Source organism: Salvelinus namaycush, chromosome 18, assembly GCF_016432855.1.
Source record: "Salvelinus namaycush isolate Seneca chromosome 18, SaNama_1.0, whole genome shotgun sequence".
Taxonomy (NCBI): Eukaryota; Metazoa; Chordata; class Actinopteri; order Salmoniformes; family Salmonidae; genus Salvelinus; species Salvelinus namaycush.
The window spans coordinates 39,024,896-39,150,404 of record NC_052324.1 but is presented as its reverse complement, the minus strand read 5'-3'; the positions used below and the strand labels follow the sequence as shown (position 1 = coordinate 39,150,404).

The 125,509-nt window shown below is 41.9% G+C and overlaps 2 protein-coding genes across 2 annotated transcripts; one reads left to right on the top strand and one right to left on the bottom strand.

The window, feature by feature from the left end:
* Positions 1-24,765: 24,765 nt before the first annotated feature.
* On the top strand, positions 24,766-32,522 carry si:dkey-3h3.3 (uncharacterized protein LOC100144568 homolog). The gene is made up of 4 exons (XM_039013796.1): positions 24,766-25,011; positions 26,680-27,657; positions 28,334-28,551; positions 30,789-32,522. Exons 1-4 carry the CDS (start codon positions 24,988-24,990, stop codon positions 30,856-30,858), a joined length of 1,290 nt encoding a protein of 429 aa, XP_038869724.1. The 5' UTR covers positions 24,766-24,987; the 3' UTR covers positions 30,859-32,522.
* A 2,450-nt stretch (positions 32,523-34,972) lies between these two features.
* Positions 34,973-123,509, bottom strand: LOC120063425 (protein mono-ADP-ribosyltransferase PARP8-like). The gene is made up of 27 exons (XM_039013795.1): positions 123,065-123,509; positions 121,044-121,098; positions 97,440-97,477; positions 81,895-81,984; positions 81,147-81,217; positions 76,367-76,435; positions 70,578-70,672; positions 68,432-68,492; positions 66,725-66,882; positions 64,954-65,082; positions 64,325-64,692; positions 63,901-64,009; positions 61,311-61,449; positions 61,115-61,168; positions 60,859-60,954; positions 58,187-58,279; positions 57,973-58,098; positions 57,598-57,663; positions 55,223-55,290; positions 53,201-53,249; positions 43,440-43,552; positions 42,881-42,953; positions 42,300-42,369; positions 41,665-41,732; positions 40,585-40,654; positions 36,918-37,002; positions 34,973-35,715 (listed from the first exon to the last, which is right to left on the bottom strand). The coding sequence occupies exons 1-27, from the start codon at positions 123,153-123,155 to the stop codon at positions 35,613-35,615; spliced, it is 2,607 nt and encodes an 868-aa protein (XP_038869723.1). The 5' UTR covers positions 123,156-123,509; the 3' UTR covers positions 34,973-35,612.
* Positions 123,510-125,509: the final 2,000 nt, after the last annotated feature.

The window sequence follows — 125,509 nt, the reverse complement described above, 5'->3', positions numbered from 1 at the left end:
CCCCTGCACATCGACACAGTACTGGTACTCCCTGTATATAGCCAAGTTATTGTTTCGCATTGTGTATTTTTTAGAACTTAAAATATTTCTCTATTTTATTTCCAGAGTTGTTGGATAGGACCGTTAGTAAGAATTTCGCTGTTAGTTTACCAAGCATGTGACAAATAACATTTGATTTTATTTTCATTTGATCTCTCTCTGCCCCCTGGTCGGCTGGCCCACTCACTAACCCCCAGACCTCTTCGCACACACACACACACACACACACACACACACACACACACACACACACACACACACACACACACACACACACACACACACACACACACACACACACACACTGGACTGAGAGAGATGCCAGCTTTGCAGTGGTGGCACAATACAAGTATTACTAATCGGAAGTTTATGAACTAAACAAATTAAATCCATTTGGATGACGATGCAGTAATGGCTGATCATCGACAAACTAAAGAATAACGAATAAGATTATATTATTGACTGCAAGTTTATTTATATTTAGTAATCATGGTTTGGTTAAATATATATCCTCTATTGTGTTATTTCACCACTTTGAAAAGATATTTCATTAAAGATATGTATTTCTGTTGTGGTCGTCTATTGTTGAAATACATACCGTGTCATTTCATACACCTACGTCATTTTTAAAAGAAATGCAATTGAAATAAATCACTGATATAAAAATATATATATATATTCATGTTTTTATGTGTATTTGTTTTGGCAGGAATCTGCTTCTATAAATCCCACCCTGTTCAGATGGAATCCAGAGGATTCCGTACAGCCTTCGTCTTCACCGTGGTCCCACAACAGCAGTCCACCACTGCCACGGGTCTTGCAGATAGCTTGACGTCCAGGCAGAAATTCACACACCTCATCAATAAGAATCAGACTCAAGGTTGGGAGAGGAGAGGTAGCTGCGACAGGGTTCAAACCAGGAAACAGATCGTGTATTTTATACCTTTATTTAACTAGGCAAGTCAGTTAAGAACAAATTCTTAATTTCAATGACAGTGAGTTAACTGCCTGTTCAGGGGCAGAATGAGAGATTTGTACTTGTCAGCTCAGGGATTTGAACTTGCAACCTTTCGGTTACTAGTCCAATGCTCTAACCACTAGGCTACCCCGCCTCCCCTTGTATAGAATGGAACAGTCTGGATGTGTCTATCTCACAGAAAATGTTTTACATTTACATGTTTTGTTATTTAGCAGATGCTAAATGGTTTTAAGATGGCGTCTCACCTCGAGCTCCGATAAAACATTACAGCGTTATACTTTCATTTAGTTTAGTCCTGTATGTCAGAGCGAGGATCCTAAGACTTTCACTGTACCCTGCAATCACACCTGCAACCCTGACTATCAAACACTCTGAATATTTCAGTGGCTTACAGTTAGTGACACACACACACACACAACGCACACACACACACACACCTAGATGTAGAATCTGATGACACATGACTTTAAGCTGTTCTTTCCATGTGGGTGAACTATGGTTTCCTTTATTCAAATAATTTCTCATCAGACTGAATGTGAGTGATGAAATCACCGCTGTCCTTTCATTTACATGCCGTTCGTAACATGACATAAATAGTAGGAGCAATCTAAGGATGTTTTAAATTATTTAATACGTGAACATGAAAAGTTGTAAATATGGACACAAAATATTAAAAACGATAAAAATATATTATATAAAATATTGGCATAAAATACAACAAAAAAAACGGTGTAAATGTACACCTGAAAAGAATCACCCGACTCAACATGTGTCTCGGGAGTCACTCTAAGATACTAGAGAATGAATAATGGAGAATGATGACGTATGTTCTAATGTAAACCGTTCTCTCGCAGGAAAAATAACATTTGCCCCTTTAGACAGAGGCCATGGGATTGGATAAGGCGGACTTATTTACACTGTCCTTAAAGCTTCCTATTTGTTCTTGTCTGGAGCTCAAGAGCTGTTCTACACACTGTGTCTGTCGCTGAGACAGCGGCGACCCCCCCATTAGGGTGTCAGGGGCAGCGCCACACTTCTGATTGGTAAATATATATATATATATGTATTTTTAAATATAAATATATACAGTATATAATTCATTGATTATGTTTTAAATGCTTTCAAAAAAATAAATGTAATTAACTTGTAAATAAATCGTCATAACTGTCATGGGAGGCTGGGACCTGATAAACCAGACCATCATATCCGACAAGAGGGATGTCCTAGCTAGAACCTTCTCATCGCGGAACAGGTAGGACAAGAAAGCACGACAGTAGCTGGCCAATTCTGTCCCCCCCCCCCCCCCCCCCCCCACTCATGTTGTTCATCTGGTTCTATGGTAGCTAGGCAACAGGGCGACATGTTGTGTGGACTAAAACAGCATAAAACCGGGTGTATCACAAAGCATGATCAAATTAATTAACAAGATACAGTAATTTTGAGATACATTGAGAAATTGTGTGGGTGATTTTTTTTTTGAGGGGGGGGGGGGTTAAATGAATCAGTTAGCTACCTTTGATAAGCAGCTATAGCTAGCTGGTAGCTTGATAGCTAGTTAGCTCCCATGCCAATTTCAAGTCTTCCTAAAATAATATCTGACTAATTTTGGTCAAAATGTTATGTTATGGTTAGGCATAAGGTTAGCAGTAGGGTTCGATTTAAAATCACATTTTTAAGAAGAAATATTGTAGAAATAGGCGGGCTTCATAGCTGTGGTAACTAGTGACGACCCAGGTGCACTCTGGCTGCTCATTCTAAATAGTCTTTATAGAACTATTATTTAACGAGGCAAGTCAGTTAAGGACAAATTCTTATTTACAATGACAACCTACCAGGGACCAGTGGTAACTGCCTTGTTCAGAAAAACAGATTTTTACCTAGTCAGCTTGGGGATTTGATCCAGCAACCTTTCAGTTACTGGCCCAACACTCTAACCACTAGGCTACCTGCTGGTTACTAGTCCAACGCTCTAACCACTAGGCTACCTGCTGTTACTGGCCCAACACTCTAACCGCTAGGCTACCTGCTGGTTACTGGCACAACGCTCTAACCACTAGGCTACCTGCTGTTTACTGGCCCAACGCTCTAACCACTAGGCTACCTGCTGGTTACTAGTCCAACGCTCTAACCACTAGGCTACCTGCTGGTTACTAGTCCAACGCTCTAACCACTAGGCTACCTGCTGTTACTGGCCCAACACTCTAACCGCTAGGCTACCTGCTGGTTACTAGTCCAACGCTCTAACCACTAGGCTACCTGCTGGTTACTGGCTCAACGCTCTAACCACTAGGCTACCTGCTGGTTACTAGCCCAACACTCTAACCACTAGGCTTACCTGCTGGTTACTAGCCCAACACTCTAACCACTAGGCTTACCTGCTGGTTACTAGTCCAACGCTCTAACCACTAGGCTACCTGCTGGTTACTAGTCCAACGCTCTAACCACTAGGCTACCTGCTGGTTACTAGTCCAACGCTCTAACCACTAGGCTACCTACTGGTTACTGGCCCAACGCTCTAACCACTAGGCTACCTCCTGGTTACTAGTCCAACGCTCTAACCACTAGGCTACCTGCTGGTTACTGGCTCAACGCTCTAACCACTAGGCTACCTGCTGGTTACTGGCTCAACGCTCTAACCACTAGGCTACCTGCTGGTTACTAGTCCAACGCTCTAACCACTAGGCTACCTACTGGTTACTGGCCCAACGCTCTAACCACTAGGCTACCTCCTGGTTACTAGTCCAACGCTCTAACCACTAGGCTACCTCCTGGTTACTAGTCCAACGCTCTAACCACTAGGCTACCTGCTGGTTACTGGCTCAATGCTCTAACCACTAGGCTACCTGCTGGTTACTGGCTCAACACTCTAACCACTAGGCTACCTGCTGGTTACTGGCCCAACACTCTAACCACTAGGCTACCTGCTGGTTACTAGTCCAACACTCTAACAACTAGGCTACCCTGCCGCCCCACTCTAACCACTAGGCTACCCTGCCGCCCCACTTTAACCACTAGGCTACCCTGCCGCCCCATAATAAAGTTAATCTAATCTGTTCTAAACAGAGGCAGTATGTGCAGCAGTGGTCATTCGGTTTTTAAAACGCAAAAGTGATACAGGTGTATTTTATTGCTGTTTGTTCCAATGCACAGATCGCTTCATATTTCTTCTCAAAGAAAACTTTGCCCTCATATTTCTGTCATGCTACTTTGTTGACAACTCCAACCACCTCGTGCCTTCTGGGTAATCAGCCAATAAGACGTCTAGGCCCCCAGTTATTAAGCCTGAAAGACCTTGAGGTCTCCAGAGAATATGTTTTCTCCATTCGTCTCTCTTGGCATCTTTATACACTGTTGAAGGATTTAATGTCAAATCTTGCCGGACCATCATTCATTGATACCTTCTAGAGGGAAACAAGCAGAGCGACGATGTTCAGTTGTTTGTTTTTGCCCCCCCCCCACCCTACCCACCCACAACCTCTCTCTAATTTATAACGGTTACCACGGCAACTATCTCCTTCGTCCGTTGTTCGTTTTTTTTTTTATCTCCCCTGAAGTTCTCATCTGACACGAGGGCTCATTTATAACTCTATATATTCTGCTGTTTAAGGTAATTCATGTGTGTGTGTGTGTGTGTGTGTGTGTGTGTGTGTGTGTGTGTGTGTGTGTGTGTGTGTGTGTGTGGTTTTAGGTCTTAACTAGCTAGTCTAAACACTGCATCCATCAGCATGTCATATCAGCACCTTTAAGTGATGGCTTCAAGTTTCCTTTTACATAAATGCACCTCTGCAGGATGAAGAATGGGCTTGCTTCTATTAGCCCGGGAGAAATGGTAACCATCAGTGAAGGGACTCTGGTTTGTATCAAACACTAAATTAGCCTGATAGCTTTAGCTAAAGAGGTAGCTGGCTAGTGTCTGGGAAACAGAGTAGCTGGGTCCTTTCCTGCTCAATAAAACAATGGATTAAGAAAATATTGATAGTCACATTTTGAAAAAGCTGTACAGGTATAACAGGAGCTGTAGTAATTATAGGGTGAATCCACAGGTATAACAGGGGCTGTAGTAATTATAGGGTTAATCCACAGGTATAAGAGACCTGTAGTAATTATAGGGTTAATCCACAGGTATAACAGGAAGTGTAGTAATTATAGGGTGAATCCACAGGTATAAGAGAACTGTAGTAATTATAGGGTTAATCCACAGGTATAAGAGAACTGTAGTAATTACAGGGTTAATCCACAGGTATAAGAGAACTGTAGTAATTATAGGGTTAATCCACAGGTATAACAGGAGCTGTAGTAATTATAGGGTTAATCCACAGGTATAACAGGAACTGTAGTAATTATAGGGTGAATCCACAGGTATAACAGGAAGTGTAGTAATTATAGGGTGAATCCACAGGTATAACAGGAAGTGTAGTAATTATAGGGTTAATCCACAGGTATAAGAGACCTGTAGTAATTATAGGGTGAATCCACAGGTATAACAGGAGCTGTAGTAATTATAGGGTGAATCCACAGGTATAAGAGAACTGTAGTAATTATAGGGTGAATCCACAGGTATAACAGGAGCTGTAGTAATTATAGGGTTAATCCACAGGTATAACAGGAACTTAATATAAAGTGTCACCGCAATTTAGGGCTCTATTCAGTCTGTAAAGCTGAAGCATTTACAGATTCCGTGATAGCATTCACGGTAAACACTGCATATTACTGTCTCTGCTAAAGCAGGGAACATTGCCTTTAAATTTCAATTACACTGTAAAGCTAAACTTCCACAATACAGATTGAATAGATCCTTTAATATAAAGTTTTACCACAACTTAATATAAATTGTAACCACAACTTAATATAAAGTGTAACCACAACTTAATATAAAGTGTTTACCACAACTTAATATAAAGTGTTACCACAACTTAATATAAAGTGTTACCACAACTTAATATAAAGTGTTACCACATCTTAATGTTACTGCAACTTAATGTTACTGTACCTAGACTTGGCACTCCGGTACCGCTGGCCGTGCGGTAGCAGAGAGAACAGTCTATGACTAGGGTGGCTGGAATCTTTGACAATGTTTAGGGCCTTCCTCTGACACCGCCTAGTGTAGAGGTCCTGGATGGAAGGAAGCTTGACCCCAGTGATGTACTAGGCCGTACGCACTACCTTCTGTAGTGCCTTGTGGTCAGAGGCCGAGCAATTGCCGTACCAGGCAGTGATGCAAACAGTCAGGATGCTCTTGTTGGTGCAGCTGTAGAACTTTTTGAGGATCTGAGGACCCATGCCAAATCTTTTCAGTCTCCTGAGGGGGAATAGGTTTTGTCGTGCCCTCTTCACAACTGTCTTGGTGTGCTTGGACCATGGTAGTTTGTTGGTGATGTGGACACCAAGGAACTTGAAGCTCTCAACCTGCTCCATTACAGCCCCGTCGATGAGAATGGGGGCATGATCGGTCCTCATTGTCCTGTAGTCCACAATCATCTCCTTTGTCTTGATCACGTTGAGGGAGAGGTTATTGTCCTTGCACCACACGGTCAGGTCTCTGACCTCCTCCCTATAGGCTGTCTCATCGTTGTCGATAATCAGGCCTACCACCGTTGTGTCGTCGGCAAACTTAATGATGGTGTTGGAGTCGTGCCTGGCCGTGCAGTCATGTGTGAACAGGGAGTACAGGAGGGGACTGAGCACGCACCCTTGAGGGGCCCCCGTGTTGAGGATCAGCGTGGCGGATGTGTTGTTCCCTACCCTTACCACCTGGGGGCGGCCCGTCAGGAAGTCCAGGATCCAGTTACAGACGGAGGTGTTTAGTCCTAGCAGGTTTTCCATAAACTCAAGTTGATCAGATGTGATTGGGTACCTTCTTCTGCAATCCTCATCAAGTTGCTACATTATACTTTAAACTTCAAAGTTTGTATTTTTATTAATTTTACAAGGTTTGACCAACTTTAAAGTAGAGTAACTGTCCAAGTGGTTAATCAAAGTGGTTTATATCTAATACTAGACCACATTCTTGTTTCATTTCAATTTGGAAGGAGAGACATATGCATACCATACAGACCTCCTAGAGGACACACCCATGTGCAGTTCAATCCAATAACACACGTGTGTCACTTAAAGGCCCAGAATAAAGCATACGTCACCCTTTAGTTAAAACTGTTTGTTCACCCGCACCCGCCTACAATTGCTAATAACCCGTCCGCAACCGCCCGACTATATGTGATGAAGTGAAAATCTTAGGTCCTAAAATGTCCTGCACTGTCAGAGATGGCAGAACCATTTTTTAGACATGCCTTTTTTAGACAGGCCTTTTTTAGACAGGCCTTTTTTAGACAGGCCTTTTTTAGAAAGGCCTTTTTTAGAAAGGCCTTTTTTAGACAGGCCTTTTTTAGACAGGCCTTTTTTAGACAGGCCTTTTTTAGACAGGCCTTTTTTAGACAGGCCTTTTTAAGACAGGCCTTTTTAAGACAGGCCTTTTTTAGAAAGGCCTTTTTTAGACAGGCCTTTTTTAGACAGGCCTTTTTTAGACAGGCCTTTTTAGACAGGCCTATGTTTCTGCTTTTGATTTCGCCATTTTTTTTTTTGCCTATTTGTTAGTCGACATGTCTATAATTAGATAGATATTTATTTAAAAATATATATTTACCTTTTATTTAACAAGGCAAGTCAGATGACAGCCTACCCCGGCCAAATCCTAACCCGGACAACGCTTAGCCAATTGTGCGCCGCCCTATGGGACTCCCAATCACGGCCGAGTGTGATACAGCCTGGAATCAAACCAGGGTCTGTAGTGACGCCTCTAGCACTGAGATGAGCCCCCCAAGTAGATGCAGCTTTTCTTCTGTCACTACTTGTTGCCCTAGTAGACTAAATAAACCCTTACCCACCAGAATAATAACATAGATAGAATGAATGCTTCATCGCAAAGTGTTCCAGAGTATTGTTGATCTAGGATCAGGTCCCTCTGTCCCTTCAAAGGGTATCAGGGTATTGTTGATCTAGGATCAGGTCCCTCTGTTCCTTCAAAGGGTATCAGAGTATTGTTGATCTAGGATCAGGTCCCTCTGTCCCTTCAAAGGGTATCAGGGTATTGTTGATTATGCTTATTTTTCTGCTCAGTTGAAACCAAGAAGCCTCAGAATTATACATACAGTACTACAGGACTATCACTCACTAACCCCCCCCCCCCCCCCCCCCCCCCCCCCCCCCCCCCCCCGTAGATAGGAGCCTCTAAATTGACATGACTGTATATGTCCTCGTTAACCATAATGTCTTTCGTCTCAACATTTATTCTTAGGCACTAATCATAGATCTATCCAAATTGTGACGGGAAAAGATCTATAGAATGAATGTTTCAGTCTAGTTGACATCAGTAACGTTTGTTTACTCTTTCCTCGTTCTTCTCTGCTTCTCTCATGCAACAAAGACATTTAGGGACCAACATTTAAAAAAAAAAATAATAATAATTTTAAAGGAATGATTTTCTGTGCTAAATTTCCAAATGACATCAGTTTGACGGAAATTAAATGCTGTTAAAATGACCCATGTTTTTGATAAGATTTCAGTTCGGCTTGGATGCATATTTTATGTGGTTGAATTTCAATCAGCTTTCATGATGCTGATAAAAGACAGCACCTTTACAGACGGTCCCTAACTGTTGTTGAAATACTATCAGCTTTTATAATGCTGATAAAAGACACCACCTTTACAGACTGTGCATTCATTCTTTCAAGGTGCTGAAAGAATAAAATCATGTTTTTCCACAAGGCAAAACGTACATTTCATGCCAAATTTCACTGCAAAATATATGCTTAATTCCACAGGAGTTAATATTATATTAGCCTATGTGAGAGGTTATAGACCTACAGTCAGTGTCCAGATTTCAGTTACTATTCCATTTAACACATCTATCTGAACAGTACAGGCGAATTTGCATTGTGGAATTTCTATTGCGCATCACAATCATCACCACATAATATAGCCAGCACTGCTATCATCCTCTTACCATTTCATAACATAGCCAGCACTGCTATCATCCTCTTACCATTTCATAACATAACCAGCCCTGCTATCATCCTCGTACCATTTCATAACATAGCCAGCACTGCTATCATCCTCTTACCATTTCATAACATAGCCAGCCCTGCTATCATCCTCGTACCACTTCATAACATAGCCAGCCCTGCTATCATCCTCGTACCACTTCATAACATAGCCAGCACTGCTATCATTCTCTTTAACTACTTCACCTAATCTTTCCCAAACATTACTGTTCTGGCACTCCCTTCTCTTTATTGTCAACTTACGTCACACCCTGATCTGTTTCACCTGTCCTTGTGATTGTCTCCACCCCCTCCAGGTGTCGCTTATTTTCCCCAGTGTATTTATCCTTGTGTTTCCTTGTCTCTCTGTGCCAGTTCGTCTTGTATGTTTCCAAGTCAACCAGCGGTTTTCCCGTTCTACTGCTTTTTGCGTTCTCCTTTTTCTAGTCCTCTCGGTTTTGACCCTTGCTTGTTTCTGGACTTTGTACCCGCCTGCCTGACCATTCTGCCTGCCTTTACCACGAGCCTGTCTGCCACTCTGTACCTCCTGGACTCTGATCTGGTTTTGACCTTTTTGCCTGTCCACGACCATTCTCTTGCCTACCCCTTTGGATTAATAAACATTGTAAGACTCCAACCATCTGCCTCCTGTGTCTTCATCTGGGTCTCGCCTTGTGCCTTGATACTCTCCTTATGCAGCTTTTCTCTTATTGAATTCAATTCCGATGTTGTCCTTGTTGCCTCAGTGGATTGACGGTAACTTTTTCTGCCCTAAAATCATTTTGCCGTTGAAGCGCTACAGTTATGCCCTAAGCTGACGCTACGCACTAACGGCAGATACAAATTATGAACAAAAAAAACTCAATGTAGCCTATAGATGTGATAGAGTATATTTACAGTACATCAGGACACTAAACCCGCCCTTCCCCGGGGATATAGCCACGGGGAAGGCCGGGTTATGAGTCAACCCAAGCATCACTATCATCCATTCCCACGAATCACAGGCAAGTAAGGAGAGTGGTTGTTGTCTATCCTCCAGCTGCTTGGCCTTGTCTGTGACTCTGGTGACACCCACGCTTGTCTGGTGGTGACACACACACACACACACACACACACACACACACACACACACACACACACACACACACACACACACACACACACACACACACACACACACACACACACACACACACACACACACACACACACACACAGCAGTGAAAACAGTCGGAGCTGCAGTTGAAGAGCCTTGTACATCACGGTATTGTTTCAGATTTTACTCGTTCATCTCAAATTCTACTAAAAGAGTTATGTTCTAAATGAAAGTTAGTTTGGTGCTAATTTTAGAAACAGATTTTGTGTCATCCCAATAGCAGATGGGGAAATCTTGAGATCACATGAATAGTAAATGTCTAAGATTTTCTCTGAGACTGTCAAAATTCCCCCCCCCCCAAAAAAATGCCAATATATTTTTCAGTCGTTGTCAAAGATACATTAGGTGTACCCTAGCTAACAGACCTCATCCTACTTATACTATATAACCCCTTGAATATCTCTATACTTCTGTTTTCCAATTAGAATCTCTACATTTCACATGGTTCCCGGTTAAACTAGCTGAGAATAGAACTGAGATTCTCTCAGGATTTTGATATCACCCCACACATGAGTCATCTGAGCGCTCCTGACAGGCTCACTAAAACATTCTGATGAATGTGTTGTTTTTCCGTCAAGCACAGGATGCTCGCAAGAGTTCCCTTCAATTTTTATTTTACTGTAACATAATTACTGTAAAATAATTACTGTGATATAATTATTGTACAATATTTACTGTAACATAATTACTGTAACATAATTACTGTAACATAATTATTGTAAAATATTTACTGTAACATAATTACTGTAACATATTTACTGTAACATATTTATTGTAAAATAATTACTGTAACATAATTACTGCAACATTATTATTTTTAACATAATAACTGTAACATAATTACTGGTGCATAATTACTGTAATATAAATACTGTAATATAATTACTGTAACATGATTGTAACATAATTACTGAAACATGATTACTGTAATATAATTACTGTAACATAATTACTGTAACATGATGTAACGAACGTCGTCGGGAGAAGGAGAAGACCAAGGTGCAGCGTGGTAAGTATTCATAATACTTTTAATAAATACGAATACTTGAACAAAAAACAACAAAACGACAAACGAACAGTTCTGCAAGGTGCAATACACAAAACAGAAAACAACTACCCACAAACACAGGTGGGAACAGGCTACCTAAATATGGTTCTCAATCAGAGACAACAATTGAGGGCTGCCTCTGATTGGGAACCATACCAGGCCAAACACATAGAAATACAACACACAGAACAAAACATAGAATGCCCACCCCAACTCACGCCCTGACCAACCAAAATAGAGACATAAAAAGGATCTCTAAGGTCAGGGCGTGACACATGATTATTGTAACATAATTACTGTAATATATTTATTGTAACACAATTACTGTAACATGATTACTGTAATATAATTACTGTAACATAATTACTGTAATGTAATTACTGGAGCATAATTATTGTAACATAATTACTGTAACATAATTACTGTAATATAATTACTGTAACATGATTATTGTAACATAATTACTGCAACATGATTATGTTTAACATAATTATTGTAACATAATTACTGTAATATAATTATTGTAACATAATTACTGTAACATAATTACTGTAATATAATTACTGTAACATAATTACTGTAATGTAATTACTGTAACATGATTATTGTAACATAATTACTGTAACATAATTACTGTAATATAATTACTGTAACATAATTACTGGTTATTTTGAAGGGAACAACAGCAAATGAGTTTCTTATTGCTTTTATATTTGTATTTTCTATTTATTATGGATCCCCTCTAGTTCTTGCCAAGGCAGCAGCTACTCTTCCTGGGGTTTATTATGGATCCCCATTAGTTCTTACCAAGGCAGCAGCTACTCTTCCTGGGGTTTATTATGGATCCCCATTAGTTCCTGCCAAGGCAGCAGCTACTCTTCCTGGTGTTTATTATGGATCCCCATTAGTTCCTGCCAAGGCAGCAGCTACTCTTCCTGGGGTTTATTATGGATCCCCATTAGTTCCTGCCAAGGCAGCAGCTACTCTTCCTGGGGTCCAAACACATTAAAGCACTTACGTCACATATAAAACAAAATATAAAACAGTACATTATATAACATTATTACACCACTACATATCTACAATACCAAATGTTTGATACCACTACAAAACAATATCACAATGCATACGTATGTACCTTTGTTTGTGTCTCTTCACAGTATATATAGTTGGTAGACTTACTGTAGAAAAAAGTATTTTGTCCTGTTTTGTAATGTTAGATCATGTAGATTAATCAGCTGATTGCTTTGTTACAGTATCTTAACCACCTGCTAAATCAGTCGTGTGATTGATCGTGTCCATGCAATAATGACTGATCATTAGCCAATTAAAATTCAGATAAAGCTAGCCCACAACACAACGGACACCTCTCGGGAATATAAAAAAATGATGAACCGCCTGAAGAGTCAGTCCTCGTCTCCGCGTTCACATTATGAAGATTGAATCTATTTATTTATGCCGTTACTGGCATCATTTAGCTATCATTAATTATCATAATGTTGACTCATTAAGCAGGCGGGTGCATCTCCTTGGATGTGTCCCAAATGGCATACTATATTCTATGTAGTGAACTTCCCAATGGGGCTCTGGTCAAAATGTGTGCACTATATAGGGAATAGGGTGCACTAGCCTGGTCTAAAGTAGTGCACTATATAGGGAATAGGGTGCTATTTAGGACGTATGTTAGCTACCTCCATGCTGCTGTCTCTCTGGCTCCATAGTTCCAGTGTCAGCTATAATCAATAAAATGGCTTTTCCCCGCCCCATGTTCCCACATCACTTATCACCTCATTGATCCACTAATGTCTCATTACATCATCACAATGTCTCATCACCTCATCACAATGTCTCATCACCTCATCATACTGTCTCATCACCTCATCGTAATGTCTCATCACCTCATCATAATGTCTCATCACCTCATCATAATGTCTCATCACCTCATCATACTGTCTCATCACCTCATCGTAATGTCTCATCACCTCATCACAATGTCTCATCACCTCATCACAATGTCTCATCACCTCATCACAATGTCTCATCACCTCATCACAATGTCTCATCACCTCATCATAATGTCTCATCACCTCATCATAATGTCTCATCACCTCATCATAATGTCTCATCACCTCATCATAATGTCTCATCACCTCACCTCATCGTAATGTCTCATCACCTCATCACAATGTCTCATCACCTCATCACAATGTCTCATCACCTCATCATAATGTCTCATCACCTCATCATAATGCCTCATCATCTCATCATAATGTCTCATCACAATGTCTCATCACCTCATCGTAATGTCTCATCACCTCATCACAATGTCTCATCACCTCATCATAATGTCTCATCACCTCATCATAATGTCTCATCACCTCATCATACTGTCTCAGCATCTCATCATAATGTCTTATCACCTCATTATAATGTCTTGTCCTGCTCCTACATTCATCCCAGTCATCAGCAACAGAGTACTGGGGGTGGGTGCATGTCTGACATCAATGTGGGCGCAATTACAATAATAATTACAATAACAATTACAATAATAATTACAATAACAATTACAATAATAATTACAATAATAATTTAATTTGGTCAATAATAAAATATGTAAAAATATATATGACATAAACATACAGTTGACATGTAGGCTATGGTGTAATGGAATGTTTTGCCTTGTGTGGTTTAGTGGGTTTTGACACCCTTATGTAGGTGTTATAACCAGCCATACAATAATTACCGTGGTAGGTTTTGTGGGTTTTGACACTCTTATGTAGGTGTTATAACCAGCCATAAAATAACGCAACATATGTCATAACATGTCTAAATATATTTGTCATGACAGCGTTATGACCATATTATAACAGGTTATGACAAGTTAAGTTCAACGTTATGTCATGGCTATGGTCGTGTCATAACCTGTTATGACGCTGGGTGTCAAGTACAGTGTTATCGAAATTAATTCTAGAAAATACATTTTGATTCCAAATTAACAACGTAGTTAAAAATATGATATTTCACCTGATTTTAAAAGCCTTTCAATTTAATTGAGTGAAATATAATCTCTATTGTGCTCTGTAAAATGTTCAATGTTTATTGTATAAATCTGAAATTTATAGAAATTGCAATCGAGGGCTTCCACCATTTCAAATTAGTCAACTGGGTGGGAATTTCTATGTTGTGATCAGCCAATCATCAGAGAGCATTGTCCTCTTCAAATGGGAGTGCCTAGAGTTTGTAAACTGAAGGCAGGTAATATCCAGACCCAGTTGTTGAGACCATGACAATTTAAAGACTGAATTTACGTGTTCTTGAGTGGACTACTAGATCAAACGTCCATGTGCAATTTTTTCAATACAGTAGAGTACAGTCAAGTAGAGCAGAGTACAGGACAGTAGAGTACAGTCAAGTAGAGCAGAGTATAGCACAGTACAGTAGAGTACAGCAGAGTAGAGTACAGCAGAGTACAGTAGAGTACAGTAGAGTACAGCAGAGTAGAGTACAGTAGAGTACAGTCGAGTACTATACAGCAGAGTACAGCAGAGTAGAGTACAGTAGAGTACAGTAGAGTACAGTAGAGTACAGCAGAGTACAGTAGAGTACAGTAGAGTACAGCAGAGTACAGTAGAGTACAGTAGAGTACAGCAGAGTACAGTACAGTAGAGTACAGCAGAGTAGAGTACAGTAGAGTACAGTACAGTAGAGTACAGTAGAGTACAGTACAGTACAGTACAGCAGAGTAGAGTACAGCACAGTAGAGTAGAGTAGAGTACAGTATAGTACAGCAGAGTAGAGTAGAGTAGAGTACAGTACAGTACAGCAGAGTAGAGTACAGTACAGTACAGTAGAGTAGAGTACAGTAGAGTACAGCAGAGTAGAGTACAGTAGAGTACAGTAGAGTAGAGTACAGTAGAGTACAGTACAGTACAGCAGAGTAGAGTAGAGTACAGTACAGGAGAGTAGAGTACAGCACAGTAGAGTAGAGTACAGTACAGCAGAGTACAGTAGAGTACAGTAGAGTACAGCAGAGTAGAGTAGAGTACAGTAGAGTACAGCAGAGTAGAGTACAGCAGAGTACAGCAGAGTACAGTAGAGTACAGCAGAGTACAGTACAGTAGAGTACAGCAGAGTAGAGTACAGTAGAGTACAGTCGAGTACTATACAGCAGAGTACAGCAGAGTAGAGTACAGTAGAGTACAGTAGAGTACAGCAGAGTACAGTAGAGTACAGCAGAGTACAGTAGAGTACAGCAGAGTACAGTAGAGTACAGGACAGTAGAGTACAGTCAAGTAGAGCAGAGTATAGCACAGTACAGTAGAGTACAGCAGAGTAGAGTACAGCAGAGTACAGTAGAGTGGAGTACAGTACAGTAGAGTATAGTAGAGTACAGTAGAGTACAGTAGAGTAGAGTACAGCAGAGTACAGTAGAGTGGAGTACAGTCGAGTACAGCAGAGTACAACAGAGTAGAGTAGAGTAGAGTACAGCAGAGTACTGTAGAGTACAGTATAGTAGAGTAGAGTACAGCAGAGTACTGTAGAGTACAGTGAAATACAGCAGAGTACAGCAGAGTAGAGTACAGTACAGTACAGTAGAGTACAGTCGAGTAGAGTACTATACAGCAGAGTACAGCAGAGTACAGTAGAGTACAGCAGAGTACAGTAGAGTAGAGTACAGCAGAGTACTGTAGAGTACAGTATAGTAGAGTAGAGTACAGCAGAGTACTGTAGAGTACAGTGAAATACAGCAGAGTACAGCAGAGTAGAGTACAGTACAGTACAGTAGAGTACAGCAGAGTAGAGTAGAGTAGAGTACAGTAGAGTACAGCAGAGTAGAGTACAGCAGAGTACAGTACAGTGGAGTACAGCAGAGTAGAGTAGAGTACAGTACAGTACAGCAGAGTAGAGTAGAGTAGAGTACAGTAGAGTACAGTAGAGTAGAGTACAGTACAGTACAGTAGAGTACAGTAGAGTAGAGTACAGTACAGTAGAGTATAGCACAGTACAGTAGAGTACAGCAGAGTAGAGTACAGCAGAGTACAGTAGAGTGGAGTACAGTACAGTAGAGTATAGTATAGTACAGTAGAGTAGAATAGGGTTCAGTAGAGTACAGTAGAGTATAGCAGAGTATAGTAGAGTACAGTACAGTGGAGTAGAGTAGAGTAGAGTACAGTAGAGTATAACAGAGTACAGTACAGTAGAGTGCAGTACAGTACAGTAGAGTATAACAGAGTACAGTACAGTAGAGTGGAGTACAGGACAGTAGAGTATAGTATAGTACAGTGGAGTATAGTACAGTGGAGTAGAGTATAGTAGAGTACAGTAGAGTAGAATAGGGTTCAGTAGAGTACAGCAAAGTATGGTATAGTATAGTAGTGTACAGTGCAGTGGAGTAGAGTAGAGTAGAGTACAGTAGAGTAGAGTACAGTACAGTAGAGTAGAGTAGAATACAGTACAGTAGAGTAGAGTACAGTAGAGTAGAGTATAGTACAGTACAGTGGAGTATAGTACAGTGGAGTAGAGTATAGTAGAGTACAGTAGAGTAGAATAGGGTTCAGTAGAGTACAGTAGAGTATAGCAGAGTATAGTAGAGTACAGTACAGTGGAGTAGAGTAGAGTAGAGTACAGTAGAGTATAACAGAGTACAGTACAGTAGAGTGCAGTACAGTACAGTAGAGTGGAGTACAGTACAGTAGAGTATAGTAGAGTACAGTAGAGTAGAATAGGGTTCAGTAGAGTACAGTAGAGTATAGCAGAGTATAGTACAGTAGAGTACAGCAGAGTACAGTAGAGTGGAGTACAGTACAGTAGAGTACAGTAGAGTATAGCAGAGTACAGTACAGTAGAGTAGAGTACAGTACAGTAGAGTACAGTAGACTACAGTACAATATAGTACAATAGAGTACAGTACAGCACAGCAGAGTACAGTACAGTACAGTACAGTAGACTACAGTACAATTGAGTGCAGTAGAGTACAGTATAGTACAGTATAGTACAGTGGAGTATAGTAGAGTATAGTAGAGTACAGTATAGTACAGTAGAGTACAGTAGAGTACAGTACAGTACAGTGGAGTAGAGTAGAGTACAGTAGAGTATAACAGAGTACAGTACAGTAGAGTACAGTACAGTAGAGTGGAGTACAGTACAGTATAGTACAGTACAATTGAGTGCAATAGAGTACAGTATAGTACAGCAGAGTATAGTAGAGTACAGTAGAGTACAGTACAGTAGAGTACAGTACAGCAGAGTACAGTAGAGTACAGTACAGTAGACTACAGTACAATAGAGTACAATAGAGTACAGTACAGTACAGCAGAGTACAGTAGAATACAGTAGAGTACAGTACAGTAGAGTACAGTACAATTGAGTGCAATAGAGTACAGTATAGTACAGCAGAGTACAGTAGAGTAAAGTACAGTAGAGTACAGTACAGTAGAGTACAGTAGAGTAGAGTACAGTAGTTTCAAGTTTTATTGTCATGTGCACAAATACAGTGAAATGCCTTTCTTGCTTGCTCTTTCCCAACAATGCAGTAATCAATATCAGTAGTAATCGATATCAGCAGTAATCAATATCAGTAGTAATCGATATCAGCAGTAATCGATATCAGTAGTAATCAATATCAGCAGTAATCAATATCAGCAGTAATCGATATCAGCAGTAATCGATATCAGTAATAATCGATATCAGCAGTAATCAATATCAGCAGTAATCAATATCTACGTACTGGGCTGTCCGCACCCCCCTCTGTAGCACCATGCGATCGAGGGCGGGGCTGTTGCCGTACCAAGCAGTGATGCATTAAGTCAAGACGCCCTCAATGGTGCAGCTGTATAACTTTTAGTGGATGTGTAGAGTAGGGTACAGTACTTTACAGTACTTTACAGTACTTTACAGTACTTTACATTACAGTACAGTATCGTACAGCACATTGTGTTTTGTAAAAATTGATGTTTAGGCTCATGGAGGTTGGAGCCACTCCACTATGCATCTCAAAACGCTGTACTTGACCACTAGCCACATGTCCTCTGTAGCTCAGTTGCTAGAGCACAACGCTATGGCGCTGTCACCGAAGCAATAACGGAACAGACACAAGGATGACACCTCTATATATTCTATGGTGTCAATTGTTTTGGGATGTAACCATTTCTGATTGGACAATTTTTACATACTTTGGAATTCAAAGAATCTCGATAGCTACTTATGGCTGGCTATCTTTCAATTGGACAGATTTACATTCCAGCAAACATATACTGTATATTGAATGCTCAAAAGAATGGGGAAATTATAATATTAAATACCAATACAAATTCCTCAGAAAAAATAGATTTAGCTTAATTTTAACAAGTCAGGTTTTTTTTCTTCTCATTGTGATTGTAACATCTTAACATTACAGTATGGGTCGGTTAAGGTTAGTGCATTTCAAAACAATAAATACCTCTTATGTCTGTGCGCTGTCAACAAATAAGCATGCAACAGTAATTAGTGCATTGTGAACATTTGTTAATTAGCAACTGTAATTGAAAGAACAGAGCCACTCGTTCGTTTATTGAGTGCTGTTGTTTTATCTGCTCTGAGGTCTTAGAGTACAGTAACATAGATCTGCACTTCATGTAAAATAGATATAGTAACATAGATCTGCACTCCATGTAAAATAGATACAGTAACATAGATCTGCACTTCATGTAAAATAGATATAGTAACATAGATTTGCACTTCATGTAAAATAGATACAGTAACATAGATCTGCACTTCATGTAAAATAGATACAGTAACATAGATCTGCACTTCATGTAAAATAGATACAGTAACATAGATCTGCACTTCATGTAAAATAGATATAGTAACATAGATCTGCACTTCATGTAAAATAGATATAGTAACATAGATCTGCACTTCATGTAAAATAGATATAGTAACATAGATCTGCACTTCATGTAAAATAGATATAGTAACATAGATCTGCACTTCATGTAAAATAGATATAGTAACATAGATCTGCACTTCATATCTAATAGATATAGTAACAGATCTGCACTTCATATCTAATAGATATAATACAGTAACATAGATCTGCACTTCATGTAAAATAGATATAGTAACATAGATATGCACTTCATATCTAATAGTATAGTAACATAGATCTGCACTTCATATCTAATAGATATAGTAACATAGATCTGCACTTCATATCTAATATAGTAACATAGATCTGCACTTCATATCTAATAGATATAGTAACAGAGATCTGCACTTCATATCTAATAGATGTAGTAACATAGATCTGCACTTCATATCTAATATAGTAACATAGATCTGCACTTCATATCTAATAGATATAGTAACATAGATCTGCACTTCATATCTAATAGTACAGTAACATAGATCTGCACTTCATATCTAATAGATATAGTATCATAGATCTACACTTCATATGTAATAGATATAGTAACATAGATCTACACTTCATATCTAATAGATATAGTAACATAGATCTACACTTCATATCTAATAGATATAGTACAGTAACATAGATCTGCACTTCATATCTAATAGATATAGTAACATAGATCTACACTTCATATCTAATAGATATAGTATAGTAACATAGATCTACACTTCATATCTAATAGATATAGTAACATAGATCTACACTTCATATCTAATAGATATAGATATAGTAACATAGATCTACACTTCATATCTAATAGATATAGTATAGTAACATAGATCTACACTTCATATCTAATAGATATAGTACAGTAACATAGATCTACACTTCATATCTAATAGATTTAGTATAGTAACATAGATCTACACTTCATATCTAATAGATATAGTACAGTAACATAGATCTACACTTCATATCTAATAGATATAGATATAGTAACATAGATCTACACTTCATATCTAATAGATATAGTATAGTAACATAGATCTACACTTTATATCTAATAGATATAGTACAGTAACATAGATCTACACTTCATATCTAATAGATATAGTACAGTAACATAGATCTACACTTCATATCTAATAGATATAGATATAGTAGCATAGATCTACACTTCATATCTAATAGATATAGTATAGTAACATAGATCTACACTTCATATCTAATAGATTTAGTATAGTAACATAGATCTTCACTTCATATTAACATGATGAAGTTTATTAGGCCTACTCCTGTAGCAACTGTGTCATTTTGATATAGACAATTAGAAACGTCTAATTACAAATGATATGTTGTGCATTTCCATATGTCGTAAATAATATAAGCAATTAGACAACTAAGTGTGAAGCCTACAAAATAGCAATATATTGTGGGATGTTGATGTCTGTATAGCCTAGGTTACTATATGATATAAACAAACACACAAAGGACGCATAACAGAGGATGAACCGTAGCTAATAGACACAAACACGGAATTATAGCTGCCTTTTCACAACAGCAAAATAACATAATTTTGCTAATGACAATGACAGTTTTATGAACCATGAATCAAAGTGTCAATTGAAAATATTTTCCACCCGTTACAAAACACAACAACAGAGTCCTAACAACAAGGTAATTAGTACGTGTGCCCCATGACATCTCTAGATGGGATTAGTGATGGGTTCGTGGAGGCTGGCTGGCTGTTCTGGGTGACTGTTGTCTCTCTATCCAGTTTATAAAGAGAGAGAGAGAGAGAGAGAGAGAGACCCATTGTTTGACACGTGTCGAAGCGAGCCTGGCTTTGGCGCAACAGACAAACAGAGAGACCTGGCTCCAACCAGCGGCTGGAATCCAAATGATTCGCCTGGCAATCCTTTTTGATGCACCTGCACATGGCATCTAGACCTGTATGGCGCCTAGACCTTTATACCGGCATCAATACCTTTTCAACCACTCTTAGAAATGGACCGATAACTAAACATTAATTTAGGAACAATAAAGCGTTATTTTTTTTTGGGGGGGGGGGGTACATTGTACTCTCCTTTCGTTCCTTTTAGTTGGTCAACACACTCGGCAACAGAGGTCTGTGCACTAGAAATGGTGACGCCATATAGTATTTCAGATATTTGATAAACTAAATTAAAGCACTTTTCGAAAGATAAACAGAATATCTAAATAAAGCGTATATTATTCTTTATAGTTTCCCCATAAGAACACAGAGTGAATAAGACAGCTAGGCGTTTCACATGACAACTATATGTTTTCCGTTTTCTCTATTTTTTTATGTAACCATCAGCCAGTTTGAAATCAACAGTAGGGCTGTTCAGGATATGGAATTAACTATGCTGCTTCCGTGTCATCCCTGCCATGAGGCTGTTGGGGATGTGAACTATTCTCCTCCCGTGTCCTCCTTGCCATGAGGCTGTTGGGGATGTGAACTATTCTCCTCCCGTGTCCTCCTTGCCATGAGGCTGTTGGGGATGTGAACTATTCTCCTCCCGTGTCCTCCTTGCCATGAGGCTGTTGGGGATGTGAACTATTCTCCTCCCGTGTCATCCTTGCCATGAGGCTGTTGGGGATGTGAACTATTCTCCTCCCGTGTCATCCTTGCCATGAGGCTGTTGGGGATGTGAACTATTCTGCTCCCGTGTCCTCCTTGCCATGAGGCTGTTGGGGATGTGAACTATTCTCCTCCCGTGTCCTCCTTGCCATGAGGCTGTTGGGGATGTGAACTATTCTCCTCCCGTGTCCTCCTTGCCATGAGGCTGTTGGGGATGTGAACTATTCTCCTCCCGTGTCCTCCTTGCCATGAGGCTGTTGGGGATGTGAACTATTCTGCTCCCGTGTCATCCTTGCCATGAGGCTGTTGGGGATGTGAACTATTCTCCTCCCGTGTCCTCCTTGCCATGAGGCTGTTGGGGATGTGAACTATTCTGCTCCCGTGTCATCCTTGCCATGAGGCTGTTGGGGATGTGAACTATTCTCCTCCCGTGTCCTCCTTGCCATGAGGCTGTTGGGGATGTGAACTATTCTCCTCCCGTGTCATCCTTGCCATGCCGTGCCGCCTGGATGCTCTCCAGCAGCATTGCAGTTTTCCCTTGTCAGATTATGAATTGTACTTAATCCTTGCTGGATCCGCCACCAGGCGTCCCTCCCTTGGTTCAATATTACTAATGTACATTCTATTGGCTGCATTAGACAGATGTCTAAATCTCCCTCAATCCGATTCGACATAATACTTTCACTGCTATTAAATCCACAGTGGTGTATTGTATGGTGGGCGCTGGGCTGTCTGGCTGGCTGCATAAAAAGCGTGGGCTGATATTTCGTTCACAAGAGGCAGCAAAGTGTCAAATGGGTGTCTTTTTAGTCCTCAATTCAAGTTGTTGTGTTCTGAATGTGAACGGGTCTGTAGAGTCAGCGACTGGAAAGATGCTGTATCCTGCGAGTTGCGCAAATCAATATAGAAAGAGAGATACATAAATCTGCCATCATGTCAGGACAGGACGGATCAAAAATAATGCTGGTCTTTTTTTTTTTCAATCCATGAATCATTTTCATCCACAGCGTCAGATGGTTGGGTGTCTTGTCTATATGAGATACCCTACCTCGCCTTAAAGTATCTGAATAGGCCTAGGCTACTTATTCACAGATGGTTAGGCTAGTGATGTACAAACCCGAATGTCCATATCGCGTATGCTTTTGATATCTTGGATTTTCAATTGTTATTATCTTGGATTTTCAATTGCTATTGCGCTATTCAAAAAAATATAAAAACGTCTGAATAATAATTATAAATTAATAATAATAATAATAACAATACATTTTCTAATAATGAATAATATTCCAGGCTAATAATTTATCTACAAATCAAAATAAAAAGTTAAAGTAATAGGATTTTAATGTTGATAGGCATACATATTATTTGGAGATAATTAAATAACAAGATTGTTTAATTATATTGTAGCTTATTTATTTAGAAAAATGTGACTGTCAAGAAATATATCCGTTGTTATTTCCATATGCATTGTCCGGTATGCTATATAGAGTTACAGTGCAATGACGCCATACAAATGAATGGCTTAAATATTTTTTATTTTGCCGACCAAAATATTTGTTACCGATAACTAGCACATTTTCGGTAACAAGGTACTATACCTTGACGTTTGTGCTAAGGTTTTCTCAAGTTCCGTTTGCATTTGAGGTATGACATTGACATAAACAGAAGATAGATAGATATATTTTGGGGGTATTTTAATGCATGTATTCTTTAAGCACAAAATATTAATTATAAAATCAACTATTGACCAAACATTTGGATTTATTAAAGAATTCACATCCTTTAAATTGAAAAATAGTATTTTTTCCCCTTACAAACAAGTGGTATGAAGCATGTTACATCATTTTATAAATGATTATAATTGAATAGCTAGTATTAAAAAAAGTATTAAAAAAAGTCTACAACGCTCTCTAAAATTATTATCACATTATCAGGATTAAAATGACAAAATACTACCGAATAGAATCACAACATAACACATTGTTAAAAAAATACTTCATGTTATTACTACAATACAGAAATTGCAGACATTTGAGGACAACACAAAAACAATTGACGTTATTAAAAGACAATTAGGCTTCAACGAATCTGAATAGGCTAAATAAACCTTGAGGATAAAATTGTCCCTTTCAAAACTCAACTCATAATCTTTCCGACTCCATCCATTGCAATAGCCCATGTTCCACAGTCTAAACCGCCCGCGGCATGTATACAATAGGCTACAAACATACATACTGTGATCTCTGTTCCGGTCAGGCAGTCTCCAATTTTTTTTTTTTTTTTTAGAAATGCTGCCTAAAATCTCTGTGCTGTCGTCTTCTTATATGGAGACTTAATTTGAGTCTTTCATTCAGTGGCAGTCCTGGTGCAGGTGGCGGGTCTGTGAATACTGCGCCGATTCAATTGCAGAGCCTCACTCTTAGTCGAGTACCGTATCATTAATTTTAAGTTACTGAGAGCACCATATCATTACCGGCCAGAAAAGAAAAAGTGTGTCACCCAAACAGCTGATTTGCATACAGATATTCTGTCCCTCAAGTGTTGCCAATATTGCGGGTTTATCAGATTTGATTACTAAATATTTTTTGAGGAAAAACATACATAAGAGAAACTCTCATACAGATCATGAAATATAGTTTCGGGATGATGTTTTGTTTGTGGGATGCTGTTTTATCCACATTTACATTCAATTCTAGCCAATCTAATATGCCAACTATCTTTACCCGAATTTAAAACATGTGTACGGCTATGTGATTTAGCATTGTAGCGCATCGACGAAATAATCAATGAAAGCAATTTTATAACAAATAGGATCACAGTGTAAATAGAAATTAAGATACCTGCTGTCACTTTTGTGGAGTACAGCACCATCTCGCTTAGAGTAGTAGTGGCGTCTCTGTGAATGGGTGTATATACAGTGTTCTACTGTCCTCTAGCGGGCGAAGAGAAGCGGCTGATCTGGGATAAACACAAGAGATCACTCCCCTTTATGAAAACGAAACTAAAAAAAAGGTTGGACAGTTTAGGATCGGTTTGAAATTCGAAAAATGCTGAATGCGACTCAAGAATAAACGGACGAACATCGACCAAATAGATTACTTCGGTAAAGACAATATAGCCTTGATCATTTGTTCCTATATACTGCAGAACTAGACTTAGCGACCCGCGGGAAAAGGAAAGTTAGTTGGCTCTACCGCATAGCAACGAAGGACGCACAATAACATACTTGCACCATGGCAAATGCGTCATCGAAAGAGGTATGTAATGTGTACCAAAAAAACAACATTCTAATGTAGCCTATATGAAATAGTATTTATAGTTAAAACGCATTTAAACTTGCTCATTACATTTCAAATTACTCATTTATGTAATCGGATGATTCCCAAATTATACACAGTGTACCTACAGTCGACGTGGTTGAGTCAGCATACTTGGCCATGTGGATTTGAGTCCGTTTTGGCTATATCGAGCTCTATGGTAGACCGAAATGGTTTCGCAAAAGCATCGGAGCACTAATATCATCTTAATTCCATTGAAACTAAATGGACGAAATAGGATTTTTGTGCTACCATGCTTTTGGGAAACCCAGCCCAGGCATATTGCCTCATGATAGGCTGTAGTTAATCAAAATGCAGGTGGCAACCAGTTTTAGTCACACTAAACATTTTTTTTATCTACTCAACGTTTTGGGCCAAGTGTTACCTGAACTAAAAATATTTAGTTTGGCCAAATGTAGCTATAATTGGAGAAAACTTGGCGAAAATTCAGTCACTTTAAAATGATGTGTTGGTTCATAAAACGATACATTATTTTTGGGGGCATTTTAACTATAAAAAAAAGGTAACGTTACACACAGTGCTTGACGTGGGCAGGAGCTCACCGGAGCTGAGTACCGGCACATAACATTTCTACTGCTTGAGCTCCTGTTTCTCTTATAGAATATGAGCTCAAAAGTATTGTGGAGCTCCTTGCACCTAAATATAAACAGTACCGGCACCCAAAATGGATACCGGCACCTATTTCAGTCCAAGTCAAGCACGGGTTACACAGTCAAGCACTGGTTAAACACACACAGTGCTTTTAACATATACACTACCGTTCAAAAGTTTGGCGTCACTTAGAAATGTCCTTGTTTTTGAAAGAAAAGCAAATTTTTTGTTCATTAAAATAACATCAAATTGATCAGAAATACAGTGTAGACATTGTTAATGTTGTAAATGACTATTGTAGCTGGAAACGACTGATCTACATAGACGTACAGAGGCCCATTATCAGCAACCATCACTCCTGTGTTCCAATGGCACGTTGTGTTAGCTAATGCACAACTGAGCAAGAAGACAAGTACATTATTATGTCTAGTTTGAGAAACAGACGCCTCACAAGTCCTCAACTGGCAGCTTCATTAAATAGTACCCGCAAAACACCAGTCTCAACGTCAACAGTGAAGAGGCGACTCCGGGATGCTGGGCTTCTAGGCAGAGTTCCTCTGTCTAGTGTCTGTGTTCTTTTGCCCATCTTAATCTTTTATTTTTATTGGCCAGTCTGAGATATGGCTTTTTCTTTGCGACTCTGCCTCTTATGTCCATAGCCTCTTTTTTATTTTTGGTAAGATGCCCAAATGATAATTTCTAATCGAATGAACACGAGACAATTTGAGTGAACACATGTTTTTAAGTCGACTGAATTTTTGCCTAAAAATGTGAAGTTCAGGTAACACTTTGACCGAAAGTTGAGTAAACAAAACAAAAAAAGAGTCTCTGGATTCAGTTCTTTATTAGTATTTCGTTGAAACAACTAGATGTATTTTACAGTGCGGGTTTGGTCAGAAACCGGCATTTAGGCCTAATAATGATCCATCTGTCATTGTGCTATTTATGCCACACTCATTTACATATTGAACTTGCTGAACCCTTCATGTTTTTCAGGTATTTTCAGATGTTACTCTCACTGTAGATCCAAACACTTTCATAGAGCCTAACCAGGTGAAGTACATTCTCACTGAATGTGGTAACCGCGTTACAGGAACCTTGCATTACGAAGTGCAGGGATCATTTGATGAAATAGAGGACCTATTTGTGAAGATGTCAAGTCTAGACAGATATGTTGCTGCCCCCAATCTCAGAGACAGTCCTCTTCGTCACCAACAGCGTCCTCGGTCACCTACTTCAGTGAAAGCAGTGCCGATAGTTGGAGTCGTTTGGGACTTTATCCAACAGAGATGCTCGAAGGAGCTGAAGAGAATCCAAGGGGAAGACGTCTTAATTCATAAACCTGGTGACAAAATGGTGGTGACCTTTCAAAGCCACAGAAAAGACCCGGTTCGGGTCCATTTCGCCAGAGAGCGCTTTGTCACGTTCTATCAGAGACTCGCTACAGATCTGAAAGTGAAGACTTACAGGTTGGATCCACAACACTACAAAAGCTTGCAGGGACAGTTTCCTGAACTTTTGATTGAAGGAAGCCCCAGTAAAGACAACATTACAGTGACAGGGCGCTACATACATATTGTGCTATTGGAGGATTTTCTACGGCACTGTTCCAGTTCCGCCGTGACATCACAACGACCCCTGACACCCCAGAGAGTTAGCGCCCGAGCCTCTGGTACTACGCGCAACAAGCAGTCGGACGAGGAAGAAGAGTCATGTCCGATTTGTCTGGACCCCATTAAAGAGAACACAAAGAAGACGTTGAAATGTAAACACTCGTTCTGTAGAGGCTGTCTGGAGCAGGCGTTCAAGACCAAACCTGTCTGTCCAACCTGTGGGGCAGTCTATGGGGAATTGAAGGGGACGCAGCCAAATGGCGGTACTATGACTGTTACTAAGGAAAGATCTTGTTTGTCTGGATATGAGACGTATGGAACAATCGTGATTCAGTACCACATTCCAAGTGGAATACAGAAGGTGAGCGAGTTAAACATTCAAACTACATACGAAGCCACTATTCTATCATGGGCACATAACATGCACAGCACTCCTAGTTTACATCCTTCCTAGTTTACATCCTTCCTAGTTTACATCCTCCCTAGTTTACATCCTCCCTAGTTTTCATCCTCCCTAGTTTACATCCTCCCTAGTTTACATCCTCCCTAGTTTACATCCTTCCTAGTTTTCATCCTTCCTAGTTTACATCCTTCCTAGTTTTCATCCTTCCTAGTTTTCATCCTTCCTAGTTTACATCCTTCCTAGTTTACATCCTTCCTAGTTTACATCCTTCCTAGTTTTCATCCTTCCTAGTTTTCATCCTTCCTAGTTTACATCCTTCCTAGTTTACATCCTTCCTAGTTTACATCCTTCCTAGTTTACATCCTTCCTAGTTTTCATCCTTCCTAGTTTACATCCTTCCTAGTTTACATCCTTCCTAGTTTACATCCTTCCTAGTTTACATCCTTCCTAGTTTACATCCTTCCTAGCGAATGTCCTTCCTTCAACGAAGCGATGCCCAGAATCACATATTCTACTAATCACCTTGCATCCCCAAGCACCCACCCTTTTACGTGATCAAGATGCTAAAAATCTACACAAAGCCTTGCTCATGTCGATCCTCTTACGTTATACTCTTACTGACTTGGTCACGTAGGAGGAGCATCCCAACCCGGGTCAGACTTACCATGGTGCATCACGTACAGCGTATCTCCCAGATTCCTCAGAGGGTAGGAATGTTCTGGCTCTCCTGACCAGGGCCTTCGACCAGCGACTCACGTTCACTATTGGACGATCTTCCACCACAGGCATGGAAAATATGGTCACGTGGAACGATATCCACCATAAAACCTCCAGAAGCGGAGGCACCAGTTGGTAAGTACAGTATGGATGGGATGCACTCCATTCTGTAGAATGGTTACATATTGTAATGCGTAACTTATACGCATAATGAGCTAATTACAAGACATTTATAAACTGGGCGGTCCGATCCTTGAATTCTAATTGGTTGACAGCCGTGGTATATCAGACCATATACCAAGGCTATGACAAAACATGTACACTGCTCAAAAAAATAAAGGGAACACTTAAACAACACAATGTAACTCCAAGTCAATCACACTTCTGTGAAATCAAACTGTCCACTTAGGAAGCAACACTGATTGACAGTAAATTTCACATGCTGTTGTGCAAATGGAATAGACAAAAGGTGGAAATTATAGGCAATTAGCAAGACACCCCCAATAAAGGAGTGGTTCTGCAGGTGGCGACCACAGACCACTTCTCAGTTCCTATGCTTCCTGGCTGATGTTTTGGTCACTTTTGAATGCTGGCGGTGCTTTCACTCTAGTGGTAGCATGAGACGGAGTCTACAACCCACACAAGTGGCTCAGGTAGTGCAGCTCATCCAGGATGGCACATCAATGCGAGCTGTGGCAAGAAGGTTTGCTGTGTCTGTCAGCGTAGTGTCCAGAGCATGGAGGCGCTACCAGGAGACAGGCCAGTACATCAGGAGACGTGGAGGAGACCGTAGGAGGGCAACAACCCAGCAGCAGGACCGCTACCTCCGCCTTTGAGCAGGAGGAGCACTGCCAGAGCCCTGCAAAATGACCTCCAGCAGGCCACAAATGTGCATGTGTCAGCATATGGTCTCACAAGGGATCTGAGGATCTCATCTCGGTACCTAATGGCAGTCAGGCTACCTCTGGCGAGCACATGAAGGGCTGTGCTGCCCCACACCATGACTGACCCACCGCCAAACCGGTCATGCTGGAGGATGTTGCAGGCAGCAGAACGTTCTCCACGGCGTCTCCAGACTCTGTCACGTCTGTCACATGTGCTCAGTGTGAACCTGCTTTCATCTGTGAAGAGCACAGGGCGCCAGTGGCGAATTTGCCAATCTTGGTGTTCTCTGGCAAATGCCAAACGTCCTGCACGGTGTTGGGCTGTAAGCACAACCCCCACCTGTGGACGTCGGGCCCTCATACCACCCTCATGGAGTCTGTTTCTGACCGTTTGAGCAGACACATGCACATTTGTGGCCTGCTGGAGGTCATTTTGCAGGGCTCTGGCAGTGCTCCTCCTTGCACAAAGGCGGAGGTAGCGGTCCTGCTGCTGGGTTGTTGCCCTCCTACGGCCTCCTCCACGTCTCCTGATGTACTGGCCTGTCTCCTGGTAGCGCCTCCATGCTCTGGACACTACGCTGACAGACACAGCAAACCTTCTTGCCACAGCTCGCATTGATGTGCCATCCTGGATGAGCTGCACTACCTGAGCCACTTGTGTGGGTTGTAGACTCCGTCTCATGTTACCACTAGAGTGAAAGCACCGCCAGCATTCAAAAGTGACCAAAACATCAGCCAGGAAGCATAGGAACTGAGAAGTGGTCTGTGGTCACCACCTGCAGAACCACTCCTTTATTGGGGGTGTCTTGCTAATTGCCTATAATTTCCACCCTTTGTCTATTCCATTTGCACAACAGCATGTGAAATTTATTGTCAATCAGTGTTGCTTCCTAAGTGGACAGTTTGATTTCACAGAAGTGTGATTGACTTGGAGTTACATTGTATTGTTTAAGTGTTCCCTTTATTTTTTTGAGCAGTGTATTTTTACTGTTCTAATTACGTTGGTAACCAGTTTATAATAGCAATAAGGCACCTCGGGGGTTTGTGCTGTATGGCCAATATACCACGGCTAAGGGCTGTGTCCAGGCACCCCGCGTTGCGGTAAATCGGCCAGGGGAGGACGGCTCATAATAATCTCTGGAACGGAGCAGATGGAATGGAATCAAACGCACGGAAACCGTATGTTTGATGTATTTGATACCATTCCATGTATTTCGCTCCAGCCATTACCACAAGTCCGTTTTCCACAGTTAAGGTGCCACCAACCTTCTATATTGTCCATATACCACAACCCCCCCCGGGCCTTATTGCTTAATTATACATTTTCATAACATGTCTTTCAATGCATTATAACGGCATCACACTGCATTAGAGCTGCAAGATTGAAGCGTTCCCTTAAATTCCATTATAGGAAGTACAAACTCAAAAAAAGGGGAGACAGTAGTTATGAATAAGTTTTGTTTTGTTTTTATATCCATGGTTTCCCAGCTATGGTTACCCTGACCCTGACTACCTGAGACGTCTACAGGATGAACTGAAGGTCAAAGGAATCTATTGACATCTCGTCTGCATGTCTCGCAACTACCAATATGCAAGAATGAAGAAAAAGAGGTCACGAATACATGTGGTACACACAGCTGCTTTCGGGTAACTCTTGTGTTACTGATATTACATTTGTTAAATTAGGATTGTTACGTTCCCCAACAAGAAAACCAAATAATATCACTGAAACAGAAGAGGAACTTAACAGTCACTGATAATCGGAACAAAACAGGTTTTTAGGAGGGGTTCTGGAAGACACTCATGGGCGTGTACACAGAGTTGACTAGCATCAACAACTGGAAAACTAACGAACCCACCGTACTAACGACACCCACCATGAGCGCCCACTAGATCTGCCCGAGAAGAGGCAAACAAAAGGCCACACCAAACTTAAAGACAGGGAAACAAAACAAAAAGGTGAGCAAAACAAAAAAAAACAGGGAAAATCAGACAAAGGAATGTTTGTGTAGAAATCACACAGGGAGCGCCAACTAAAAGGTGTTAACCCTCCACATCTCTCAAGACAACCAGAGCACTGGGCTAGCCACTCTTAAATATCACCTGGGCCAGCACAGGTAAAACATCTTACCACTAACGAGACGGCAACCAGCATAAGTGTAACACATACTAACGAGGTGACACCACTCGGTGTGCCCTACGTGCTGACGTGCTGAAAAAACAAACCTTGACCAAAGTTTTATTTGTAGGCTGCCACTCAAAATAAAACAACACTAAGAAATACACTGAGTTTAAGATGTAATAAAATAACAAAATAATAATCCCATTCCCCCCCATCTCCATCCAACTCCCACTTACAGAAACCATTCTGAGTAAAGAAATTAACAAATTGTGGTTTCTCAGCAAGTTTTAATTTATTGAACATAAACAAGTACATAAGCTACTATTTTCATAACTTGTAAAAAGCCCCAAAAAGCTGAATTCATTTGCAGAATAAAGAAAAAGCCATAAAAACTCAATACAGAAAATATTTGGCCTTGTTGTGACAATATATTCAGTATGTATTGTTATATTACCATTAATTCATGTCTATAAGGCACCAAATGCTAAGTAGCATAATAACATAATACTTAAAAATACAAAGACATCCAGATAAAAGAAACTCACAAAACAGATGAGATCAAAATATACCGCTGACCATCATATTGCTCATCTCCAACTGATTAACATTTCCTGTGAAATATTTGACTTAAATTTGTACTTTTGAGTTCCTTTTTATTTTATTTTTATGGATATTCATGATGTCATCCCTTGGTACACTTGATTATGTGCTTCCAGGTGCAACAATATACCCTTTCATTAGATACATGATACTGTGTGGTACTGCTAAAAATGTCAAGATATCCTATAATGTCAGTAATACAGATTATGAAAAAATATTAGTCACAACATGTCTTTGGAATCTTAAACCAAGTCACGAAACCAACGTCCAGCTGTGCTTCACTGTATGTATTGGTCAGGTTGGTATTACCACGACCGATATTAAAACAATATTATTATTAAATCATATTCATGTGATTTGGCCACGGAATTATGGAATACAAATGAACAATGTGTTGCTAATTAACTCCCCGTCTGTGTTTTATATTTGTTACAATAAACCTGACATATATTTAAAATGGTAAAATCATTAGTCTTTCATTTTTGTTTTATTTAAAAAAAATATGACCTGTTTACAGTACTGTTTTCTTAGGAAACTTAAGACTTGTATCATGTACAGAGTGGTTGGTGTCCTCTATGACCAATGTCTACTTTAAACTAACATCCATTCTTAGAAATATATCACTTACAGTGAAGACAAGGGTTAGTATACATCAATCTGAGCTCTGATTGGTCATTAAAATCACAGCAATATATATAAACAACAAGCAGTAAACACCAATGCTTAATATGTATAGAAGCCCCATAACAAAATAAAACCTATTTAAAATGTTATTTTAGATTGGTGTGTCGATTATACATCCACCCATAGTTTTAAATCAAAAGTACAAATATCAATTTGAAATGTTTTATTTTTGAAAATAGGTGTTGAACTGGTTGTGAGTGGTAAGTGTGGAAGTTTTGAATTGGCAGATGGATCACATCCATACAGTAATATGTATAAATTCTTGACTGGAATCAAAGTCTCTGCCATTGTAAACCAGTAGACCCCCTATAAAAAGGAGAAGAAACCAATATATACATTTCTCGGTATGATATGTGAAGGAAATGGATCTACTTCCTAAATTAACACAGCATACATTTTCACTCATTTTTTTGACGTGTCAGTCAAAGCTCTTACACCAGGGTCGGATTCAATCCGATCGGCCATTTTGGGCTATGCACCAGTTAAAGGCAATGTTACCACGATCGAGGAGATGGCCTAAGTAAACGCTGCAGATGTCGGCTCGAATGGGAAATTACCTTTAAAATGTCAACTGAGCTAAAATGCAGATCATCCGAGGGTCGTGATTGAATACTGACCTTAATGTCGATTCTACTCATTATATCGCTGTGTGCCTCAGTCTACATGGAATGGTTACCAATATAAAGTGTGTGTGTGTGTGTATACATACACACACACACACACACACACACACACACAGTACCAGTCAAAAGTTTGGACACGTCTACTCATTCAAGGGTTTTTCTTTATTCTACATTGTAGAATAATAGTGAAGACATCAAAACTATGGAATCATGTAGTAACCAAAAAAGTGTTAAATAAATCCTTTGCCATGACAGCTTTGCACACTCTTGGCATTCTCTCAACCAGCTTCATGAGGTTGTCACCTGGAATGAATTTCAATTAACAGGTATGCCTTGTTAAAAGTGAATGTGGAATTTCTTTCCTTAATGCGTTTGAACCAATCATTTCTGTTGTGACAAGGTAGGGGTGGTAAACAGAAGATAGCCCTATTTGGTAAAATACCTATTTGGCAAGAACAGCTCAAAAAGGCAAAGAGAAACGGCAGTCCATCATTACTTTAAGACATGAAGGTCAGTGAATAGGGAAAATGTCAAGAACTTTGAAAGTTTCTTCAAATGCAGTCGCTAAAACCATCAAGCGCTATGATGAAACTGGCTCTCATGAGGACCGCCACAGGAAAGGAAGACCCAGAGTTACCTCTGTTGCAGAGGATAAGTTCATCAGAGTTACCAGCCTCAGAAATTGCAGCCCAAATAAATGCTTCACAGAGTTCAAGTAACAGACACATCTCAACATCAACTGTTCAGAGGAGACTGTGTAAATCAGGCCTTCATGGTCGAATTGCTGCAAAGAAACCACTACTAAAGGACACCAATAAGAAGAAGAGATTTGCTTGGGCCATGAAATATGAGCAATGTACATTAAACCGGTGGAAATCTGTCCTTTGGTAGGAGTCCAAATTAGAGATTTTTGGTTCCAACCGCTGTGTCTTTGTGAGACGCAGAGTAGATGAACGGTTGATCTCTGCATGTGTGGTTCCCATCGTGATGCATGGAGGAAGAGGTGTGATGGTGCTTTGCTGATGACACTGTCTGTGATTTATTTAGAATTCAAGGCACACTTAACCAGCATGGCTACCACAGCATTCTGCAGTGATATGCCATTCCATCTGGTTTGGGCTTAGTGGCACTATTACTTGTTTTTTAAGAGGACAATGACCCAACACACCTCCAGACTGTGTAAGGGCTATTTGACCAAGAAGGAGAGTGATGGAGTGCTGCATCAGATGACCTGGCCTCCACAATCACCCGACATCAACCCAATTGAGATGGTTAGGGATGTGTTGGACAGCAGAGTGAAGGAAAAGCAGCCAAGTGTTCAGCATATGTGGGAACTCCTTCAAGACTGTTGGAAAAGCATTCCAGGTGAAGCTGGTTGAGAGAATGCCAAGAGTGTGCAAAGATGTCATGAAGGCAAAGGGTGGCTACTTTGAAGAATCTGAAATATTAAAATACATTTTTATTTGTTGAACACTTTTTTTGGTTACTACATGATTCCATATGTGTTATTTCATAGTTTTGATGTCTTCACTATTATTCTACAAAGTAGAAAATAGTCAAAATAAAGAAAAACCCTGGAATGAGTTGGTGTGTCCAAACTTTTGACTGGTACTGTGTGTGTGTGTGTGTGTGTGTGTGTGTGTGTATATGTACATACATACATACACACCCACACCAAAAATAATCAAGTGTAAAATAAGTTGTAGTTTTTCAGGTTATGAACCAGTTGTTGGAACAAGAATATAGCATTAAGAAACAGTGCATATCAACACCTTCAGTATACATTGTACTTTAAAAAGGTACAACTCTATAGTAAACCAGGTCAGATGGATGGGACCTTTTTCCTAGAAAGGAAGGAACTTTTTCCTAGACAGGAAGGAACTTTTTCCTAGTTATTTTTCCCGAAAAGGCCCACATCTACTAGCAAAAAGTCTCAAAATATTCACCAAAGAGTTTTACCGTTTTAAATGTTCTCTACAAGAATGAAATCGTCCCAATGAGTCAAATAGAGACGTACTGTGTCTTCAGGAAAAACAGGATTCTTCATAGTATTTAGAAACTTAGCAAAATGTGTTCTTCCCTCGAGTTTTGTTGTGTTTCAGTTGTAGATATGTGTGGTGGGTTTCACTGTAGCTATTTCTTTGAGGATTTCAAACTTTGAAGTTGTTTGTGTGTTCTCTGCGTTGATCGGAAGGAAACCCCTTTGTACGACGGGCCTCCGCAGCTCTAAAATCCAGCTTTGAGCTGAGAGGTGGAGGAGAGGCAGCAGTATTTCTGTGTTGTTCATCCTGTGGCGGTCTGGTTGCCGATGACTCGTAGGATCTCTCGATGAATGCCAGCGTCTTGTGTGTTGATGCTCGTATCTCCCACCTGGCCATCTTCATAACTGGACCAGAAGAATCACACAAGAACACCACTTCTCAGTATCCAGAACAAATTTCCTGTGGGAACTCGAGCTATTAATTAAACTCTTGGAAAATGTCAAACGTAAATGTTTATTCACTAGTATTATCAAATACTGGTATGTGTTATTTCTTTAATAACAAACCTCTTTGATAAACATCTATTTTCTTTAAAGGACCTTTAACCCTAGTCTGCTACCGCAACCTCTAGTCTTCTACCTTAACCCCTAGTCTGCTACCCTAACCCCTAGTCTGCTACCCTAACCCCTAGTCTTCTACCTTAACCCCTAGTCTGCTACCCTAACCCCTAGTCTGCTACCCTAACCCCTAGTCTGCTACCCTAACCCCTAGTCTGCTACCCTAACCCCTAGTCTTCTACCCTAACCCCTAGTCTTCTACCCTAACCCCTAGTCTGCTACCCTAACCCCTAGTCTGCTACCCTAACCCCTAGTCTGCTACCCTAACCCCTAGTCTGCTACCCTAACCCCTAGTCTGCTACCCTAACCCCTAGTCTGCTACCCTAACCCCTAGTCTTCTACCTTAACCCCTAGTCTTCTACCCTAACCCCTAGTCTGCTACCCTAACCCCTAGTCTTCTACCCTAACCCCTAGTCTTCTACCTTAACCCCTAGTCTTCTACCCTAACCCCTAGTCTGCTACCGTAACCCCTAGTCTTCTACCGTAACCCCTAGTCTTCTACCGTAACCCCTAGTCTTCTACCGTAACCCCTAGTCTTCTACCTTAACCCCTAGTCTGCTACCCTAACCCCTAGTCTGCTACCCTAACCCCTAGTCTGCTACCCTAACCCCTAGTCTGCTACCCTAACCCCTAGTCTGCTACCTTAACCCCTAGTCTTCTACCTTAACCCCTAGTCTTCTACCTTAACCCCTAGTCTTCTACCTTAACCCCTAGTCTTCTACCTTAACCCCTAGTCTTCTACCTTAACCCCTAGTCTTCTACCTTAACCCCTAGTCTTCTACCCTAACCCCTAGTCTGCTACCCTAACCCCTAGTCTGCTACCCTAACCCCTAGTCTGCTACCCTAACCCCTAGTCTTCTACCCTAACCCCTAGTCTGCTACCCTAACCCCTAGTCTGCTTTGATGAATTGGAGACCACTGTAAGGGATGTCAATAAAGGGCATACCGTCCAATAACTACTGCAAGGGATACTGTTTGAGCCTACTTACACAAAGAAGAAGCGTGTACAGACATGATCAGTGTTGGGAACGACCCAGATGTCTCCGTGTTTGTGCAGGTCAGGGGATGTGATTACTGGAAGAGGACATAAAGAGTTTAGTGCAACAACAAAAAAATGCTATATATTACATTTTCTGAAATGTTAGTAAATTAGCATTTATTGTTTAAAGAAATTCAGAAATTAAATCTTGTGGGTTTTTTTTCTCCCCACACTATCTAATCATGACATGGTGTTGTTCAATGACAGTTGTGTTTGTTTAAAATCGTATCACTTGGTTTCATTTCAGAGAGACAAATGATAATTTTGTTTGGCAAAGTTCTATACGGTATATCCGCCTCACTCTCAGAAATAAGTACTGCTAGGTTTTACACAGTCAAATGTAACAAATAACTACATTTTTAATAAAGAACTGTTCAAATAATACATTTGTAAAAAAATATATATATATATTCAATACAGTAATGAGATCTGTATGCAAAACATTTACATTTAGCCGATGCGCTTATCCTGAGTGACTTACATTCATCTTAAGATAACCACATATCTCAGTCAATTATACAGGAAATGAACATTCTATTCCAGCTAAACAATGGATCTATACAGATGTAGGATTTTAATTTGATCACCTGTGTTGCTGAGAATTTAACTGCACAGTAGGAAATGCAACCTTGTAGTGTATTCGATGTTTAAAAAAGGTTTATGAATTTAAAAAAAAAAATCTGTGAATAGTAATATTTTCTTATGAAAAAGGTAGAAATGTGAAAAATTGGTGGATATAGCATTTTGGAAAAAAACTAAATACACATATTGAAATAGAGTTCACATGCAGTGGTTTCAGAAAGTGTAGCCATTTATTCCACATTTTGTTGCGTTACAACCTGAACTCAAAATGGATGACATCAAATTTGTTTTAGGTTATTGTTCTGCTGAAAGGTGAATTCATCTCCCAGTGTCTGGTGGAAATCAGCCTGAACCAGGTTTTCCTCTAGAATTTGGCCTGTGCTTAAGCTCCATTCTGTTACTTTTTTATCCTGGAAAAACTCCAGTTCTTAACGATTACAAGCATTTCATAACATGATGCAGCCACCACTATGCTTGAAAATATGGAGAGTGGTACTCAGTAATTTGTTGTATTGGATTTTCCCCAAGCATAACACTTTATATTCAGGACAAAAAGTGAATGGCTTTGCCACATTTCTTTTGGCAGTATTACTTTGTTGCAAACAGAATGCATATTTTGGAATATTGTTATTCTGTAAATGCTACTTTGTTTTCTCTCTTGTCCATTAGGTTAGTATTGTGGAGTAACTACAATGCTGTTGATCCATCCTCAGTTTTCTCCTATCACAGCCATTAAACTCTGTAACTGTTTTAAAGTCACCATTGGCCTCATGGTGAAATCCCTGAGCGGTTTCCTTCCTCTCCGGCAACTGAGTTAGGAAGGACCCCTGTATCTGTGTAGTGACTGGGTGTATTGATACACCATCCAAAGTGTAATTAATAACTTCACCAAGCTCAAAGGGATGTTCACCCATCTACCAATAGGTGCCCTTCTTTGTGAGGCATAGAAAAACCTCCCTGGTCTTTGTAGTTGAATCAGTGTTTGGGATTCACTGCTCGACTGAGGTACCTTACAGATAATTGAATGTGGGTAGTACAGAGATGAGGTATCATGTTAAACACTATTATTGCACACATAGTGAGTCCATGCAACTTATTATGTGACTTGTTATGCACATTTTTACTCCTAAACCTATTCAGGCTCCTCGCCATAACAAAGGGGTCGAATACTTATTGACTCAAGACATTTCAGCTTTTCATTTTTTATTAATTTGTAACACATATCGAAAAACATAATTCCACTTTGACATTATGGGTATTGTTTTAATCCATTTTAAATTCAGACTAACAACAAAATGTGGAAAAAGTCCAGGGGTGTGAATACATTCTGAAGGCACTGTATGTGTTATCAGTTAATGTCTCCGTGGTTGTTCTGTGGTTACTCCAGCCCAGAGCACACATACCGTGGTTCTGTGGTTACCCCAGCCCAGAGCACACATACCGTGGTTGTTCTGTGGTTACCCCAGCCCAGAGCACACATACCGTGGTTGTTCTGTGGTTACTCCAGCCCAGAGCACACATACCGTGGTTCTGTGGTTACTCCAGCCCAGAGCACACATACCGTGGTTCTGTGGTTACTCCAGCCCAGAGCACACATACCGTGGTTGTTCTGTGGTTACCCCAGCCCAGAGCACACATACCGTGGTTGTTCTGTGGTTACTCCAGCCCAGAGCACACATACCGTGGTTCTGTGGTTACCCCAGCCCAGAGCACATACCATGGTTGTTCTGTGGTTACCCCAGCCCAGTGCACACATACCGTGGTTCTGTGGTTACCCCAGCCCAGAGCACACATACCGTGGTTCTGTGGTTACTCCAGCCCAGAGCACACATACCGTGGTTGTTCTGTGGTTACCCCAGCCCAGAGCACACATACCGTGGTTGTTCTGTGGTTACCCCAGCCCAGAGCACACATACCGTGGTTCTGTGGTTACTCCAGCCCAGAGCACACATACCGTGGTTCTGTGGTTACTCCAGCCCAGAGCACACATACCGTGGTTGTTCTGTGGTTACTCCAGCCCAGAGCACACATACCGTGGTTCTGTGGTTACCCCAGCCCAGAGCACACATACCGTGGTTCTGTGGTTACCCCAGCCCAGAGCACACATACCGTGGTTCTGTGGTTACCCCAGCCCAGAGCACACATACCGTGGTTCTGTGGTTACTCCAGCCCAGAGCACACATACCGTGGTTGTTCTGTGGTTACCCCAGCCCAGAGCACACATACCGTGGTTCTGTGGTTACTCCAGCCCAGAGCACACATACCGTGGTTCTGTGGTTACTCCAGCCCAGAGCACACATACCGTGGTTCTGTGGTTACCCCAGCCCAGAGCACACATACCGTGGTTGTTCTGTGGTTACTCCAGCCCAGAGCACACATACCGTGGTTCTGTGGTTACCCCAGCCCAGAGCACATACCATGGTTGTTCTGTGGTTACCCCAGCCCAGTGCACACATACCGTGGTTCTGTGGTTACCCCAGCCCAGAGCACACATACCGTGGTTCTGTGGTTACTCCAGCCCAGAGCACACATACCGTGGTTCTGTGGTTACTCCAGCCCAGAGCACACATACCGTGGTTGTTCTGTGGTTACCCCAGCCCAGAGCACACATACCATGGTTATTCTGTGGTTACCCCAGCCCAGAGCACATACCGTGGTTCTGTGGTTACTCCAGCCCAGAGCACACATACCATGGTTGTTCTGTGGTTACTCCAGCCCAGAGCACACATACCGTGGTTGTTCTGTGGTTACCCCAGCCCAGAGCACACATACCGTGGTTCTGTGGTTACCCCAGCCCAGAGCACACATACCGTGGTTGTTCTGTGGTTACCCCAGCCCAGAGCACACATACCGTGGTTCTGTGGTTACCCCAGCCCAGAGCACACATACCGTGGTTCTGTGGTTACTCCAGCCCAGAGCACACATACCGTGGTTCTGTGGTTACTCCAGCCCAGAGCACATACCGTGGTTACTCCAGCCCAGAGCACACATACCGTGGTTCTGTGGTTACCCCAGCCCAGAGCACACATACGTACCTTCACATAAGGCTATGCACTTAAGGTTCCGACTTTGCAAAAACTGGGGCTGCTGTCCTTTCTTTGTTGACTGCAAAAGGACAAAACTCTAGTGAATACAACGTTCATTTCCCCAGTTTACACCGGTTTTAACACCGTACAGAAGTGAATACAACATTCATTTCCCCAGTTTACACCAGTTTTAACACCGTACAGAAGTGAATACAACGTTCATTTCCCCAAGTTTACACCAGTTTTAACACCGTACAGAAGTGAATACAACGTTCATTTCCCCAGTTTACACCAGTTTTAACACCGTACAGAAGTGAATACAACGTTCATTTCCCCAAGTTTACACCAGTTTTAACACCGTACAGAAGTGAATACAACGTTCATTTCCCCAAGTTTACACCAGTTTTAACACCGTACAGAAGTGAATACAACGTTCATTTCCCCAGTTTACACCAGTTTTAACACCGTACAGAAGTGAATACAACGTTCATTTCCCCAGTTTACACCAGTTTTAACACCGTACAGAAGTGAATACAACGTTCATTTCCCCAGTTTACACCAGTTTTAACACCGTACAGAAGTGAATACAACGTTCATTTCCCCAGTTTACACCAGTTTTAACACCGTACAGAAGTGAATACAACGTTCATTTCCCCAAGTTTACACCAGTTTTAACACCGTACAGAAGTGAATACAACGTTCATTTCCCCAGTTTACACCAGTTTTAACACCGTACAGAAGTAAATACAATGTTCATTTCCCCAGTTTACACCAGTTTTAACACCGTACAGAAGTGAATACAACGTTCATTTCCCCAGTTTACACCAGTTTTAACACCGTACAGAAGTGAATACAACATTCATTTCCCAAGTTTACACCAGTTTTAACACCGTTCAGAAGTGAATACAACGTTCATTTCCCCAGTTTACACCAGTTTTAACACCGTACAGAAGTGAATACAATGTTCATTTCCCCAGTTTACACCAGTTTTAACACCGTACCGTACAGAAGTGAATACAACGTTAATTTCCCCAAGTTTACACCAGTTTTAACACCGTACAGAAGTTTGGGGAATGTTATTATGATTACCTGTACGTTGGTCTTGTTTGTAGCATTTTCGTCTTTCGAAGTAACTTTCTGCTGTTTTTTGTTCATCCCTAAAATGGAGAGACGTTGTAATAACAATCAGGGCAACATTTGTCTGCAAATCAGACACTGCTCTACTCTGAAACCGGCACGTTTTCTAAAAAAACAGGAGAATAAATGAATCTTGACTTTATTGTCCAGAAAGAACATGTCGGCCACAGTGTCTTGGTTCACATACGGCAGAGTTGAACTGTTACATTGTAACTTTAATGACTCTGGTAGGACAACAGAGTCAGTCACACAATGTGTAATTCACGTATTAAAGGCTCAGCGATATGACAGACGCACAAAGTAAATAGCATAATGGGGATCAATTTCCGCAACTACTAAGAGTGTTGAAGGGCGAGGCTCAACTTGTCCCTCTGTTTTGGTGCCCTGGCTGTAACGCTGTAACCTCTTAAAGCCAACCCGTGCACATGCGCAGATACTGTGTGAGAGCAAAGTCTTGCATCTCGCTCATCTCAATATCTGCGGCGCTGCTCGTGGTAACGTCATTTCGCTGAGTCTACTTTTAAAATGAATTACAAAGATTACAATTACAAAGATTACAAATTCCTGTAGGTTGGTTTTCTGGGTACCTGAGTAACCAAATGATATGCTTGACATTGGGCTGATATAGATTCCACTCCCGTAGATGGCGCCATGGAGCTGCCGACAGACAACCAAAACTATTAGATGTGTTTGGTCTGCAGAGATAACATGCAAAATATATGCAACATATTTAAAATATGTATGGTAACGGTTAGGGCCGGGACGGTATCGTGATACAAAACAAAAAGCAGATTTAACTTGTTTCGGAAAAACGGCCTTAATGTTGCAAACAAACACATTGTCATCCAGAATTACATGTGTTTATTATCCAGGCAATACACACAATATATTACATACAGCAGCTTTTTACAAGGACCAACGATTTGGTCTGCTTCATGTTTTCATTTTTGGCACGGACAAAATATTGTGATACTGGTGTCATCACAGCTCTAGTAACGGTGTGGTTTGGAGTGAATACTGTTTGTGTTCAGGTCTTGAAGGGTTATTACATTTACTCAGACCTACAGTTTACAATACACAGTAGTCTCAGGCAGTTGACATCACAGATTGTGCTTTATAAAAAGGCTGATAAACAATTATTGGATTAAAAAAATATTTTTATTTTTACCTGAAGTCTTGTGTTGGATGCAACCACCAAACCGTTCCTCAAAATGGAGTGCCAATTTTCTATGTGAGAACCACTGAAGAGAGAAACGGTCATTGTTAATTATCCAATACGTTATCTACTGTGTTAATGAAATAAAAAGTGATTCTCCAACTGAAAACAGCAGTGATTTTAAAAACATGTTTCAGAAACATAGTGTACGATTGAAGTACTTTTAAAACAAGTGTAAGATAAAAAATACTTCAAAACATGAAGTGCACTGTTGTGCCTTCATGAGCATATGAATGATGATGTGTACTGAGGGGGAACAAAACAAAGAAAGACCAGCTAATGTTACCAACATATCCTGAAATAACATATATATATTTTTCTTTTTTGATAGTTAAACTTTAAATTGGCATGGTCTAAATCGACTCAACAAACAAAAACACATCTCTATATTTAGCTTTCTTAAAATGACCCAACAAATCTAGTTATTTCTGGTTGTTTATCAAAGTTAACTGGTTTTGTACTATACCCCCCTCTGCTATATATATATATATAATTAAAAAAGGGAACATACTGGAAAGCGAAGGTGCTCCCAAAGAGGTTTTTGGCAGCTCGGAAGTTGGACTCTTTGGCAGGAGGACTGCTGAGTAGAAGGAACTGATGCAGGGTGTGCATGAACTTCAGCTGCTGCAGTGGTGACAGAGAGACAACAACACTTATAGGGGTCCCAAATGGCACCCTATTCCCTATTATAGAGCAGGTCAAAAGTAGTGCACTATATGGGGATGTATAGGGCTGTAGGAAAAAGTAGTGCACTATATAGGGAATAAGGCTGTAGTGTAAAGTAGTGCACTATATAGGGAATAGGGCTGTGGTATAAAGTAGTGCACTATATAGGGAATAAGGCTGTAGTGTAAAGTAGTGCACTATATAGGGAATAAGGCTGTAGTGTAAAGTAGTGCACTATATAGGGAATAGGGCTGTGGTATAAAGTAGTGCACTATATAGGGAATAGGGCTGTAGTATAAAGTAGTGCACTATATAGGGAATAGGGCTGTAGTATAAAGTAGTGTACTATTAGGGAATAGGGCTGTAGTATAAAGTAGTGCACTATATAGGGAATAGGGCTGTGGTATAAAGTAGTGTACTATATAGGGAATAGGGCTGTAGTATAAAGTAGTGCACTATATAGGGAATAGGGCTGTAGTATAAAGTAGTGCACTATATAGGGAATAGGGCTGTAGTGTAAAGTAGTGCACTATATAGGGAATAGGGCTGTGGTATAAAGTAGTGCACTATATAGGGAATAGGGCTGTAGTATAAAGTAGTGCACTATATAGGGAATAGGGCTGTAGTATAAAGTAGTGTACTATTAGGGAATAGGGCTGTAGTATAAAGTAGTGTACTATATAGGGAATAGGGCTGTAGTATAAAGTAGTGCACTATATAGGGAATAGGGCAGTAGTATAAAGTAGTGCACTATATAGGGAATAGGGCTGTAGTATAAAGTAGTGCACTATATAGGGAATAGGGCAGTAGTATAAAGTAGTGCACTATATAGGGAATAGGGCTGTAGTATAAAGTAGTGCACTATATAGGGAATAGGGCTGTGGTATAAAGTAGTGTACTATATAGGGAATAGGGCTGTAGTATAAAGTAGTGCACTATATAGGGAATAGGGCTGTAGTATAAAGTAGTGCACTATATAGGGAATAGGGCTGTAGTGTAAAGTAGTGCACTATATAGGGAATAGGGCTGTAGTATAAAGTAGTGCACTATATAGGGCTGTAGTATAAAGTAGTGCACTATATAGGGAATAGGGCTGTAGTATAAAGTAGTGCACTATATAGGGAATAGGGCTGTAGTATAAAGTAGTGCACTATATAGGGAATAGGACTGTAGTATAAAGTAGTGTACTATATAGGGAATAGGGCTGTAGTATAAAGTAGTGTACTATATAGGGAATAGGGCTGTAGTATAAAGTAGTGCACTATATAGGGAATAGGGCTGTAGTATAAAGTAGTGTACTATATAGGGAATAGGGCTGTAGTATAAAGTAGTGCACTATATAGGGAATAGGGCTGTAGTATAAAGTAGTGCACTATATTGGGAATAGGGCTGTAGTATAAAGTAGTGCACTATATAGGGAATAGGGCTGTGGTATAAAGTAGTGTACTATATAGGGAATAAGGCTATAGTATAAAGTAGTGCACTATATAGGGAATAGGGCTATAGTATAAAGTAGTGCACTATATAGGGAATAGGGCTGTAGTATAAAGTAGTTCACTATATAGGGAATAGGGCTGTAGTATAAAGTAGTTCACTATATAGGGAATAGGGTACGATTTGGGACACCACATTCACTCTATAATCAGCCTGTCTTCTGACCTCACTCTATAATCAGCCTGTCTTCTGACCTCACTCTATAATCAGCCTGTCTTCTGACCTCACTCTATAATCAGCCTGTCTTCTGACCTCACTCTATAATCAGCCTGTCTTCTGACCTCACTCTATAACCAGCCTGTCTTCTGACCTCACTCTATAACCAGCCTGTCTTCTGACCTCACTCTATAACCAGCCTGTCTTCTGACCTCACTATAATCAGCCTGTCTTCTGACCTCACTCTATAATCAGCCTGTCTTCTGACCTCACTCTATAACCAGCCTGTCTTCTGACCTCACTCTTTAACCAGCCTGTCTTCTGACCTCACTCTATAACCAACCTGTCTTCTGACCTCACTCTATAACCAGCCTGTCTTCTGACCTCACTCTATAATCAGCCTGTCTTCTGACCTCACTCTATAATCAGCCTGTCTTCTGACTTCACTCTATAATCAGCCTGTCTTCTGACTTCACTCTATAATCAGCCTGTCTTCTGACCTCACTCTATAACCAGCCTGTCTTCTGACCTCACTCTATAACCAGCCTGTCTTCTGACCTCACTATGATCAGCCTGTCTTCTGACCTCACTCTATAATCAGCCTGTCTTCTGACCTCACTCTATAACCAGCCTGTCTTCTGACCTCACTCTATAACCAGCCTGTCTTCTGACCTCACTCTATAACCAGCCTGTCTTCTGACCTCACTCTATAATCAGCCTGTCTTCTGACCTCACTCTATAATCAGCCTGTCTTCTGACCTCACTCTATAATCAGCCTGTCTTCTGACCTCACTCTATAATCAGCCTGTCTTCTGACCTCACTCTATAACCAGCCTGTCTTCTGACCTCACTCTATAATCAGCCTGTCTTCTGACCTCACTCTTTAACCAGCCTGTCTTCTGACCTCACTCTTTAACCAGCCTGTCTTCTGACCTCACTCTTTAACCAGCCTGTCTTCTGACCTCACTCTATAACCAGCCTGTCTTCTGACCTCACTCTATAATCAGCCTGTCTTCTGACCTCACTCTATAATCAGCCTGTCTTCTGACCTCACTCTATAATCAGCCTGTCTTCTGACTTCACTCTATAATCAGCCTGTCTTCTGACTTCACTCTATAATCAGCCTGTCTTCTGACCTCACTCTATAATCAGCCTGTCTTCTGACCTCACTCTATAATCAGCCTGTCTTCTGACCTCACTCTATAACCAGCCTGTCTTCTGACCTCACTCTATAACCAGCCTGTCTTCTGACCTCACTATGATCAGCCTGTCTTCTGACCTCACTCTATAATCAGCCTGTCTTCTGACCTCACTCTATAACCAGCCTGTCTTCTGACCTCACTCTATAATCAGCCTGTCTTCTGACCTCACTCTATAATCAGCCTGTCTTCTGACCTCACTCTATAATCAGCCTGTCTTCTGACCTCACTCTATAATCAGCCTGTCTTCTGACCTCACTCTATAACCAGCCTGTCTTCTGACCTCACTCTATAACCAGCCTGTCTTCTGACCTCACTCTATAATCAGCCTGTCTTCTGACCTCACTCTATAATCAGCCTGTCTTCTGACCTCACTCTATAACCAGCCTGTCTTCTGACCTCACTCTATAACCAGCCTGTCTTCTGACCTCACTCTATAATCAGCCTGTCTTCTGACCTCACTCTATAATCAGCCTGTCTTCTGACCTCACTCTATAATCAGCCTGTCTTCTGACCTCACTCTATAATCAGCCTGTCTTCTGACCTCACTCTATAATCAGCCTGTCTTCTGACCTCACTCTATAATCAGCCTGTCTTCTGACCTCACTCTATAATCAGCCTGTCTTCTGACCTCACTCTATAATCAGCCTGTCTTCTGACCTCACTCTATAATCAGCCTGTCTTCTGACCTCACTCTATAATCAGCCTGTCTTCTGACCTCACTCTATAATCAGCCTGTCTTCTGACCTCACTCTATAATCAGCCTGTCTTCTGACCTCACTCTATAATCAGCCTGTCTTCTGACCTCACTCTATAATCAGCCTGTCTTCTGACCTCACTCTATAATCAGCCTGTCTTCTGACCTCACTCTATAATCAGCCTGTCTTCTGACCTCACTCTATAATCAGCCTGTCTTCTGACCTCACTCTATAATCAGCCTGTCTTCTGACCTCACTCTATAATCAGCCTGTCTTCTGACCTCACTCTATAATCAGCCTGTCTTCTGACTTCACTCTATAATCAGCCTGTCTTCTGACTTCACTCTATAATCAGCCTGTCTTCTGACTTCACTCTATAACCAGCCTGTCTTCTGACCTCACTCTATAACCAGCCTGTCTTCTGACCTCACTATGATCAGCCTGTCTTCTGACCTCACTATGATCAGCCTGTCTTCTGACCTCACTCTATAATCAGCCTGTCTTCTGACCTCACTCTATAACCAGCCTGTCTTCTGACCTCACTCTATAACCAGCCTGTCTTCTGACCTCACTCTATAATCAGCCTGTCTTCTGACCTCACTCTATAATCAGCCTGTCTTCTGACCTCACTCTATAATCAGCCTGTCTTCTGACCTCACTCTATAATCAGCCTGTCTTCTGACCTCACTCTATAACCAGCCTGTCTTCTGACCTCACTCTATAACCAGCCTGTCTTCTGACCTCACTATAATCAGCCTGTCTTCTGACCTCACTCTATAATCAGCCTGTCTTCTGACCTCACTCTATAACCAGCCTGTCTTCTGACCTCACTCTTTAACCAGCCTGTCTTCTGACCTCACTCTATAACCAGCCTGTCTTCTGACCTCACTCTATAACCAGCCTGTCTTCTGACCTCACTCTATAATCAGCCTGTCTTCTGACCTCACTCTATAATCAGCCTGTCTTCTGACTTCACTCTATAATCAGCCTGTCTTCTGACTTCACTCTATAATCAGCCTGTCTTCTGACCTCACTCTATAACCAGCCTGTCTTCTGACCTCACTCTATAACCAGCCTGTCTTCTGACCTCACTATGATCAGCCTGTCTTCTGACCTCACTATGATCAGCCTGTCTTCTGACCTCACTCTATAATCAGCCTGTCTTCTGACCTCACTCTATAACCAGCCTGTCTTCTGACCTCACTCTATAACCAGCCTGTCTTCTGACCTCACTCTATAACCAGCCTGTCTTCTGACCTCACTCTATAATCAGCCTGTCTTCTGACCTCACTCTATAATCAGCCTGTCTTCTGACCTCACTCTATAACCAGCCTGTCTTCTGACCTCACTCTATAATCAGCCTGTCTTCTGACCTCACTCTATAACCAGCCTGTCTTCTGACCTCACTCTATAATCAGCCTGTCTTCTGACCTCACTCTATAACCAGCCTGTCTTCTGACCTCACTCTTTAACCAGCCTGTCTTCTGACCTCACTCTTTAACCAGCCTGTCTTCTGACCTCACTCTATAACCAGCCTGTCTTCTGACCTCACTCTATAATCAGCCTGTCTTCTGACCTCACTCTATAATCAGCCTGTCTTCTGACCTCACTCTATAATCAGCCTGTCTTCTGACTTCACTCTATAATCAGCCTGTCTTCTGACTTCACTCTATAATCAGCCTGTCTTCTGACCTCACTCTATAATCAGCCTGTCTTCTGACCTCACTCTATAATCAGCCTGTCTTCTGACCTCACTCTATAACCAGCCTGTCTTCTGACCTCACTCTATAACCAGCCTGTCTTCTGACCTCACTATGATCAGCCTGTCTTCTGACCTCACTCTATAATCAGCCTGTCTTCTGACCTCACTCTATAATCAGCCTGTCTTCTGACCTCACTCTATAATCAGCCTGTCTTCTGACCTCACTCTATAACCAGCCTGTCTTCTGACCTCACTCTATAACCAGCCTGTCTTCTGACCTCACTCTATAACCAGCCTGTCTTCTGACCTCACTCTATAATCAGCCTGTCTTCTGACCTCACTCTATAACCAGCCTGTCTTCTGACCTCACTCTATAACCAGCCTGTCTTCTGACCTCACTCTATAACCAGCCTGTCTTCTGACCTCACTCTATAATCAGCCTGTCTTCTGACCTCACTCTATAATCAGCCTGTCTTCTGACCTCACTCTATAATCAGCCTGTCTTCTGACCTCACTCTATAATCAGCCTGTCTTCTGACCTCACTCTATAATCAGCCTGTCTTCTGACCTCACTCTATAATCAGCCTGTCTTCTGACCTCACTCTATAACCAGCCTGTCTTCTGACCTCACTCTATAACCAGCCTGTCTTCTGACCTCACTCTATAACCAGCCTGTCTTCTGACCTCACTCTATAACCAGCCTGTCTTCTGACCTCACTCTATAACCAGCCTGTCTTCTGACCTCACTCTATAATCAGCCTGTCTTCTGACCTCACTCTATAATCAGCCTGTCTTCTGACCTCACTCTATAATCAGCCTGTCTTCTGACCTCACTCTATAATCAGCCTGTCTTCTGACCTCACTCTATAATCAGCCTGTCTTCTGACCTCACTCTATAATCAGCCTGTCTTCTGACCTCACTCTATAATCAGCCTGTCTTCTAACCTCACTCTATAATCAGCCTGTCTTCTGACCTCACTCTATAATCAGCCTGTCTTCTGACTTCACTCTATAATCAGCCTGTCTTCTGACCTCACTCTATAATCAGCCTGTCTTCTGACCTCACTCTATAATCAGCCTGTCTTCTGACCTCACTCTATAATCAGCCTGTCTTCTGACCTCACTCTATAATCAGCCTGTCTTCTGACCTCACTCTATAATCAGCCTGTCTTCTGACCTCACTCTATAATCAGCCTGTCTTCTGACTTCACTCTATAATCAGCCTGTCTTCTGACCTCACTCTATAATCAGCCTGTCTTCTGACCTCACTCTATAATCAGCCTGTCTTCTGACCTCACTCTATAATCAGCCTGTCTTCTGACTTCACTCTATAATCAGCCTGTCTTCTGACTTCACTCTATAATCAGCCTGTCTTCTGACCTCACTCTATAACCAGCCTGTCTTCTGACCTCACTCTATAACCAGCCTGTCTTCTGACCTCACTATGATCAGCCTGTCTTCTGACCTCACTATGATCAGCCTGTCTTCTGACCTCACTCTATAATCAGCCTGTCTTCTGACCTCACTCTATAACCAGCCTGTCTTCTGACCTCACTCTATAACCAGCCTGTCTTCTGACCTCACTCTATAATCAGCCTGTCTTCTGACCTCACTCTATAATCAGCCTGTCTTCTGACCTCACTCTATAATCAGCCTGTCTTCTGACCTCACTCTATAATCAGCCTGTCTTCTGACCTCACTCTATAATCAGCCTGTCTTCTGACCTCACTCTATAATCAGCCTGTCTTCTGACCTCACTCTATAACCAGCCTGTCTTCTGACCTCACTCTTTAACCAGCCTGTCTTCTGACCTCACTCTATAACCAGCCTGTCTTCTGACCTCACTCTATAATCAGCCTGTCTTCTGACCTCACTCTATAATCAGCCTGTCTTCTGACCTCACTCTATAATCAGCCTGTCTTCTGACTTCACTCTATAATCAGCCTGTCTTCTGACCTCACTCTATAATCAGCCTGTCTTCTGACCTCACTCTATAATCAGCCTGTCTTCTGACCTCACTCTATAATCAGCCTGTCTTCTGACCTCACTCTATAACCAGCCTGTCTTCTGACCTCACTCTATAACCAGCCTGTCTTCTGACCTCACTCTATAATCAGCCTGTCTTCTGACCTCACTCTATAACCAGCCTGTCTTCTGACCTCACTCTTTAACCAGCCTGTCTTCTGACCTCACTCTATAACCAGCCTGTCTTCTGACCTCACTCTATAACCAGCCTGTCTTCTGACCTCACTCTATAATCAGCCTGTCTTCTGACCTCACTCTATAATCAGCCTGTCTTCTGACCTCACTCTATAATCAGCCTGTCTTCTGACTTCACTCTATAATCAGCCTGTCTTCTGACTTCACTCTATAATCAGCCTGTCTTCTGACCTCACTCTATAATCAGCCTGTCTTCTGACCTCACTCTATAATCAGCCTGTCTTCTGACCTCACTCTATAACCAGCCTGTCTTCTGACCTCACTCTATAACCAGCCTGTCTTCTGACCTCACTATGATCAGCCTGTCTTCTGACCTCACTCTATAACCAGCCTGTCTTCTGACCTCACTCTATAATCAGCCTGTCTTCTGACCTCACTCTATAATCAGCCTGTCTTCTGACCTCACTCTATAATCAGCCTGTCTTCTGACCTCACTCTATAACCAGCCTGTCTTCTGACCTCACTCTATAACCAGCCTGTCTTCTGACCTCACTCTATAACCAGCCTGTCTTCTGACCTCACTCTATAATCAGCCTGTCTTCTGACCTCACTCTATAACCAGCCTGTCTTCTGACCTCACTCTATAACCAGCCTGTCTTCTGACCTCACTCTATAACCAGCCTGTCTTCTGACCTCACTCTATAACCAGCCTGTCTTCTGACCTCACTCTATAATCAGCCTGTCTTCTGACCTCACTCTATAATCAGCCTGTCTTCTGACCTCACTCTATAATCAGCCTGTCTTCTGACCTCACTCTATAATCAGCCTGTCTTCTGACCTCACTCTATAATCAGCCTGTCTTCTGACCTCACTCTATAACCAGCCTGTCTTCTGACCTCACTCTATAACCAGCCTGTCTTCTGACCTCACTCTATAATCAGCCTGTCTTCTGACCTCACTCTATAACCAGCCTGTCTTCTGACCTCACTCTATAATCAGCCTGTCTTCTGACCTCACTCTATAATCAGCCTGTCTTCTGACCTCACTCTATAATCAGCCTGTCTTCTGACCTCACTCTATAATCAGCCTGTCTTCTGACCTCACTCTATAATCAGCCTGTCTTCTGACCTCACTCTATAATCAGCCTGTCTTCTGACCTCACTCTATAATCAGCCTGTCTTCTGACCTCACTCTATAATCAGCCTGTCTTCTGACCTCACTCTATAATCAGCCTGTCTTCTGACCTCACTCTATAATCAGCCTGTCTTCTGACCTCACTCTATAATCAGCCTGTCTTCTGACCTCACTCTATAATCAGCCTGTCTTCTGACTTCACTCTATAATCAGCCTGTCTTCTGACCTCACTCTATAATCAGCCTGTCTTCTGACCTCACTCTATAATCAGCCTGTCTTCTGACCTCACTCTATAATCAGCCTGTCTTCTGACCTCACTCTATAATCAGCCTGTCTTCTGACCTCACTCTATAATCAGCCTGTCTTCTGACCTCACTCTATAATCAGCCTGTCTTCTGACTTCACTCTATAATCAGCCTGTCTTCTGACCTCACTCTATAATCAGCCTGTCTTCTGACCTCACTCTATAATCAGCCTGTCTTCTGACCTCACTCTATAATCAGCCTGTCTTCTGACCTCACTCTATAATCAGCCTGTCTTCTGACCTCACTCTATAATCAGCCTGTCTTCTGACCTCACTCTATAACCAGCCTGTCTTCTGACCTCACTCTATAACCAGCCTGTCTTCTGACCTCACTCTATAATCAGCCTGTCTTCTGACCTCACTCTATAATCAGCCTGTCTTCTGACCTCACTCTATAATCAGCCTGTCTTCTGACCTCACTCTATAACCAGCCTGTCTTCTGACCTCACTCTATAATCAGCCTGTCTTCTGACCTCACTCTATAATCAGCCTGTCTTCTGACCTCACTCTATAATCAGCCTGTCTTCTGACCTCACTCTATAATCAGCCTGTCTTCTGACCTCACTCTATAATCAGCCTGTCTTTATTAACATTTTATTTAACCTTTATTTAACTAGGCAAGTCAATTAAGAACAAATTCTTATTTTACAATGACTGCCAACCCTGGTCAAACCCTCCCCTGACTTGCCTAGTTAAATAAAGGTATATTTTATTTTATGTAATCTCCTCTAATCTCCCTTAATGATGTATAAAACGCACTCTGGTAACTGGTAGTTTGACGATGTGTGATCTGTTACTGGATATCACCCTAGACAGAAAAACAAAACGGGTTACATTAGACATTAACAGTTTGCAATACAATACCTCCAGCTGTTACACTGACCTGTTGTGACATAGTTAAACTGTCATTCACACGTTCTCTTCTGTTGAATGTATCAATACACTGTCTCATGTCCTGGTCTAACTGTACATTCAATATGACAGTCAATGTCTCTGACTACTGATTGAATTGCAGGCTGACAATGGCCTAACAGCCGGAAACATTGCTTTTGCTCCTTTTGCCTCTGAAATGAATAAATAACATGAAACAACTTTGAAACCTTTTTTTGATTGCGGACTCGTGACACAACATCATATGTTCCAGGAAAAAAATTGATTTATTGGGGAAATCAAGTAAAGGGTTTCTTACCATGGCAGTAAGGGGTTTCTTACTATGGCAGTAAGGGGTTTATTACCATGTCAGTAAATGGGTTTCTTACCATGGCAGTAAGGGGTTTATTACCATGTCAGTAAGGGGTTTCTTACTATGGCAGTAAGGGGTTTATTACCATGTCAGTAAATGGGTTTCTTACTGTGGCAGTAAGGGGTTTATTACCATGGCAGTAAGGGGTTTCTTACCATGGCAGTAAGGGGTTTCTTACCATGGCAGTAAGGGGTTTCTTACCATGGCAGTAAGGGGTTTCTTACCATGTCAGTAAGGGGGTTTATTACCATGGCAGTAAGGGGTTTCTTACCATGTCAGTAAGGGGGTTTATTACCATGGCAGTAAGGGGTTTCTTACCATGGCAGTAAGGGGTTTCTTACCATGGCAGTAAGGGGTTTCTTACCATGGCAGTAAGGGGTTTCTTACCATGGCAGTAAGGGGGTTTCTTACCATGGCAGTAAGGGGGTTTCTTACCATGGCAGTAAGGGGGTTTCTTACCATGGCAGTAAGGGGGTTTCTTACCATGGCAGTAAGGGGGTTTCTTACCATGGCAGTAAGGGGTTTCTTACCATGGCAGTAAAGGGGTTTATTACCATGGCAGTAAGGGGGTTTATTACCATGGCAGTAAGGGGGTTTATTACCATGACAGTAAGGGGGTTTCTTACCATGGCAGTAAGGGGGTTTCTTACCATGGCAGTAAGGGGGTTTCTTACCATGGCAGTAAGGGGGTTTATTACCATGGCAGTAAGGGGGTTTCTTACCATGGCAGTAAGGGGTTTATTACCATGTCAGTAAGGGGGTTTCTTACCATGGCAGTAAGGGGGTTTCTTACCATGACAGTAAGGGGTTTATTACCATGGCAGTAAGGGGTTTATTACCATGGCAGTAAGGGGTTTATTACCATGGCAGTAAGGGGGTTTCTTACCATGTCAGTAAGGGGTTTCTTACCATGTCAGTAAGGGGTTTCTTACCATGTCAGTAAGGGGGTTTCTTACCATGTCAGTAAGGGGTTTCTCACCATGGCAGTAAGGAGTTTCTTACCATGGCAGTAAGGAGTTTCTTACCATGGCAGTAAGGGGATTTCTTACCATGGCAGTAGGGGATTTCTTACCATGGCAGTAAGGGGGTTTCTTACCATGGCAGTAGGGGATTTCTTACCATGGCAGTAAGGGGGTTTCTTACCATGGCAGTAGGGGATTTCTTACCATGGCAGTAAGGGGGTTTCTTACCATGGCAGTAGGGGATTTCTTACCATGGCAGTAAGGGGGTTTCTTACCATGGCAGTAGGGGATTTCTTACCATGGCAGTAAGGGGGTTTCTTACCATGGCAGTAGGGGATTTCTTACCATGGCAGTAGGGGATTTCTTACCATGGCAGTAAGGGGATTTCTTACCATGGCAGTAAGGGGGTTTCTTACCATGGCAGTAAGGGGGTTTCTTACCATGGCAGTAAGGAGTTTCTTACCATGGCAGTAGGGGATTTCTTACCATGGCAGTAGGGGATTTCTTACCATGGCAGTAGGGGATTTCTTACCATGGCAGCAAGGGGTTCTTACCATTGCAGTAAGGGGGTCTTACCATGTCAGTAAGGGGTGAGCTAAAGGATCATGCTTGTCCATCTGCCTCTTAATCTCCAGGTAAGGTGCCTGTAGAGAAACAACCTTCATTTAACTCCACTGGCTCAATGGGTACAACGGGACAGCACACACACACAGGGGAGACATAGGAGAGGATGAGAGACATGATGAATTAGGTCCTAAACACATAGGAGAGGATGAGAGACATGATGAATTAGGTCCTAAACACGATGAAGAGGATGAGAGACATGATGAATTAGGTCCTAAACACGATGAAGATGATGAGAGACATGATGAATTAGGTCCTAAACACAATGAAGAGGATGAGAGACATGATGAATTAGGTCCTAAACACGATGAAGATGATGAGAGACATGATGAATTAGGTCCTAAACACGATGAAGAGGATGAGAGACATGATGAATTAGGTCCTAAACACGATGAAGAGGATGAGAGACATGATGAATTAGGTCCTAAACACGATGAAGAGGATGAGAGACATGATGAATTAGGTCCTAAACACGATGAAGAGGATGAGAGACATGAGGAATTAGGTCCTAAACACAATGAAGAGGATGAGAGACATGATGAATTAGATCCTAAACACGATGAAGATGAGACATGATGAATTACGTCCTAAACACGATGAAGATGAGAGACATGAGGAATTAGGTCCTAAACACATAGGAGAGGAAGAGAGACATGATGAATTAGATCCTAAACACGATGAAGAGGATGAGAGACATGATGAATTAGATCCTAAACACGATGAAGAGGATGAGAGACATGAGGAATTAGGTCCTAAACACGATGAAGATGATGAGAGACATGATGAACTAGATCCTAAACACGATGAAGAGGATGAGAGACATGATGAATTAGATCCTAAACACAATGAAGAGGATGAGAGACATGATGAATTAGGTCCTAAACACAATGAAGAGGATGAGAGACATGATGAATTAGATCCTAAACACAATGAAGAGGATGAGAGACATGAGGAATTAGGTCCTAAACACATAGGAGAGGAAGAGAGACATGATGAATTAGATCCTAAACACAATGAAGAGGATGAGAGACATGATGAATTAGGTCCTAAACACGATGAAGATGAGAGACATGATGAATTAGGTCCTAAACACGATGAAGAGGATGAGAGACATGAGGAATTAGGTCCTAAACACGATGAAGATGAGACATGATGAATTAGGTCCTAAACACGATGAAGATGATGAGAGACATGAGGAATTAGATCCTAAACACGATGAAGAGGATGAGAGACATGATGAACTAGATCCTAAACACATAGGAGAGGATGAGAGACATGATGAATTAGGTCCTAAACACGATGAAGATGATGAGAGACATGATGAATTAGGTCCTAAACACGATGAAGATGATGAGAGACATGATTAATTAGGTCCTAAACACGATGAAGAGGATGAGAGACATGAGGAATTAGGTCCTAAACACGATGAAGATGAGACATGATGAATTAGGTCCTAAACACGATGAAGATGATGAGAGACATGAGGAATTAGATCCTAAACACGATGAAGAGGATGAGAGACATGATGAACTAGATCCTAAACACATAGGAGAGGATGAGAGACATGATGAATTAGGTCCTAAACACGATGAAGATGATGAGAGACATGATTAATTAGGTCCTAAACACGATGAAGAGGATGAGAGACATGATGAATTAGGTCCTAAACACGATGAAGAGGATGAGAGACATGAGGAATTAGATCCTAAACACGATGAAGAGGATGAGAGACATGATGAACTAGATCCTAAACACATAGGAGAGGATGAGAGACATGATGAATTAGGTCCTAAACACGATGAAGATGATGAGAGACATGATTAATTAGGTCCTAAACACGATGAAGAGGATGAGAGACATGATGAATTAGGTCCTAAACACGATGAAGAGGATGAGAGACATGATGAATTAGGTCCTAAACACGATGAAGAGGATGAGAGACATGAGGAATTAGGTCCTAAACACGATGAAGATGATGAGAGACATGATGAATTAGATCCTAAACACATAGGAGAGGATGAGAGACATGATGAATTAGATCCTAAACACGATGAAGAGGATGAGAGACATGATGAATTAGATCCTAAACACATAGGAGAGGAAGAGAGACATGATGAATTAGGTCCTAAACACGAAGATGATGAGAGACATGATGAATTAGATCCTAAACACGATGAAGATGAGACATGATGAATTAGGTCCTAAACACGATGAAGATGAGAGACATGATGAATTAGGTCCTAAACACGATGAAGATGAGAGACATGATGAATTAGGTCCTAAACACATAGGAGAGGTAAGGCTGTCAAGGGTTAAGGGTTCTTTACCTGGGACATTTCTCTGATAGAGGTGAGACTGTCAAGGGCTCTCATCACTCGCTCATAGTCCTTTTTCTGAAATGAACCACAAGCATCATGGATCACAGGCACTGTGAACCACTTCAGAAAAAACACAGTGAAATTCAGCACGGATCTACCAACAACAACTAAAGTCCTCTGCATATTCAACTAAATGCTCTCTATCTGGATTAGCCTTATAAATCTTATATTTTTTTGGGGGGGGTGGATTTATTGCGGGAATTCATCAAATTGCTGCTGATAAAAGCTATACCCTGGGGTTGAAGGCTGTTAATAGGTTCAGGGTTAGTATACCATACCCTGGGGTTGAAGGCTGTTTGTATGTTCAGGGTTAGTATACCATACCCTGGGGTTGAAGGCCAGTGCCTGGGAGTCACACGGATCCACCACGGAGGGATATGGCTCAAAGATGACCACTTTCCTGGGAGACTCTAGAGCAGACCTACACATGGACACCAACAGATCCACCACCTAGAAACAGAGACGGACACTCAGCCAGCTGTGTGTGTGTGTGTGTGTGTGTGTGTGTGTGTGTGTGTGCACGCGCGCGCATGCATACCTGAGCCCCTGTGGCGATCTCGTCGGCTGCCTCGTTCATCACCCCCAGTGTTTGAAAGGCAAACACACACAGTTCCCGCTCACACACTGTGGGCTGTGGGGTGGACACACCACATAGGATCATTCAGATAGATCTCTTGTTTAGCCTTATAGCATATTTTCTCCCTCTAACTCATATATATAGATAGTAATGGGTGTGCTGCTCGTTAGCAACAAGGTTGTTTTGGGTTAAATTAGAAACAGCCACTGTCAGGCTACCGTCTGCGACAGGTACTACTGGTATACAAAGCCCTGACCTATAGTTGTATCATTAGGACTCAGGACAGTGACGTATCGTTGTATCATTAGGACTCAGGACAGTGACCTATCGTCGTATCATTAGGACTCAGGACAGTGATCTATCGTCGTGTCATTAGGACTCAGGACAGTGATCTATCGTCGTATCATTAGGACTCATGACAGTGCTCTATCGTCGTATCATTAGGACTCAGGACAGTGACCTATAGTCGTATCATTAGGACTCAGGACAGTGACCTATCGTCGTATCATTAGGACTCAGGACAGTGACCTATCGTCGTATCATTAGGGACTCAGGACAGTGACCTATAGTCGTGTCATTAGGACTCAGAACAGTGACCTATCGTTGTATCATTAGGACTCAGGACAGTGATCTATCGTCGTATCATTAGGGACTCAGGACAGTGACCTATAGTTGTATCATTAGGACTCAGGACAGTGACCTATAGTCGTATCATTAGGACTCGGGACAGTGACCTATCGTCGTATCATTAGAACTCGGGACAGTGACCTATCGTCGTGTCATTAGGACTCGGGACAGTGATCTATCGTCGTATCATTAGGGACTCAGGACAGTGACCTATAGTCGTATCATTAGGACTCAGGACAGTGACCTATAGTCGTATCATTAGGACTCAGGACAGTGACCTATAGTCATATCATTAGGACTCAGGACAGTGACCTATAGTCGTATCATTAGGACTCAGGACAGTGACCTATAGTCGTATCATTAGGACTCAGGACAGTGACCTATAGTCGTATCATTAGGACTCAGGACAGTGACCAATCGTCGTATCATTAGGGACTCAGGACAGTGATCTATCGTCGTGTCATTAGGACTCAGGACAGTGACCTATCGTCGTGTCATTAGGACTCAGGACAGTGACCTATCGTCGTGTCATTAGGACTCAGGACAGTGATCTATCGTCGTATCATTAGGACTCAGGACAGTGACCTATCGTCGTATCATTAGGACTCAGGACAGTGACCTATCGTCGTGTCATTAGGACTCAGGACAGTGATCTATTGTCGTATCATTAGGACTCAGAACAGTGATCTATCGTCGTATCATTAGGACTCAGGACAGTGATCTATCGTCGTATCATTAGGACTCAGGACAGTGACCTATCGTCGTATCATTAGGACTCAGGACAGTGACCTATAGTCGTATCATTAGGACTCAGGACAGTGACCTATAGTCGTATCATTAGGACTCAGGACAGTGACCTATCGTCGTATCATTAGGACTCAGGACAGTGACCTATCGTCGTATCATTAGGACTCAGGACAGTGACCTATAGTCGTATCATTAGGACTCAGGACAGTGACCTATCGTCGTGTCATTAGGACTCAGGACAGTGACCTATCGTCGTATCATTAGGACTCAGGACAGTGATCTATCGTCGTATCATTAGGACTCAGGACAGTGATCTATCGTCGTATCATTAGGGACTCAGGACAGTGACCTATAGTCGTGTCATTAGGACTCAGGACAGTGACCTATCGTCGTATCATTAGGACTCAGGACAGTGATCTATCGTCGTATCATTAGGGACTCAGGACAGTGATCTATCGTCGTATCATTAGGACTCAGGACAGTGACCTATCGTCGTATCATTAGAGACTCAGGACAGTGACCTATCGTCGTATCATTAGGACTCAGGACAGTGATCTATCGTCGTATCATTAGGACTCAGGACAGTGATCTATCGTCGTATCATTAGGGACTCAGGACAGTGATCTATCGTCGTATCATTAGGGACTCAGGACAGTGACCTATAGTCGTATCATTAGGACTCAGGACAGTGACCTATCGTCGTATCATTAGGGACTCAGGACAGTGATCTATCGTCGTATCATTAGGGACTCAGGACAGTGATCTATCGTCGTATCATTAGGACTCAGGACAGTGATCTATCGTCGTATCATTAGGGACTCAGGACAGTGACCTATAGTCGTATCATTAGGACTCAGGACAGTGACCTGTACTGCATATAGCTCTGTTTTTACTATTCGTGTACTGTGTGTTAGTATGTGTGTACGCTAATGTTAGGAATTTTGTGAAGAATAACTAAAACAATTTCTAGATTTAGATAAAACTATAACTAATTGAACTCTGCACGCCTGGTGAAAGAGATTTGTGCTGTGGGTTATAAAGTAAGCAAAAAGGGGTCGTTAAACTATGGTTGAACTGACCCAACATAGCCCTGAGATGTTTAGATAAGGCAGTGAGTAACTTTTTTTTTTTATAAATAAGACTGTATCCTGTCTATTTTATGTTAATAAGTATCTTACAAATTCTTATATAAATAGACAGATTGATTTTAATTAATGAGTCCATAGAGGAATAATTTAATTCCCTCAACAGGTACTCACTCTGAGCATCGGTCCGTTCTGGAATACGTGAGCTTCATCACACACTACACAGAACTCGTTGAGGACCGGAATCCTCTGCTCAGCATATTCCACGGTCTGAAGACAGAAGACATTATTAGAAGACATGATAAAAGCTCATATTAGGTTTATAAACACGTATCAACTCCTTCTACATGTACACATTTACTTGAAGTAAACGTTTACAAACATATTATTGCTAGAAGAAGAGCTCAGGTGAAATTCAGGGAGCATTTACCTGGACAAGGAAACCCCTGTCTTTTATTGGTACGGACTTGGCTCCATTGTTTGGCTGTAAAGGAAGAGAGGGACGTTTGTTACCTGCCTGTGATCCAAAAAAGGTCAACAATCCCTGTTTCTAATGACAAATCAAAATCAACCAATCATGAGAGGATGGCCTTTCGGATCAACCAATCACCAGCAGCCTTACTGACCGGCGGTGGGGTGGCGAGCGAGGGGGCGAGGATCCCGATGAGCCCTGAGGTAAGAGAGAGCCGCCTCCCCTCGAACGGAGCCACAGAGTCCTTGAAGATGTCCGCTGCCTTGCCCATCTTGGTACTGCTGGAGTAGGACCTGCAGTAACATGAGTTGCTGCTTTTAGTGTTTGTTGTTGCGTATTTATGTATCATCTGGTGCAAACAAATGTTCCTTCCTTTGGGGATTAATAAAGTACTATGTTACATTAATATGTTATCTTTGGGGATTAATAAAGTACTATGTTATGTTAATATGTTATCTTTGGGGATTAATAAAGTACTATGTTATGTTAATATGTTATCTTTGGGGATGTTATGTTAATATGTTATCTTTGGGGATGTTAATATGTTATCTTTGGGGATTAATAAAGTACTATGTTATGTTAATATGTTATCTTTGGGGATTAATAAAGTACTATGTTATGTTAATATGTTATCTTTGGGGATGTTATGTTAATATGTTATCTTTGGGGATGTTAATATGTTATCTTTGGGGATGTTAATATGGTATCTTTGGGGATGTTAATATGGTATCTTTGGGGATGTTACGTTAATATTTTATCTTTGGGGATGTTACGTTAATATGTTATCTTTGGGGATGTTACGTTAATATGTTATCTTTGGGGATGTTAATATGTTATCTTTGGGGATGTTAATATGTTATCTTTGGGGATGTTAATATGTTATCTTTGGGGATGTTAATATGGTATCTTTGGGGATGTTAATATGTTATCTTTGGGGATGTCAATATGTTATCTTTGGGGATGTTACGTTAATATGTTATCTTTGGGGATGTTACGTTAATATGTTATCTTTGGGGATGTTAATATGTTATCTTTGGGGATTAACAAAGTACTATGTTATCTTTGGGGATGTTAATATGTTATCTTTGGGGATGTTAATATGTTATCTTTGGGGATGTTAATATGTTATCTTTGGGGATGTTATGTTAATATGTTATCTTTGGGGATGTTAATATGTTATCTTTGGGGATGTTAATATGTTATCTTTGGGGATGTTAATATGTTATCTTTGGGGATGTTAATATGGTATCTTTGGGGATGTTAATATGTTATCTTTGGGGATGTCAATATGTTATCTTTGGGGATGTTACGTTAATATGTTATCTTTGGGGATGTTACGTTAATATGTTATCTTTGGGGATGTTAATATGTTATCTTTGGGGATTAACAAAGTACTATGTTATCTTTGGGGATGTTAATATGTTATCTTTGGGGATGTTAATATGTTATCTTTGGGGATGTTATGTTAATATGTTATCTTTGGGGATGTCAATATGTTATCTTTGGGGATGTTACATTAATATGTTATCTTTGGGGATGTTACGTTAATATGTTATCTTTGGGGATGTTATGTTAATATGTTATCTTTGGGGATGTTATGTTAATATGTTATCTTTGGGGATGTTATGTTAATATGTTATCTTTGGGGATGTTATGTTAATATGTTATCTTTGGGGATGTCAATATGTTATCTTTGGGGATGTTACATTAATATGTTATCTTTGGGGATGTTACGTTAATATGTTATCTTTGGGGATGTTACGTTAATATGTTATCTTTGGGGATGTTAATATGTTATCTTTGGGGATGTTAATATGTTATCTTTGGGGATGTCAATATGTTATCTTTGGGGATGTTACATTAATATGTTATCTTTGGGGATGTTACGTTAATATGTTATCTTTGGGGATGTTACGTTAATATGTTATCTTTGGGGATGTTACGTTAATATGTTATCTTTGGGGATGTTAATATGGTATCTTTGGGGATGTTAATATGGTATCTTTGGGGATGTTAATATGGTATCTTTGGGGATGTTAATATGGTATCTTTGGGGATGTTACGTTAATATGTTATCTTTGGGGACGTTAATATGTTATCTTTGGGGATGTTAATATGTTATCTTTGGGGATGTTATGTTAATATGTTATCTTTGGGGATGTTAATATGTTATCTTTGGGGATGTTACGTTAATATGTTATCTTTGGGGGTGTTACGTTAATATGTTATCTTTGGGGATGTTAATATGTTATCTTTGGGGATGTTAATATGTTATCTTTGGGGATGTTAATATGTTATCTTTGGGGATGTTAATATGTTGTCTTTGGGGATGTCAATATGTTGTCTTTGGGGATGTCAATATGTTATCTTTGGGGATGTTAATGTTATCTTTGGGGATGTTAATATGTTATCTTTGGGGATGTTAATATGTTATCTTTGGGGATGTTAATATGTTATCTTTGGGGATGTTAATATGTTATCTTTGGGGATGTTAATATGTTATCTTTGGGGATGTTACGTTAATATGTTATCTTTGGGGATGTTACGTTAATATGTTATATTTGGGGATGTTAATATGTTATCTTTGGGGATGTTAATATGTTATCTTTGGGGATGTTATGTTAATATGTTATCTTTGGGGATGTTAACGTTAATATGTTATCTTTGGGGATGTTACGTTAATATGTTATCTTTGGGGATGTTAATATGGTATCTTTGGGGATGTTAATATGTTGTCATCTTACCTGCTGAGGAGGTGGTGGTGTTTCAGTCCATCCAGCTCCTCCGTCCTGATAGAACCAGAGCACGACCTACTGAGCAGCCTGTGGTGCTTCAAACCTCCCCCAAGACTACCTCCCCCAAGACTACCCCCTCCACCACCACTCTGGCCCAGCCCACCAACACCTCCCCCAAGAGTACCTCCCCCAAGACTACCTCCCCCAAAACTACCTCCCCCAAGACTACATCCACCAAGACTACCCCCTCCACCACCACTCTGGCCCAGCCCACCAACACCTCCCCCAAGAGTACCTCCCCCAAGACTACCTCCCCCAAGAGTACCTCCCCCAAGACTACCTCCCCCAAGACTACCTCCCCCAAGACTACCTCCCCCAAGACTACCTCCCCCAAGACTACCTCCCCCAAGACTACCTCCTCCACCACCAACACCTCCCACTCCCGCGTGCTCACAGCGGGGGTCGACGGAGCACGAGCGAGGCAGGAGCTTATGGGGAGCGGGTCGGAGGTCCTCTGGTTTGACCACAGCCATGCAGGGCCTGCCCAGGCGGTGGGGTTTGAAGGGCAGTGGGCCAAGCCCTCCTCCTTGGTCCATACGGGGGTCTCCGCTAGACAGGGAAAGGCCCAGGAGACGGTGGTTAGTCTTGGTCCCGGGGCCGCAGCCGTCCACCTCAACCTGCTGTTTGGCGGTGCTGGTGCAAGTCCGGCGGAGAAGGCGGTGGGATTTAGAGACGCCATCTTGTTCTGGCTTCAGCTTCTTTTTGCTCTTGACACAGCCGGGAGGCGGGTAGCTGGGAGATCTGAAGACGAAGATAACTTTATTGTCCAATATACACAAATGACGGGAACGGAGAGAGTAAACCCAGGCTCAAATCTGCCTAACCAATCAGAGAGCAAAGTGGAGATACTACCATATCATACCTATCTGATCCTTTCAGATACAGTAAGTGCCTATGTGGTAAGGAACAAGAAATGTCTGTAGTTTAATTATAGTGACAGACAGGTTCAAAATCGATAATTACGTTAGACATAAAATGTCAGTATTATGATGTTTCTCTGACCTGCGGAGGGTCGAGAAGATGTGGAGGGGAGATTTGACCTTCTTGTCTCCCTTGTTTTTGTTGTGAGAGCAGTTGAGTTTCTCTTTACATTGGTGTTTCCACTGCTGGGTGACAAACGTCTGCATTATCCTGAAGAGAGGAGGGGGGGGGATGTAACATCTACATTATCTTTGTAAGAGAGAAGAAACAAACGCGTTATTCAATGAAGGGATCCACAATTCAACAGATGCGGGCTACTGTCCTTCAAAGACTGACATTTCCTTGTCTGCACTAATTTCAACTACTAACTGTGAATTTTATCTAGTTGTAGCAAAATTTAAAATTAAAACCTTTCATAGTTTTGATGTCTTCACTATTATTCTACAATGTAGAAAATAGTAAAAATAAAGAAAAACCCTTGAATGAGTAGGTGTATCCAAACTTTTGACTGATACTGTATATATATATATATATATTTTGATATACCTAGTGTTCCTAAAATTCAAAATCAAATAGCTAAGTGATAAATAGTATGCCCATTTTAAAACAATTCCATATGTCAGATTATCACCCCCCCCCCTCTCTCAACTCTAAAGAATTAAGTAATTGTATCTATTAATTGAGAGATTGAAATGCATGCAAACAATTCCACTAAACTCTCTAGTGTTGAAAGGGCATGTGATATTAGAACTAAACTCTCTAGTGTTGAAAGGGCATGTGATATTAGAACTAAACTCTCTAGTGATGAAAGGGCATGTGATATTAGAACTAAACTCTCTAGTCATGAAAGGGCATGTGATATTAGAACTAAACTCTCTAGTCATGAAAGGGCATGTGATATTAGAACTAAACTCTCTAGTGTTGAAAGGGCATGTGATATTAGAACTAAACTCTCTAGTGTTGAAAGGGCATGTGATATTAGAACTAAACTCTCTAGTGTTGAAAGGGCATGTGATATTAGAACTAAACTCTCTAGTGTTGAAAGGGCATGTGATATTAGAACTAAACTCTCTAGTGTTGAAAGGGCATGTGATATTAGAACTAAACTCTCTAGTCATGAAAGGGCATGTGATATTAGAACTAAACTCTCTAGTCATGAAAGGGCATGTGATATTAGAACTAAACTCTCTAGTCATGAAAGGGCATGTGATATTAGAACTAAACTCTCTAGTCATGAAAGGGCATGTGATATTAGAACTAAACTCTCTAGTGTTGAAAGGGCATGTGATATTAGAACTAAACTCTCTAGTGTTGAAAGGGCATGTGATATTAGAACTAAACTCTCTAGTGATGAAAGGGCATGTGATATTAGAACTAAACTCTCTAGTCATGAAAGGGCATGTGATATTAGAACTAAACTCTCTAGTGTTGAAAGGGCAAGTAATATTAGAACTAAACTCTCTAGTGATGAAAGGGCATGTGATATTAGAACTAAACTCTCTAGTGTTGAAAGGGCATGTGATATTAGAACTAAACTCTCTAGTGATGAAAGGCCATGTGATATTAGAACTAAACTCTCTAGTGTTGAAAGGGCATGTGATATTAGAACTAAACTCTCTAGTGTTGAAAGGGCATGTGATATTAGAACTAAACTCTCTAGTCATGAAAGGGCATGTGATATTAGAACTAAACTCTCTAGTGTTGAAAGGGCATGTGATATTAGAACTAAACTCTCTAGTGTTGAAAGGGCATGTGATATTAGAACTAAACTCTCTAGTCATGAAAGGGCATGTGATATTAGAACTAAACTCTCTAGTGTTGAAAGGGCATGTGATATTAGAACCATCTTTACTTCTTCATCTGATGTCCCAGTCCAAACCGGTCTTTAGTCGACACCTGGAACACGTCCACCGTGGGGACTGGTCCATTCAGGTACTGTGTCAGAGAGCAGTGTAGACGCACGATCACCGGCTCCCTCCGTATCACGTCCCACGCAAGGGCTATTTCCTCCTGATGACCAAAAAAATCATAAACATGTCTGTTTTTTCATTTTACATAATGTTGACATATTTAATTAATTTAACATGGGGTCAATACGTTAAACCATGTTATTTTAGGGTACAGACCTACACGGTTAACATGGGGTCAACCCACTAAACCATGTTATTTTAGGGTACAGACCTACACGGTTAACATGGGGTCAACCCACTAAACCATGTTATTTTAGGGTACAGACCTACACGGTTAACATGGGGTCAACCCACTAAACCATGTTATTTTAGGGTACAGACCTACACGGTTAACATGGGGTCAACCCACTAAACCATGTTATTTTAGCGTACAGACCTACACGGTTAACATGGGGTCAACCCACTAAACCATGTTATTTTAGGGTACAGACCTACACGGTTAACATGGGGTCAACCCACTAAACCATGTTATTTTAGGGTACAGACCTACACGGTTAACATGGGGTCAACCCACTAAACCATGTTATTTTAGCGTACAGACCTACACGGTTAACATGGGGTCAACCCACTAAACCATGTTATTTTAGCGTACAGACCTACACGGTTAACATGGGGTCAACCCACTAAACCATGTTATTTTAGGGTACAGACCTACACGGTTAACATGGGGTCAACCCACTAAACCATGTTATTTTAGCGTACAGACCTACACGGTTAACATGGGGTCAACCCACTAAACCATGTTATTTTAGGGTACAGACCTACACGGTTAACATGGGGTCAACCCACTAAACCATGTTATTTTAGGGTACAGACCTACACGGTTAACATGGGGTCAACCCACTAAACCATGTTATTTTAGGGTACAGACCTACACGGTTAACATGGGGTCAATCCACTAAACCATGTTATTTTAGGGTACAGACCTACACGGTTAACATGGGGTCAATCCACTTGTGTGCATGAATTATATATATATATATATATATTTTTTTAAAATGTTATCCCATTTTCTCCCCAATGTTCGTGGTATCCAATCGCTAGTAATTACTATCTTGTCTCATCGCTACAACTCCCGTACGGGCTCGGGAGAGACGAAGGTTGAAAGCCATGCGTCCTCCGAAACACAACCCAACCAAGCCGCACTGCTTCTTAACACAGCGCGCCTCCAACCCGGAAGCCAGCCGCACCAATGTGTCGGAGGAAACACCGTGTACCTGGCCCCCTTGGTTAGCGCGCACTGCGCCCGGCCCGCCACAGGAGTCGCTGGAGCGCGATGAGACAAGGATATCCCTACCGGCCAAACCCTCCCTAACCCGGACGACGCTATGCCAATTGTGCGTCGCCCCACGGACCTCCCGGTCGCGGCCGGCTGCGACAGAGCCTGGGCGCGAACCCAGAGACTCTGGTGGCGCAGTTAGCACTGCGATGCAGTGCCCTAGACCACTGCGCCACCCGGGAGGCCCGCATGAATTATATTTTTCAAATTGTCAAATAAAATTGAAAAAATGCCAGCGTTAAGCTCATCAAATATATCAGGTCAAAAGGACAACATGGAAGGAACGGTAGGTAAACTCTATAAAACTTACATCTAGGAAACTGACGTCGATGTGGAGATCAATGTCCACATCGTCGATGGCACCGTATTCCCTACGACAGAGTAGAAAGATGAGATGATTTCAGTTCTCTATCGTCAAATGAAGACATTTCCAGTCAGAGTCAACATGCATATTATTTAAACACGGGAGATTTAAACACGGGAGATTTAAACACGGGAGATTTAAACACGGGAGGTTTAAACACGGGAGATTTAAACACGGGAGATTTAAACACGGGAGGTTTAAACACGGGAGATTTTAACACGGGAGATTTAAACACGGGAGATTTAAACACGGGAGATTTAAACACGGGAGATTTAAACACGGGAGGTTTAAACACGGGAGATTTAAACACGGGAGGTTTAAACACGGGAGATTTTAACACGGGAGATTTAAACACGGGAGATTTAAACACGGGAGATTTAAACACGGGAGATTTCTGTCTCTTGGCTACTTTTGATATTTCAACATAGAAACGACACAAAGAGGCTGATTGTTTCATCTTGAAAACATGTTTGAAGTTGTATATCAGCATTACAATGAAAATGCATTATTCAACACAGCTACCCTTTCATATCTTATTCTCAACATAGAATGGTACAATACACGCACGCACACACACACACACGCACACACACACCCCCACACCCTCTGGAGGACCAGCTCTCTACTCTGTGATGAGTCATCCAGTAGGCCGTGCCATACACCACCAACCATACTGACCCCCCCCCCCCCCCCTCTCTGGAGGACCAGCTCTCTACTCTGTGATGAGTCATCCAGCAGGCCCTGCCATACACCACCAACCATACTGACCCCCCCCCCCCCCCCCCCCCCCCCTCTGGAGGACTAGCTCTCTACTCTGTGATGAGTCATCCAGTAGGCCGTGCCATACACCACCAACCATACTGACCCCCCCCCCCCCCCCCCTGGAGGACTAGCTCTCTACTCTGTGATGAGTCATCCAATAGGCCCTGCCATGCACCACCAACCATACTGACCCCCCCCCACCCCCCCCCCCCTCTCTGGAGGACCAGCTCTCTACTCTGTGATGAGTCATCCAATAGGCCCTGCCATGCACCACCAACCATACTGACCCCCCCCCCCCCCCCCTCTCTGGAGGACCAGCTCTCTACTCTGTGATGAGTCATCCAATAGGCCCTGCCATGCACCACCAACCATACTGACCCCCCCCCCCCCCCCCTTCTCTGGAGGACCAGCTCTCTACTCTGTGATGAGTCATCCAATAGGCCCTGCCATGCACCACCAACCATACTGACCCCCCCCCCCCCCTTCTCTGGAGGACCAGCTCTCTACTCTGTGATGAGTCATCCAATAGGCCCTGCCAGCACCACCAACCATACTGACCCCCCCCCCCCCCCCCTTCTCTGGAGGACCAGCTCTCTACTCTGTGATGAGTCATCCAATAGGCCCTGCCATACACCACCATCCACACTGACTCACCCCCCCTCCCCATTCCACAGGGATGCTGGCCCATGTTGACCCCCATGCATTCCACAGTTATGCCAGAAGTCCCTGACCAAGGCCCTTCTCCCCCGATCACTCAGTTTGGCCGGGCAGCTCTAGGAAGAGTCTTGGTGGTTCCAAACGTCTTCCATTTAAGAATGATGGAGGCCACTGTGTTCTTGGGGACCTTCAATGCTGCAGAAATGTTTTGGTACCCTTCCCCAGATCTGTGCCTCGACACAATCCTGTCTCTGAGCTCTACGGACAATTCCTTCGACCTCATGGCTTGGTTTTTGCTCTGACATGCACTGTCAACTGTGGGACCTTATATAGACAGGTGTGTGCCTTTCCAAATCATGTCCAATCAATTGAATTTACCACAGGTGGACTCCAATCAAGTTGTAGAAACATCTCAAGGATGATCAATGGAAACAGGATGAACCTGAGTTCAATTTCATGTCTCATTGCAAAAGGTATTTGTTTTTAATTTTGTATAAACTTGCAAAAAATAAATATATACGTGTTTTCGCTTTGTCATTACGGGGTAGTGCGTAGATCAATGAGGATATTTTATTTATTTAATACATTTTAGAATAAGGCTGTAACGTAACAAAATGTGGAAAAAGTCAAGGGGTCTGAATACTTTTCAGAATGCACTGTATCTTATTATTACCTGAGAGATACTGCGTGTTGTCCGTACAACTCCCGGACTGCCGCCAGATCCGCCTCCAACTGGGGGTGCTTGTGGAGCTCGCCATCAGAGTTCACCTATCAGAGAGAGACGTCAATAAATCAATGAAACGTGTTTTAAAATCCTTTTTTTCGCCCCCATCAGCAATATAGGCAAAGCTCTTCACAGTAACTTAGACCCCAAAGAGCAAAGAGAATCACAGGCACAGTGACCAGCACAAATCTCCCTAGAAGGACGATACCTAGAAAGGAACCCGACTCAGAGGGAAAACCTGAAAGGCTTCTTTTATAAAGTGCGGTTCTTTGCCCTCCCCTAAAATGTAATGATTGGACAGATCTCTAAAGAGACCCCAAAACACGACCAATCAGCTGCTAAGGACATTTTGTGCTTTTGTCTGCCAAAATCAACCTACAGCAGAACAATAATCAGTTTATACCCACTGTGCAAAACTGATTGAATCAATGTTGTTTCCACGTTATTTCAACAACTAAACTCAATGTGATGACGTTGGAAAAACTGATTGGATTTTCAAAAAGTAAAATCAGCGTAAAGGAAATTCATATTATTTTTTTTCACTCAACTTTTAAATCTAAATCCAATGACATTGTGAGTTTTTCTTTGTTAATTTCACGTTGAATTCAACCAAAATTGTATCAAAACAAGACGTTGAAATGCCATCTGTGCCAAGTGGGTATGCTTTAATCTGAACGCTCCAAATACTCGTGGAGAACAAAAAAGTTTCACTGAGAAGGACCGTCTTTGTCCCAAGTAGCACCCTATTCCCTATGTAGTGCACTACATTTGACCAGAATAGTAAAAGCCAGGGCACTACATAGGGAATAGGGTGCCATTTGGGAGACAGACTGTATAAACACCCAGCTAACTCAATGTGTCATATCCTGTTCTATTTTATTGGCCGGTTCAATTTCTGGGAGAAGCTAAATGAAATCCAATATTATCACTGGAAAATTAATGAACAAATTCTCCCTACAGCTGTCCAGACACATTAAGTCTCCTACAGCTGTCCAGACACATTAAGTCTCCTACAGCTGTCCAGACACATTAAGTCTCCTACAGCTGTCCAGACACATTAAGTCTCCTACAGCTGTCCAGACACATTAAGTCTCCTACAGCTGTCCAGACACAAACATTAAGTCCTTTAGAGCTGTCCAGACACATTAAACATGAAGTCTCCTAGAGCTGTCCAGACACATTAAACATGAAGTCTCCTAGAGCTGTCCAGACACATTAAACATGAAGTCTCCTAGAGCTGTCCAGACACATTAAACATGAAGTCTCCTAGAGATGTCCAGACACATTAAACATGAAGTCTCCTAGAGCTGTCCAGACACATTAAACATGAAGTCTCCTAGAGCTGTCCAGACACATTAAACATGAAGTCTCCTAGAGCTGTCCAGACACATTAAACATGAAGTCTCCTAGAGCTGTCCAGACACATTAAACATGAAGTCTCCTAGAGCTGTCCAGACACATTAAACATGAAGTCTCCTAGAGCTGTCCAGACACATTAAACATGAAGTCTCCTAGAGCTGTCCAGACACATTAAACATGAAGTCTCCTAGAGCTGTCCAGACACATTAAACATAAAGTCTCCTAGAGCTGTCCAGACACATTAAACATGAAGTCTCCTAGAGCTGTCCAGACACATTAAACATGAAGTCTCCTAGAGCTGTCCAGACACATTAAACATGAAGTCTCCTAGAGCTGTCCAGACACATTAAACATGAAGTCTCCTAGAGCTGTCCAGACACATTAAACATGAAGTCTCCTAGAGCTGTCCAGACACATTAAACATGAAGTCTCCTAGAGCTGTCCAGACACATTAAACATGAAGTCTCCTAGAGCTGTCCAGACACATTAAACATTAAGTCCCCTAGAGCTGTCCAGACACATTAAACATGAAGTCTCCTAGAGCTGTCCAGACACATTAAACATGAAGTCTCCTAGAGCTGTCCAGACACATTAAACATTAAGTCTCCTAGAGCTGTCCAAACACATTTAAGACAATAGAGGAGTTAATGTGTCATAATTATTTGCTTTAAAACTAGGGGTGTGTCAAGTACTCAAACAAAACGAGTATCGTAACGGATAAGGAGAATTTTCCCGAAATCCAATTATGACAAGTATTTTTTGTAATTATGAGTGCCAACACACATCTCTCTTTCACTCAAACAGTATGAAGCACTGTGTTCTCTCAACAACTATTGGCTAGTTATTCTGTCTGTCAAAAAACAGGGCGGGGGTGTCAGTTGAGTCTGCTGTAGCAATTGGATTAGAACAAGCCACTCCTCCTCTGCTCTCATTTCCCCACACAGCGAACACACGCCATGCTGTTTCGGTCACTGTCTCAGGACACAAGTCTCTCCTTCTCCAAACATCATGTAGGAATCAGAATCCATAGCTAGGTCATTGTTGTTCAAATCTAGTTACTTCCTGTCAACTGAGGCCATATGGTTGTTTTGGTCTGTCTACTTGGTGTTGTTCAGCAGGACTTCTTTGTCTTTCTGTATAATTATTCCATTCCTGACCACGTCTGTCATTGTGTTGTGATCCAAGCCCATGCTTGCTTGCTACTATTATTTCTACTGGCCCAGGCATGTTGACCGAGCGACATGTCATTACAAAATATTTTGATTTATTTTGATTGTACAAATGTTGTGGCGTAAGTGTCAGCAGAGTATCACATTTACATTAGTATTCAGACCCTTTACTCAGTACTTTGTTGAAGCAACTTTGGCAGCGATTACAGCCTCGAGTCTTCTTGGGTATGACGCTACAAGCTTGGCACACCTGTATTTGGGGAGTTTCTCCCATTCTTCTCTACAGATCCTCTCCAGCTCTGTCAGGTTGGATGGGGAGTGTTGTTGTACAGCTATTTTCAGGTTTTTCCAGAGATGTTCGATTGGGTTCAAGTCCGGGCTCTGGCTGGGCCACTCAAGGACATTCAGAGACTTGTCCCGAAGTCACTCCTGCGTTGTCTTGGCTGTGTGCTTAGGGTCGTTGTCCTCTTGGAAGGTGAACCTTCGCCCCCCAGTCTGAGGTCCTGAGCGCTCTGGAGCAGGTTTTCATCAAGGATCTCTGTGCTTTGCTCCTTTCATCTTTGCCTCGATCCTGACTAGTCGTCTCTCAGTCCCTTCGGCTAAAAAACATCCCCACAGCATGATGATGCCAACTCCAGATGTGACACTTGGCATTCAGGCCAAAGAGTTCAATCTTGGTTTCATCAAACCAGAGAACCTTTTTTCTCAGTGTCTGAGAGAGTCTTTAGGTGCCTTTTGGCAAACTCCAAGCAAGCTGTCATTTGCCTTTTACTGAGGAGTGGCTTCCTACTGGCCACTCTACCATAAAGGCCTGATGGTGGAGTGCTGCAGAGATGGTTGTCCTTCACGAAAGGTTCTCCCATCTCCACAGAGGAAATCTGGAGCTCTGTCAGAGTGAACATCGGGTTCTTGGTCACCTCCCTGACCAAGGCCCTTCTCCTTCGATTGCGCAGTTTGACCGGGCGGCCAGCTCTAGGAAGAGTCTTCCCCAGATCTGTGCCTCGACACAATTCTGTCTCGGAGCTCTACGGACTATTCCTTCCACCTCATGGCTTAGTTTTTTGCTCTGACATCCACTGTGCTTTTCCAAGTCATGTCCAATCAATTGAATTTACCAAAGGTGGACTCCAATCAAGTTGTAAAAACATACGATTACTGGTATGATGAGATCAGCACACCCCTATTTAAAACATTGGTTATGTTATTGATAAAGAAAACACTAACTACAGTATACCTACTGACATCAAGTAAACATTATCTAGGCCTACTACCATTAATGGATTTTAAGCTAGCCTGAGGCTAGTACTTTTCAGACCAGGCTAGTAGAAAACATGACATTTTGACACTGGCAAGTGACATTTTTGTCTTTTCAAATATCCTATGGCATATTTTGTACATGGGCTAGTAAAAAATGGTGGTCGACTGGCTAGAGCCCAAAATCCTTCAAATGACATCCCTGCCTTCTCCCCCATACTACTAGATCCAAAGAACATCAACCATCACTGGTATATGAAACAAGGTCCAACTCACTCTGTAATTGTTATGACAGCTTTAACATTATATCACCTAAAACCCATTTGTTTCCCTCCAATCTGGGAGGTTAATACAGAGTGTTTTATCTAGAAGCTTTTAAAGAATAGCCAATAGGGCCCATATATAACGTGTTGCTGACGTCACACGTTTCCCAAAGTGCCACCACAGGACACACACACACACACCACACACACACCACACACACACACACACAATACCCGTCAGAGGAAGATGGCCATATTACGGTGACTGACTTTGCAACGGGAGAGGCATTTAATTCTAAAGCCTGTCACACGAAACAATTTGGACTCAATTTATGTTGCAGATGCACTCTCCAAGAGACATGCCGATACACGAAGCAATTCAAACAACATGTAAATTGCATGCAACATCCAATCCTATCATACATCACACGATTTCATAAATGGATTTGTTTAGCCAAACGTTTGGTAATTGTAACAGCATCGAGACACAAAATGCTGACTGTACAATTTAGATAGCTAGCCAAAATGTTGCCCATTTTCAAACAATGTTTTACCAAGCTAGTAATGAGCTAAGCTAGCTAGCTGTAGTCATGTTGGACAATGTCAGTTGAAACTGGACAGAGAAAAGGTCTGGTTTCACTTTTAAAATGACACATTTATTGACTGCCAGACCACGTACATAAACCATGACTAGCCATGCGGTCTAGAATTTTTTTATTTATACATTTCCCATTTGGCATGTCTCTTTTCGTCGTGCTTTGCGGCACTACTGACAGCTGTGTTGGCATGACAACTGGGTCGGAGTTCAGAACGGAACGATACGACGAGTCATGTGAACTTTTTTCTGCTCACTGATTGGACATTGCATACAGACAATTGCGTGAAATAGGTTTGATTTCTATCGCTGGCGATACAATGCAACTAATTTGCAGTGAAATTGTTTGAGGGTGACACATATAGCAACCCGGATGCAAGCAACATAAATTTAGTCCAGATTGCTTCGTGACCGACGGAGGCATCAATCACAATCTTGAAACTCGCTACTCGCTACTCACAGAAACTGACTAATCACACAAACAAACTTCAGAAACTGTCGCTTTGTCACAAGAGGCCGAACAAAGTTCACCAATCAACAGTTAGGAGGAGGAAGGAAGGAGAGAGGCGGAGAGGGAGAGAGGGCAGCCGTTGCTCATCAGAACAGCCGTATATTTCCATACGGAAAGTCACTTGTGTCAGAGTTCATTTGGGTGATAGAAACGACCCACGACGGTGAATGAGGAATGAGCGTCGGGTCTCTTTCTGAGTGAGCGGACTGAAAATATAAAAGAGCTTTATATACTTGATGAGTGTAGGGCTACTTTAGGGAAATCTGCCAAGGAATCAGGTGGAGAAGTCAGGGGAGGTCTGGAGCTTTGATTTCTGGCTTCTCCTTAGAGCTGCTGGGTCCTCACTCTATATAAGGAGTTCTACTTACTTGCCCCTTGGGGGTGGTTTCCTGGACACAGATAAAGCCTAGACCTGAACTAAAAAAAATACAAATATTCTCCAAAGTGCTTTTCAGTCCAGGACTAGGCTTAATTTGTGTCTGGGGAAACATGCCCTAAGAAATCTACTGCCTCTGTAGCTAAGAGAGGGCTGAACCCTGGCGATCTAATGGACAGCAGTTGTCATGGAGATGAGGCTTGATGCTTACCTGACCTCCATAGTAAAACTCCTCAGAGTCAGCATCCCCCTCAGAGTCCTCCTCTATGGCATAGTGGCACTGGGGGGAAGTTAGACATGTTATTACACACTATTAGTTACTACACCCGTTACCACAGTTACTACACACTATTAGTTACTACACCCATTATCACAGTTACTACACCTGTTACTACACACTATTAGTTACTACACCCGTTATCACAGTTACTACACCTGTTACTACACACTATTAGTTACTACACCCGTTACCACAGTTACTACACCTGTTACTACACACTATTAGTTACTACACCCGTTATCACAGTTACTACACCTGTTACTACACACTATTAGTTACTACACCTGTTACTACACACTATTAGTTACTACACCCGTTACCACAGTTACTACACCTGTTACTACACACTATTAGTTACTACACCCATTATCACAGTTACTACACCTGTTACTACACACTATTAGTTACTACACCCGTTATCACAGTTACTACACCTGTTACTACACACTATTAGTTACTACACCCGTTACCACAGTTACTACACCTGTTACTACACACTATTAGTTACTACACCCGTTATCACAGTTACTACACCTGTTACTACACACTATTAGTTACTACACCTGTTACTACACACTATTAGTTACTACACCCGTTACCACAGTTACTACACCTGTTACTACACACTATTAGTTACTACACCCATTATCACAGTTACTACACATGTTACTACACACTATTAGTTACTACACCCGTTACCACAGTTACTACACCTGTTACTACACACTATTAGTTACTACACCCATTATCACAGTTACTACACATGTTACTACACCCATTATTACACTGTTACTACACCCATTATTACGCACTATTACACTGTTACTACACCCATTACCATAGTTACTACACCCGTTACTACACACTATTACAGCGTTACTAGACAGTGTTACTACACACTATTACAGCGTTACTAGACAGTGTTACTACACACTATTACAGCGTTACTACACTGTGTTACTACACACTATTACACCGTCACTCCACACTATTACACCGCTACTACACCCGTTATCACAGTCACTACACCCGTTACTCCACACTATTACACCGTTACTACACACTATTACAGCATTACTACACACTATTACACCCCTATACTATTACACCACCATTACACCCCTAATACATTACACCACTATTGCACCACTACACTATTACACCACTATTACACCACTATACTATTACACCACTACACTATTACACCACTATTACACCACTATACTATTGCACCACTATACTATTACACCACTATTACACCACCATTACACCACTATACTATTACACCACCATTACACCCCTATACTATTACACCACCATTACACCCCTAATACATTACACCACTATTGCACCACTACACTATTACACCACCATTACACCACCATTACACCACTATACTATTGCACCACTATACTATTACACCACTATTACACCACCATTACACCACTATTACACCACTATTACACCACTATACTATTGCACCACTACACTATTACACCACCATTACACCACCATTACACCACTATTACACCACTATTACACCACTATACTATTGCACCACTACACTATTACACCACTATTACACCACCATTACACCACTATTACACCACTATTACACCACTATACTATTGCACCACTATACTATTACACCACTATTACACCACCATTACACCACTATACTATTACACCACCATTACACCCCTATACTATTACACCACCATTACACCCCTAATGCATTACACCACTATTACACACTATTACACACTATTACACCACTACACTATTACACCACTATTACACCCCTACACTATTACACCACTACACTATTACACCACTATTACACCACTACACTATTACACCACTATTACACCACTATTACACCCCTATTACATTACACCACTATTGCACCACTACACTATTACACCCCTATTACATTACACCACTATTACACCCCTATACTATTACACCACTATACTATTACACCACTATTACACCACTATTACACCCCTATTACACCCCTATTACATTACACCACTATTACACCCCTATACTATTACACCACTATACTATTACACCACTATTCTATTACACCACTATTACACCCCTATTATATTACACAACTATTACACCACTACACTATTACACACCCATTTACATTACACAACTATTTCACCACTATTACACCACTACACTATTACACCACTATACTATTACACCACTACACTATTTCACCACTACACTATTTCACCACTATTACACCACTATTACACCACTATTACACCACTATTACACCACTATACTATTACACCACTATTACACCACTATACTATTACACCACTATTACACCACTATTACACCACTATTACACCACTACACTATTACACCACTATACTATTACACCACTATTCTATTACACCACTATTCTATTACACCACTATTACACCCCTATTACATTACACAACTATTACACCACTACACTATTACATCCCTATTACATTACACAACTATTTCACCACTATTACACCACTATTACACCACTATTACACCACTATTACACCACTATACTATTTCACCACTACACTATTTCACCACTATTACACCACTATTACACCACTACACTATTACACCACTATTACACCACTATTACACCACTATTACACCACTATTACACCACTACACTATTACACCACTATTACACCACTACACTATTACACCACTATTACACCACTACACTATTACACCACTATTACACCACTACACTATTACACCACTATTACACCACTACACTATTACACCACTATTACACCACTACACTATTACACCACTATTACACCACTACACTATTACACCACTATTACACCACTACACTATTACACCACTATTACACCACTATTACTATTACACCACTATTACACCACTACACTATTACACCACTATTACACACTATTACACCACTATTACACCACTACACTATTACACCACTATTACACCACTACACTATTACACCACTACACTATTACACCACTATTACACCACTACACTATTACACCACTATTACACCACTATACTATTACACCACTATTACACCACTATACTATTACACCACTATTACACCACTACACTATTACACCACTATACTATTACACCACTATTACACCACTACACTATTACACCACTATTACACCACTACACTATTACACCACTATTACACCACTATTACATTACACCACTATTACACCACTACACTATTACACCACTATTACACCACTACACTATTACACCACTATTACACCACTACACTATTACACCACTATTACACCACTACACTATTACACCACTATTACACCACTACACTATTACACCACTATCACACCACTATTACACCACTACACTATTACACCACTATTACATTACACCACTACACTATTACACCACTACACTATTACACCACTATTACATTACACCACTACACTATTACACCACTACACTATTACACCACTATTACATTACTCCACTATTACACCACTACACTATTACACCACTATTACATTACACCACTATTACTCCACTATTACACCACTATTACACCACTATTACATTACACCACTATTACATTACACCACTATTACACCACTATTACTATTACACCACTATTACTATTACACCACTACACATGTTGCTACACATTACATACTAATAGTCATTACATACTACCATACAGTTAACATATTTGCACACTAAACAGTTCTTACACATTACATACTATTATAGTTATTACATAATACTATACAGTTCTACACATTACATACTATTATAGTTACTACATAATACTATACAGTTACACATTACATACTATTATAGTTATTACATAATACTATACAGTTACACATTACATACTATTATAGTTATTACATAATACTATACAGTTATACACATTACATACTATTATAGTTATTACATAATACTATACAGTTCTTACACATTACATACTATAGTTATTACATAATACTATACAGTTATACACATTACATACTATTATAGTTATTACATAATACTATACAGTTATACACATTACATACTATTATAGTTATTACATAATACTATACAGTTATACATGCCATACTATTATAGTTATTACATAATACTATACAGTTACACATTACATACTATTATAGTTATTACATAATACTATACAGTTACACATTACATACTATTATAGTTACTACATAATACTATACAGTTATACACATTACATACTATTATAGTTATTACATAATACTATACAGTTACACACATTACATACTATTATAGTTATTACATAATACTATACAGTTACACACATTACATACTATTATAGTTATTACATAATACTATACAGTTACACACATTACATACTATTATAGTTATTACATAATACTATACAGTTACACATTACATACTATTATAGTTACTACATAATACTATACAGTTATACACATTACATACTATTATAGTTACTACATAATACTATACAGTTATACACATTACATACTATTATAGTTATTACATAATACTATACAGTTATACACATTACATACTATTATAGTTATTACACACTAGTTCACAATGAAAAAGTTCTCTACAAACTGATATTAAATTGCTGACGTTATAATGCTTAATGACTTGCTATGAGCCTTTATAATGTGTTATTAATCAGTGATGTACATCTCACCTGGTTCTTGTCTAGCTGAAGTTTTGACTTGATGGACAGGCAGCAGTTGGCGTCATTATTGACCCTAATCTCTGTTGACAACACACACACAAAACAATACACAGTTAGCCAGGACGTCTGTTCATCTAAGTATCTGCTATACCAACAAACAGTCTGATAAACAGAGATACAACAGCAGAGACTACAGACAGTCTGATAAACAGAGATACAACAGCAGAGACTACAGATAGTCTGATAAACAGAGATACAACAGCAGAGAGACTAAAGACAGTCTGATAAACAGAGATACAACAGAGAGAGACTACAGACAGTCTGATAAACAGAGATACAACAGCAGAGAGACTACAGACAGTCTGATAAACAGAGATACAACAGAGAGAGACTACAGACAGTCTGATAAACAGAGATACAACAGAGAGAGACTACAGACAGTCTGATAAACAGAGATACAACAAACAGTCTGATAAACAGAGAGACTACAGACAGTCTGATAAACAGAGATACAACAGCAGAGAGACTAAAGACAGTCTGATAAACAGAGATACAACAGCAGAGAGACTACAGACAGTCTGATAAACAGAGATACAACAGCAGAGAGACTACAGACAGTCTGATAAACAGAGATACAACAGCAGAGAGACTACAGACAGTCTGATAAACAGAGATACAACAGCAGAGACTACAGACAGTCTGATAAACAGAGATACAACAGCAGAGAGACTACAGACAGTCTGATAAGCAAACAAACCTGTTGCTATTCTGTGGAAGATGACAGGGATCTGGTCTCTGGTGACTAGAACTTCATCCTCCTTCTCAGAGTTTGACACGTATGTGTTGTCTGGGTTGAGAGAAGAAGAAAGGAGACATTTCATTTGGAGGCTAACTAGATAAGTGCTCATAACCCGTATACAGTTAAAGTCGGACATTGAGTCAAATACATTTAAACTCAGTTTTTCACAATTCCTGACATTTAATCCTTGTAAAAATTGTCTTAGGTCAGTTTGGACCACCACTTTATTCTAAGAATGTGAAATGTCAGAATAATAGTAGAGAGAATTATTTATTTCAGCTTTTATTTCTTTCATCACATTCCCAGTAGGTCAGAAATTTACATACACTCAATTAGTATTTGGTAGCATTGCCTTTAAAATTGTTTAACTTGGGTCAAACGTCACAGGTAGCCTTCCACAAGCTTCCTACAATAAGTTGGGTGCATTTTGGCCCACTCCTCCTGACAGAGCTGGTGTAACGGAGTCAGGTTTGTAGGCCTCCTTGCTCGCACACGCTTTTTCAGTTCTGCCCACAAACTTTCTATAGGATTGAGGTCAGGGCTTTCTGATGGCCACTCCAATACCTTGACTTTGTTGTCCTTAAGCCATTTTGCCACAACTTTGGAAGTATGCTTGGGGTCATTGTCCATTTGGAAGACCCATTTGCAACCAAGCTTTAACTTCCTGACTGATGTCTTGAGATGTTGCTTCAATATATCCACATAATTTTACTGCCTCATGATGCCATCTATTTTGTGAAGTACACCAGTCCCTCCTGCAGCAAAGCACCCCCACAACATGATGCTGCCACCCCCGTGCTTCACGGTTGGGATGGTGTTCTTTGGCTTGCAAGCCACCCCCTTTTTCCTCCAAACATAACGATGGTCATTATGGCCAAACAGTTCTATTTTTGTTTCATCAGACCAGAGGACATTTCTCCAAAAAGTACGATCTTTGTCCCCATGTGCGTTGCAAACCGTAGTCTGGCTTTTTTATGGCAGTTTAGGAGCAGTGGCTTCTTCCTTGCTGAGCGGCCTTTCACGTTATGTCGATATAGGACTCGTTTTACTGTGGAAATATATACTTTTGTACCCGTTTCCTCCAGCATCTTCGCAAGGTCCTTTGCTGTTGTTCTGGGATTGATTTGCACTTTTTGCACCAAAGTACATTCATCTCTAGGAGACAGAACATGTCTCCTTCCTGAGCGGTATGAAGGCTGCGTGGTCCCATGGGGTTCATACTTGCGTACTATTGTTTGTACAGATGAACGCGGTACCTTCAGGTGTTTTGAAAATGCTCCCAAGGATGAACCAGACTTGTGGAGATCTACAATTATTTTCTGAGGTCTTGGCTGATTTCTTTCGATTTTCCCATGATGTCAAGCAAAGAGGCACTGAATTTGAAGGTAGGCCTTGAAATACATCCACAGGTACACCTCCAATTGACTCAAATTATGTCAATTGGCCTATCAGAAGGTTTTCTAATGATCAATTAGCCTTTTAAAATTATCATCTTGGATTAGCTAACACAACGTGCCATTGGAACACAGGAGTGATGGTTGCTGATAATGGGTGTAATATGTAGATATTCCATAAAAAAATCAGCTGTATCCAGCTACAATAGTCATTTACAACATTAACAATGTCTACACTGTATTTATGATCAATTTGATGTTTTTTTTTTTTTTTCATTTTAAAATAAAAAAATAAGAGTTTTTCTTTCAAAAACAAGGACATTTCACTGTTGAATGGTAGCGTACACAGTACCAGTCAAAGGTTTGGACACACCTTCTAATTCAAAAGATATTTCTTAATTTTTACTATTCTCTACATTGTAGAATAGTGAATACATCAAAACTATGAAATAACACATACGGAATCATGTAGTAACCAAAAAAAAAAGTGTTAAACAAATCAAAATATATTTTAATATTTGAGATTCTTGAGATTCAAAGCCACCCTTTGCCTTGATGACAGTTTTGCACACTCTTGGCATTCTCTCAACCAGCTTCATGAGGAATGCTTTTCCAAAAGTCTTGAAGGAGTTCCCACATATGCTGAGTACTTGTTGGCTGCTTTTTCTTCACTCTGCGGTCCAACTCATCCCAAACCATCTCAATTGGGTTGAAGTCGGGTGACTGTGGAGACCAGGTCGTCTGATGCAGCACTCCATCACTCTCCTTTTTGGTCAAATAGCCCTTACACAGCCTGGAGGTGTGTTTTGGGTCATTGTCCTGTTGAAAAACAAATGACAGTCCCACTAAGCCCAAACCAGATGGGACGGCGTATCACTGCAGAATGCTGTGGTAGCCATGCTGGTTAAGTGTGCCTTGAATTCTAAATAAATCACTCACAGTTTCACAAAACACAGCACCCCCACACCATCACATCTCCTCTTCCATGCTTCACGGTGGGAACCACACATTTATTTGTTTAATTGAACCTTTATTTAACTAGGCAAGTCAGTTAACAACAAATTCTTATTTACAATGACGCCCTACCCCGGCCAAACCCCGACGACGCTGGGCCAATTGTGCGCCGCCCTATGGGACTCCCAATCACGGCCAGATGTGATACAGCCTGGATTCGAACCAGGGATTGTAGTGACGCCTCTTACACTGAGATGCAGTGCCTTAGATGCTGTGCCACTCGGGAGCCCTGCGTCTCACAAAGACACGGCGTTTGGAACCAAAAAAAAAATCGCAAATTTGGACTCATCAGACCAAAGGACAGATTTCCACCGGTCTAATGTCCATTGCTCGTGTTTCTTGGCCCAAGCAAGTCTCTTCTTCTTATTGGTGTCCTTTAGTAGTGGTTACTTTGCAGGATTTCGACCATGAAGGCCTGATTCACACAGTCTCCTCTGAACAGCTGATGTTGAGATGTGTGTTTGTAATATACACTGCTCAAAAAAATAAAGGGAACACTTAAACAACACAATGTAACTCCAAGTCAATCACACTTCTGTGAAATCAAACTGTCCACTTAGGAAGCAACACTGATTGACAATAAATTTCACATGCTGTTGTGCAAATGGAATAGACAACAGGTGGAAATAGGTGGTGACCACAGACCACAGACCACTTCTCAGTTCCTATGCTTCCTGGCTGATGTTTTGGTCACTTTTGAATGCTGGCGGTGCTTTCACTCTAGTGGTAGCATGAGACGGAGTCTACAACCCACACAAGTGGCTCAGGTAGTGCAGCTCATCCAGGATGGCACATCAATGCGAGCTGTGGCAAGAAGGTTTGCTGTGTCTGTCAGCGTAGTGTCCAGAGCATGGAGGCGCTACCAGGAGACAGGCCAGTACATCAGGAGACGTGGAGGAGGCCGTAGGAGGGCAACAACCCAGCAGCAGGACCACTACCTCCGCCTTTTAGCAGGAGGAGCACTGCCAGAGCCCTGCAAAATGACCTCCAGCAGGCCACAAATGTGCATGTGTCTGCTCAAACGGTCAGAAACAGACTCCATGAGGGTGGTATGAGGGCCCGACGTCCACAGGTGGGGGTTGTGCTTACAGCCCAACACCGTGCAGGACGTTTGGCATTTGCCAGAGAACACCAAGAGTGGCAAATTCGCCACTGGCGCCCTGTGCTCTTCACAGATGAAAGCAGGTTCACACTGAGCACGTGACAGAGTCTGGAGACGCCGTGGAGAACGTTCTGCTGCCTGCAACATCCTCCAGCATGACCGGTTTGGCGGTGGGTCAGTCATGGTGTGGGGTGGCATTTCTTTGGGGGGCCGCACAGCCCTCCATGTGCTCGCCAGAGGTAGCCTGACTGCCATTAGGTACCGAGATGAGATCCTCAGACCCCTTGTGAGACCATATGCTGGTGCGGTTGGCCCTGGGTTCCTCCTAATGCAAGACAATGCTAGACCTCATGTGGCTGGAGTGTGTCAGCAGTTCCTGCAAGAGGAAGGCATTGATGCTATGGACTGGCCCGCCCGTTCCCCAGACCTGAATCCAATTGAGCACATCTGGGACATCATGTCTCGCTCCATCCACCAACGCCACGTTGCACCACAGACTGTCCAGGAGTTGGCGGATGCTTTAGTCCAGGTCTGGGAGGAGATCCCTCAGGAGACCATCCGCCACCTCATCAGGAGCATGCCCAGGCGTTGTAGGGAGGTCATACAGGCACGTGGAGGCCACACACACTACTGAGCCTCATCTTGACTTGTTTTAAGGACATTACATAAAGTTGGATCAGCCTGTAGTGTGGTTTTCCACTTTAATTTTGAGTGTGACTCCAAATCCAGACCTCCATGGGTTGATAAATTTGATTTCCATTGATAATTTTTGTGTTATTTTGTTGTCAGCACATTCAACTATGTAAAGAAAAAAGTATTTAATAAGAATAGTTCATTCATTCAGATCTAGGATGTGTTATTTTAGTGTTCCCTTTATTTTTTTGAGCAGTGTATATTCCTTTACTATTTTCTCCTAACTCTACCACACCTCCCCTAATGGGAGTAAACTAATGGACAACAACACTTAGGTTTCTACTTCCAGCTTATACATACTATATACATTTTATGGACACAGTATATTTTACATGAGTCATCTTGTTGTTTTTAGTCCCACCATTCTGCTCTCCTCAACCCCTCCCATCGGTCTCTGAACACCATCCAGTCTCACCCTTCAGCTCTCCTCAACCCCTCCCATCGGTCTCTGAACACCATCCAGTCCCACCCTTCAGCTCTCCTCAACCCCTCCCATCGGTCTCTGAACACCATCCAGTCCCACCCTTCAGCTCTCCTCAACCCCTCCCATCGGTCTCTGAACACCATCCAGTCCCACCCTTCAGCTCTCCTCAACCCCTCCCATCGGTCTCTGAACACCATCCAGTCCCACCCTTCAGCTCTCCTCAACCCCTCCCATCGGTCTCTGAACACCATCCAGTCCCACCCTTCAGCTCTCCTCAACCCCTCCCATCGGTCTCTGAACACCATCCAGTCCCACCCTTCAGCTCTCCTCAACCCCTCCCATCGGTCTCTGAACACCATCCAGTCCCACCCTTCAGCTCTCCTCAACCCCTCCCATCGGTCTCTGAACACCATCCAGTCCCACCCTTCAGCTCTCCTCAACCCCTCCCATCGGTCTCTGAACACCATCCAGTCCCACCCTTCAGCTCTCCTCAACCCCTCCCATCGGTCTCTGAACACCATCCAGTCCCACCCTTCAGCTCTCCTCAACCCCTCCCATCGGTCTCTGAACACCATCCAGTCCCACCCTTCAGCTCTCCTCAACCCCTCCCATCGGTCTCTGAACACCATCCAGTCCCACCCTTCAGCTCTCCTCAACCCCTCCCATCGGTCTCTGAACACCATCCAGTCCCACCCTTCAGCTCTCCTCAACCCCTCCCATCGGTCTCTGAACACCATCCAGTCCCACCCTTCAGCTCTCCTCAACCCCTCCCATCGGTCTCTGAACACCATCCAGTCCCACCCTTCAGCTCTCCTCAACCCCTCCCATCGGTCTCTGAACACCATCCAGTCCCACCCTTCAGCTCTCCTCAACCCCTCCCATCGGTCTCTGAACACCATCCAGTACAGATTCTATTTGCCATATATATTTCAACTGTGCTGTTTCACAAAAGTTCTGAACCGATTCTCGTAGTTTCTAAAGATTATAAATGAAAGAAAGATTTTTGCTAAGAGTAATATATTATTGATTAGGACTTTTCAAAAATCACCCAGCACTGCTATTTGCAGAGTTAGCTTCAGGTAAATGTTCTAATTCTTCCACCATTCCTGAAACTGCAACCGAAAACAAGCTACAGAAGGAAAGTACCAAAACAAATGATCTAGTGATTCTGTCTCTTCGCAGCAAAATCTACAGAGCTGGGATGGTTGTATCCCCAATATATATTAACATTCTATTGGTTACAATAATTTTAGATAATCATTTAAATTGCCAAATTACGTTTTGATTCCGGCATCATATTGCGTATCAGTTCATAAACCATATGCCGTGGAATCGGTACATTGAAAATCTCTCCCCAACTATCTATATTGCACAGTTTTTAGTCGTTGTTTCCTTACCATTTTTGTTTCCTTAAATGAAACTTGTATACTCTTTTTACTTATCACAATTTTCTTTAACCAATTGGTCTTTAACGCCGACAGACAAGTTCCTTACTTTCTCCCCCTTCCATAATGCTGCTGTTAGTTGGTTGTAATTTTGAATACAGCAGATATTTTCATATATTGTTGTCAGCTCCATGTGTGACAACTCCACCAGTCTTATTGATGATGTCATTTACAAAGATTCAACAACAAAACAATTGTAAAACAAATATTACAACAAGTGATTACTTTTCTGGTGGATTAAACTGAAATTGCAACCAAATTTCTAAGGCTTGTTTTAAAAATAGCGGTATTTTGGAGATAATTTCATTTTTAAAATAACTGAAGGTGAGATGTTGTATTATGAAAAGGTTAAAAGGCCATTCTTGAACATGGGGTGAGACATTCTTACTAATCTGCTGGAGAACCAGCTCGGATTTAAGAATAACTTTGGTATGACTGAATCCTTTAGTGAGAGGTTCAATGTTTTAATATTGAATCATTTCTGCACTCTGAATTCATATTCATTATATAAATAGGCCCGATTAAATTGTGTCTGGCTTGCCATTCTAAATAAAAATGGAATATTTTATTTGTAATGTGAGAAACTCCCCAAATACATTCGGGAAGTATTCAGACCCCTTGACTTTTTCCACATTTTGTTACATTACAGCCTTATTCTAAAATGGATTAAATCATTTTTTCCCCCTCAATCTACACACAATACCCCTTAATGACAAAGCAAAAACTGTTTCTGATTTTTTTGAACAAATTATAAAAAATAAACTGAAATATTACATTTACATGAGTATTCAGACCCATTACTCAGTACTTTGTTGAAGCGCCTTTGGCAGTGATTACAGCCTCAAGTCTTCTTGGGTATGATGCTACAAGCTTGGCACATCTGTATTTGGGGAGTTTCTCCCATTCTTCTCTGCAGCTCCTCTCAAGCTCTTTCAGGTGGAATGGGGAGCGTCACTGCACAGCTATTTTCAGGTCTCTCTAGAAATGTTCGATCCTGTTCAAGTCCGGGCTCTGACTGGGCCACTCAAGAACATTCAGAGACTTGTCCCGAAGCCACATCTTCGTTGTCTTGGCTATGTGATTAGGGTCGTTGTCCTGTTGGAAGATGAACCTTCACCCCAGCCTGGGGTGCTGAGTGCTCTGGAGCAGGTTTTCATCAAAGATCTAACATACTTTGCTCCGTTCATCTTTCCCTCAATCCCGTCTAGTCTCCCAGACCCTGCCATTGAAAAACATCCCCACAGCATGATTCTGCCACCACAATGTTTCACCGTAGGGATGGTGCCATGTTTCTTCCAGATGTGACGCTTGGCATTCAGGCCAAAGAGTTCAATCTTGGATTCATCAGAACAGAGAATCTTGTTGTTGATGGTCAGAGTCCTTTAGGTGACTAGGGATATCATGTGCCTTTTACTGAGGAGTGGCTTCCGTCTGGCTGCTCTACCGTAAAGGCCTGATTGGTAGAGTGCTGCAGAGATGGTTGTTCTTCTGGAAGGTTCTCCCATCTCCACAGAGGAACTCTGCAGCTATGTCAGTGTGACCATAGGTTCTTGGTCAACTTCCTGACCAAGGCCCTTCTCCCCTGATTGCTCAGTTTGGCCGAGCGGCCAGCTCTAGGAAGAGTCTTGGTGGTTCCAAACTTCTTCCATTGAAGAATGATGGAGGCCACTGTGTTCTTGGGGACTTTCAATGCTGCAGAAATGTGTTGGTACCCTTCCCCAGATCTGTGCCTCGACACAATCCTGTCTTGGAGCTCTACGGACAATTCCTTTGACCTCCAGGCTTGGTTTTTGCTCTGACATGCGCTGTCAACTGTGGGACCTTATATAGACAGGTGTGTGCCTTTCCAAATCATGTCCAATCAATTGAATTTACCACAGGTTGTTGTGGAAACATCTCAAGGATGATCAATGGAAACAGGATGCACCTGAGCTCAGTTTTGAGTCTCATAGCAAAGGGTCTGAATACTTATGTAAATAAGGTATGCATTTTCATTTTTTTTTTAAATAAATGTGCAAAACATTTCTAAAAACCTGTTTTTGTTTTGTCATCATTGGGTATTGTGATGTCATCATGGGGTACTGTGATGTCATCATGGGGTATTGTGTGTAGAGTGATCATTTCTTTCTTTCGGGATATGAATACCAAGTATGTCCACTTCACCGTCAGACCATTTTATTGGTAAACTACACAGTAATGTAAAAGTTTCATGTTTTAGTGATCCAATACATAATACAGTACACTTATCATAATTTGGTTCCAAAAAGAACAATCCAGAAAGGTTACAACAATGCATTATATATATTATTTTGTCATAATGATGATAAATCATTTTCTCGTCACCAGCTGTCCATCCATGGGATTAAAACAAACATCCAACTGTCACTAGTTCCATTTCTATGTGATGTATTTTCTATCCAATCAGGAATGCTGGACTAAAGAAGCACACACTGCATATTCTGTCAAACTAAAAGTTTTCTTTGCTCCTTTAAACATTGTCTAGGCTCGCACAAGTATTCACCTCCCGTTGGCATTTTTCCTATTAAGTTGCATTACAACCTGTAATTTAAATGGATTTTTATTTGGATTTCATGTAATGGACATACACAAAATAATAAAAATTGATGAACTGAATGAAAAAAAAATTAAATGTAAAAAGGAAAAGTGGTGCCAAATACCTTCAGAAGTCACATAATTAGTTAAATAACGTCCACCTGTGCAAACTACGTGTCACATGATCTGTCACATGATCTCAGTTTATATACACCTGTGTCGAAAGGCCACAGAGTCTGCAACACCACTAAGCAAGGGGCACCACCAAGCAAGCGGCACCATGAAGCCCAAGGAGCTCTCCAAACAGGTCAGGGGCAAAGTTGCGGAGAAGTACAGATCAAGGTTGGGTTATAAAAAAATATTTGAAGCTTTGAACATCCTACGGAGCACCATTAAATCCATCATAAAAAAATAGTAAGAATATGGCATCACAACAAACCTGCCAAGAGAGGGCCGCCCACCAAAACTCACAGACCAGGCAAGGAGGACATTAACCAGAGAGGCAATAAAGAGACCAAAGATAACCCTGAAGGAGCTGCAAAGCTTCACAGCGGAGATTGGAGTATCTGTCCATAGGACCACTTTAAGCTGTACACTCCAGAGCTGGGCTTTACAGAAGAGTGTCCAGAAAAAAGCCATTGCTTAAAGAAAAAAATTAGCAAACACATTTGGTGTTCACTAAAAGGCATGTGGGAGACTCCCCAAACATGGAAGAAGGTACTCTTTTTTAGATGAGACTAAAATTGAGCTTTTTGGCCATCAAGGAAAGCGCTATGTCTGGCACAAACACAACACCTCTCATCACCCCGAGAACACCATCCCCACAGTGAAGCATGGTGGTGGCAGCATCATGCTGTGGGGATGTTTTTTCATCGGCAGGGACTGGGAAACTGGTCAGAATTGAAGGAATGATGCATGTCGCTAAATACAGGGAAATACTTGAGGGAAACCTGTTTCAGTCATCAAGAGATTTGAGACTGGGACGGAGGGTCATCTTCCAGCAGGAAAATTACCCTAAGCATACTGCTAAAACAACAGTCTAGTGGTTTAAGGGGAAACATTTAAATGTCTTGGAATGGCCTAGTCAAAGTCCAGACCTCAATCCAATTGAGAATCTGTGGTATGACTTAAAGATTGCTGTACACCAACGGAACCCATCCAACTTGAAGGAGCTGGAGCAGTTTTGCCTTGAAGAATGGGCAAAGATCCCAGTGGCTAGATGTGCCAAGCTTATAGAGACATACCCAAAAGATACTTACAGCTGTAATTGCTGACGAAGGTGGCTCTACAAAGTATTGACTTTGGGGGGGGGGGGGGGGGGGGGGGGGTGAATAGTTATGCACGCTCAAGCTTTCTGTTTTTTTTTGTCTTATTTCTTGTTTGTTTCACGATAAAAAAAAGATGTTGCATCTTCACAGTGGTAGGCATGTTGTGTAAATCAAATGATACAAACCCCCTAAAAATCAATTTTAATACCAGGTTGTGAGGCAACAAAATAGGAAAAATGCCAAAGGGGGTGAACACTTTTGCAAGCCACTGTACATGTACATATTACCTCAATCACCTCAACTAACCGGTGCCCCCGCACATTGACTCTGTGCCGGTACCCCCTGTATATAGCCTTGTTACTGTTATTTTCTTGTTGCTCTTTAACTATTTGGTATTTCATGTTTACTTCAGTTTATTTAGTAAATACTTTAACACTTATTTTTTCTTGAAACTGCATTGTTGGTTAAGGGCTTGTCAGTAAGGTATTCAGCGCATGTGACAAATAACTTTTGATTTGTTTTGCTAGTACAGTATTCTCTCTCTTTGCTCTTGTTTTCCTTAATAGGATGTCGGTGGGCGGAGCCGGGAGGGTCGTCAGCGACATGGGTGTGTCCCTGGATAAATGCACCTCTTCCCCATTCATTGGAGAGACTCTCTCCATGCAGACACCTATATAGATTTTTGTTGTGGTATTTTTGTGGCCTTTTGTTTGTTTGCTTGGCACCTTTCAACACCCCGCATTATCCCATTTATGCATGCAAACACTCACTTACACTACTGATTACTGATTACACACACCATTGTTAATTGTATTTAGTTTCCTTTATTTAATAAATATATTTTGTTATTCCTTGTCTCCATGTTGTCTCCCTTTTGTTACGGACTTCGAGCCGGTTCGTGACAACTGGGATATGTTCCCGTGGATTCATCCGACAGCATTGAGGAGTTTACCACAACAGTCACAGGCTTCATCAAGAAGTGTATAGACAATGTCGTCCCCACAGTGACTGTAAGAAACCAAAAACCATGGATTACAGGTAATATCCCCACTGGGCTAAAGTCTAGAGTTACCACTTACAAGGAACAGTACACGGACGCATACAAGAAAATCCTGCTATGACCTCCAAGGCATCAAACAAGCAAAAGGACAATATAGGAGGAAGTTGGAATCCTATTACACCGGCTCCAACGCTCATCGTATGTGGCAGAGCTTACAGACGATAACGAATTACAATGGGAAACCCAGCCGTGAGCTGCCCAGCGATGCAGAACTCCCAAATGAGCTAAATGCCTTTTATGCTCGATTTGAGATATATAACACTGTGACTTGCGTTAAAGACCTTGTTTTTCCAGATGACTGATCTCACCGATGTGAGCAAAATGTTTAAACAGGTTAACTTCTCTAGGGTAGGGGGCAGCATTTGGAATTTTGGATGAAATGCATGCCCAAATTAAACTGCTTCTCGGGCCCAGAAGATATGATATGCATATAACTGGTAGATTGTGATAGAAAACACTCTAAAGTTTCCAAAACTGTTACAATAGTGTCTGTGAGTATAACAGAACTGATTTGGCAGGCGAAAACCTGAGAAAAATCCATTCAGGAAGTCGTTTTCTTCTTTTGTTGTAGTTTTCCATTCAATGCCATAACAGTATCCATTGACTTAGGACTCAAATTGCAGTTTCTATGCCTTCCACTAGATGTCAACAGTCTTTAGAAATTGTTTCAGGCCTGTATTCTGAAAAATGAGGAAGTAAGAGCAGTCTGAGTGGACCCTAAAGTGTCAGAGCTTTTTCATGCGCGAGACCGAGAGAGTGCCTTTCTTGTTGACCTTTTAAATTGACAACGTTATTGTCCGGTTGAAATATTATAGATTATTTAGGCTAAAAACAACCTGAGGGTTGAATATAAACACCATTTGACATGTTTCTATGAACTTTACAGTGAGGAAGGCATTTTAAAAAAAATAACCAGGCATCCTCTACTGACAGGATGAGATCAATATCCAGGATACCCCGGCCAGGTCGATTAGAAAAACCTGCTCGCTGAAGTGTTTCAGGGAGCGTTTGACAGTGATGAGTGGAGGTCGTTTGACCGCTGACCCATTACGGATGCAGGCAATAAGGCAGTGATCGCTGAGATCTTGGTTGAAAACAGCAGAAGTGTATTTAGAGGGCAAGTTGGTTAGGATGATATCTATGAGGGTGCCCGTGTTCATGAGTGTTCAGCTTCATGAGGTCGTCACCTGGAATGCATTTCAATTAACAGGTGTGCCTTGATAAAAGTTAATTTGTGGAATTTCTTTCCTTCTTAATGCGTTTGAGCCAATCAGTTGTGTTGTGACAAGGTAGGGTTGTTACACAGAATATAGCCCTATTTGGTAAAAGACCAAGTCCATATTATGGTAAGAATAGGTCAAATAAGTAAAGAGAAACGGCAGTCAATTATTACTTTAAGACATGAAGTCAGTCATGTATAGCTCCACATTGATCTGGTACTGGTACTTCCTGTATATAGCTCCACATTGATCTGGTACTCCCTGTATATAGCTCCACATTGATCTGGTACTGGTACTCCCTGTATATAGCTCCACATTGATCTGGTACTGGTACTCCCTGTATATAGCGCCACATTGATCTGGTACTCCCTGTATATAGCTCCACATTGATCTGGTACTCCCTGTATATAGCTCCACATTGATCTGGTACTCCCTGTATATAGCTCCACATTGATCTGGTACTTCCTGTATATAGCTCCACATTGATCTAGTACTTCCTGTATATAGCTCCACATTGATCTAGTACTTCCTGTATATAGCTCCACATTGATCTGGTACTGGTACTCCCTGTATATAGCTCCACATTGATCTGGTACTCCCTGTATATAGCTCCACATTGATCTGGTCCTTAATGTATATAGCTCCACATTGATCTGGTACTCCCTGTATATAGCTCCACATTGATCTGGTACTCCCTGTATATAGCTCCACATTGATCTGGTACTCCCTGTATATAGCTCCACATTGATCTGCTACTCCCTGTATATAGCTCCACATTGATCTGGTACTTCCTGTATATAGCTCCACATTGATCTGGTACTGGTACTCCCTGTATATAGCTCCACATTGATCTGGTACTCCCTGTATATAGCTCCACATTGATCTGGTACTTCCTGTATATAGCTCCACATTGATCTGGTACTCCCTGTATATAGCTCCACATTGATCTGGTACTGGTACTTCCTGTATATAGCTCCACATTGATCTGGTACTCCCTGTATATAGCTCCACATTGATCTGGTACTCCCTGTATATAGCTCCACATTGATCTGGTACTCCCTGTATATAGCTCCACATTGATCTGGTACTTCCTGTATATAGCTCCACATTGATCTGGTACACCCTGTATATAGCTCCACATTGATCTGGTACTTCCTGTATATAGCTCCACATTGATCTGGTACTGGTACTCCCTGTATATAGCTCCACATTGATCTGGTACTCCCTGTATATAGCTCCACATTGATCTGGTACTTCCTGTATATAGCTCCACATTGATCTGGTACTCCCTGTATATAGCTCCACATTGATCTGGTACTCCCTGTATATAGTTCCACATTGATCTGGTACTGGTACTCCCTGTATATAGCTCCACATTGATCTGGTACTCCCTGTATATAGTTCCACATTGATCTGGTACTGGTACTCCCTGTATATAGTTCCACATTGATCTGGTACTGGTACTCCCTGTATATAGCTCCACATTGATCTGGTTCTCCCTGTATATAGCTCCATATTGATCTGGTACTCCCTGTATATAGCTCCACATTGATCTGGTACTGGTACTCCCTGTATATAGCTCCACATTGATCTGGTACTTCCTGTATATAGCTCCACATTGATCTGGTACTCCCTGTATATAGCTCCACATTGATCTGGTACTCCCTGTATATAGTTCCACATTGATCTGGTACTGGTACTCCCTGTATATAGCTCCACATTGATCTGGTACTCCCTGTATATAGCTCCATATTGATCTGGCATTTCCTGTATATAGTTCCACATTAATCTGGTACTAGTACTCCCTGTATATAGCTCCACATTGATCTGGTACTGGTACTCCCTGTATATAGCTCCACATTGATCTGGTACTCCCTGTATATAGCTCCACATTGATCTGGTACTGGTACTCCCTGTATATAGCTCCACATTGATCTGGTACTTCCTGTATATAGCTCCACATTGATCTGGTACTTCCTGTATATAGCTCCATATTGATCTGGCATTTCCTGTATATAGTTCCACATTGATCTGGTTTTGGTACTCCCTGTATATATCTCCACATTGATCTGGTACTCCCTGTATATAGCTCCACATTGATCTGGCATTTCCTGTATATAGCTCCACATTGATCTGGTACTCCCTGTATATATCTCCACATTGATCTGGTACTCCCTGTATATAGCTCCACATTGATCTGGTACTGGTACTCCCTGTATATAGCTCCACATTGATCTGGTACTGGTACTCCCTGTATATAGCTCCACATTGATCTGGTACTGGTACTCCCTGTATATATCTCCACATTGATCTGGTACTGGTACTCCCTGTATATATCTCCACATTGATCTGGTACTCCCTGTATATAGCTCCACATTGATCTGGTACTCCCTGTATATAGCTCCACATTGATCTGGCATTTCCTGTATATAGCTCCACATTGATCTGGTACTCCCTGTATATAGCTCCACATTGATCTGGTACTCCCTGTATATAGCTCCACATTGATCTGGTACTTCCTGTATATAGCTCCACATTGATCTGGTACTTCCTGTATATAGCTCCACATTGATCTGGTACTCCCTGTATATAGCTCCATATTGATCTGGTACTTCCTGTATATAGCTCCATATTGATCTGGTACTCCCTGTATATAGCTCCACATTGATCTGGTACTTCCTGTATATAGCTCCACATTGATCTGGCATTTCCTGTATATAGCTCCATATTGATCTGGTACTTCCTGTATATAGCTCCACATTGATCTGGTACTTCCTGTATATAGCTCCACATTGATCTGGTACTTCCTGTATATAGCTCCTGGTACTGGTACAGATAAAGTCTGACAAATACATTTAGACTATATTCCCTTTGTAGTGTACTACATTTGACCAGAGTCCTATGGGCACTATATAGGGAATAGGGTGCCAAGAGTCCTAGGGGTACTATATAGGGAATAGGGTGCTATTGGGGATGGATACTCTAGTTTTAGAATCTACGGAGGCGTTGTGCAACAAGTGCCATGGTCTTATTGGACGCTCCCAGGCACTGAGTCCCGATGTGAGTCACTCAAGCCTGAGGTTAGAGGTCAGGGGTCAGTCAACTAATATCATGCATGATGGCAGCTCAGCATATAAGATATGATAATATGATCATACCTAGATGGTGAGCTGGGTACATCTCTGTGAATATGGCTTCTCACACTGTGCACTTTAAAAACGCTAGTCAACTTGTTTGTTTCTATGAAGCCTTCATAAGACTGTCATTACATCTCGTGGTAGTATAATGACTACAAACATGCAGAGACACAGTGAAGACGCAGTCTCTTACCTGGGTAGTCATCAGAGACGTGCACAGAGTAGGACACCCTGAGGGAGAAGAGAGAAAACATTACCACATAATATCCCCGTTATAATCCATCAAATTCCTTTACAAAGCCCCTTTCACGTCAACAGTTGTCAGAGTGACAGAACGAGGCAGGTGTGAACAGTGGCTATGTAGAGTTACAGTAAATGGAAAAATACCCAGAAACCAGTTGGGCTTATAAACCAGTGCATTACTGTATCGTCTCTCCTGTGATCTGAGTGTGTAAGCTTCAATGTCAAATCAAATTTCAAATCAAATATATTTATATAGCCCTTCTTACATCAGCTGATATCTCAAAGTGCTGTACAGAAACCCAGCCTAAAACCCCAAACAGCAAGCAATGCAGGTGTAGAAGCACGGTGGATCAATAAGATCCTAAATTAACCTGACGCAATAGTTCCTGGTTGACTTAACACTGGAGCCGGTGAAACTGGAAGCCTGAGCAGCTCTGTGTGGCTCAATAGATCATCAGGCGCATTGGCAGCCAGCCCCCCTCCGGCCCATTTCCTCACTCCCCTCTCCCCCCCCCCCCCCCCCCCATACTCCACGACCCAGCGATGTGACATGTGGCCGACGGTGACATACTGCAGTACTAGATGCCAGCCAGCGATGTCTGGCTGACGGTGACATACTGCAGTACTAGATGCCAGCCAGCGATGTCTGGCTGACGGTGACATACTGCAGTACTAGATGCCAGCCAGCGATGTCTGGCTGACGGTGACATACTGCAGTACCGGATGCCAGCCAGCGATGTCTGGCTGATGGTGACATACTGCAGTACCGGATGCCAGCCATCGATGTCTGGCTGACGGCAACATACTGCAGTACTAGATGCCAGCCAGCGATGTCTGGATAACGGTGACATACTGCAGTACTAGATGCCAGCCAGCGATGTCTGGCTGACGGTGACATACTGCAGTACTAGATGCCAGCCAGCGATGTCTGGCTGACGGTGACATACTGCAGTACCAGATGCCAGCCAGCGATGTCTGGCTGACGGTGACATACTGCAGTACCAGATGCCAGCCATCGATGTCTGGCTGATGGTGACATACTGCAGTACCGGATGCCAGCCAGCGATGTCTGGCTGACGGTGACATACTGCAGTACCGGATGCCAGCCATCGATGTCTGGCTGATAGTGACATACTGCAGTACTAGATGCCAGCCAGCGATGTCTGGCTGATGGTGACATACTGCAGTACCAGATGCCAGCCAGCGATGTCTGGCTGACGGTGACATACTGCAGTACCGGATGCCAGCCAGCGATGTCTGGCTGATGGTGACATACTGCAGTACCAGATGCCAGCCAGCAATGTCTGGCTGACGGTGACATACTGCAGTACCGGATGCCAGCCAGCGATGTCTGGCTGATGGTGACATACTGCAGTACCGGATGCCAGCCATCGATGTCTGGCTGATGGTGACATACTGCAGTACCGGATGCCAGCCAGCGATGTCTGGCTGACGGTGACATACTGCAGTACCGGATGCCAGCCATCGATGTCTGGCTGATAGTGACATACTGCAGTACTAGATGCCAGCCAGCGATGTCTGGCTGATGGTGACATACTGCAGTACCAGATGCCAGCCAGCGATGTCTGGCTGATGGTCACAGTGCAGGACATTAATCTCTTAGCTACTTCATGTTGCTAACATATTCATTCTTCGCCTATTTCGCATTGATTTATAAAATACTGTTGCACAAACAACATGCAGATTAAGGTCTACACCCTCACTGGTATTAGGCTGTATAGCTAGCTACGCTTGCTCCGACTCAGTACATTGATTAACTAGCTAGCTAGCAGCTAACTAAACTCAGCAAAAAAAAGAAACGTCCCTTTTTCAGGACCCTGTCTTTCAAAGATAATTCGTAAAAATCCAAATAACTTCACAGATCTTCATTGTAAATAGGTTTACACAATGTTTCCCATGCTTGTTCAATGAACCATAAACAATTAAGGAACATGCACCTGTGGAATGGTTGTTAAGACACTAACAGCTTACAGACGGTAGGCAATTAAGATCACAGTTATGAAAACTTAGGACACTAAAGAGGCCTTTCTACTGACTCTGAAAAACCCCAAAAGAAAGATGCCCAGGGTCCCTGCTCATCTGCGTGAACGTGCCTTAGGCATGCTGCAAGGAGGCATGAGGACTGCAGATGTGGCCAGGGCAATCAATTGCAATGTCCGTACTGTGAGATGCTTAAGACAGCGCTACAGGGAGACAGGAGGGACAGCTGATCGTCCTCGCAGTGGCAGACCACGTGTAACAACACCTGCACAGGATCGGTACATCCGAACATCACACTTGCGGGACAGGTACAGGATGGCAACAACAACTGCCCGAGTTACACCAGGAACGTACAGTCCCACCATCAGTGCTCAGACTAGAGGTCGACCGGCATGGCCAATTAATTAGGACCGATTTCAAGTTTCATAACAATCGGTAATCTGCATTTTTGGATGCCGATTATGGCTGATACATTGCAATCCAGGAGGAAACTGTGTGGCAGGCTGACCACCTGTTACGCAAGTGCAGCAAGGAGCCAAGGTAAGTTGCTAGCTAGCATTAAACATATCTTATAAAAAACAATCAATCTTAACATAATCACTAGTTAACTACACATGGTTGATGATATTACTAGTTTATCTAGCTTGTCCTGTGTTGCATATAATCAATCGAATCACAGCCTTCTTCGCCAAACGGGGTATGATTTAACAGAAGCGCATTTGCGAAAAAAGCACAATCGTTGCACAAACGTACTTAACCATAAACATCAATGCCTTTCTTCAAATCAGTACACAGAAGTATATTTTTTTTTAAACCTGCATATTTAGTTAAGAAATTCACGTTAGCATGCAATATTAACTAGGGAAATTGTGTCACTTCTCTTGCATTCATTGCACGCAGAGTCAGGGTACAGTGGGGCAAAAAAGTATTTAGTCAGCCACCAATTGTGCAAGTTCTCCTACTTAAAAAGACGAGAGAGGCCTGTAATTTTCATCATAGGTACACTTCAACTATGACAGACAAAATGAGAAAAAAAAATCCAGAAAATCACATTGTAGGATTTTTATGAATTTATTTGCAAATTATGGTGGAAAATAAGTATTTGGTCAATAACAAAAGTTTATCTCAATACTTTGTTATATACCCTTTGTTGGCAATGACAGAGGTCAAACGTTTACTGTAAGTCTTCACAAGGTTTTCACACACTGTTGCTGGTATTTTGGTATTTCCTCCATGCAGATCTCCTCTAGAGCAGTGATGTTTTGGGGCTGTTGCTGGGCAACACGGACTTTCAACTCCCTCCAAAGATTTGTCACCAAAGTCCCATATACTACCCACCACTGCGACCTATACGCTCTCGTTGGCTGGCCCTCGCTTCATACTCGTCGCCAAACCCACTGGCTCCAGGTCATCTACAAGACCCTGCTAGGTAAAGTCCCCCCTTATCTCAGCTCGCTGGTGACCATAGCAGCACCTACCTGTAGCACGCGCTCCAGCAGGTATATCTCTCTGGTCACCCCCAAAACCAATTCTTCCTTTGGCCGCCTCTCCTTCCAGTTCTCTGCTGCCAATGACTGGAACGAACTACAAAAATCTCTGAAACTGGAAACACATCTCCCTCACTAGCTTTAAGCACCAGCTGTCAGAGCAGCTCACAGATTACTGCACCTGTACATAGCCCATCTATAATTTAGCCCAAACAACTACCTCTTTCCCTACTGTATTTATTTATTTAGCTCCTTTGCACCCCATTATTTATATCTCTACTTTGCACATTCTTCCACTGCAAATCAACCATTCCAGTGTTTTACTTGCTATATTGTATTTACTTCGCCACCATGGCCTTTTTTTTGCCTTTACCTCCCTTCTCACCTCACTTGCTCACATTGTATATAGACTTATTTTTCTACTGTATTATTGACTGTATGTTTGTTTTACTCCATGTGTAACTCTGTGTTGTTGTATGTGTCGAACTGCTTTGCTTTATCTTGGGCAGGTCGCAATTGTAAATGAGAACTTGTTCTCAACTTGCCTACCTGGTTAAATAAAGGTGAAATAAAAGAATTAAAAAAATATAGCCATGTTATTACCTGGTACCCCTGCACATCGACTCAGTACTGCTACTTCCTGTATATAGCCATGTTATTACCTGGTACCCCTGCACATCGACTCAGTACTGGTACTTCCTGTATATAGCCATTTTATTACCTGGTACCCCTGTATATAGCCATGTTATTACCTGGTACCCCTGTATATAACCATGTTATTACCTGGTACTTCCTGTATATAGCCATGTTATTACCTGGTACTTCCTGTATATAGCCATGTTATTACCTGGTACCCCTGTATATAGCCATGTTATTACCTGGTACTTCCTGTATATAGCCATGTTATTACCTGGTACTTCCTGTATATAGCCATGTTATTACCTGGTACCCCTGTATATAACCATGTTATTACCTGGTACTTCCTGTATATAGCCATGTTATTACCTGGTACTTCCTGTATATAGCCATGTTATTACCTGGTACCCCTGTATATAACCATGTTATTACCTGGTACTTCCTGTATATAGCCATGTTATTACCTGGTGCTTCCTGTATATAACCATGTTATTACCTGGTACTTCCTGTATATAGCCATGTTATTACCTGATACGTCCTGTATATATCCATGTTATTACCTGATACGTCCTGTATATATCCATGTTATTACCTGATACGTCCTGTATATATCCATGTTATTACCTGATACGTCCTGTATATATCCATGTTATTACCTGATACGTCCTGTATATATCCATGTTATTACCTGATACGTCCTGTATATATCCATGTTATTACCTGATACGTCCTGTATATATCCATGTTATTACCTGATACGTCCTGTATATATCCATGTTATTACCTGGTACTTCCTGTATATGACCATGTTATTACCTGGAACTTCCTGTATATAACCATGTTATTACCTGGTACCCCTGTATATAGTCATGTTATTACCTGGTACCCCTGTATATATCCATGTTATTACCTGGTACTTCCTGTATATAACCATGTTATTACCTGGTACTTCCTGTATATAACCATGTTATTACCTGGTACCCCTGTATATATCCATGTTATTACCTGGTACTTCCTGTATATAACCATGTTATTACCTGGTACTTCCTGTATATAACCATGTTATTACCTGGTACTTCCTGTATATAACCATGTTATTACCTGGTACCCCTGTATATATTCATGTTATTACCTGGTACCCCTGTATATAGCCATGTTATTACCTGGTACCCCTGTATATAACCATGTTATTACCTGGTACTTCCTGTATATAACCATGTTATTACCTGGTACTTCCTGTATATAACCATGTTATTACCTGGTACCCCTGTATATATCCATGTTATTACCTGGTACTTCCTGTATATAACCATGTTATTACCTGGTACTTCCTGTATATAACCATGTTATTACCTGGTACCCCTGTATACAGCCTTGTTATTACCTGGTACCCCTGTATACAGCCTTGTTATTACCTGGTACCCCTGTATACAGCCTTGTTATTACCTGGTACCCCTGTATACAGCCTTGTTATTACCTGGTACTTCCTGTATATAACCATGTTATTACCTGGTACTTCCTGTATATAACCATGTTATTACCTGGTACTTCCTGTATATAGCCATGTTATTACCTGGTACCCCTGCACTATTTCCTTTTTTATTTATAAAAAATATATGTCTCACTTTTGAACTCTGAATTGTTGGGAATAGTCTTGTAAAGTCCACACCTGTTGTATTTGGCGCATGTGACCAATACAATTTCAAATGTTGATTTGATTGTGTTTCGAGTAGGCTTGGGTGGTATCCAGATTGTCCTACGTTCATACCGACATTGTGCCATGCCGGGACATTAGGTCATATCGACACTAAAAAAAACACAAGGGGCGCTGTTTTCAAACACCACTGAGGCTCTGTAATCCGAAGGTTAGCAATGCTAACAAGTACATGTAAAATCCAATAGAGAATGATAACTAAAAGCTAACGAACGCATTGCGAACATTGTTAAGGTAGTCTTGGTAACAGCAGAGAATCCCCTGTTGCTGCACAAAACAAATAATTAGAACGCAAGGTGGGGATTCTCTGCTGTTACCAAGACAACCTTAACAATGGAAGAAGCTAACCACTTAAATGCATCTTATTATGCTCATTACCCATGACAAACCAAATGCACCACTACAGAGCATTTGCCACATTTCAAACAGTCACCTTAATAGTTATAAAAAGGTCTCTAGCTATTTAGTTGCGAATTCCATACTGTGCAGACACACAACAGAAAACAACTACCCACAAAACACAGGTGGGAACAGGCTACCTAAGTATGGTTCTCAATCAGAGACAACGATAGACAGCTGCCTCTGATTGAGAACCACACCAGGCCAAACACCTAGAAATACAAAACATAGAACAAAATATAGAATGCCCACCCCAACTCACGCCCTGACCAAACCAAAATAGAGACATAACAAAGGAACTAAGGTCAGGGCGTGACAGTGTGTGGCATATTGACTCTTGTCAACAGTCAAATAGGCCTACTATGGGAAAAAAAAAAATACATGTTGATGACAAAATTAGAAAGAAATTATTTTTACTCTGATTATTTTTCATTTTCAAAAATCCATTATTAACCATATACTAGTAGGTATCAATTACCCAAATATATATACAGTTAAGTCGAAAATGTACATTCTCTTAGGTTGTAGTCATTAAAACTCATTTTTCAACCACACAGATATTTAGTTGCGAATTCCATACTGTAACTAGATCACCTGATGCGTACCGCACGACAGTAAGTGACTGTAAGGCTCACATCGTTATGTGCTTGTAAACAAACACCACATGACTGAGGACAGGTGAAAAGAAGAACACAATCTTCTTTATGCCCTTCAAGGTATTACACAAGTTGACTGCAGGTATTTACTTAAAAAGAAGCTACAAATATTTACATTTATTTAAAAAACTGAAATGAAATGGTTTCAACGGTATTGAAAAACCATCCCAAGGCTCTTCCCCAATACACTGGTATATGTACAGTTGAAGTCTGAAGTTTACATAAACGAGTTGTAATGACTCCAACCTAAGTGTTTCAACCACTCCACACATTTCTTGTTAACAAACTATAGTTTTGGCAAGTCGGTTAGGACATCTACTAGTAATTTTTCAAACAATTCTTTACAGACAGATTATTTCACTTAGAATTCACTGTATCACAATTCCAGTGGGTCAGAAGTTTACATACACTAAGTTGACTGTGCCTTTAAACAGCTTGGAAGATTCCAGAAAATTATGTCATGGCTTTAGAAGCTTCTGATAGGCTAATTGACATAATTTGAGTCAATTGGAGGTGTACCTGTGGATGTATTTCAAGGCCTACCTTCAAACTCAGTGCATCTTTGCTTGACATCATGGGAAAATCAAAAGAAATCAGCAAAGACCTCAGAAAAAAATAGTAGACCTCCACAAGTCTGGTTCGTCCTTGGGAGTAATTTCCAAATGCCTGGAGGTACCACGTTCATCTGTACAAACAATTGTGTGCAAGTATAAACACAATGGGACCACGCAGCCGTCATACCGCTCAGGAAGGAGATGCGTTCTGTCTCCTAGAGATGAACGTACTTTGGTGCGAAAAGTGCAAATCAATCCCAGAACAACAGCAAAGGACCTTGTGAAGATGCTGGAGGAAATAAGTACAAAAGTATCTATATCCACAGTAAAACGAGTCCTATATCGACATAACCTGAAAGGCCGCTCAGCAAAGAAGAAGCCACTGCTCCAAAACCATCATCAAAAAGCCAGACTACGGTTTTCAACTGCACATGGGGACAAAGATCGTACTTTTTGGAGAAATGTCCTCTGGTCTGATGAAACAAAAATAGAACTGTTTGGCCATAATGACCATCGTTTTGTTTGGAGGAATAAGGGGGAGGCTTGCAAGCCGAAGAACACCATCCCAACCGTGAACCGCACAGGGGTGGCAGCATCATGTTGTGGGGGTGCTTTGCTGCAGGAGGGACTGGTGCACAAAATGATGCCACAAAATAGATGGCATCATGAGGATGGAAAATTATGTGGACATATTGAAGCAACATCTCAAGACATTAGTCAGGAAGTTAAAGCTTGGTCGCAAATGGGTCTTCCAAATGGACAATGACCCCAAGCATACTTCCAAAGTTGTGGCAAAATGGCTTAAGGACAACAAAGGTAAGGTATTGGAGTGGCCATCACAAAGTCCTGACCTCAATCCTATAGAACATTTGTGGGCAGAACTGAAAAAGTGTGTGCGAGCAAGGAGGCCTACAAACCTGACTCAGTTACACCAACTCTGTCAGGAGGAATGAGCCAAAATTCACCCAACTTATTGTGGGAAGCTTGTGGAAGGCTACCCGAAACGTTTGATCCAAGTTAAACAATTTAAAGGCAATGCTACCAAATACTAATTGAGTGCATGTAAACTTCTGACCCACTGGGAACGTGATGAAATAAATAATTTGCTTTAATATTATTCTGACATTTCACATTCTTAAAATAAAGTGCTGATTCTAACTGACCTAAGACAGGGAATTTTTACTAGGATTAAATGTCATGTGAAAAACTGAGTTTAAATGTATTTGGCTAAGGTGTATGTAAACTTCCGACTTCAACTATATATACGGCGTGGTTTAGAAAGAGGATCGATCCCCCAGGGGAGGACACGGTAGTTTGGCATGGTTGCCACCACAACACTTCCTGTGGTTTAAGCCGGATTGACTGATTCTCTACCAGTGAAATAGGCTTGAACACCTGCTGCTTAGGACAGGGGTTCTTGGAGTTACAATGTACTGAATCCTATTTTACGCATTTCATTTCAACATTCAGGAGTTATTCATTCACAAAGCTCAAAGTGGGAGTGTAATTTTTCAATTAACCCAACAATAGACTGGGTAAGAAAGCACCGCCTAGGACAGGGCTGCACAACCCTCTTCCTGGAGATCTACCGTCTTGTAGGTTCAGTCCAACCCTCTTCCTGGAGATCTACTGTCCTGTGGGTTTTCAGTCCAACCCTCTTCCTGGAGATCTACTGTCCTGTAGGTTCAGTCCAACCCTCTTCCTGGAGATCTACAGTCCTGTAGGTTTTCAGTCCAACCCTCTTCCTGGAGATCTACTGTCCTGTAGGTTTTCAGTCCAACCCTCTTCCTGGAGATCTACTGTCCTGTAGGTTTTCAGTCCAACCCTCTTCCTGGAGATCTACTGTCCTGTAGGTTTTCAGTCCAACCCTCTTCCTGGAGATCTACTGTCCTGTAGGTTTTCAGTCCAACCCTCTTCCTGGAGATCTACTGTCCTGTAGGTTTTCAGTCCAACCCTCTTCCTGGAGATCTACTGTCCTGTAGGTTTTCAGTCCAACCCTCTTCCTGGAGATCTACTGTCCTGTAGGTTTTCAGTCCAACCCTCTTCCTGGAGATCTACTGTCCTGTAGGTTTTCAGTCCAACCCTCTTCCTGGAGATCTACTGTCCTGTAGGTTTTCAGTCCAACCCTCTTCCTGGAGATCTACTGTCCTGTAGGTTTTCAGTCCAACCCTCTTCCTGGAGATCTACTGTCCTGTAGGTTTTCAGACCAACCCTCTTCCTGGAGATCTACTGTCCTGTAGGTTTACAGTCCAACCCTCAATCTAAGAAGCACAGTCCCAAATGCTAGTGAGTAGCCAGTTAATCTTTATATTTCAAGTTTATCCAACTTGGATCTATTCGCTTGCTAACAAGGTATAACAGTTGAACTGTTATGAATACACCCCCCTCCTGTCAGCCTCCAACTGTTTGGAACAACAGTTCACTTTGTTTACATGTTGAGATCAAGTGATCTAACTGGATAAGATTATGCTTACTTCCCAGAATGAGAACGAGTTGCCAATTCCTTATATAAAATGAGTCTTGGTATGCTCATTGCACATTTATAAAACAGAGACTAGACAGCTAGCACATAACAGTATGTGTCTAAAAATGCTGCTAACTGCAACACGCAACAGAAACTAAGCATTCATTTCCCACAATCATGTTCATTAATATTCTCATTTTAGTATGGTCATCCCTGTTCTACATTTTGGCAATGGAGACATAAAAAGGGTATCGTTAGAAACTGGATTTTTTCTTTTTTATAAATTTGACCGATTTGGTTTGACCAAACCTCAAAAAGCAAATAACGAATTGAAACGGCTTGTCAGAGGAAGAAGTGATCTGTTGTTGTTGTGAGTGGCAGCGGGAGGGGCCTGAAGTCAGAGAGGGAAGACGCACCGAAGGAGATCAGACCAAGACAAAACACGCCAATTAAAAAAATAAAAATATATATATATTTTTTTTTTTATAATAATAATTGATTATTGCGATACAGGCATTTGGAATATTGCGCTAAAACATTGATTTGATTAGCACACCCTAGGAAAAGGCTATTGATGCAGGCTTCCAGGAGAAGAGGTTTTGTCTGTGTGCTGTAGATAAATGTAGGATCTGATTTAGTCTTGTCACCCAAAAACAACCTGCTGTTCCTGTTACACATTACTGCTTCCTGCAGTTTGTTGTCCCAGTGTCTTAAAAATCCGTTTCTGAACACTCAAACTCACTCCCCCAGCCAGAAACAGACCACACAACAGACATTGCTCCCTTGCCTCCCTCACATTCGCAGGGCCAGAGCACTGTTGAGGTCTGGGCCGTTCGATGACTAACAGGTGGGAGGCTAAAGCCAACAGAGACCATTTGTAGGGCATTTTAAACACACACTAGCTCTGGCTAGGGACCCAGTGGGACCTTGTTAAGCTTTGAAGTGACAGGACCCGTTGATTTGCTGCTAATCAAAAAACTCTGAATGTTTGGAGTGACAGAATTTGACTTGATGCAGCTAATGTCTTAATCCAATGATGACATATGTTCCTCAGACATCGGCGTAGTGTAGACTATGGACAGATGCTAGCGTAGTGTCTCTCTCTCTCTGTGTGTGTGTGTGTGTGTGTGTGTGTGTGTGTGTGTGTGTGTGTGTGTGTGTGTGTGTGTGTGAGACATTCAGACTGACAACAGATCTATCAAACAACCAGTAGCTAAGAAACTCCCCTGTGTACTTCTCTCAGCTTTGCTTCTATAATGGATCCCCATTAACTGCTGCTTTGCTTGGGTCCTGCAAAATTAAAAGGCAGTTTATATCATATTTAAAAGCTTTCTCTTGTGTGGTGGGTTATACACAAACAACAGAGGATAATGAAATAATGAATCTCCCTTTTAAAATGTCAATTCAACATACCGGTAAATTACCGGTAAACAACGGAAGGCGGGGCTTTTAAAACAATGATCTTCAACAGCAGTATACTCTTAAAAATAAAAAAAGGTACAAGTTCGAACCAAACAAGAAGAACCATAGAAAAATCCAAAAACCAGACATGTTGTTTTCGGCATTCCAGGACCAGCATTGAACAGGCCTGTTGTAGGTTAAGCCGTATTTCATATTTCCCAGGGTGCTTTTAGAGTGAATTTTTTGAGTTACCAGTACCACCCATGACTTTGTTTACTAGTGACAGAGACTTTGTTGCATTCGTTCATTTTTCAGTCCTGTGTCTTTTATCAAGTGAGATTGGAAGTGAATATGTTGTCATTAATATTCAATTATTTAACAATTGTGTGAGAAAAAATTACATATTTACCTGATTTTGTTTAATATTAATAGTTAATAATTATATGCTTAACAATAGTAAGACATTTCTATTCTCCCAATGCTGTTGTTCTGAGAAAGGATGGTTCCCCTCTTCCACGTACCCTCTCCGCAGCTGGTCTGGGCTCATGGTCAAGGCCTTGGGATAGAGACCAACTGGAGGAACAGAATACACCTGTATTTTCCAAATCCTCTTTGCTTTTGGAGTAACTTGGTCACACGGCATAAGACAAAGAGCCTCTCAGAGTGGACCACAGTTCTTCAGTCCAATCCTGTTCTTTTGCCATCTTCCACAAGCACCGCTGTGTAGTGACATGAAGTGAACAGAGACTGGCTTGAGCATCATAGACAATTCTATCAGCAGAAAGGAGTCCCGTTATGTGTTTGTACATTATGATCTCACACACCCGATACACAGAGCCACAAGAAGAAAACAACGTAGCCACCTGCCAGGGAGGGGTGGAACCAGCCATGAATAAGAAGTGTTTGGCTTTCTATATAAACCCCTTGCGTTTCTGTATCATCCGGGCTCTCAACGATCACTGGGTCGATGACCAGCTCCATTATTACAATAATTAAATCGATATTAAAAGGTTGATTGTTTGAAGAAATTGAATGTCTCTTCTCCCTTACTTGATTAGAATTTCCACGACACAATACATATTTCCTAAGGTCTTCTTTTGTGGGCTTAGTTTTACAGTGGCCTGGAAAATCATGGTTTACAGGCCACATCAGGCCTGCAAGTCACATTACTCTGGCTTGCAACGTGATGTGTAATTCCTATTGGAATCCAGCCTGAGAAAATCAAACATTTGGATATTTTTTATTTTTTATTCACAATGACTGCCAGGGTTGGGAAGACTACGATATGAGACTTCCTTAAAACATCTAAACAAACAAAAACAACCATTTCAGTTCTGGTTGCAATAAGTCCAAGTAACAGATTGGAATAGTTTAGAAAAATGTATGCCATTTATATTTGGAGTAGAATAAGATTAAAATCAATGCAAAAAAAAAAGATAGAACTTTGTTTCAATATCTAGAAAATGTAAGAAAGGATATCAACCTGCAATAGAGAATGCTGGGAAATATAATGCTAGGAGCTGAACTCTGGTTATTAACACCAACACTGGGGTTATTTTTTACACCACTGAGTGTTAAATTTAACTCTTGAATCAACACTAGAAATGTGACACAGGAAAAATCAACACTAGTTAACACTTTGTCAATTTGCTGTGTGCCATGAAAGGGTTATTCTGAAGTACCGTCGATGCCACGTCAAGAACCCCACGTTTAACTAAAGGTTCTTTAAAAAATTATTATAATAATATTAATAAAAAATATAAAAAAATGGGTAAGAGTTTAACCTTTAAGAGCAGAGGAAGAACCATTTAAGAACTAGGACTGACCCCCATTGAGTCAAGTGGTCGATTGTTTGGTCAATAGGCTGTTGGTTGACCAATATGTATTTAGTCGTGCAGTGGCAAATAGACAAAAAAAAAAATGAATCATGGCACAGGAGACCCCCTGTCTGTTACACGTCTCTCTCCAGAACGTGAATTGTTTGCCCTTTGATTGTTAGTGTCTATCAATTCCTCATATCACCAATAGTAGCCTACATTAGGAGTAATGGAAATTAACGGTTAAAATGTACAATGTTTGATTACATTATTTCAACAAACGTTAAACCCATTGAGCTGCAATAATGACGTAGTCAGTTGTGAAGAGAGAGAATCCTGCTAAAGTGTTCAATGCCACGATTCAGAGAAGGACACAGGGCCAGATATGATCAGAGAGGGCGCAGGGCCAGATATGATTCAGAGAGGGCGCAGGGTCAGATATGATTCAGAGAGGGCGCAGGACCAGATATGATTCAGAGAGGGCGCAGGACCAGATATGATTCAGAGAGGGCGCAGGACCAGATATGATTCAGAGAGGGCGCAGGACCAGATATGATTCAGAGAGGGCGCAGGACCAGATATGATTCAGAGAGGGCGCAGGACCAGATATGATTCAGAGAGGGCGCAGGACCAGATATGATCAGAGAGGGCGCAGGACCAGATATGATTCAGAGAGGGCGCAGGACCAGATATGATTCAGAGAGGGCGCAGGGCCAGATATGATTCAGAGAGGGCACAGGGCCAGATATGATTCAGAGAGGGCACAGGGCCAGATATGATCAGAGAGGTCACATGGCCAGATATGATCAGAGAGGGCACATGGCCAGATATGATCAGAGAGGAAACGGGGCCAGATATGATCAGAAAGGGCACGGGGCCAGATATGATCAGAGAGGGCACCGGGCCAGATATGATCAGAGAGGACACCGGGCCAGATATGATCAGAGAGGACACAGGGCCAGATATGATCAGAGAGGACACAGGGCCAGATATGATCAGAGAGGACACAGGGCCAGATATGATCAGAGAGGGCACCGGGCCAGATATGATCAGAGAGGGCACCGGGCCAGATATGATCAGAGAGGGCACCGGGCCAGATATGATCAGAGAGGGCACAGGGCCAGATATGATCAGAGAGGACACAGGGCTAGATATGATCAGAGAGGGCACCGGGCCAGATATGATCAGAGGGGGCACCGGGCCAGATATGATCAGAGAGGGCACCGGGCCAGATATGATCAGAGAGGGCACCGGGCCAGATATGATCAGAGAGGGCACCGGGCCAGATATGATCAGAGAGGGCACCGGGCCAGATATGATCAGAGAGGGCACCGGGCCAGATATGATCAGAGAGGGCACCGGGCCAGATATGATCAGAGAGGGCACCGGGCCAGATATGATCAGAGAGGGCACAGGGCCAGATATGATCAGAGAGGGCACAGGGCCAGATATGATCAGAGAGGGCACAGGGCCAGATATGATCAGAGAGGGCACAGGGCCAGATATGATCAGAGAGGGCACAGGGCCAGATATGATCAGAGAGGGCACAGGGCCAGATATGATCAGAGAGGGCACAGGGCCAGATATGATCAGAGAGGGCACAGGGCCAGATATGATCAGAGAGGGCACAGGGCCAGATATGATGGGTATTTTATTAGTGTCTAGCAGAGAGTCAATCAGCTCTTTGAAATCCAGTTTCAACTGTTCAGAGCTGCCCTTCGTTATGTCATTAGAACCCAACTGGACTACGATAGAATCAATGTCCATGTCCTGGTGTAGTACATTCAGGAGCAGCTTAGTAATGTCATTAGAACCCACATGTCCTGGTGTAGTACATTCAGGAGCAGCTTAGTAATGTCATTAAAACCCACATGTCCTGGTGTAGTACATTCAGGAGCAGCTTAGTAATGTCATTAAAACCCACATGTCCTGGTGTAGTACATTCAGGAGCAGCTTAGTAATGTCATTAAAACCCACATGTCCTGGTGTAGTACATTCAGGAGCAGCTTAGTAATGTCATTAAAACCCACATGTCCTGGTGTAGTACATTCAGGAGCAGCTTAGTAATGTCATTAGAACCCACATGTCCTGGTGTAGTACATTCAGGAGCAGCTTAGTAATGTCATTAAAACCCACATGTCCTGGTGTAGTACATTCAGGAGCAGCTTAGTAATGTCATTAGAACCCACATGTCCTGGTGTAGTACATTCAGGAGCAACTTAGTAATGTCATTAAAACCCACATGTCCTGGTGTAGTACATTCAGGAGCAGCTTAGTAATGTCATTAGAACCCACATGTCCTGATGTAGTACATTCAGGAGCAGCTTAGTAATGTCATTAGAACCCACATGTCCTGGTGTAGTACATTCAGGAGCAGCTTAGTAATGTCATTAAAACCCACATGTCCTGGTATAGTACATTCAGGAGCAACTTAGTAATGTCATTTACTCGAGCTCTGGGATAGGACATTGTTCCTGGTGCAAAAACAGTCACATTTCTTACCGTGAAGCTGCCCAAAATCACGGCTGGCGAGAAAGACGAGGAAATCCGCCCACTCCCACGCTTCACAGGATGTGTTTGCCGACGCCGACTTCGAAATCGTAGTAGTAGGCACTGCTGTCGTAAAACACAGGCACCCCCAGCGACGAGGGTTCCTCAAATGGATTTAAAAATGTAATGCTCTGATCCAGTGGAAACGTCACCAAATACCTGATTACTTCTTATCCCTTGTACAAATAGTGCACTATTTGCATAAATAGCCTACAGCTGTGTCTGTCCTGAGCTCAGTGGCGGGGGAAACCGAGGGTCCAGAATATTTTATACAATGCTGCAAGTTTGCTGCCGTTCCGGCCGGACACAGTTGATACCATGTTTCCAGGTCATTGCAGACGGGCCACGCATAGCCAATGTGATTTATAGGATATTTATCTTTAAAATCAGGATATTTTCTACCTGCAGGCTGCAATGCTTTTATTCGTTGGTTTCATGTCGGCTATTTTTACACAGTTGACAATAGAAGTTACTTGTAGATTTGAATACATTTTCATTTAGCTTTCGATTGAATTTAGACTAACCACATGATAATGATTTTGAGATAGACTATTATAAAATTAAACATGCATATGAAAATCATAACTGGCACGGACGGAGATCAGTAGAAATGGTAAGATAACTTGGTGCTCCGAATGGAAAAGGTTTTCCGACCGCTGGTGTAGCCTATTACCAGTAACTTCAGGAGCATAACGGCAGGCAGAATCAGAGGAGGGTCAGGTTCTCTTCTGGTTAAGACATCTTGATCCATGACTCCCTCTTCATTATTTAATCAAACTGTGTGCTTAAAAACAGACAGTCTCAGTACATATAGTTGATTTTATTAAAAACACATAGGGTGTGTCTATATATGGACAAATATACATTTTAAAAAGACGACGACTCTCGGGGACAGGCCTATTAAAATAACCTTCATGTTTGGTGTTGGATGTTTCTCTCAAGTGTCTGAATGTTACAGTAGGCAGGAAACACGGGACTTCCCTGTTCTACCACAATGACACAGAAAGAGTACACACACACACACACACACACACGCAGAAATGACAGAAAGAAGAGTCTTGGTTGAGAAACAAAAAAGGCCTCATTGATTTCGATGCACTTTGGAAGAACTGTCTGCTTCAGAGTGACTGACAGATGTCTGTCAATCAACCCGACAGGTCATTCTTCAGAAATAAAGTACCGACAGATGTCTGTCAATCAACCCGACAGGTCATTCTTCAGAAAATAAAGTACCGACAGATGTCTGTCAATCAACCCGACAGGTCATTCTTCAGAAAATACAGTACCGACAGATGTCTGTCAATCAACCCGACAGGTCATTCTTCAGAAAATACAGTACCGACAGATGTCTGTCAATCAACCCGACAGGTCTTCAGAAATAAAGTACCGACAGATGAACGACAAGAAGACAACAAGCATCTCAATTTGTAATGTCGTGGTTTTTATTTTTAACAGCTGACGGTTCCTGCCAGGACTGTAATCACCCTTTTTGGAATCCGTGGCCATGTGTGAAACGGAACCCTATTTCTTAGATATAGTACTATACAAGTAAAAGTAGTACGCTATATAGAGAATAGGGTGCCATTTGGGACTCATACAGTGAGAGTATAAACCTTTTGTTGATGTCTGCGACTGCTAACCCGGTCTTCAGTTCAGCTTTAAAAGACAACGTTTGTTTTTAAATGTAAATGGAATGTTATAGAAGGGTCCAAATACTTTAGTTTTTTTTTGCGATTTCACTTGTTTTTTGAGAAACTAAACAGCGATTACATTTCCTCACCCTCGTTGTGCAGAGCAGGGGCTCTGGAGAAAAAAAATGAACAAATGCCCCAAAAACATCAAAAAAAATACTTCCTTTAAGAAAGTGTAACAGTCTCAGTATTAGGCTGATCACGACACCGACATTTTACAAAGGATACGATACCAGGCCAAGTATCACGATCGATACCGAGTAATATCTCGATACCACTGTAAATAATCATCATCAGCCTAGCATCCTGTTTGCCCCGTCCGCGTCCCCGTCCGCGTCCCCGTCCGCGTCCCCGTCCACGGGACGCTTGTTCACTTTTTTTTTTGTTCTCCCAAAACATGTCACTGAAATTCACCCTTCTACTCAATACAACCATGTTGAATTTAACTTCAAACTGTTCAATGTATAATAGAATTATGCATAGAACGGCTGATTGGCTGATATTTACAAAAGGCCTAGCTGTAATTGGTCTGGAGGAATGAGAGGAAGGAATATACACCAGTGGGGGCTGCTGAAGGGAGGACTGGCTCATAATAATGGCTGGAATGGCACAAATAGAATGGCATCAAATACATAGAAACCATGTGTCTGATACCATTCCACTTATTCCGCTCCAGCCGTTACCACGAGCCTGTCCTCCCCAATTAAGGTTCCACCAACCTCCTGTGATATACAGGCATGATGAGCTGCGTGTCATTGTGTCAGTAAGGGGAAAACACTGCATGAAACCTTCTTTCCTCTTCAATTAACACAGACACACACTCTCCCTTCCTCACACTCTGTCTCACTCTCATAAACACTCCTCTCTCGGTCTCCCTCACTCTCATAAACACACCACTGTGTCTCCCTCACTCTCATAAACACACCTCTCTCTCAGTCTCTCTCACTCCTCTCTCTGTCTCTCTCACTCTCATAAACACACCTCTCTCTGTCTCTCTCCCTCTCATAAACACACCTCTCTCTGTCTCTCTCCCTCACTCTCATAAACACACCTCTCTCTGTCTCTCTCCCTCTGCCTCCCTCACTCTCATAAACACACCTCTCTCTGTCTCCCTCACTCTCATAAACACACCTCTCTCTGTCTCCCTCACTCTCATAAACACACCTCTCTCTGTCTCCCTCACTCTCATAAACACACCTCTCTCTGTCTCACTCACTCATAAACACACCTCTCTCTGTCTCTCTCTCTCAGTCTCCCTCACTCTCAAACACACCTCTCTCTGTCTCTATCACTCTCATAAACACACTGCTCTCTGTTTTCCTCTCACATCTCTCTCTCTGGTTATAACAGGCGATTAAATTATATAATGTATTAACATTGCTCGCTTTGCACGCTGCTCCAATGTAACAAATGTACAACTCTAACGACAAAATACTCGTCAGGATTAGCACCCCCATTTGCCATCATGGCTAAATTATATTTTAAAAAACTGACAGAGGAATAGACACATGTGAAGAAGGGACAGAGAGCAGGTGAGTGAGGGCTGGTAGGGGATGTGAAGAGGGGACAGAGAGCAAGTGAGTGAGGGCTGGTAGGGGATGTGAAGAGGGGACAGAGAGCAAGTGAGTGAGGGCTGGTAGGGGATGTGAAGAGGGGACAGAGAGCAGGTGAGTGAGGGCTGGTAGGGGATGTGAAGAGGAGACAGAGAGCAGGTGAGTGAGGGCTGGTAGGGGATGTGAAGAGGGGACAGAGAGCAGGTGAGGGTTGGTAGGCGATGTGAAGAGGGGACAGAGAGCAAGTGAGTGAGGGCTGGTAAGGGGATGTGAAGAGGGGACAGAGAGCAGGTGAGTGAGGGCTGGTAGGCGATGTGAAGAGGGGACAGAGAGCAAGTGAGTGAGGGTTGGTAGGGGATGTGAAGAGGGGACAGAGAGCAGGTGAGTGAGGGCTGGTAGGCGATGTGAAGAGGGGACAGAGAGCAAGTGAGTGAGGGCTGGTAGGGGATGTGAAGAGGGGACAGAGCAGGTGAGTGAGGGCTGGTAGGCGATGTGAAGAGGGGACAGAGAGCAAGTGAGTGAGGGCTGGTAAGGGGATGTGAAGAGGGGACAGAGAGCAGGTGAGTAAGGGCTGGTAGGGGATGTGAAGAGGGGACAGAGAGCAGGTGAGGGTTGGTAGGGGATGTGAAGAGGGGACAGAGAGCAAGTGAGTGAGGGCTGGTAGGGGATGTGAAGAGGGGACAGAGAGCAGGTGAGTGAGGGCTGGTAGGGGATGTGAAGAGGGGACAGAGAGCAGGTGAGTGAGGGCTGGTAGGGGATGTGAATAGGGGACAGAGAGCAAGTGAGTGAGGGCTGGTAGGGGATGTGAAGAGGGGACAGAGAGCAGGTGAGTGAGGGCTGGTCGGGGATGTGAAGAGGGGACAGAGAGCAGGTGAGTGAGGGCTGGTCGGGGATGTGAAGAGGGGACAGAGAGCAAGTGAGTGAGGGCTGGTAGGGGATGTGAAGAGGGGACAGAGAGCAGGTGAGTGAGGGCTGGTGGGGATGTGAAGAGGGGACAGAGAGCAGGTGAGTGAGGGCTGGTAGGGGATGTGAAGAGGGGACAGAGAGCAGGTGAGTGAGGGCTGGTAGGGGATGTGAAGAGGGGACAGAGAGCAAGTGAGTGAGGGCTGGTAGGGGATGTGAAGAGGGGACAGAGAGCAGGTGAGTGAGGGCTGGTAGGGGATGTGATGAGGGGACAGAGAGCAGGTGAGTGAGGGCTGGTAGGGGATGTGAAGAGGGGACAGAGAGCAGGTGAGTGAGGGCTGGTAGGGGATGTGAAGAGGGGACAGAGAGCAGGTGAGTGAGGGCTGGTAGGGGATGTGAATAGGGGACAGAGAGCAAGTGAGTGAGGGCTGGTAGGGGATGTGAAGAGGGGACAGAGAGCAGGTGAGTGAGGGCTGGTAGGGGATGTGAAGAGGGGACAGAGAGCAGGTGAGTGAGGGCTGGTAGGGGATGTGAAAAGGGGACAGAGAGCAGGTGAGTGAGGGCTGGTAGGGGATGTGAAGAGGGGACAGAGAGCAGGTGAGTGAGGGCTGGTGGGGATGTGAAGAGGGGACAGAGAGCAGGTGAGTGAGGGCTGGTAGGGGATGTGATGAGGGGACAGAGAGCAGGTGAGTGAGGGCTGGTAGGGGATGTGATGAGGGGACAGAGAGCAGGTGAGTGAGGGCTGGTAGGGGATGTGAAGAGGGGACAGAGAGCAGGTGAGTGAGGGCTGGTAGGGGATGTGATGAGGGGACAGAGAGCAGGTGAGTGAGGGCTGGTAGGGGATGTGAAGAGGGGACAGAGAGCAGGTGAGTGAGGGCTGGTAGGGGATGTGATGAGGGGACAGAGAGCAGGTGAGTGAGGGCTGGTAGGGGATGTGAAGAGGGGACAGAGAGCAGGTGAGTGAGGGCTGGTAGGGGATGTGAAGAGGGGACAGAGAGCAGGTGAGTGAGGGCTGGTAGGGGATGTGAAGAGGGGACAGAGAGCAGGTGAGTGAGGGCTGGTAGGGGATGTGAAGAGGGGACAGAGAGCAGGTGAGTGAGGGCTGGTAGGGGATGTAGCTGGATGATTAGAGGTGCCACGGGTGATATGTGCAGGAACGTGAAGTGGATATCATTAGACCTGCTCAGACAAGAGACAAGCGGCTGTTGCTTCGATTCAACTGAATCTATAAACAAAACGAGCTTCATAAACATTTAATAAACGGGCGCCAGCCAGTCCAGAGGGGGGGGGGGGGGGGGGGGGGGGGGGGGTCTGAAAATGGCTGGATCTCCAATTAGTATGGGAGCTGAGGTAGTCAGAGACTGCCAACCAACAGAACTATACAGAATGCCCTTCTGGTAGTCAGAGACTGCCAACCAACAGAACTATACAAAATGCCCTTCTGGTAGTCAGAGACTGCCAACCAACAGAACTATACAAAATGCCCTTATGGTAGTCAGAGACTGCCAACCAACAGAACTATACAAAATGCCCTTCTGGTAGTCAGAGACTGCCAACCAACAGAACTATACAAAATGCCCTTCTGGTAGTCAGAGACTGCCAACCAACAAAACTATACAAAATGCCCTTCTGGTAGTCAGAGACTGCCAACCAACAGAACTATACAAAATGCCCTTCTGGTAGTCAGAGACTGCCAACCAACAGAACTATACAAAATGCCCTTCTGGTAGTCAGAGACTGCCAACCAACAGAACTATACAAAATGCCCTTCTGGTAGTCAGAGACTGCCAACCAACAGAACTATACAAAATGCCCTTCTGGTAGTCAGAGACTGCCAACCAACCAACTATCCTTCCTTCTACTTTCCAAAGTTGAGGCAGGAATTCTTTCTATAAAAAAGAAATCAATCATTATTCTCAGCATTTCAATGTGCGTTTTAAGAGAGAGAGAGAGCTTATCGTTTAATCAAAAGTAACAAAGTCATAAAAAAAAAAAAGAAGGGGAACTTGCTCAATTTGGACTCCATTTAAAATGTTCAAAATACGCAGGGTCTATATTACGAAACCTAGAGAACGAGACAACTGTGGTTTTATTAACTTGTAGCACTAGTTTCAGATCAGTAAGACATTCTTTAAATGATATAATAATGACTACAGAGTCAACCCAAGTCCAGGATATAATAATGACTACCGAGTCAACCCAAGTCCAGGATATAATAATGACTACCGAGTCAACCCAAGTCCAGGATATAATAATGACTACCGAGTCAACCCAAGTCCAGGATATAATAATGACTACCAAGTCAACCCAAGTCCAGGATATAATAATGACTACCGAGTCAACCCAAGTCCAGGATATAATAATGACTACCAAGTCAACCCAAGTCCAGGATATAATAATGACTACCGAGTCAACCCAAGTCCAGGATATAATAATGACTACCGAGTCAACCCAAGTCCAGGATATAATAATGACTACAGAGTCAACCCAACCCAAGTCCAGGATATAATAATGACTACAGAGTCAACCCAACCCAAGTCCAGGATATAATAATGACTACAGAGTCAACCCAACCCAAGTCCAGGATATAATAATGACTACCGAGTCAACCCAAGTCCAGGATATAATAATGACTACCGAGTCAACCCAAGTCCAGGATATAATAATGACTACAGAGTCAACCCAAGTCCAGGATATAATAATGACTACCGAGTCAACCCAAGTCCAGGATATAATAATGACTACCGAGTCAACCCAAGTCCAGGATATAATAATGACTACCGAGTCAACCCAAGTCCAGGATATAATAATGACTACAGAGTCAACCCAAGTCCAGGATATAATAATGACTACAGAGTCAACCCAAGTCCAGGATATAATAATGACTACAGAGTCAACCCAAGTCCAGGATATAATAATGACTACAGAGTCAACCCAAGTCCAGGATATAATAATGACTACAGAGTCAACCCAAGTCCAGGATATAATAATGACTACCGAGTCAACCCAAGTCCAGGATATAATAATGACTACCGAGTCAACCCAAGTCCAGGATATAATAATGACTACCGAGTCAACCCAAGTCCAGGATATAATAATGACTACAGAGTCAACCCAAGTCCAGGATATAATAATGACTACCGAGTCAACCCAAGTCCAGGATATAATGACTACCAAGTCAACCCAAGTCCAGGATATAATAATGACTACCGAGTCAACCCAAGTCCAGGATATAATGACTACAGAGTCAACCCAAGTCCAGGATATAATAATGACTACCAAGTCAACCATATTAGAAGACTTGACGATAATGAAGTCTTATCATATACCAGACATACCTAAATCTATCAGGGCCTGAGACCAGTCTCATCGATAATGGTGCTGGTCCAGTGAGCAACGGTTAGGTTTTTAGGTACTGTAGGGGCAGACCTCAACAGCATCATTTAAAATTAGCATATATATATATATATATATATATATATCCGACGAATGACAGGCCTGAAGGAGAGCAGTCCTGGTAGTTCATTTGTTCCACGCAGGGAGACTGTCAAGTGGATTTAAAGGTAGGTCCAAGAGTCCAGCCCCCCCCCCCCCCCCCCCCCCCCCCCAACACAAACACACCATTCATATGAAAAACCCATGTGAACAACCAGCCCTGATGACAACCAGTAGACAAGCCATGGCCCAGTAAGATAGAGAATACGTAATCTCTGAACGCTGTACTGTACCTTCTGGAGCCTTTGGAATAGGTGAAGGTGAAGGTGGCGTCAGTGTATCTGAAATCTGAAATAAGAGGGCAAACAGAACCGGTCAGAACAGAAACTAAGAGGAGGGTTATTAACCAAGCCACTGCCACAGAGAGAAGAAGAAAAAGAACCCTTTCAACAAATGCAGTTTCCATGGAAACATCAAAAGGGGGTTCCCACTGACTGAAAAAAATATATTAAAAAAAGGGGATAAAAATTGTTGGCCAACAAAAATATAAAATCACAACATGCAACAATTGCAAAGTTCTTACTAAGAGTTACAGGTCATATAAATTAATTAATTAGTGAATAATCTATGGATGTCACGTGACTAGGAATACAGATATGCATTACGGGTCAAAGATACCTTAAAAAAAAAAAGAAAAGTACAGGTGTGGTCAGTATCTGATGTGACCACCATTTTGTTTTTATTTAACTATGCTATGGAGCACAACACCTTTATTTAACTTTGCCTCATGCAGCACGACACATCTCATTCATATAGAGTTGATCAGGCTGTTCATTGTGGCCTGCGGAATGTTGTCCCACTCCTCAACGAAATGTGCAAAGTTGCTGGATATTGGCGGGAACTGGAACACGCTGTCGTACACGTGGATCTAGAGCATCCCAAACATGCTCAATGGGTGACATGTCTGGAGAGTATGCAGGCCATAGAAGAACTGGGACATTTTCAGCTTCCAGGAATTGTGTACAGATCCTTGCGACATGGGGCCGTGCATTATCATGCTGAAACATGAGGTGATGGCGGCAGATGAATGGCACGACAATGGACCTCAGGATCTCATCACGGTATCTCTGTGCATTCAAATTGCCATTGAAAAAATGCAACGGTGTTTGCTGTCCGTAGCTTCTGTCTACCCATACCATAACCCCACCATGGTGCACACTTCACAACGTCATACACGCTGTCTGTCATCTTCCCGGTACAGTTGAAACCAGGATTCATCCGTGAAGAGCACACTTCTCCAGCGTGCCAGTGGCCATCGAAGGTGAGCATTTTCCCACTGAAGTTAGTTACAACGCCAAACTGTTGGACATACTGCCAAATTCTCTAAAATGACAGAGGCAGCTTATGGTAGAGAAATTAACATTTAATTATATGGTAGACATTCCTGCAGTCAGCCTGCCAATATGCACGCTCCCTCAACTTGAGACATCTGTGGCGTTATGTGCCAAAACTGCACATTTTAGAGTGGCCTTTTATTGTCCCCCAGCACAAGGTGCACCTGTGTAATGAGCATGCTGTTTAAATCAGCTTCTTGATATGCTACAACTGTCAGGTAGATGGATTATCTTTGCAAAGGATAAATGCTCACTAACAGAGATGTAAACTAATTTGTGCACAACATTTGAGAGAAGTAAGAGTTTAGTGCGTATGAAACATTTCTGTGATCTTTTCTTTCAGCTCATGAAACATGGGACCAACACTTTATGTGTTGCGTTTATATTTTTGTCAGTATAAGTTTACACAACCGTTAGCCTATGTCCGGTACAAATAACGTCGATAGGCGAATAGACTAGTTACGGCTGGTGTCATCAATATTATGGCTGTCTGTCAATCTGTAGGGATGCTAAACCAAAGCCGTGTGTCATCATGACAAGCATATTAATGTCATTTTTCGGCTACATTCTATTTTGATTTGTTTCAAATAATTAGTCACATTTAAAAAATAAAATAAACTTTCCGTACCATGGTCAAATGTTTCTCCAGACCAAAATGTAATAATAACTCAGACACTGTTAGGCTTGACCAATGTAATCATCGCACACACACCTATCAAATAAAATGTCGGTCTATAATTAGATTAATTTGTGATACTGACAACTGTGTCTAGAAGATGTTATTTGATGCTTTTTGCTATCGAGGACAGGGACGAAACGGATGAGTGTGTGTGTGTGAATCAACACACACCTTACGGCTTTATTAACCTGGGTGGAACACGTACCGTTCCACTACCACGGCTGTACACAGACACACTCACCAGAGAAAAGGCAGTCTTTCTCTGCCTTGCACCTTTGAATTACAATGTCGACGTCTTTTTGTATTCTCTCTTGTCTTGAACACATCCCCATGAAATAAAACCCCACAGGAATAATGGCTTCTCTTCTCTAATAAAAAGGCAAACTAAGATCCCATCCAAAGGACTGATGTATTTCCAGTAAACTGAATTTCCGATGGAGCTGGGCTGGCTGGTTGGATGAGACTGCTTTGGTTATATTCCAGGTGTGTCCGATCGTCGTACCGTTTCGTTTCAGGTCGTAACGGATATCATCTCGAATAACAACCAACGGTGATACTTTTATACAGCAGGAGTCGGCAGTAGTAATAGTTCCGCACTTCGATGGATTTCATTAAAATAGCCTGTTCCACTTTTACTCCTAAAGCCCCAGTCTCCACTCTTAATCACTGTGCACTGCTAAACCCAATAATGGCGATCTGTAAAGCTAAGATCAAAGATTGTTATTAACCAAGATAGATCTAAGCCTGTCGTTTCCAATGAAGGCAAATGAAATCATAGCGGGCCGAACAAGCACCAGTTAGTGAGATCCTATTGGCGCGGTCTGGCATTTATTTGGATATTTCCATTAGGGAACGCCTACTCTGTGATGTTCGCGTGTTCAATCACTACAATCGCCCTTGCAAATCAATTAAAATGGAGAGAGAAAAAAATAACTTCTGGCAAAGGGTAAAGTCTACAAAAAGCATTCCACTCGGTTTGTTACAGATTCAAATTTTGTAAATCGAAAACCGGTTAGAGATCAAATGTTTCATTGATGAGAAAATGTGCAGAATGTCGGCCAAAATAAAATCTCGCGCTATGTTCTTCCACCGCCGGCCACTGGGCTTCCACTCATCACCATATTTGGAAACACCAACCGGATGATTCACATTTATATATCCGGTGAAATATCTGGCTCATTGTTCTATCTGTGCTAAAACTATGAGCCTACTGCTAGTCTTAAAGTGAAACCAACATCGCTTAACTCCAACTAAGGTCGTCGCTTGTTACCACAGCCACAAAGTCATAAAATCCGCCTATTTCCACCACTTGAGTTTGAGTTTGAGTTTATTTTTACAGGGACAGTGCACATTAATCAACGTTTCAGTAAAAGTGCCGGTTTTAGCCAGCTGGCAAATTTTCAACCGCAGTCCCTGGGCAGGTTATTAAAAACAATTACAATATAGACAATAGCAACATAGAACAAGACATAGCATACAGACAGAGCAACATAGGACAAGCAAGACGTAGCATACAGACAGAGCAACATAGACCAAAAAGCAGCAAGACAAAATTCATAAAAGCAACAAAGTGTTTCCACACCTCACAAGTTACAGACAACAGACATGGAAAGCGGCAATACACAGCTAGGGACCATGTTCACAAATCTGATTGACCTTTAGCCATGTCTTCAAGCATTTTGTGAAAGTGTGATATGTGGTGCAGTTATGTGTGTCTGATGGCAGTGTATTCCAGACATGGGAAGCTCTCACAGAAAAAGCGGATTTACTAAAGGTGCTTTTCCTTAAGGGAACTATACAGTCACCTCTCATGGCAGACCTTGTGGATCTGCTGCCATATGTTTGGGTTTTCTGTTTAACAAAAATACTGAGTGGAGGGGGAGCCAAGCCATTTAGGATCTTGAATACAAGACATGCATCGGTGTATTGCACAAGATTTTCCCAACTCAGGAGCTCATGCTTTCTGAGGATGTGACAGTGATGATGGCTATTGGGCTTCCTATCAAGCACTTTGAGAGCCTGTTTGTAGACAGACTGAATAGGTCTTTTTTTTTTTTTTTTTTTTTTGGGGGTGGATCAGCTTAATATTGCGGAAAGAATGTTGCTTCCAATGTAATTGTCTGCATCATTTCCAATCCCCCATATTTTTTTGGGTAAATATATATATCCATACACGCATGCATACATATATACATATATACATACACATACCTATATAGACATACATACTTTTTTAAAGAATATACCTTTATTATTATTCCCCGCAACCCTACCACCGCTCCCCCAATTGGAGTAAACTAATAAACACTTCTGCTTTTACCTTCAATTTATACATCTTATACCTATTTTACAGACACAGACTACTTTATAATAGTTCTCTCTTGTTTGTTCTTAGTCCTTCCTCTATTTCTGTTGTCCATCCAATTTTATTTCCACTTGTAACTGTGCTATTTCACAAAAGCTCCGCACCTATACAAATTTCACAGATCCCGTATGCCCTACATTGTTTATCTTGTTATTAGTCCCACCCTTCAGTTCCACTCAACCCTTCCCATCTATCTTCCAACATCATCCATTTCGGATTTTTATTTGCCATATATTTTTCAACTGTGCTGTGATGCTTCACAAAAGATTTGAACCTTCCTATTCTCATAGCTTCTACAGATTGTAAATTAAAAATAAACAT

Coding starts and splice junctions, on each gene's coding strand:
- si:dkey-3h3.3 (XM_039013796.1), top strand. CDS start 24,988: ATGGCAAATGCGTCATCGAAAGAG. Junction 25,012..26,679: donor CAAATGCGTCATCGAAAGAG/GTATGTAATGTG, acceptor CATGTTTTTCAG/GTATTTTCAGATGTTACTCT. Junction 27,658..28,333: donor TTCCAAGTGGAATACAGAAG/GTGAGCGAGTTA, acceptor TTGGTCACGTAG/GAGGAGCATCCCAACCCGGG.
- LOC120063425 (XM_039013795.1), bottom strand. CDS start 123,155: ATGGGGATGTGTTCAAGACAAGAGAGAATACAAAAAGACGTCGACATT. Junction 121,099..123,064: donor GAAAGACTGCCTTTTCTCTG/GTGAGTGTGTCT, acceptor CTCTTATTTCAG/ATTTCAGATACACTGACGCC. Junction 64,693..64,953: donor ATCTTCTCGACCCTCCGCAG/GTCAGAGAAACA, acceptor CTTCGTCTTCAG/ATCTCCCAGCTACCCGCCTC.